At 40.3% G+C, this 144,179-nt stretch overlaps 2 protein-coding genes across 2 annotated transcripts; one reads left to right on the top strand and one right to left on the bottom strand.

Moving 5' to 3' along the window:
• Positions 1-4,398: 4,398 nt before the first annotated feature.
• LOC124775745 (SET domain-containing protein SmydA-8) lies at positions 4,399-56,264 on the top strand (the record flags this gene model as incomplete). The annotated part of the gene is made up of 4 exons (XM_047250575.1): positions 4,399-4,827; positions 20,372-21,209; positions 45,212-45,396; positions 55,856-56,264. Coding segments are annotated over 4 exons (1,578 nt in total), but the record flags the coding sequence as incomplete, so codon positions are not given.
• Positions 56,265-62,226: 5,962 nt separating this feature from the next.
• On the bottom strand, positions 62,227-136,415 carry LOC124775744 (G-protein coupled receptor 54). The gene is made up of 8 exons (XM_047250573.1): positions 136,310-136,415; positions 126,399-126,553; positions 106,489-106,792; positions 105,714-105,892; positions 91,558-91,701; positions 71,048-71,224; positions 62,504-62,648; positions 62,227-62,261 (listed from the first exon to the last, which is right to left on the bottom strand). Exons 1-8 carry the CDS (start codon positions 136,413-136,415, stop codon positions 62,227-62,229), a joined length of 1,245 nt encoding a protein of 414 aa, XP_047106529.1.
• Positions 136,416-144,179: the final 7,764 nt, after the last annotated feature.

Genomic DNA, 144,179 nt, shown 5'->3' with positions numbered 1-144,179 from the left:
ACAGAAATTGTGATTAGTAACACCGACCAAAGATCTTGCACTCAGTCACTTGTAGACGCGTTAATATAACAGGTCCAATTCCATATAACACACACATGACCTTACAATAACAAGTACTCAAAAATAAGAAAATAATACTTAACTCCACTCAGGTGTGAAGGAGCCCTGAGTCGCAGGATTCCAGCCAGCGTGTTATCGCCTCCAGTCCTTACAGGCTGTCGTCAAGGTGCCGTAAAATTTAAGCTTGCAGAGGAGGCCGGGAACTTGTCAACCAGGTTCCACGTCCGTAGGTCTTCTCGCAACCCGCCGTTGCCAATCTTTAAGCCAGCCGGTAAGGCTTGCCCCCGCCCGATATAAACTTTCGCGGTTCCTCGACACCCGCGCCGGACAGCCGGAATCCCCCAAAAACCACGTGCCGTCCAACCAACTGACTCTTCAGGCCCCATCCAAACCAACAACACACACACCTCGACCAAAGATTTTAGTTCGCGACACACGATCGAATCCATACCGGCAACCTAAATAGTTAGTGGCGCCAGTGGAATGCCATGCCACCAAAATTAGAGGCGCCACGGCTCAAATTTTTCTCGAAAAGGACGTCGCCTTCCCTCCAGGAATTCCCATTTGAGTTCCCGAAGCATCTCCGTGACACTTACGTGTTGTTCGAACTTACCGTTAACAAATCAATCAGCGGGCCTCTGGTTTGCTTCGATGTCTTCCTTAATCCGACCTGGTACGGATCGCAAACACTCGAGCAGCACTCAGGAATAGTTAGTATCTTCAGGGATATGACAGAAACGATCATTCGAAGGGGAAAAAGAAGTTAGTAAACATTACCTCTAAAATGCATACTCTCCCATCTTCGTCACTGTCAAACAAATCTGTTCTACTGCAAGCTACTCTGAAGAGCCAAAGAAACAGATACACCTACCTAATATCGTGTAGGACCCCTGCGAGCACTCAGAAGTGCCGCACCACTACGTGTCATGGACTCAACTAATGTCTGAAGTAGTGTTCGAGGGAACTGACGCCATGAATACTGCATATCCAGTCGCATATCCTTTAGGGTATCTCGTATACGTGTATTTTGTTTACTATGCGATAGTGTGTAGTGAGGAACTCCAGTGACAAGGGAGGGCTGCCTACAGCAGTTTGTCAGGATTGTTTATCTGCCCAGACTTGGAGAAGAACAGTTTGCAAATCATAGCTAAAATGTCAGTCAAGTGAAAGCTGACACGAACTTAAGGAAAAATACACTTAAGAGCCAAAGAAACTGGTACACTTGCCTAATATCGTGCAGTACCCCCGCGAGCACGCGGAAGTGCCGCAACATGACGTGGCATGGACTCGAATAACGTCTGAAATAGCACTGGATGGAATTCACACCGTGAATCCTGCAGGGCTGTTCATAAATCCGTAAGAGTACGAGGGGGTAAAGATCTCTTCTGAACAGAACGTTGCAAGGCATCCCAGATATGCTCAATAATGTTCATGTCTGGGGAGATTGGTGGCCAGTGGAGACGTTTAAACATAGAAGAGTGTTCCCGGAGCCACTCTGTAGCAATTCTGAACCTGTGGGGTGCCGCATTGTCTTCCTGGAATTGCCCAAGTCTGTCGGAATGCGCAATGGACGTGAATGAATGCAGCTGATCAGACAGAATGTTAAGGTACGTCTCATCTGTCACAGTCGTTTCTAGACATATCAGAGGTCCCAACTGCACAGGCCCCACATCATTAGATAGCCTCCAACAGCTTGACCGGTCCCCTGCTGACATGCAGGGTCCATGGATTCGTGTGGTTGTCTCCATACCCGTACATGTCCATCCGATCGATACAATTTGAAACGAGTCGTCCTACCAAGCAAGGTGTTTCCAGTCATCAACAGTCCAACGTCGGTGCTGACGGGCCCAGGCGATGCGTAAAGCTTTGTGTCGTGCTGTCATCAAGGGCACACGAGTGGGAGAATTGGAAATTTATGGTAAGAGCTACGGGACCAACCTGCTGAGGTCATCGGTCCCTAGACTTACGCACTATTTAACGTAACTTAAACTAACTTATGCTAAGGACAACACACACATCCATGCCCAAGGAAGGACTCGAACCTCCGACGGAGGGAGCCGCGCGATACGAGTGGGCCTTGAGCTCCAAAAACCCGTATCAATGATGTTTCGTTGAATGTTCACGCGCTGAGACTTGTTCATGGCCCAGCATTGAAATATGCAGCAGTATGCGGAAGGGTTACACTTCTATCACGTTGAACGACTCTCTTCAGTCGTCGTTGGTCCCGTTCTTGCAGGATCTTTTTCCGGCAGCAGCGATGTCAGATATTTGATGTTTTAAGGGATTCCTGAAATTCACGGTACACTCGTGAAATGGCCGTACGGCAAAATTGCCACTTCGTCGCTGCCTCGAAGATGCTGCGCCCCCTGCCGGCCGAAGTGGCCGCGCGGTTCTGGCGCTGCAGTCTGGAACCGCGAGACCGCTCCGGTCGCAGGTTCGAATCCTGCCTCTGGCATGGATGTGTGTGATGTCCTTAGGTTAGTTAGGTTTAACTAGTTCTAAGTTCTAGGGGACTAATGACCTCAGCAGTTGAGTCCCATAGTGCTCAGAGCCATTTGATGCTGCGCCCCATCGCTCTAGCGTCGACTACAACACCACTTTCAAACTCACTTAAATGTTGATAACCTGCCATTGCAGGAGCATTAACCGATCTAACAACTGCGCCAGATACTTTTTGTCTTACATGGGCGTAGCGGACCGCAGCGCCGTATTCTGCTCAAATGGTTCAAATGCCTCTGAACACTATGGGACTTAACAAAATGGTTCAAATGGCTCTGAGCACTATGGGACTCAACTTCTGAGGTCATTAGTCCCCTAGAACTTAGAACTAGTTAAACCGAACTAACCTAAGGACATCACAAACATCCATGCCCGAGGCAGGATTCGAACCTGCAACCGTAGCGGTCGCGCGGTTCGAGAGTGAAACGCCTAGAACCGCTCGGCCACACCGGCCGTCCCGTGTTATGCCTGTTTACATACGTATCTCTGTATTTGAATACGCATACCTACACCAGTTTCTTTAGCGCTTCAGTGTATATCAGAAATATGCCTTCTTAAATACCGGAAAAGTAAGTAGGAAACCTGCTCCTTGACTAACTGAAGAACTAAAACGCTTCATGATTCTAAGAGTTGCTCTATATCGGGCATATAAACAGCGCTGCACGCTTAAAAATCATATTACTTACAAGCAGAAGCGGAAGAGAGTCAGTCAAGCTGTGAGAAATGCAAAACGCATAAATCTGCTGCAAGCTAGTTGCTTTCCATATTTTGAGAGGTGGTAGTACGGACCAAACCAAGCCCGCCCGGTTGGCCGTGCTGTGTAACGGACGGCTTTCCGGGCGGGAAGGAGCGCGTGGTCCCCGTCACGAATCCGCTCGGCGGATTTGTGTCGAGGTCCGGTGAACCGGCCAGTCTGTGGATGGCTTTTAGGCGGTTTTCCATCTGCCTCGGCGAATGCGGGCTGGTTCCCTTTATTCCGCCACAGTTACACTATGTCGGCTATTGCTGCGCAAATAAGTTCTCCACGTACGCGTACACGATCATTACTGTACGACACAAACATAGGGGTTACACTCGTCTGGTGTGAGACGTTCCCTGAGGGATCCACCGGGGGCCGAACAGCACAATAACCCTGGGTTCGGTGTGGGGCGGCGGAGGAGTGAAGTGGACTGCGGTAGTCGTCGTGGGGTTGTGGAACACTGCAGCTGCGGCGGGGACAGAGCCTCTCCGTCGTTTCTAGGTCCGCGGTTTACAATACAATACAATAGAATGGACCAAACCAAAAACAAACTCCAGTAAACATAGGCTCAAAAGCGGATACCTCAAGAGCTTCGCCGCCGTCCGACTCCGCTATCACACTGCCGCTTATTTACCTCAAAACGGCACACCCTCGGCTTGAGGCAAAGATGGCATGCGGCAAAGGTACCGTGACCTATCGAAACGATGCGGCTTAGTTTTAATAGACCTGCGGAGTACTATGAGGTCATAAAGTATGAATAAAAATATGTATGTCGGAGCTACACGAATAATTAAGTCACATTACAGTATCCCTGAATATCGGCCAATCCTCCTGAGACGCACAGTATAACGAAATTACTCAGAACACTCGAGAGGAAACCTCATTTCGGAATTTACACAACAAATGAGTGTTATTACATGCTATTTGCATGCAGCCCCCAACCCCAATCCTCTCCCAGTAACAACTACAAAATTTATCCTTGAAACTAGCTATGTGGGGGTGTTGCAGCGGGACTGACGGCCGTGTGTCGTTTGTGGCTCAGGCCGAGGCCGGGAGCCGGCGCGACGGAGGTGGGGGAGAGCGACGGCGGCGCCGGCGGCGGCGCGCCCGGCGCGTGCGCCGTGTGCGGCGCGCCGGCGTCGCAGTGCTGCTCGGGCTGCCGCGCCGCCTTCTACTGCGGCCGCGACCACCAGCGGCGCCACTGGCGCGCGCACCGGGCGCAGTGCGCGCGCTACCGCGTCGCCGTGGACGCCGTGCTGGGCCGGCACCTGGTGGCGGCGCGAGACCTGCGCGCCGGCGAGCTGGTGCTGCGCGAGCCGCCGCTAGCGCTGGGGCCCAAGATCTCGTCGCACGCCGCCTGCCTGGGCTGCCTGCGCCGGCTGCGCGAGGCGTCGGCGCGCGCCTGCGCCGGCTGCGGCTGGCCCGTCTGCGGCGCCGCCTGCGAGAGGGCGGCCGCGCACCGCGCGGAGTGCGACCTCATGAGGCAGCGCGGCTTCCGCGGCGCGCCGCCCGTGCGCGACGGCCACAAGGTGCGGCCCACTGTTGCTGCGGCACCACCTCTTCCACACGACGCACCTGCACTCACATTAACATACTAGAAGTACCGCACCGTGTTCGCATTTATACAGGGTGGTCCACTGATCGTGACCGGGCCAAATATCTGACGAAATAAGCGTCAAACGAAAAAACTACAAAGAACGAAACTTGTCTAGCTTGAAGGGGGAAACCAGATGGCGCTATGGTTGGCCCTTTAAATGGAGCTGCCATAGGTCAAACGGATATCAACTGAGTTTTTAAAAATACGAAACCCCATTTTATTATATATTCATGTAGTAACTTAAGAAACATTATTATTTTAGTTGGATCACTTTTTTCGCTTTGTGATACATGGCGCTGTAATAGTCACAAACATATGGCTTACAGTTTTAGACGAACAGTTGGTAACAGGTAGGTTTCTTTAAATTAAAATACAGAACATAGGTACGTTTGAACATTTTATTTCGGTTGTTCCAATGTGATACATGTACCTTTGTGAACTTACCATTTCTGAGAAGGCATGCTATTACTGCGTGATTACCTGAAAATACCACATTAATGCAGTAAATGCTCAAAATGAAGTCCGTCAACCTCAATGCCTTTGGCAATACGTGTAACGACATCCCTCTCAAGACCGAGTAGTCCGCCTTACGTAATGTTCGCACATACACTGACCATGCATTGACGCATGTTGTCGGGCGTTGTCGGTGGATCACGATAGCAAATATCATTCAACTTTCCCCACAGAAAGAAATCCGGGGTCGTCAGATACGGTGAAGGTGCCGGCCATGGTACGGTGCTTCGACGACCAATCCACCTGTCATGGAATATGCTATTCAATACCGCTTCAACCACACGCGAGCTATGTGCCGGACATCCATCATGTTGGAAGTACATCGCCATTCTGTCATGCAGTGAAACATCTTGTAGTAACATCGATAGAACATTACGTAGGAAATCAGCATACATTGCAGCATTTAGATTGGCATCAATAAAATGGGGGCCAATTATCCTTCCTCCCATAATGCCGCACCATACATTAACCCAACACGGACGCTGATGTTCCACTTGTCGCAGCCATCGTGGATTTTCCGTTGCCCATTAGTCCATATTATGCCGGTTTACGTTACCGCTGTCGGTGAATGACGCTTCGTCGCTAAATAGAACGCGTGCAAAAAATCTGTCATTGTCCCGTAATTTCTCTTGTGCGCAGTGGCAGAACTGTACACGACGTTCAAAGTCGTCGTCATGCAATTCCTGGTGCATAGAGATATGGTACGGGTACAATCGATGTTGATGTGGCATTCTCAACACCGACTTTTCTGAGATTCCCGATTCTCGCGCAATTTGTCTGTTACTGACATGCGGATTAGCCGCGACAGCAGTTAAAACACTTACTTGGGCATCATCATTTGTTGCAGGTCGTGGTTGAGGCTTCACATGTGGCTGAACACTTCCTGTTTCCTTAAATAACGTAACTATCCGGCGAGCGGTCCGGACACGTGGATGATGTCGTCCAGGATACCGAGTAGCATACATAGCACACGCCCGTAGGGCATTTTGATCACAATAGTCATACATAAACACGATATCGACCTTTTCCGCAACTGGTAAACGGTCCATTTTAACACGGGTATTGTATCACAAAGCAAATACCGTCCGCACTGGTGGAATGTTGCGTGACACCACGTACTTACACGTTTGTGACTATTACAGAGCCATCTATCACAAAGCGAAAAAAGTGGTCCAAGTAAAACATTCATATTTATCTACGTACTACGCGAATATGTAATAAAAAATGGGGGTTCCTATTTAAAAAACGCAGTTGATATCTGTTTGACCTATGGCAGCGCCATCTAGCGGGCCAACCATAGCGTCAGCTGGTTTCCCCCTTCAAGCTAGACAAGTTTCGTTCTTTGTAGTTTTTTCGTTTGACGCTTATTTCGTCAGATATTTCGCCCGGTGACGATCAATCGACCACCCTGTATAAGTTACCGCGTATTCAACCAAACGCCGTCATCCAAATGGAGCGGTATTTCTGCGAGCTGACTTCTTGCCATTAGAATTGTAAAACTAATAATTAAATTTTCTACCTCCCATATTCGGTATTGTCGAGACACATATCCCTTACAAAGTATTGGTACTCTTATCTGTTGAGAACATACAAGGTGTTGAAAAAACTGCGTCGAATATTTTCAGAGGTGGTAGAACCAACCAAAACAAAACAAAAAAGTCTAGTAAACATGGCCTCAAGACTAAAGGAAAATGAAGATATGTTCATAGGATTTGTCGCCCTAGAAAAAGGGTTCGACAATGTAAAACAAAGATTTTCGAAATCTGAGAAGAACAGCGTAAGCGATAAGAAAAGAGGGGTAATATACAATAAGTACAAGAGGAGGAAAGAATAAGTGTGAGCGCCATGAACGAATTGCTCGTTTTAAAAAAAGTGTAAGACGGGGATGTAATCTTTCGCCGCCACTTTTCAATCTGTACGTCGAATAAGCAATGACGAAAATAAAAAAAAGTTAAAAAATGGTTCAGGAGTGGGATTAAAATTCTAGGTGAAAGGATATCATTGTTAGCATTCGCTGATGACACTGCTATCCTCAGTGAAACTGAAGAAGAATTAGAGATCTACTGCATTGAATGAATAGTCTGATGAACACAGAATATGAACCGAGAGTAAATCGAAGAAAGACGAAAGTAATGAGAATTAGCAGAAATGAGAAAGCGAGAAACTTAACATTAGGATTGATGGTCACAATGTAGATGAAGATAAGAAATTCTGCTAGCTAGGCAGCAAAATAACCCATTGTCGACGGAGCAAGGAGGACATCAAAAGCAGACTACCACTGACAAAAAGGGCATTCCTGGCCAGGAGAAGTGTACTAATACCAAACACAGGCTTTAATTTGAGAAAGAAATCTCTGAGAATGTACGTTTGGAGCACAGCACCGTTTGGTATTGAAACATGGGCTGTGGGAAAACTGGAACAGAAGAGAATTGAAGCGTTTGAGCAGTGGTGCCACAGAAGAACGTTGGAAATTAGGTAGATTGGTAAGTTAACAAATGAGAATGCTCTCTGGAGAATCTACGAAGAAAGGAATATACAGAAAACACTTTCAGGAAGGAGGGCTAGGATGGTTGGACACCTATTAAGGCATCACGCAATAACATCTTCCATGGTACAAGAGTGAGCTGCAGAGGGTAAAAACTGTAAAGGAAGACATAGCGTGGAATGCATCCAAAAAATAATTGAGGATGTTGGTTGCAAGAGCTACTCTGTGTGAGGAGTTTGGCACAGGAGGCGAGTTTCTCGCAGGCCGCATGAAACCAGTTAGGAGACTCATGACTCAAAAAGAAAAAAGTTACCTCCTTCAAAGCCATGAGCACTTGCTCATCTCTGTACTGTGTAAGACATCTTTTAATGCAAGCTCTTTGCTTTCCACATTTTGGTAGGAGATAGTATGGATCAAAATGAGAAAAAAAAGGTCCAATAAACATGGGGTCTAAAATGCATACCTTAAGAATTGTGAGCACTTTTTTACCTTCGCTACTGGAAAATACACCTCTTCTATTGAACAAGTGCTCATAGCTCTTAAGGTACGCATTTTAGACCTCATGTTTACTGGACCTTTATTTTCTTGTTTTGGTCCGTAATACCTCCTCCCAGAATACGAAAAGTGAAGATCGTGCAGTAAAAAATATATGTCTCAAAATATGGAAGATAAACAAGTGCTCATATCTCGCAAGGTATACATTTTAGGTCCCATGTTTACTAGACTTCTTTTCTTGTTTTGGTGAGTAGTATCAACAACCTGTACAGGGTGTAAACGGTTGCCGGCCGCGGTGGTCTCGCGGTTCCAGGCGCGCAGTCCGGAACCGCGCGACTGCTACGGTCGCAGGTTCGAATCCTGCCTCGGGCATGGATGTGTGTGATGTCCTTAGGTTAGTTAGGTTTAAGTAGTTCTAAGTTCTAGGCGACTGATGACCATAGTCCCATAGTGCTTAGAGCCATTTGAACCATTTTTTGTAAACGGTCAGTGTAAGTGAGGCCGAGACGAAAAAATTGATGCAGGACTCTTGCGGCCTACCAAGCCGGAAAATCAGATTGTCCTACAAAAGCTGCTTAGGCTAGAGGGCATGCTCGCTGCACGAGAGTTTCAATGTCCTCTCGCTCTCTTACAACACCGTCTTAGTCGCTTAATTTGTTAACTGGGTTAATTTAAATTTTCTTGTAAGGGCAACGAAAGACAAAGAAAACGTTTCGCAAAAACTAATTACGTTTACAGTTTGATCTAAACTGAACCCTTACAAGCACAGCAGTTCGTGGCAAGTTATAAGGGTTTAAAAATTAGTAAAGAGAACGGTTCATCGGCGGTAACAAAGCACCTTAAGAATGAGCATCATTCGTTATCAAGCAGCGCAGACAATTTGAATGTAATGCATCCAGAAGGAAAAGCTTGGCCATTGTCAAATCTAGAGGAAACAGAGACATTTGACGCTTTAATAGATGAATGTACCGACATGTTAAACCCAAGGACACAAGTCTCCAAGGGCAGCATGTTGAATCAAAAGACAGAAGTGTCCAAGGCGCATTTAAAAGCCTACTTCATCGATTTTATCGTGAAAAGCAGACACCAACCTTAATTTTCGTTAAGTTACTGTTCTGTTGATTATTCTCAATGGATGCAAATGTTGCAACATAGGTGCATGATTGTTTCTTGGATTTCTTATGTCTTGACACTGTATCGCAGAAGGATTTTACCGTGACAGCAGCATCGTTGGTGCCTGAGACGTACATAGCAAGATAGGTCTTTGGTAGGTGACGGAAGTGGACTGTAGTTAATAAACTGGGCTTTTTGACAGTTTTTTGCACCATCATGAGATATGCAAGGGAGAGTCTTATCAGCTTCACAATGTGTTTTTGCTGTTTGCTCATTATTTTTGAGCGTCCCTAATGGCCCATTCATTTTAAGAAATGTCATAGGCGTACTACAGGGCTGTTCAGATAGATTTACTTTACATTACATATGTGTAGCAATGCGAAGTAAACTCCTATATGTCCTCGCTTCACAAAGCTTGATTTGATATTGTGTTCAGTTAATCATAGATTTTCGATCATTGATGCATAGTAAAGTCTGTACTATTCGTTACTTGCCACTCTCCTTACTCCTAACGGAACGTCAATACCACTGCAATCATTACAAATAAACAGTTTTTTGCTATGCTAGCAATTTATTCCGTGTTCATGAACGTGTCATTTCAGTGGATTTCTTAACAAAGTCTTCTCTTCTGCGTACTGATGAACCGTTTCCGTGGCTGACCTTAGTGATAAGAGTTCAAGTTGCCGTAGCAAAATTATTCCGAAATGAATCGCCTCATCGCTACGGCACACACGCCACTACAGGCAGACACGGCAATTCCGCCTGAGTGAGGCAGGGCTCTGCAGTGGGAACGTGCGGTGATTTGCCGCACGGCTGAAAAATAGCTAGAGAAGGAATTAAGAGGATTACGAATACTGTCGACCCCGCTCGAGTAGGACGCGAATTGCATGCGGGAAGGTAAATATAGCAAGGAAGGAAATGTATTCGGTACACCATGTCACTAACGAACTACTCTGTTGAAAATAAGAAATTGGAGGAATACATAACACCCAAGTCGGCACGATTGTGCGGGAAGGAAGAATGGTGAGTAACAAAATGTTTCCGTTACGAAATCTACCGACTCGTTCCGAGTCGGGCACGAACTTCGTGCGAGGAACGAAAAGGTGGTCCTGATGACTGTCTTCCGCTGGGCGAGGTCTTATATATATATCCACTCATACAGCTGTCGACCTCGGCGCGGGTGAGGAACAGGATGAATAAGACGGCGTCCAACGGAAGACAGTCATCAAGTTTGGCCTGAAGAAGGCAACAGTTCGCCGAAACATCGTACCACTTGGGCGGCTTCACGTGGCTCAATACCCGACAGTAATTCAAAATCATCATAGATGGGGAAAACCGAATATCGCACACGATCACATTTCCCAGCAGAACCGCACAAAGTGGCTGCACATTACCGGTTTCCTTCAAGTAGAAGATGGTTCTTGGAAGTTGTCTGTGACATGTGAAGATGATCATGATGAAGAGAGCGAGAAGAATCACTGTTGGGATGAGGGTATTCTCTGATGAGATGTCTGCCGAACAAGATGGGGCATTTGTAAGCCACTAGACTCGCTTTTAGGAGGTCAGTGGTTCAAAGGAGGAAGGAATATTCAGATCTAACGTCCTGTTCTTGAGGAGGTAAGTAAAGACGGAGCGGAAGGTCAGACTGGGAAAGAACGCTACGCTCTTTTCGAAGAACCAATCTGGCAATTACACCAAGCAATTCAGGAGAACTACGGAATAGCTAAATCTAAATGGCCACGCGGGTATTTGAACTGCTCCTCTCCTGGATACAGCTCTAGTATCTCACCACTTAGCCACCTCACTTAGAGTGATGTATTTAAACGAAAACACTAACCTGGAACGACCACTTCCAACAGCGTCCGAAACATTGATATTATCAAATAACGTGAGAACGCACTTACTTGGAAAGATTATATGGAAGATGGTGACGGCCTCACAGGACTTCGCTTACACACATCGAACTTTAAGAAATACTCACGCACAACGTGTAGACTTATTTCTGGCCTGGTGTTTCCGTGGGATGGATACTGTTTCCGTGGAAGGTATCAGTGATTAACGATTGCCACAGTTTGGCAGGAAATGAGCTGTGCCTGCTTACCCCAGTGATAATAATACTGGTTGTTAAGGAACAGCCTTTATAAGTGATAAAATGGTAAAACACAACATATTTGTGTGCGTTAAGTACAGTGAGGTGGCAAAAGTCATGGAATCGCGCGGGATAGCCGCGCGGTATGAGGCGCCTTGTCACGGTCCGGGTGGCTCCCCCCGTCGGAGGTTCGAGTCCTCTCTCGAGCATGTGTGTGGGTGTGTGTGTGTGTGTGTGTGTGTGTGTGTGTGTGTGTGTGTGTGTGTGTGTGTGTTGTCCTTAATGTACGTTAGTTTAAGTTAGATTCAGTAGTGCGCAAGCTTAGGGACCGATGACCTGAGCAGTTTGGTCCCATAAGATCTTACCAGAAATTTCATTTCATTTTCAAAAGTCATGGGATACCTCCTGATATCATATCGGATCTTCTTTTGCCCGGCGTAGTGCAGCAGCTCGACGTGGCATGAACTCAAGTAGTTGTTGGAAGTATCCTGCCGAAATATTGAGCCATGTTGTCTCTACAGCGATCTATAATTGCGAAAGTACTATCGGTGCAGGATTTTGTGCAAGAACTGACCTCTCGATTATCTCCCATAAACGTTCGACGGGCGGCCAAATCATTCTCTCGAATTGTCCAGAGTGCTCTTCAAACACATTGCAAACAATTGTGGCCCAGTGACATAGCGCATTGTCATCCACAAAAATTCCACCCTTATTTCAGAACATGAGGACCATGAATGGCTGCAAATTGTCTCCAAGTAACCGAACATAACCGTTTCCAGCCAATGATCGGTTCCTTTGGGTCACAGGACCCAATCTATTTCATGGAAAAACAAACCACACCATCAAGGAGCCACCACCAGAAGCTCACAGTGCCTTGTTGACAACTAGGGCCCATGGATTCGATGAGTTTGCGCCACACTCGAGCCCTACCATCAACTCTTACCAGCTGAAAGCGGAACTGATCTGGACAGGCCACGGTTTTCCAGTCCTCTACTGTTCAACCGATATCGACATGAGCCCAGGAGAGGCGCTGCAGGCAACTTTGTGCTATTAGCAAAGGCACCTGTGTTGATCGTCTGCTGCCAAGCCCATTAACGCCAAATTTCGCCGCACTTTCCTAACGTATACGTTCGTCGTACGTCCCACATTGATTTCTGCGATTGTTTCAGTGTTGCTTGTCGGTTAGCACTGACAACTCTTCGCAAATGGGGCTGATCTCGGTCGTTAAGTGAAGACCGTCGGCGACTGTGTTGTCCGTGGTAAGAGATAATGCCGGAAATTTGGTATTCCCGGCACACTCTCGAAAAAGCGAATGTCGGAATGTTGAATTCCCTAACGGTTTCTGAAATGGCGTGTCCCTTGCGTCTAGATCCAACTACCAGCCCGCCTTCAAAGTCTTAATTCCCGTCGTGCGGCCATAATCTAGTTAGAAACCTTTTCACGTGAATCACCGGAGTACAAATGACAGCTCCGCCAATACACTGCCATTTTATATCCTGTGTACGCGATTCCATCGCCAACCGTATATGCGCATATTGCTATCCCTTGCTTCTCACGTCGGCCCATACAATGTGTTAAAAATGTATACCATATTTTAAGAGTTAGCAGTGTAGACCAGTACTAGACAAAAATGCCCAATGAACATTGACTCTACAATGCGTACCTTCAAAACTGTGAGCACTTCATATCCGCTATTTTTTCCCCTTGCTATTAAGAACCATCTACAGAATGTAGCAAACAATTTGCACATTACTCTGTTATTGTCTATGGCTGCACTATGCAGTAAACATCTGTTAACGTTGTTGCTGTAAATCGTATCCACAATTCTGGGCCGACTGTAGTGACCTAGCGGTTCTAGGCGCTTCAGTGCGGAACCGCGTGACTGCTACGGTCGCAGGTTCGAATCCTGCCTCGGGCATGGATGTGTGTGATGTCCTTAGGTCAGTTAGGTTTAAGTAGTTCTAAGTTCTAGGGGACTGTTGACCTCAGATGTTAAGTCCCATAGCTCTCAGAGCCATTTTTAACCATAATTCTGCTTAACTGCAGCATATACGTTAGTTTGTGTTTTCTCTCTAAGTTTGTGAAGTGCTTTTACATTTTAGTTTTGTCTTTGCATCTACCTGCATAATGAGTGCCTATTATCCCACACGGGGAGTGGCAGACATGTTCTTCTGTTTGGTCTGGCAAATGGAAGAAGCAGGTTACATTAGAAGCTCTGCTGTTTCACAGCAACTGAAAAATGTGATCTTATTTGTTTACTCCATTCCGTGGGTCTTTCGTAACAGCAAAGAGCTTGAAGTAGAAGAGATGTGTTTCCTAGTAGAGAAGATGAAAGAGGACATATAGCTCTTAGGGTAACGATTTTGGAGCCCATGTTTACTGAACATTTTTTGTTGTTTTGGCCTGTACTACCATATCTCAAAATACGGAAAACTTTTTCTTAGCAGCCTGCATGTTACAAGTGATAAAATATAATGAGGTTGGTTGGGTTGTTTGGGGGAGGAGACCAGACAGCGAGGACATCGGTCTCATCGGTTTACGGAAGGACAGGGAAGGAAGTCGGCAGTGCCCTTTTCAAAGAAGCCATCACGACATTTGCCTGGAGCGATTTAGGGAAATCACGGAAAACCTAAATCACGATGGCCGGAAGCGGGATTGAACCATCGTCCTCCAGAACGCAATAAGGAGGTCAGAAGATACATTGAACAAGTACAATGGCTGACATGAGATGATATTCAAATGTGCATTTTTAATATCATACCGAGGAATAATAAATTTTAACCACAGACGAGTGGACAGTTTAAAATATTGCTTCATCATTGTCCAAGAAATTGAAGCTCAGAGGAATTCAGCATGTGAAAAAAAAACACATCGGAAAATTTGAGAAGTTCATGCCTTGCAATTAATTTAAAAACTATAATAACAACAAACTGTCAGAGCTTTGAGAAGGTCATAATAAGACCCTACATATTCTAAAAGTGGATGTATTTACGGTATTATGTATTTATATATGTATCCTCTACATCTCCTCCTAAACCACTGGATCGATTTGAAGCAAACTTGGAAGTATCATTTCCTGACTGTAATTAACCACCATGGGTGTAAGATCCACCTACATCTCAAAGAAATGTGGTTGTGGGTGAAAAAGAAGCATAATTCACGACTCGCCAATAGTCAGACTGTATTCATTCGCATTTGAGAATAGGAGTACTTACTCGTAATAACTTGCAACAAATCTTTAAAAAATAGCAACACGAAGAAAGTTGGTAAACGTGTTTCTACATCTGAAAGATGATTCCTGTTCCAGTTTCACGCCAGTCGCGTAGAGTGGCGCTAGTAGCGACATTACGAGGATGCAAATCAGGTTTGCTTTAACTACACGCTGTAACAGTCTTCATCGTTAGTTACCTTTGAAATCTGACGTGCCGAGTTGATGTTAGTCAGGAATGCCTTTAAGATGACAAAACGCCATTACAGTATATCACTGGGTTTGAATGAGGCCCTCTAATAGGACTGCGAGACGCTAGATGTTCAGTCTGCGATACCGCAGAAAGTCTGTTCATAACTGCTGGTAGCGGTGGTCACAAGAATATAAGTCTCACGAAGACAGGGCTCCGGACGGTAACGTGGGACTACCGAGGCGGAAGAATACAAGTTCAGCGTATGGCTCTGGCACATAGTATTGCATCTGCAGCAGCAATCTTGGCCCCAGTTGGCTCCACGGTGACACAACGAACTGTTACAAATCTGTTGCTTCAAGGACAGTTGCGAGCCAAATGCCCTGTAGCGTGCATTCACATACCCCAAACCACCGCCACTACACATACAATGAAGCTTTCACAACCGAATGTTTCAGATGCTGAGAATTCTTCCGGGTTGTATGGCCGTGGTCCATGGAACTCTTCAATCCCTGACGTTTCGTCCAAGGCTACGTTGGACATCTTCGGAGATGCTCCTGGTTGTGCTGAGTCTTGCCGACTGACGAGTCGGACGTCGAAGAGCGGCCTAAATACCGCAGAAATTGGGCGTGGTCAGGATTTCACGTGATAGCAGAGATAAACCTTATCAAAGATACAATTTTTATAACTATCGATCATAGTACGTCAAGGATAAAAAGTACTCATCGATTCTGTAGCGCCACTGTCCATATACCGCTGAGTTTCATGGCTTCTTCTTTTCTGTTGAAATTATCCTCACGTTTATATATTTCGATGGCTTCTCTATATAGCCGTGGATAATAGTTCGTCATAGTACATAAAACTTCAATTTCCGAAATTTTCACTTCGTGATCACTCGACTCAAGAGCATGTTCCGCCACGGCTGACTTGTCTGTTTTCCCTAGTCAGCAAAGACTTTTACGTTCCTTCAATCGTGTATTCACACTTCTCTTTGTAGTTCTAATGTAGACCTTGCCACACGTACATGGAATCTTATATACGCCACTTCCAGACAGAGAGGCACATTTATCCCTAACGGAACGAAGTGCTTGGCCTATGTTCTTAGTTGGTCTGAAAATCGATAGAAGGTTATGTTTCCTTAGAATCTTGCCGATTTCATCCGTTACCTTTTTTTGTGAAGGGTAGAGAAACGGTGTTCTTCCATCGCTGTGTCCTATCTTTGTTCTTAGGCCTCCTGTTACAACGATAGGACACAGCGATGGAAGAACACGGTTTCTCTACCCTTCACAAAAAAAAGTAACGGATGAAATCGGCAAGATTCTGAGGAAACATAACCTTCTATCGATTTTCAGATCAACTAAGAACATAGGCCAAGCACTTCGTTCCGTTAGGGATAAATGTGCCTCTCTGTCTGGAAGTGGCGTATATAAGATTCCATGTACGTGTGGCAAGATCTACATTAGAACTACAAAGAGAAGTGTGAATACACGATTGAAGGAACGCAAAAGTCTTTGCTGACTAGGGAAAACAGACAAGTCAGCCGTGGCGGAACATGCTCTTGAGTCGAGTGATCACGAAGTGAAATTTTCGGAAACTGAAGTTTTATGTACTATGACGAACTATTATCCACGGCTATATAGAGAAGCCATCGAAATATAGAAACGTGAGTATAATTTCAACAGAAAAGAAGAAGCCATGAAACTCAGCGGTATATGGACAGTGGCGCTACAGAATCGATGAGTACTTTTTATCCTTGACGTACTATGATCGATAGTTATAAAAATTGTATCTTTGACAAGGTTTATCTCTGCTATCACGTGAAATCCTGACCACGCCCAATTTCTGCGGTATTTAGGCCGCTCTTCGACGTCCGACTCGTCAGTCGGCAAGACTCAGCACAACCAGGAGCATCTCCGAAGATGTCCAACGTAGCCTTGGACGAAACGTCAGGGATTGAAGAGTTCCATGGACCACGGCCATACAACCCGGAAGAATTCTCAGCATCTGAAACATTCGGTTGTGAAAGCTTCATTCTATGTGTAGTGGCGGTGGTTTGGGGTATGTGAATGCACGCTACAGGGCATTTGGCTCGCAACTGTCCTTGAAGCAACAGATTTGTAACAGTTCGTTGTGTCACCGTGGAGCCAACTGGGGCCAAGATTGCTGCTGCAGATGCAATACTATGTGCCAGAGCCATACGCTGAACTTGTATTCTTCCGCCTCGGTAGTCCCACGTTACCGTCCGGAGCCCAGTCTTCGTGAGACTTATATTCTTGTGACCACCGCTACCAGCAGTTATGAACAGACTTTCTGCGGTATCGCAGACTGAACATCTAGCGTCTCGCAGTCCCATTAGAGGGCCTCATTCAAACCCAGTGAGATACTGTAATGGCGTTTTGTCATCTTAATGGCATTCCTGACTAACATCAACTCGGCACGTCCGATTTCAAAGGTAACTAACGCTGAAGACCGTTACAGCGTGTAGTTAAAGCAAACCTGATTTGGATCCTCATAATGTCGCTACTAGCGCCACTCTATTCTCAGCAGTCACCACTTGCTACTTCAGCGGTGTCAAACGAGAGCTCATTGGAGGACAGGGTGAAGGTTTGTTGTGTTTTTTGATAAAAGCTGGTTCTGCCTCGGTGGCAGTGATAGCCGTGTTTTGGTCAGAAGGGGGCCAGTTGAGAGCCTGCAACCAAACTGTCTCTGTGCTAATGACACTGGACCTACACCAGGAGTTACGGTCTGACGGCTATCCACCGCACCCTGATTGCAAATTTGTACGTCAGGCTGGTGATTCAACTCGTTGTGCTGCCATTCACGAATAGCATTCCAGGGGGTGTTTTCCAACAGGATAACGCTGGCCCACATACAGCTGTTGTAACCCAACGTGGTCTACAGAGTGTCGACATTTGGCCTTGGCTGCTCGAACAACAGATCTGTCTCCAACCGAGCACGTATGGGACGTCATCGGACGACAACTCCAGCGTCATCCACAAGCAGCATTAACCGCCCCTGTATTGACCGAACAAGTGCAACAGGCACGGAACTCCATCCCGCAAACTGACATCCAGCAACTTACATCACAGTGCATACTTGTTTCTGTGCTTGCATTCAACAATCTGGTGGTTATACCGGTTATTAATGCACCAACATTTCACATTTGCAATTGTTTATCCTATGATCTTGCAATGTTAATCATTTATATATGTTACCTGATAGATGTATTCCCAAAATTTAATTACTCTACTTTAATTTTTTTTTGGCCTTGATATTTTTTTCCGGTCAGCGTAATTTCAAACCGTTACGAGTCTTTTTGTCGCTCATAACCAACAAAATGATATGAATAAAAAGTTTATCGCTTACTTCATTTTCGGTGTTGTTGCAGTAAAACTGCTGCCTCAGACTCGTGTACTAACAACCCTATTCCAAAACATACCGCAGAGATGTGCACGTATAACACTGGATGCACATGCAAAATTGTATCATTGTACAACACATAGTTCAAGAGATATGATGACATAAACGTTGAGCTGCGTGAAAAAGAAGCGTCACGAGAAAAGTCCCTAGAGATGCGATGGAATATGAGTATAAATATGTGTGAAATGCGTTAAATAATTGTGAAATATATATGGTATCTGCGTATACGGTTTCAACCCAGTTTGGTAAGCACACAGCTTTTTATCTGGAAGAAAATACTGTGCAGATAAGAACAAGCAACCTGATTTTTGTGGTGGGGGGTGTAAATGTGGAGAGAGAATTGGGGAGGACAAGACAGAAACGGGGAAGGAGCAGATGGACAGAGAAGGGAGAAAGAGCAAAGGGACTAAGAAAACTGGAATAAAAACATAACCTGTCAACGACGGGTACTCATCTGGTACAATGTAAAATCAAAGTCTGCACTATTAGTATTACTGCAATTGTAAACACAGGGCCAAATGTGATGGGGTGCTGTTTCTTTCAGTCGTTTGCGTGTAGGTTCGGAAAACCAGTGTTGCACTTTTTCTTCATTTTTGCATATGGTGGGTCTTTCCTTTTCTGTCTTGCCTTACTCAACATCCTGTGGCCTGCATGGTTTTTGTAGTGCTTTTTTAATGTTTATATTTTGATTAAATTATTATTCTCTTGTGAAGATTCAGAAATCTGTTGTGAGTTTTGCACCACTTCTTGGCGAGAAGAGCAAAGACTTTTCAAAAAAACTTAAGTACTGTATGTGATAGTTTGTCACTTGAAATCGTTTGCAGAAGGCGTAGCGTTCTCAAGATCAAGAAAAGAGTTCGCATTGCCACTTAATTTATTTGTGTCGTGATTATGTTCGATCACGACCGAGACATAGCAACTACGAACAGAGAAATCTAAGGAACCAGACAGAGCTGGAAATTTTCTTTGCTGTACTACACCACACGTTAAAAGAAATTGGATTTAAATCACAAACAAGGTAAATGGTAATGCGCTTTCTGCCTTAACTACGACGTTTGCCGACGTGCAGTCGGCCCCTGGTAGCTGTATGAAAACTATAAAAACACCGTTATTTCTGTTGCCATTAATAGGAGATGGATAGCGTAGAAATACTTCAAGTAATAAGCAGGCACTACAGCATTTGAGAGCACAATAACCAATTTAATTACCTTAGTTAGTATTGCTAACAGTAGTAATATTTTATAATAACTAATTAGTGATTGCGGACCACGCCACATACGCGTCCGCCGTCTTTAAAAAATATATCAGGACTGTGGTAACAGAAGAGGATTACAATTCTTCAGCTGTCAAAAAAATAAGAAACATAACATATCGCTTTCGATACAATTTATGAACAATTCCTACTCTGCGCCGTGGCGCGTAAGATATTCTTTGAAATATCAGGTGGTCGCTGCTCATCGACGATCTAAGAAATTTTTACACAAATTGTACGGATTTTATGAGCCTTCATGGTTAGATTCTCGAATGTAAGTTCATTTAAGCTATCGAAACAGGTGCTAATATTACATTTTATAAGTGGATTCACAAATTGTGACTGATTTGTTGTTGTCTACCTGGAATGCTGTTAGCCGCTTGTTAGACAGCAAGCCCATCGACATGTGTTACCGCCAGGAAAGTGACTTAAAAGTATCCTTTGCTGTCCTGTGCTAAACACTGTTTGCAATGTCTAAAATACCTTCCCATTTTCGAGACTCTTAGTTTTCATGCTGCCTTATTCTCCGAAAGTCATCAGTGAAATTTGGAAAGTGATACGTGTATAATTAGAAACCCGTCTAATCAAATGGCTTTTTCGGATAGTGGGGGTTGAGTGTGACAGGAAAGGGGGGGGGGGGGTTGTATGGGGAAGGAGGTGTCTGTCATACCCCTTCTTCTACCCGCAGCTAATTTGCCTGTGTGCCCACAGGAATCCGCCTACTGCGCCATCGCGCCACTGCGCTGCCTGCTGCTCAAGGACAGCGACCCCGAGAAGTACAAGACGCTGCTGACGCTGCAGTCGCACCTGGACGAGCGCCGCAACACGACGCTGTACACCATCTTCCGCAACAACGTGGTGGGCTTCGTGCGCGACGCGCTGGGCCTGTCGCAGTTCGACGACGAGGCGGTGCTGCGCGTGGCCGCCATCTTGGACACGAACGCGTTCGACGTGCGGCGCGAGGAGGGCGAGGTGCGCGCGCGCGGCCTGTACGCGGCCGCCTCCATGCTGTCGCACGACTGCCGGCCCAACACCAGGCACGTGTTCGAGGGGCCCGACTTCCGCATCGCCGTGCTGGCCACGGTGCCCATCAAGAAGGGTGAGGTCATCAGCGCCACCTACACGCAGACGCTGTGGGGAACGCTGGCGCGGCGCGCGCACCTGCGCACCTCCAAATGCTTCGACTGCACGTGCGCGCGCTGCGCCGACCCCACCGAGCTGGGCGTCTACGTGGGCGCCATCAGCTGCTCCCGCTGCCGCGCCGCCGACCGTGACTCCACCAACAAGATCGTCTCCACGCAGCCGCTGGACTCGACCGCCGTCTGGAAGTGCGAGAGCTGTGGCCACTCCATACCCGGCCGGCAGATCGCCTGGGGCAACGACGCCATCCGCCAGGAGATCGACGCGCTCGACAAGACGCGGCCGGATCCACTGGAGGACTTCCTCAACAAGTACTCTGGCGCGCTGCATCCCAAGAACGGACACGTGCTCGAGGTCAAGTACGCACTGTCGCAGATGTACGGCAACTCTCCTGGTTATTCTCTAGCCGGTAAGTGCTTGTCTGTTGTGTTGCTGACCAGAAGACACCTGTTGCGATGTGACGCCAATTCTTCTTCTCCTTCTCCTTTTCGAAGATTAGGGACCCACAACTGTTCCATTTTCAGCATAAATATCTCTTCTATGGTCTTCTACGATTTCGTTTCATTCTGGCTTACAGCTGAGTACTTGTTTTGCTACTCTCTCTTCTCGCATGCTGTCGATACAAACTAGCTGTTTACTCTCTTTTTACCATGTATTTATTAATTCGGTCTGTTCGGTACAAATTTTGCAGTCGATTTTAAACTAATTTCTCGATGAGTTAGGGTTCAAATGGCTCTGAGCACTATGGGACTTAACATCTGAGGTCATCAGTCCCCTAGAACTTAGAACTACTTAAACCTAACTAACCTTAGGACGTCACACACATCCATGCCCGAGGCAGGATTCGAACCCGCGACCGTTGCGGTCGCGCGGTTCCAGGCAGTAGCGCCTAGAACCGCTCGGCCACTCCGGCCGGCGATCAGTTAGGGATTTGAAATTTTAAACAGAGCTCAGAACTGGATAATACTGCAATGTCGACTCGTTTTGTTGTCAGTATGTTCAGAAGGGATAGGTGTGGGGTGAAAAAGTTTGGTAACACCTGACATTTTGACAGCCCTGCACGATCAGCATGAATGCAGTTAGTGTCTAAATGCATTTCACTGGTATAAATGTGAAAGGGCGCAGCCAAGCAGAGAGAGATAGAAGGAGAAATGGATAGAGGGAGGTAGAGGATGAGGTGGACTGAGACAGGCAGAGGACGTGATGGACAGATAGAGATGGGAGGGTATGGACAGATAGAGATGGGAGGGTATGGACAGATAGAGATGGGAGGGTATGGACAGAAAGAGAGAGGGAGGAGGAGGAGGAGATGGATAGAGAAAGAAAGGGAGACAGGAGGAGATAGACAGACAGAGAGAGGGAGGAGGTGGAGGAGAAGATGGATAGAGGAAGAGAGGGAGACAGAAGGATATAGACAGAGAGAGAGAGGAGGAGAGGGACAAAGAGAGGGGGAGGAGAAGATGGACAGAGAGAGAGAGAGGCGGGGAGCAGATGGGCAGAAAGAGAGAAGGAAGAACATGAACTGTGAGAGGGGGATGAGGATATATTTGCAGTATACGTGAAGTACATGTGCAAGGGCAAAGCTGCAGGTATAAACGTAGTACTGAAATAAAAATCTCATAAAAAGGGTCACAGTAGCGTCTTTGTCTAGTAATCAAAACGTACTGCAACCCGGGTTCCATCCTCGCCACTTGAATAAGAACCGTCAGCAGTGACAGCCAAAGACTTCCAGCATAAGAAGGCACCCTCATCCTACCAACGGGGGGTATCAAAGAGGGCAGAGGAGCGGACAGAGGTTCAGTGCACTCTCTTGCCTTTGAGGTGGGAAACTGCCCCTAAAAAGGTCGAAGAATCAGCAATCATCAACGGCAAGAGTATGCAGAAGGGAATGGGAACCACTGCATTAGACATGTAATGTGTATACGCAGGACATGTAGCCTGTGATTGAAAAAGTGTCTCGATGATCTTTTCATTGGCCAAAGATTCAGGACTAGTTGCACATTCGGATCTCTGGGAGGAGACTGTCAATAGGAGGGTGTCCATTAGAAAAAAATTGAATAATCAGCGAAAGGATGATGTTCTACGAGTCGAGTTTGAACGTGGTGGGGAAGCTAGAAAATCTGGAAAGGGAAATGCTAACGCTCAATCTGGATACTGTGCGAGTCAGTGAAGCGAAATTGATAGAACATAAGGACTGCTGGTCAGACGAGTACAGGGCAAAATCAACAACAACGGAAAACTGTATTACGGGACTAGGATTCGTTATGAAAAGGAAAGTAGAGCAAAGAATGAGTTACTGTGAACAGTTCAGAGATAGGGTTGTGAAAGGTGGCTACACTGAGCCACAGCGCCAGAGATTGCGCCAAAGAGTTTTATTCAGCCGCCTCCACTGGCAGTGCTTGCTGAGATGTCGTAGTGAAAAGTTCTTGTCGAGAAGTCGTGGTGGAGAGTGCTTGTGGAGATGTGGCGGTAGTCAGTGCTTGTGGAGCAGTAGTAGTGAGTCGGTGTTGAGATGTTGTAGTAGGGAGTGCTTGTTCCATGTTTTATGCAGTTGTTTGATGGGCTAGACAGCAGATGTTGTTCGAATAGAGATATTGTAACGATCAGAGTGCTTTTCGTCAATATATATGAAGGTAAAAAAAATTCCCTTTTAATGCGTTCATTAAATTTTCCCTGATTTTTCAACATGTTTATTTATGTTCTGGTACTCTTCAGTTTCTGCAAATGGTAATGGAGCTGTATCATCCGAATCTCTGTCCCCATTTAAGCTAAGACTTGTCAATTTATCTGAAATCTCCTCAACTCTTTCCGATAAGTCACCTAATTGTTCTTTCTGTTTATTTACGTCTTCTGTAAGAGTCGCGACTCGGGTTTCAGTATTGACGCATTTAGTAGTTAACTGTTCATATTGTTGTGTTAGATTATTTATTCTGTCATTTGGTACGGATTCCTCGATTCTCTCAAATATTTCCTCCTTATCATGTGCACGTTGTAAATTTAACTCTGAAAATTTTTGTATTATCACGCGATCTCTTTCTTCCTGTTCTCTATCCTGTTCCTTTTGTCTAATCTCTACTGCAATTAATCTATTATTGTGAGCATTCAAAATCGGTTGTACTTCTTCTCTGATTTCTTTCTTTAATTCATCTTTCATGTTTTTGAAACATGTCCCTATTCGTGAATCTAACCGTGTTTCCGTTGTTTCCATCTCTGTTTTAATTGTTCCTATTTGTGATCCCACTGTTTTTAATTCAGATCCCAACTGTGATCCCAGTGAGTCTAACCGTGTTTCTATTGTTCCCATATCAGTTTCTAACCGTGTTGCCAAAGTTCCCATCTGTGTTTTTAATTCAGATCTTAACTGTGTTTCCATTGTTCCCCTCTCAGTTTTAATTGTTCCTATATCAGTTTTAATTGTTCCTATTTGTGATCCCAAATTTAATATTGCACTCATTAACTGCTCCATATCTTCTGTCGTTAATCTCGTATTCTGAAAATTTTTTTATTGTGAAAAATTTTGAACTGTTTCCGGACTATTTTCCCTGCTTATTAAATTGTTTTCAACTCCATTATTCATCATACTGTTGTCCTGTGTTGGCGAGTTCGCCATATCAACAATTTCGTCATTTTGACTATCCATCATTTTTGCCTTTTTCATTGATCGCGTAATCATTTACAAAACATACAAAACTCGTCACTGTACGAAAATTACACACAATGACTCTTTATCTCCAACAATACCATTCACACGAAATGTTTCCCTCAAACACGATTAACGAACAATTGGAATAATTGCACTAAATTGTCAAACCCGTAGACAAGACAACAAAAATTTAATTCTGCAAAAAAAATACCATTAGAAGAATGACAATTACCAAATCTACACATGCAATATAGACTACAATTACTAAACTACAAATTACTACAACAATACTACTGTCTACTATTTTTACAATCAGAAGAATTCCAAGGGACGATCCGAAGCAGCGGTCGCCACGTGCATGGGGGCTTAATTATATAAATATGAAATGCAAATACTTTTAATTTTTTGATTTAGTAGCTGTCTGTCCGATTACGAAGTCTCGTAAACGGTTGGCCCTGACTAGTTTTAGTACGCAATCTGACTGCATAGAATAACAACAAAGAATGAAAGAAAATTTCCGTTAATACAATTAATTAATTAAGTCCCCAGCAACTATAAAACGTACGAAACCCAAGCACAAGTGTAACTGTTCTGTGTGTGGAAGTGCGATTCAACGTACACATCTGGCACGGTTCTTCTTCAATAAGACAAGAAATTTTAAATGCCATTTATACTGAAGCAATTAAAAAAAATATAAATACTATAATTGCGTAAGGAAACCAGAATTACACTCTAATACAAGAACACGAGCCAGATGCTTTGTTGACTGAACCTGTAATGACGCATTATTTAAGACATTGAAATAATAAAAAGAAAAGGGAATTTTTTTTACCTTCATATATATTGACGAAAAGCACTCTGATCGTTACAATATCTCCATTCGAACAACATCTGCTGTCTAGCCCATCAAACAACTGCATAAAACATGGAACAAGCACTCCCTACTACAACATCTCAACACCGACTCACTACTACTGCTCCACAAGCACTGACTACCGCCACATCTCGACAAGCACTCTCCACCACGACTTCTCGACAAGAACTTTTCACTACGACATCTCAGCAAGCACTGCCAGTGGAGGCGGCTGAATAAAACTCTTTGGCGCAATCTCTGGCGCTGTGGCTCAGTGTAGCCACCTTTCAGTTGTTCTCTTCAGAAATGACAGCAGACCAACACCGACGACGGTAGTTCAGGTATAAGATACTGACGTCGCAAGGAGAGGATGAAGAGATGGAGAAAGCATGTGAAGACAATGATCGCGTAACTCAGTGTGCAGAGGAAGTTAAAAATCTAATAATCATGGGGGATAGGAATGCTGTTGTAAGGAACGGAATGAGTATATGAGCTTGGTAGAAACGAGAGGAGGGAAAGATTAATTGAATTCCGCAATAAATTCCAGATGGTAATAGAGAAAACTCTGTCCAATGCTCACAAGAGGAGGAGGAGGTATACTTGGAAAGGATATATTGGAATATTCCAGTCAGATTACATCATGGTCAGGCAGATATTGGCATGTAAGGCGTACACGGGAGCAGCCAGAAGACTGATGACAAAAGAATAAATAATTAAAAGCTCAGATAAAATTAATTTTGCTTTCTTATTTATTTTATTTTTGGAAAATAACAATTAAAAAGGCTGGCATATGTTAATAGTAGGTGGGTATAGCTCTATTGTGCTTCAGATTTATTAGGTGAAAAGATATTGAAATAAACCTAAATTTTAACACATGTTTCTCGCATAATCTCCTCCTAATTTCTAAAACTCATTGAAACCTTCACGCACACAAGACCAAGCAACCATAAATAATTATTTAAATAAAAATAAAGTTTAGTATATCACAGTTTTAAATCGAACTGAAAAATATGAAATAGTTTCTACTAACTCAACAGATTCCCATCTGAGTCCAGATAGTCTTGAAAATTTGTGATAGTGAATTCTTAATAGTTATGAAAATACTTGCAAAAGTTAAAATAAAAAACGTAGGGTAAAGGAAATGAATTAGTCATACCTCAGTTAAGTACTGCATGTGCCCCACATATTTCGTTTTTTATCTTACAAGTATTTTCATAGCTATTAAAAATTCACAATCACAAATTTTCAGGACTGCCTGTGTGGTGTAAGGAATCTCTATGGGGCAAGGAGAATTTTTTAATACTTTTACTCAGATTTAAAAACATGGTGTATTAAAAATTAATCTTTACTCGAATAATTATATCTTATTAATTCATTAACTGTATAGGCTCCCAACTCAGTTCTGACGTCTTCTTTCCTTATCACACGCCTCAGACAGCAACCTGCCGTGTATCTCATAAATTTCATTTCAGTTCCCTCCAAATGCGTTTCCTCTAGCTTTCGTAATGTCCAAAAGCTCTCAGCCGTGTATCAAGACAAACGCCCCTAAAAAAATTTCATTTTTTTTATTTCTGCAGTTTGTTGTCTAGGGTACAGTGTATTGTAACACACATCATCCGCTACCTATTTGATTTAATCGGTATGAAATTTTCAAGCTGGTAGCTTAGATCGCGATCTAAGATGAAAGTCGAAACTTACGAAGCATGACCATTGGAACGTAAAAGATATTTTCCTTTTTAAACCACAATCTTAATCTTTCTGTGACAAGTATTAAAATTGTATAGTCTTCGCATATCTGGACTAGGACAGATTGTCCTCAGTCTCTTGTAAAATTATTTGGTTCAAAAACGGCTCTTAGCACTATGGGACTTAACGTCTGAGGTCATCATTCCCCTAGACTTAGAACTACTTAAACCTAACTAACCTAGGGACATCACACACATCCATGCCCGAGGCAGGATTCGAACCTGCGACCGTAGCAGCAGCGCAGTTCTGGACTGAAGCTCCGAGAAACGCTCGGCCACAACGGCCGGCTAAAATAATTTGGTCGTCAGAGAGCATCATAATGTTTATATAGGTCTTCATCTACATACACATTCTGCAAACTACTGTGAGGTGCAGAGCAGAAGGTACTTAGAATTGTACCACATGCTACGGCTCCTTCCCGTTCACATTGCGCGTGGAGCGCGGGAAGAATACTGCTACAGTACTTCTGTGAACGCTGTGGTTTGCCTAGCCTTGTCTTCGTGATCCCTGCGGGAGCGACGCGTAGGGGCTAAGGAATATCTCCAGTTATTCATTTCAAACTAGTTCTTCAAACTTTCTTACCAGCTCGTATACAACGCCTCAAGCTTAACAACGCGTAAGTTAATAAATCATCGACTCATAAGAATAGCAGAGAACACGCACGAAAAATAACTTGGTTTTTATTATTTTTCCCGCGAAAAGTAACAGTTTAAGGAGAAACTAGCTACAGCGACAGACGTAGCTTTGTTTCATCCATATGAAACAATTTTTTAGGCACATCGGATGACTAAATTTCCCTAGCCGTGTATCGTACGACACAAGTGGTGTGGAAGGATAAGCACTCTGTATTGTGCCGGGTGATGTGACGGAAACAGGTGCTGGTGTAAAATCGCTGTCATCCCGTTGTGAATCAGTCAAGTCGTTGCAACTAAACTGACGGCAAGAAAATCGCAACACCAAAGAGTTGAGCGATATAAACGAAAGCTGATAGGTGTATTTCTACATATGAAAGATGGTGTCTATTCAAATTTCGCTCCAGTCGGATAAGAGAGACGCTAGAGATGCAGATTAAGTTTGCTTTAAATACACGCTGTGACTGTCGTGAACGTTAGTTGTCTTTGAGATTGGAGGTGGTGAGTTGATACTAGTCAAGAATGCCTTTCAGGCAATAAAGACGCCTCTACAACACCTCACTGAGATTGAAGTCCGCCCCCACTAGCTGAATGGTCAGCGTGACGGATTGTCAGTCCTCTGGGCCCGAGTTCGATTCCCGGCTGGGTCGGGGAATTTTCTCCGCCCATGGACTGGGTGTTTTGCTGTCCTCATCATCATCCTATCATCCTCATCGACTGCAGGTAGCCGAAGTGGCCTCAAATTGAAAGACCGGCACGCGGTGAACGGTCTGCCAGACGGGGAGCCCTAGCTATACGATAAAATAAAAAATAAAACTGAGTTTGAACGAGGTCGTGTAATAGAGCTTCGAGAAGCCGGATGTTCCTTCTGTGATAATGCAGAAAGACTTAGAAGGAATGTAGTAACCGCGTATGATTACTGGCAGCGGTGATCACGAGAACGAACAGTCACAAGAAGCTCGGGCTGCGGACAGCCACGTGGCACTACTGAGAGGGGCGATCATCGTGTTCGACGTACGGCTCTGGCTCATCGTTACTGCATCTGCAGCAGCATTTGTAGCAGCGGTTTGAGCAGTAGTTGGCACTACAGTGACATAACGAACTGTTAGAAATCGGTTACGTCAAGGACAGCTCCGAGCCAAACGCCCTGTAGCATGCATTCCACTCATCCCAAATCACTACTATTTGCGACATTAGTGGTATCATGCGAGAGCAGGGCAGCGTGGAGGTCTGTTGTGTTATCTGATTAAAGCTCGTTCTCCCTCGGTGCCAGTGATGGCCTTGTGTTGGTTAGAAAAAGGTCAGTTGAGTACCTGCAGCCAACATATGTGCGTGCTAGGCATAATGGACCTTCATCTGGAGCTATGATGTGGGGTGCGCTTTCGTATGACAGCGAGAGAACTTTCATTGTTATCCCGCGCACCCTGACTGTAAATTTGTACCTCAATCTGGCCATTCGACCTATTGTGCTGCCATTCATGAGCAAAATTCCAGGGGATGTTTTCCTACAGGTTAATGCTCGCCCGTATACCGTTGCTGTAAGCCATCATGTTCTACAGGTTGTCGACATTTTGCCTTGGTCTGCTCGATCACAACAACTGTCTCCAATCGAGCACATATGGGACATCACCGGACAACTCCAGCATCATCCACAAACAGCATTAACCGTCCCTGTATTGACCGACCAAGTGCAACAGACATGGAACTCCATCCCATCTGGCACTTGCACAAAAGATGCATGCACGTTTTCATGACTGCATTCAACATTTTGGCGGTTGATGTACCCGCGCGTACATTAACTGTAATCTTGGACTGTTAATCGCTTAAAAAATATTAGACAAATGTATTCTCGAAATTTCATTACTCTACATCAAGTATATTTTGGTGTTACGATACATTTCCATGCGCCCGCCAGTGCGGGCTGGTTCAGCATCGTACCACAGGTCGAATCGTGTGTCGTATCGCACACCATATCGCCTCAGTATGAACCGCGTTTGGCAGGGAGGGAATCAGTTACCAACTGAAAACATTTGTTCTAAGTAATTATTGAGAAATTACTTAACCTTGTATCTACGACAACGTCTGCAATTATACTCCGCAAACCACGTTGAAATGTATGGCTGACGGTACGTTCCGTTGTAGCAGTTATTACGGTTTCTTCCCGTTCCATTCACGTGTAGAGCGCGGGAGGAATGAGTCATCGCCTCAGTGCGTGCAGTAATTATTCTAATCTTATCCTCACGATCCATGTCTGACCGATTGTGTGGCTTGTAGTGTATTCAAATGGTTCAAATGGCTCTGAGCACTATGGGACTTAACATCTGAGGTCATCAGTGGCCTAGAACTTAGAACTACTTAAACCTAACCAACCTAAGGACATCACACACATACATTCCCGAGGCAGGATTCGAAACCTGCGACCGTAGCAGTCGCGCGGTTCCGGACTGAAGCGCCTGGATGTAGTGTATTCCTAGTGCCTTCATTTAAAGCCGTTTCTTGAAACTTTGTTAACAGCCTTTCTCGGGATAGCTTACGTCTGTCTTCAAAAGTCTTCCAGTTCAGTTTCTTCAATATCCCAGTGACACTCTCCCACGGCTTCAACAAACCAATATCCCCTGATAGTCCGATCTGGTATGTGTCCCACGCCGTTTAGCAATGTTCTCGGTTAGGTAGCACGAGTGATTTGAAAGCAGTCTCCTTTGTAGACTAATTGCACCTCCCCTGTATAAACCAAAGTCTACCACCAGCTTTACCCACTACTGAGCCCAAGTGACTATTCCATTTCATATGCCTACAAAGTGTTACACACAGGTATTTTGTATCAGCTGGCCTATTCCAACAGCGACTCATTGATGTTATAAGATACTATATTTTTTTCGTTTCGAGAAGTGCACACTTTTATATTTCTGAACCTTTAAAGGAAGTTGCCAATCTTTGTATCACTTCGAAATCTTATCGAGATCTGACTGAATATTTATGCAGCTTCTTTCAGACAGTACTTCCTTACAGATAACTACATCATCTGCAGAAAGTCTGAGGTTCTATCAATATTCCCTACAACATGAACGGCAAGGGTCCCAACAGACCTCCCTGGAGCATACCCGAAGTTACTTCTACATCTGGCGATAAGTCTCCATCAAAGAAAACATGCTGCGTCGTACCTCCAAAAAGTCCTCAGTCTAGCCACAAATTTCACTTCTACCACACATTAGAGTACTCTGGCTATTAGCGTAGATGTGGCGCTGAGTCAAATGCTTATCGAAGATCAAGAAATACTGCAGCTACCCGCCTGATTTGATCCAAAGCTTTCAGTACGTCATCTGGGAAAAGTGCGAGTTGGATTTCACATGATCGACGTTTTTTAAATCCATGCTGGTTGTCATGTCGGAGGTTACTCTGTTCGAGATACCTAATTATGTTTGTTCTCAGAATACGTGCCAAGATTCTACAACAAATAGATGTCAAGGATACTAGGCGGCAGTTTTGTGGTTCACTTCTATTACCCTTTTTTGTAAACAGGTGTGACCTGTAGTTTTCGCCAAGAACTGTACACGAGTTTGGTTCGAGGGATCTACGACAGATTATAGTCATAAGAGTAGCTAACTCAGCCGCAAATCCTGTATAGAATCTAGCAGGGATTCCATTGGGCTCTGCAGCTTCGTTCATTTTAACGATTTCAGCTGTTTCTCAATACCACTGACACTAACAATTACATCAGACACCTTTTCAGTGTTACGAGGACTAAATTGAGGCAATTTTCCTGGGTTTTCCTTTGTACAGAAACATTTGAAAACGGAGTTAAACAGTTCAGCTATTGCTTTGCTTTGATACCCTCAGTTTCAGTTCCCGTCTCATGCGCTAGAGACTGGACACTAACTTTGGTGTCACTAACTGCCTTTACATACGACCAGAATTTGTTTGGGTTCTGTCAAAGATCGTTTTACAATATTCTGCTACGGTAGTCACTGACGGCATCACACATTGCTCTCTTGACACCCAAACGCTTTCCATTCAGCATCTCTTTATCTATAGCCCTACGCTTTGTTTTACACCTATTATGCAGTATTATCTAAATTTAGAAGTTTCTTTACAGTGACTATGTACTATGCAGATTCTCTCTCATCATGGGCTGTTCTACTGGGTACATATCTATCCAGTGACTGATCAACTATTCTTTTAAGCTTGAGCCATAGTTTCTCTACATGCTGTTTCCCTGTGCTGAAAGTTTCAAGTTCCTCATTGGGATATGACATTACTGACTTTTAATCTAGTTTACTGAACTTTCTGCTTGTTTTAGTGTCCTTCGTACTTTGTTAATCATTGTTGCCACAACCGCGACATGGTCACTAATAGCAGTTTAGATGTGGACATCCTCAGAGAGGTCAGATCTGTTTGTTGCCGTTAGATCCAATATATTCCCATCATGAGCGGTGTTCCTAACTACCAGCTCTAGGTAGTTTTCAGAGAAGGCATTTAGTAATGTTTCACAGGGTGTCTTATCAGGCCCACAACTAACAAAACAGTAATTTTCCCGATTAATTGTTGAATGATTAAAGTCTCTACCAGTTATTACAGTATAACTGAGGAGCTTCCGCACATGTGAACTGAAGTTTTCCCTAAAATTTTCTGTAACTTCAGGAGATGAAAGAAGGACCCAATTATTATTTTATGCCATCCCCTGACACTGAGTCTTGTCCGAAAAATCTCACACGCAGCTTCAATTTCTATCTCAGTAGATCTGAGTTTCTTATCTATTGCGACAAATACACCACCTTAATATCCCATTTGCCTATCCTTTCCATATACGCTTAAATGTTCCCCAAAACTTTCACTGCTATCAACTTAAGGTTTCAGCCAGCTGTTTATATTTATGGATTGTTGTTATACCATCACAACATTTTAATAAGATGTACAGGTTTTCTCTTATGATGTACTGATACAGACACTGATGAGCGACGACATTATGACCATCTGCTTAACAGCGTATTGGTCCATCTTTGCAACGCAGTACAACAGCGACTCTGCGTGGCATTAGACGTCAACAGACATTCCCATAAACTACTGGGCATTGGTCTGTAGGCAAGTATCTGACACACAATAGCGTTCTTGATGTGTTCCATCAGGTTCAGGTCAGGCGAATTTGGTAACCAAGACATCAATGTGATTTCGCTATCATGCTCCTCAAACCATCTTGAAACATGGACAATTATCCTGCCAGAAGATGCCATTGACGCTGGGGAAGACATCAAGCATGAACGGATGCAGATAGTCCGCCGTAATGTTATAATGTTCAAAAAAATGGTTCAAATACCTCTGAGCACTATGGAACTTAACATCTTAGGTCATCAGTCCCCTAGAACTTAGAACTACTAAAAAACCTAACTAACCTAAGGACAAACACACACACACATGCCCGAGGGAGGACTCGAACCTCCGCCGGGACCAGTCGAACAGTCCATGACTGCAGCGCCTTAGACCTCTCGGCTAATCAGAACAATACATATAATGCAGCTGTAATACTGATTAACTCCCATGAACATAAGTTGTTGCAGTAAGTTGCTAGTTGCTTTTATCAATAAAAATTAAATATTTATTTCTGACCTTAACTACCATTTTCCAAAATACTTTGCTGAGAATCCTTAGAAAATTTTTGCAGGAAAAGTTTGCAAGGTCTTTTACATTTCTATGAAACCTCCATATTTTCTTTCTGCACAAGCAGTTTGATGTTGGTTGGAAACAAATCTTAATGTGGTACATTCTTCATTACAAATTCACAAGTTATCAGTTACGGGAGTTTGTCCAGTGGAAATTCAGCTCTTTTCCTTCACTCCCAAGCAATACTGCTGTCACTGTTCCGCGGGATGGATGTCCACAGTAAATCTGTCTTCAGCCTTTCGTTTGGCTTAAATATCAAAGTACTCTACTAAGTATTGTCATATTAGATTCGAATTAATTTACGAGATGCCACAATAAGATGAAATTTACTCAGAAGTTCCATTTTTAATTTTTTATCTCAGCATTAGCCAATTTATACAACGAGTATTTTACTACATCTATTGAATAATACTTATCAGTACAGTAAAAACATGCAAGTTGGCTACCAAAGATTTAAAATCAACAAACATTTAATGAATTACAAGTGCCAAGTGTTGGAAATACCTACACAGGATGCTGCAAAACTCCTATTATAGATTTCTAGGGGTCGTAGAAAGGCAGTGGCAGCTGTTGTGTAAGAGCGCAAGTGTACGTGAACACCCCAACTTTTGACACCTTGAGGATTTGTTGGTTATTTTTCTTTGGATGCTATTAAACGTAATATAGATGCGGTAACAACGTGACGTAGATTCGGTAATCTGAAATACATAGCACTAAATTCAAGTTCAAGTGGCTCTGAGCACTATGGGACTTAAGATCTGAGATCATCAGTCCCCTAGAACTTAGAACTACTAAAACCTAACGAACCTAAGGACATCACACACATCCATGCCAGAGGCAGGATTCGAACCTGCGACCGTAGCGGTCGCGAGGTTCCAGACTGAAGCGCCTAGAACCGCTTGGCCACAACGGCCGGTACACACCACTAAACCGATCGCGCTATGCTACGTTGGTATTCCTCTAGATTCTGTGAAACTTGGCATCAGGGTCCCGAGTACACCTTCAGTTGTGCACGTTTTAAGGAGCTTTTGCACGTGCACAACCGGCATGACGTAGTTGCCTTATGGGCCAAATACATACAGATTCGATGAACAACGTGCACGAATCACACCATGAATAGCTAGCCCTCACCACTCAACTACAAGTGTAAGGCACACTGAAGCAGACTTTTATTCTCGTTTACTTAGCATAAATCCCTCTACGTCATGGGTTCCCAAACTTTTGCTTGTCGCGCTACTCTACCGCTAAAAATGGAGACACTGCACTTCAACCCACCTTCATAGTAATAATGCAGTGTTAACTACAGCAAGCACCTGAAAATGCGACCTATTATCTCATTGTGTTTGGGGGGAGGGGGGGGGGGTTGAAAAGGGAAATTAGTAAAGACTTATTGTGGAGAGGGAGGTTATGAAAGGAGAAATACGTATGTATTAATTTCTCTCTCGTCACTACGGTGTTACTACTACAGTGTAAATACTGCACGGATTCGTGAAGTCGTTATTGGAGCCCCAATTTCGATGCACTGTCATACACTGAAGAGCCAAAGAAACTGGTACACATGCCTAATATCGTGTAAGGGCCCCCGCGAGCACGCAGAAGCCCCGCAACACGACGTGGCGTGGACTCGGCTAATTTCTGAAGTATTGCTGGAGGGAATTGACACAATGAATCCTGCAGGGCTGTCCATAAATTCGTAACAGTACGGAGAGGTGACCCCTTCTGAACAACGCGTTCCAGATATGCTCAACAATGTTCATGTCTGGGGAGTTTGGTGACCAGTGGAAGTGTTTAAACCCACAAGAGAGTTTCTGGAGCCACTCTGTAACCATTCTGGAAGTGTGGGGTGTCGCATTATCCTGCTGGAATTGCCCAAGTCCGTCAGAATGCACAATTGACATGAGTGGATGAAGGTGAACAGACAGGCTGCTTACGTACGTGTCACCTGTCAGAGTCGTATCTAGACTTATCAGGCGTCCCTTGTCACTCCAACTGCACACGTCTTACACCATTACCGAGCCTCCACCACCTTGAACAGTCCCCTGCTAACATGCAGGGTCCTTAGTTTCATGAGGTTGTCTCCATACCCGTACACGTCCATCCGCTGATACAATTTGAAACGAAACTCGTCCGACCAGGCAACGTGTTTCCAATCATCAACAGTCCAATGTCGGTGATGAAGGGCCCAGGCGAGGCGTAAAGCTTTGTGTCGTGCAATCACCATAGGTACACGAGTGGGTCTTCGGCTCCGAAATCCCATATAGATTATGTTTCGTTGAATGATTCGCTGGCTGACATTTGTTGATGACCCAGCATTTGCAGCAATTTGCGAAGCGGTTGCACTTCTGTCGCGTTGAACGAGACACTTCAGTTGTTGTTGGTCCCGTTCTTGCAGGATCTTTTTCTGGCCGCAGCGATATCGCAGATTTGATGTTTTACCGTATTCCTGATATTCACGGTACACGCGTGATATGGTGGTACGGAAAAATCCCCACTTCATCGCTACCTCGGAGATGCTGTGTCCCATTGCTCGTGCACCGACTATAAGGCAGCGTTCAAACTCACTTCAACCTTGATAACCTGTCATTGTAGCAGCAATAACCGATCTAACAACTGCGCCAGACACTTGTTGTCTTATATAGGCGTTGCCGACCGCAGTGCCGCATTCTTCCTGTTTACATATCTCTGGATACGCTTGCCTATACCAGTTTCTTTGGAGCTTCAATGTATCTTAAACAGGAGTGCATTCATGAACTGCCACAAGATCAAAACTGCACGATGAGGCAACAAAATGGTTCAAATGGCTCTGAGCACTATGGGACTGAACTTCTGAGATCATCAGTCCTCTAGAACTTAGAACTACTTAAACCTAACTAACGCCGGCCGGAGTGGCCGAGCGGTGCTAGGCGCTACAGCCTGGAAATCACGGAAAACCTAAATCACGGTGGCCGGACGCGGGATTGAACCGTCGTCCTCCCGAATGCGAGTCCAGTGTACTAACCACTGCGTCACCTCGCTCGGTCGGTACGTTTTTGATTGTTGATTTATCTTGAGAGGGGGTGTACGGTGTTTAGTGTTGTTTAGATTGTTTGTGTTTCTTGTAGTGGTCTGTTGTGTGTGCGTGCATGAGTGTTTGTGGTTAATCTGTTATTCTTTCGTCAAGGTGAGTTGGTGTTGTTGTGTTTGCAATTAGGGGTTGCAGGATTGGGATGAGGTCAGGGAATGTTTTGGCTGTGTTTTGGGCTACTGTGCGTGAGGGTCGAATGTATTTATACTTAGGTTTCCTGTTTTCTCCTCCAATTCCTCCATGTCCGGCCTGGTGTGGAGTATGTCACCCAAAGTTTGGCCACTCTGGTTTGTAGTGGTTCTATGCCTGAGACTGTGTATACGTCATTGCTGGAGGTTGTGGGGGTTAGCTTGGTGATGCTGCGTATTAGTCTTCTTTCTGTTTTGTATAGTTTTCCGCTACGTGGGCCTGTATTCCTCCGAGTGGGACGACTGCATATTCCAGTATTGGTCTTATGAACGTTTTATACTCATGTAGGACTGTTTCATAGCTGCGGCCGTGGAAGCGTCCTTGCACCTGTCTTATTAAGTTTTGTCGTAGTCGTGTGTTGTTTAGAAGGTGATTCAGGTATGTTTTCCAGTTCAGGTGTCGGTATAGATATACTGCAAGGTATCTGGCTGAGTTATTTAGTGAGAGTGGCGTGTTCCATAGTGTTAGTCGGATGTCGTTGTCGTCTTGTTGTCATCTTGTTTCGTTTTATTGTCAGATGTCTGTGTTTGAAAAGAACTGTTTGTGTTTTGTTGGGGTTAGGGCGAATTCTCCATTTGGTCATCCATTGCTCTAGTCGTGTGAGGTAGTCGTACGTCTTCCGTTGGACAGTGTTTGTTTTCAGTTTTGTGCACCAGTATGCTGTATCGACTGCATACAGACCTACGCTTTCGGTTAGTGTCCTAACAGTGGGGATGTCGACGGTATATGATGTGTAGAGTAAGGCCGATAGTATTCGTCCTTGGCGTACCCCTGCTTGTGGGGTGAAAGCTTCAGATTTTTCTTTTCCTACATGTATGATGCAGGTTCTGTCAGTTAGGTAAGCTTTTATTATTCTTCCTGGCAGATTAAAACGGTGTGCCCGACCGAGACTCGAACTCGGGACCTTTGCCTTTCGCGGGCAAGTGCTCCGGCAAAGGTCCCGAGTTCGAGTCTCGGTGCGGCACACAGTTTTAATCTGCCAGGAAGTTCCATATCAGCGCACACTCCTCTGCAGAGTGGAAATCTCATTCTGGAAACTTCTCCAGGCTGTGGTTAAGCCATGTCTCCGCAATATCCTTTCTTTCAGGAGTGCTAGTTCTGCAAGGTTCGCAAGAGAGCTTCTGTAAAGTTTGGAAGGTAGGAGACGAGGTACTGGCAGAAGTAAAGCTGTGAGTACCAGGCGTGAGTCGTGCTTCGGTAGCTCAGATGGTAGAGCACTTGCCCGCGAAAGGCAAAGGTCCCGAGTTCGAGTCTCGGTCGGGCACACAGCTTTAATCTGCCAGGGAGTTTCATATCAGCGCACACTCCGCTGCAGAGTGTAAGTCTCATTCTCGAAACATCCCCCAGGCTGTGGCTAAGCCATGTCTCCGCAATATCATTTCTTTCAGGAGTGCTAGTTCTGCAAGGTTCGCAGGAGAGCTTCTGTAAAGTTTGGAAGGTAGGAGACGAGGTACTGGCAGAAGTAAAGCTGTGAGTACCGGACGTGAGTCGTGCTTCGGTAACTCAGATGGTAGAGCACTTGCCCGCGAAAGGCAAAGGTCCCCAGTTCGAGTCTCGGTCGGGCACACAGTTTTAATCTGCCAGGAAGTTTAACGAAGATGTTTCTAAGACTCGTCACATCCTTAGCAAGTCGATCGACTGTATCGGTTCTGCGTGAAGTTTGAACTTGCACTAAGAAGACATGACGAAACGGATACTTCAGAGAATCCTTGCATTTTGCGGGGTTTGGTCAACCTGAAGGCAGAACTGAATCCCACATTGAAGGAACATATTGAAGAAAAACAGTTATTGCGTATTGTTGGGGCTTTCCAAAACAAATCAGGAAGAGCCGCTGGACTGTATTTATGCTGTTTGCCGTGAGGTGATTTGTAAAGAAATATCGTAAATGGATTAAGTCGCAATTGAAGTTGATGAAACGACAGATTGTGCAACCTTGTCTCAGCTCGTATTTATTGTTCAATATGAATGTAAAAGGGAATTATATAAATGGTTCATAAATGTGACACCAAAGTTCATACAGATGCGGGAATAAGTAGTGAAGTGTTCAACGAACTTAAAAGATTAAAGGTAGCCGACTCTCCAGAAAAAGTAATAGCTCAGCGGTATGATGGAGCTTCAGTTGTGAGTGGCGGGCACAATGGGGTGCAGGCTGGAGTAAAAGCAATGCTGACACAAGATGGAAGTTTAAAACGCGATGTGTAAACACCGTATTTAATTACAAGAAAGAAACAGCTGAGTGTCTTGGGATCAATGAGGACGATGACAGCAACTACTACTCGACAACCAGGAAAGCAGCTGGACTTTGGAAACTTCTCAACAAGAACCAAGAGTTTCTCTTTTTGCTTGAGTTTTTCAGGAAGATCCTGCCTCACTGCGACATTTTGTTTAATCAGCTGCAACATAGAGATATTTCTGATTTCAAGTCACCGAAACAACTGACGAGAAATTCTCTTGATCTTGATCATCATTGGGGTAAATGCAAAAGAAGATATCGCCAGCCCAAAACGTTTCCGCTCTGTAGACTCACACAGAACTGTTGCAAAGGAAGATTAAGGCTAATATTGACGAGCGCATTTAACAATCACTGGTCAGCAGCTATGTTACTCCAGCACAGTTTGTTTCCAAAACAAGCTGTTATTCCCTGACAAAGAATTTCAGGCAACAGTTACATTATTTGGCCTGAACGAAAATGAACTGGGACAGGAATTGACAGTCATATACAGTATAAGTGATTTCCAAACCGCAAACGCAGCTTTAACACTTCTGAACTGTATCTGCGGGAATAATTTAGAAGCTGTTTTACCGAAATCATTGAAAGTATTACGAATTACTTGTACAGTACCAATGACAACAGCGGAAAGCGAGAGATGTTTTCTCCACACTGAAAAGAATCAGACTTTCACAAGAAATACAATGAAAGAAGAGAGACTGAGTGCGTTGGCTACTTGCTCTATAGAAAAAACACTTTTGGGTTTCCATAATTTCAATGAACTTGGAATTGACCATTTTACTCAAGAGAAGGAAAGCGGAATTGACTTCGTCTACAAAAACTATTAATTTAGGTAAAAACGTCGTTGTAATGTTATTCCATAAATTACTGTCTTGCCTGCAGAAAATACTTAAAACTATATATTTGTGAGTAAATTTTTATATTTTAGTTTCAGAGTAAAAAGTTTTGTTGGATGAAGCTTTAAATCACGTCACTTGCTAATACACTAAATGCTAAATATTCCCCGTTCAAGAAACGTTTTGAAGAGAGAAAATGTAGCATGCGATTGTTTGGTCAGACGTTGCGCCCCATTAATCTGAAGCCAACCGGCCGCCACCGCTTCTTAATAAAAACCACTGCTTCTTAATAAATAACACATTGCGGCTGGTCAACACCATTGTCTTGTACAGCAACAAAACGGTATTTAATGTAAGCATCACTGTATTTGCACTTCTTCGACAAACGCATGACGAAATAAAGAAACAAATAACATTACATGTCTACAGTTCACTTTCACATCAGAAGCACACACGACTAAACTACTTGCTTGATCAATACTGACTGAACAACTCGAGAAATCCTATACAGAAGACAGTTGGCACAAAGTGTTAGGAATCGAGCTGATGTTCAACGATCGGCCAAGTTTTCGCACTTCAGCTGAACTCGTTCGCTACGTACTCCACCGATCGGATTGGCTGATGTCAGTTACTGCGTTTACTACCGGGCCGGTGATCGAAGACGAAAATGAATCTCGGAATACATAGCAAATACTGGCTACCCAGTAGACATTTGGTCGTAACTACTAACACATTTGTCTTGATTAAATAGCTACTTGTTTAATTGAATAGCTACTTTTTTAATAACATAGTGCGTTGGCACCGCTCGCTCGGGCCGCGCCCCCTGTAATACCTCCCCACACCTACCTTGTAGGGGTGGGGGGCGGGCGCCCCCCTCCTTCGACCTCCCAACCCAGTTTGAAAACCAATGCGTTAGACGGTAGCACATTCCTCACTGTGTAATAAAATTAGATCAGATATCAGTATTTGTCATAGTTATACCACAAACATGGGCTACTTTGTGACGGATTGTTTACTGAAAAGGTATAGTGCATTAAATGACTAAATGTAAGTTATCGGTAGTTTGATAGATTTAACCTTCCTCTTTTAGAATGAGAAAGGAATTTTGTTGTGTAACTGTTCCTTGCCAATTGAGCCCCACCTGATTTTGTCCCAATTTTATCCCATCGGTTGGGGTTATATTGGGACTAGTCATTTTTCAGGCTGCAGTCAATACATAAAAATAACTATCCTAATGTCAGATTGCCTACTCTTTATTTTGACCAGTATTGGCTCCACTACAATGACATAAAAGTAATTAGGAACACAGAAATTTTAAAAAATATATATAATAGATTTAACTCATTAACACGTTTAAGAAACTGTGAACAGATACAAAATCACGAAAAAAAAATTGCAAACTAAAAACAGACATCTGATAAAATTCAGTCCATTTCATACAGTCCTTACTCCTTTACATAAAAAATACCCCGACGACCAACTTGCTCCGGCGGGCTGATCATTCGGATAACGTCCTCCGCAGCATATTGCAGAGCATCTTCCTTGGGCTTTTCCACATTTTCCCATGGCGGACACCATATAACCCATCATTGTTCCTTTTGTAACTCGTCCTGGATACAGTCTTCTTCTGTATGTAGCAATTATATACATCCCCTCACACACATCTCTGTTTGGTTCCCGTGGGGCATAACGAAGCAGATTGGTGCAGACTCTTCAGTGTCTTCGGATCCATCTTCCTCATCCAGAACATCCTACACAGTCATCTAATTCTGTATAGGGTACAGAAGACGAGCTCTCATCAGTGTCACTGTCTGTATCCTCTTCGTTTATTATTGTCTTTGTCAGTTGAGGAGCACTCTGTGCAGTTTTAGTTTTTACTCATGAAGTGGTTGGGTCGTTCATCCTGGCAGCAAGAACATCTTCTGCAGAAATGCTCTTTGCTGCAGGAAATTTACCCTTCTATGCCTCACCATTTGACGCTTCTGAGTTGCTTCGGATCCATCTTCCTCATCCAGAACATCCTACACAGTCATCTAATTCTGTATAGGGTACAGAAGACGAGCTCTCATCAGTGTCACTGTCTGTATCCTCTTCGTTTATTATTGTCTTTGTCAGTTGAGGAGCACTCTGTGCAGTTTTAGTTTTTACTCATGAAGTGGTTGGGTCGTTCATCCTGGCAGCAAGAACATCTTCTGCAGAAATGCTCTTTGCTGCAGGAAATTTACCCTTCTATGCCTCACCATTTGACGCTTCTGAGTTGCTTCATTTCTCTTCTGCACAAGGTGATCCATAAAGGTGTCACTGATGACTGAAGTTAGTTTTGTTTCCCGGACCATTGTGAATGATGGAAGCCTTTACAGCACTATTTGGGGATTCAAGCGGTAGATGCCAGCTTTCTGGAAGCCTGCTTTCAAGTTATCCCCTCTTGAGGTCACGCATTTCCACAGCTTGTTAAGCAAGGTGGGGAATTGGTTCTTGGGGACAGAGCTGCACCTGCTGCCCACTTCCATCCCAAGGATCTTCCGCCACTTTGCTTTCGAAGGTCGAAAGCACGCAACATCAAGTGGTTGCAGAAGATGGGTTGCATTCAGTGGCAATGCAACGAATTTTATGTTGTCGGTACTCTTTACACAGCTGTAGCTCAGGCCGTCGTCTATAATAAGCTTAACATCATCTTGTCATTTCAAAATAGGTGGGAGTAACTGAGTAAACCAATCCTCAAAGCACTCACTGTCAAAACACCCACTCTTGGATCTGTTATACATAGCCCTGGTGGCCCATTTTCCGTCCATGTATCCCACAATTTTTTGGTCTTGTAATTTATGTAAAGAGGGAAAGTGTTCTCACTACATTACCACATACCATTAAGGAGGTACACGCTTTTGATGAGTTCCATTTTTTTTTCTGGGTACTTTGTTCCCCTTTTAGTAATTATTTTTGAACACCCTAGATCACCAACGAAATTAGTTTCATCACAGTTACACTTATTCCCAGTGGGAAACACTTTCCATCTCTTTCTCCAAATTGTCAAAGAATGAATTCACAATTTCTTCGTCGTTTGCTGCTCTTGCATCCGAAATGTTTTTTGCAGCCCTGTGCGTCAAAATAGCTTTGTGCCTTTGCATAAATTGCCTTGCCCAGTCTATTCCAGGAAAGTTGTTTTTAAACCTGGCTTCTTTCCTGCCGCATCTGTTAAGGTAAGCCTTTACCGTAACGGAGGTCGAAAGTCCACATGGGGAATCCAAAACTTGATAAAGCTATCGGATGGGAAACAAACTGCTCCTCTTCTGACTTTGTAAATACACAATGCCTGCCAACTGTTCCCCAGTTCCTTTATTTTTTTAGTAGAAGTGTTTTCTTTGGAATGCCGTACTTTTGAGACGCCTTCCGGTACATCAGGATTTTCGCTTTAATTGCATTAAACAACCTCCTGGAGACTTCCTCGGTATAATTTCTGTATACCCTTGACCCAAGGGCCCGTTTATATATCTGAACCATACTTTGATGACTCCTAAAACAAAAGAGATAATCAAAATCAGTTAAAACGTATCTGTGGGCTAACTTTGGGACAGTTCCAAAGTTGCCCCATGAAAATCTCATTAGTGACAAAAGCAGCCAAACTAGATACTAATTATAGAATTTTTTATTCTATATTCACAGAAATTGTAGCTAAAGCATGTACGATTTGTTATATTTACCTGTCTATCGTGGTCCAACTGTCGTTCCAATTGCGTATGTGAAAGTTTGCGGCGAACTTGCAAGAAGTCAAAAATGACACGAAGCAAGGTTGTATATGGAAATTTTTGGAGACAGCCAGTAGATGACAGCAATGAACAAAGACTGCAGAGGCCTCAGAAGCAACAATGTATCTCACAAGTTGCAGCAGCAGGAAATTTAAAACAAAATTGTCACTGTCCTAATTTTACCTCACCAGTCCCAAAGTAGACCTAGTTTACGGTACTGATAGAAAAACTGTTTTGCTGGGCTCTAGATATTGCATTAAATTTTGGATTTTATCATACAGTAATCCATTTGAGGTGCAATGAACTATAAAGCACGTCATCGTCGATTGTGAGGCTGTAGCCATTACTCATGCTTCTGACGTCTGTTGATCTTATGGTGGGTCAGGATAACCTGTATGTAGATAAACATTCACGAAAAGAAGTCTTACTGAGTTCTTTGATATCCAGTTAAATATGAGATCTAAGACGCTCTGCTTTTGGTCCATATGGTTCTCAGCTGCTCATTTGTGTTCTAGTCAAGTGGCCGTGTAGGTAGACAGTACTACTTGAATGTAATAATTTCCACAAACGGCAGTTTGTGTTTGGAGTTGGTTGTTTACTTTGCTGGAATTGGCTTACGTGTGTGGTGTCAACATGAACTCTGTTTTAAATGCTAATGGAAAAGAAAATTACCAGGAAACATTAGCCGCAAAGGAACTAGGGCCACCCAGACCAGATCTGTTGACTAAGAAAATGACAAAATCAAATAAGCATAACTACAAGCGAGCATTTAACAATGTAATGTATAACAAGATTAAGTTGTTGTGTGGGTCTAACATAGGAATGTGTAATTTTTAGCACAGAAATTAATTTGTTAACTAATACATGTGTTGCGGATCTTGTACATTTGTGTGTAAAAATGAAAAAAGCACAAAACCTCCCACTAACACAAAAATGTGAAACAGAGAGTAGCAAAAGCTTTATCTTATTTTGTTCTTACCTCAAACTGTACTTAATTATAAAATTCCACAAAAACAATTCTTTCACTACTACTACTACTACTACTACTACTACTATTACTAATATTATTATTATTGGCAGTGGCTGTAGGTGTATTAATATGTTGATAAGCATAACTGTTATACAGCAGACACTATTAATTTTGTGCTTTCTTATTTATCTGAATCTAAAAATTTGTGAACACACAGTATGTATAGTCACAAGCCACCACTGTAGAGAGGTTTTAGTAGATAAAGTTTTGAAGGCCTGAAATGTATGGAAAATAAGTTCTGAAATTGAATCACTTTCATATCTCCTACTTTGCAGTATGTGCACAGAGGAGACAATCAGCTCTGACCTGCGTGCTCTGCGTAAGTTGGTCCATGTGGTGACCAAGCTATCTGTTGAAAAATGTGTATCTGTGATGCATGCTTTCACACACACAGTTCACAAACCCCAATGTGCAAACACTATCCTCAGTGCAAACAAGGAGCTCCACAGTCAATTCCCCTAGATGCGAGTGTAACAGGTTGTTGTAGTTAAATGAAAATGGGATGTGAAAGACTGAGGCAATCAGGAAACAGTCTTGATACACGTGTTTTGTAGCCTTGCCATTATGCATCCTGTTGTGAAATAGGAGATATGAAAGTGATCTGATCTTCGAGTGTATTTTATACCCAAATGACACATTTCTGGAGTTGGGTTCTCTATCAAAACTTTATTCCTGGTAGCCTGTAACAGCAGTTGTGAAACATCCTGTATAAAAAGTCAGCTGGTTTGTCATGAGCTTCTGAACAATGTATATATTGCTTTTATAATATAGATGTTTCTGCAATTTTCAGATGTAACAGATGAACAAGTGAACAGAAAAGTGGAATTATGCAATGAATTGCTGGAAGTTGCTGATGTTCTGGAACCAGGGATGTCACGCTTGAGGGGTATACTGCTGTATGAGCTACAAGCTGCCATGGTGGTTCAAGCTAAGAGAGACTTCAATGCTGACAAAATCACAAAGTCTGCAGCTCAGGTACATACAGCACATACAATATGTTTACCACTAATTTATCATAAGTTGTTTTTGGAGTCTCATTTAACCCTAAATAGTCCCTTGTAGAACAGGACCTATTGTTTTGCTTGACACCCCAGAACTGATGCCTAAAATTTGAAATTATATCTGTCTTCATGTGTTTATATTTCAAAGAAACATCATCATTTGGTATTCCAACTTTAATATTGTATTGTCATGGTATAGCTTTATTTAAACAATAGCAGTGCTCAGGAATGAGTACGGTGTGGAGCTACTTACACAAACCATGCTTGGACAGGGATATTGTGACTATGAGAAGCACTCTTAGATAAATAACAAAGAGAAACTGGCTGTGAAGACTGGTGTGAAACAATCACTAGCATAATGCACAAGTTCAAATGAATTAACCAATAAGCCAAGATCTGAGATGTAGCAGACATTATACAAATAGACAAGCAAATAAGGCAAATTGTTGATGCCCTAACAGGTGATTATTAAAAAGTAGCTCGTGGTCTTGCGGTAGCGTTCTCGCTTCTGGCGCACGGTGTCCCGGGGACACTCCTCTTTATCCTGTGGATGGCTGTGACTGTGGGAGCGATGTATTCTGTGGTGCTGGAATGCACTGTCTGGTGAAGCACTACCCCAGGATGAAGCATGATTGTTGAAAATGTAAATTGTGACAGCAGCATCCAACTTCTGCCATCACATGTTATCTTTGTCGTATGTGGCACTGCCACAATTTCTTTTAAGGATCTAAAAAAGTGTACAGTTACTTTGCAATATTCCAGTTTTCCCCATGGAGTCTTCTTCACATTTTAATACCCCTGCAGTCTGTTTAGTTACATGTCATGGACTGTAAGATCTAGGAGTTGTTTTTCTTTTTTAAGTTTTTGTTTTTTAAGTAGAAACATTGTTACACTTACTTGATGAGTTTCCACATTATCTATGTGCAGGTCCATAGCCACTGTAAATTTCTTGAAGGTAATAATTTTTCTGTGTAGGTGGTGGTGCAGGAGGGAGCAGTACATGATAGCAACCACAACGAGAGTTACACACAACAATAATAACTACAGACAGAAATACCCCACATGTAAAGTCCATATGTAAAATGGAAAACACGCAACCCTAGTGTTGATTTTACCACTGTGCCAGTATACATAACACATTAACATATATTAGTGTAACTGTCAAAGTGAAAAAATGCCATATGACTGCCTCTGACCCTGTCTGAAGTAAATGCAAGTTTCTCCCAATCAAGCAGAGTTGCTTTATGAAGCAGAACTTTACCATAACAATCTCTAAATCCACTTATTGTTTTCATCATTTTCTCCATTATCTGCGGAAATTAGTACACCCCTCCTCCTCTTCCCCCCCCCCCCCCCCTCAAGAAACACACACAAACACTCACACACACACACACACACACACACACACACACACACACACACACACACACACACACACACACACACAAAAAAAACTGAAACAATGCAATATTGAAAATAATACAGTACTGACTATAATGCTTTGAATAGGCTTTAAAGCAGGGATAACAATGAAACAACTGTTTCCCCAATTGTATAAAGGAAAGAGGGGTACAGGAACTTCTCGGACACCATATACAATTACTCAGACCACACATAGCATAGTCTCAGTCTCATTGCATCAGGCAAGAGCATTTATTCAGTCCCAGAAATTACCAATGCTTTCTTTAGGGCAATATGTTTGAATACACTTGGAATTAATACTGAAAAAGAAATTGTTTTCAGCTTAGAAGCAGCACATGTATCAAAGGGCACTCATACAGTATAATCCATACAGACAAAGGGAGTCTTACAAAATCTGAAACTTAAAAGAAAAATGAAATATCAGTAGTTAAATTATCCTTATGATACACATGTACATATCAGAAACTAAATCATTAAAACTGACTTGCAGGTACCATAAATAGAGATCAATCAATACATTCTGGATGAGACTCCGTGTGTCTAATTCCTAGGCACACACATAGACAATGATTTGATGTGGCACCAGCACCTGAATAAGTTAGCCAATAAGCTCAGTTGTGGCTACTTTGTTCTTATAAGGGAAACTCCCTATCTCACCCCTCTCAGATTTAGCGGTAAAATGATCCAGTGCATTATCCTTCAAAAACTGATCACAGATCATGCATGAAAACAGGAAGAAAGTGTACTGAACCCTGCAAAAAGAACCAAAATCGAAACAGTGAACAGTTCAAGTTCACAATGTGCAACATTCATCGAGTTTAAATTGCAATGGCATCGTGGTTATGTGATCATGATGTTGTATAATACGCCAATTGCCAAGACTACAGGAGGAGAAAAAATACATCAATGACCAAACTGAAAGTTCATAATTTTGTGAGATGGAGTGTGGAAGATAATTTTATGATGGGGAGGGGGGGGGGGGAGAAAGGGGGCACGAGGGATATTTGAACACAGATCTCCTGCTGTGTAGTCCATCACCATGATCACACAACCACAACACCATGATTCTTGCAACTCGCACGATGTTGCACATCTTGAGCTTTGACAGTTTACTGTCTCTCCTCTTCTTTTTCTTCTTCTTCTTCTTCTTTTTCATGGTTCAGTAGACCCTCTTCCTGTTTTCTTGCTTGATCTGTGTTCAGTTTTTGGTGGGCTATCCACTGGGCCATTTTACCACTAAATCTGGGGAGGGGGTGGGGGGAGGGGGGGAGTGATGGGGAGTTTCCTTTGTTAGAAATGTGTCTCACTATGTTCACCTGCTGATGGGATGATTTGCATAATCTTCTGGGACAATGCATTTAAGATCAATTAGGCATTTACCATATAGAAGTGTGTGCCAAGAATATTCTGTAAAGCAAATAACCAAACATCTTGCAAAAGTCTCTTCAGAGAGTTAAGAGTTCTTGCACATGTCTTTCAACAAACGTTCTCCCTGATGGTAATTCTGGTTAATAACAGGAGTTAATTTAAGGGGAGTTGGAACACCCTATCCCAACAATGTTAAATTTAGTGACTTGGCTTCCCTATATTTCAGGAACCACTGTAGCCATTGACATGAAACTTTTACAGGACATTAAACTTTATGTTCTGGGTCTACTGAACTACAATCATTACGCTTCAGCCACTCCTTTTGGAAATACAATTTTTTGATTACATGGTTGAAATGTTGTGTACTTTTTTGTATATTATCCTAAATAATTTCAATTATACATAACATTATGATCTTTTTTAAGTTCCGTAGACTCAGGATATGTATGTTATTACTACCTGAAAATTTGAATATTCTACTCGAAGTGGTTTCTGAGATTTAGGGGAAAAATGCAACAGAAAATGTAAATTTTCAGGAATGGCTTCTAAAGTTTCAAAACACTGTAACTCATTAACATATGCTTAATTTTTTATTTTTAGTCACTCAGAAACACCCTGCACCATACTGTATATCATTATCTTGATCTTTTTCCAAGTTTTTTCTTCTTTTCTTGTTTCTGGGCTCCTTAGTGGCCAACTGTGCTGCATAATCTGCTTTATCAATGCAAATCTTGTCCATCTGTTGAAGTTCTCTAATGCAGTTTCTCCAGGATTAATTCCCATATGCTGTAGCACTTTCCCCCTACCAGTGTTTCCATCACTAAAAGCAATAACAGCATCACTGACCCCTCACTTTAGTGTCTTCATTCCAACAAAAACATTTTTTGGTAAGTGAGTCCATATAAGATTATTGAACGACTCATTGGGATTTTGAGTTTGACCATGCAGACACTTCTTCAGTAATTCAGGATTTGCCAGGTCTCTGTAAATAGGTTTTATGATATTCATGACTGCTGCTGGGATGGAATGTTTATGGCTTCCTGTTTGAGTGCTGGGTATTGCAGTAATTGCACCATTAATTGGTATACCGGTTTTTCATCATTTGACAGTCTGTGGAAGAAGGTAGCCCATACTGCCTGCTTCATTTTCAATAAATTCCCAGTATTATTTCTAATGGCCATCCCATAACACTGCTGTAGTTCGTCTATCATTTTGTCTGTCAGCCTGCCTCTTATGATTTTACCATCAGAAAGTTTCTTGTCTCTCAAACTTTATTTCAACTTGTTCAACCTGGTGACCATCCTCTTCTGGACATGACCTTTATAACACAACAATCCACAGCCTTCTATATAAAAAAAAATTACCAATTTTATTAGATCTTGAAGTAATGCACGTAAAAACTTTAACATTTTCAACTGGTGTAGATTATATTTTAAAAAATAAAATAAAATACTTCCTATATGAGTTTATAAGTAATATATATGTCATTTCATTCAGAAAATTGCAAATTTTATAACAAAATAAAAATCTGAAAATGTGAAAAAAAATTCCGTTCTAACTCCCCTTAGATGAACTATGTATTTCACACCCACAATACTAGAGTTAAAAATAATTTCTAAGCATCCCAATCTAGAGTTTGGAATGTGAGTTTTATGTTCTGGTGCAAAAGTTAATAGGAAGTTGCTGATAGAGATCGGGCAAGAGACTGAAAAATCTCCAAAAATTCAATAACAAAGTAGAAGAATACTTTATTAGCCACTCATTTTACTATTTATCAGAACATTGGGATTCAGGCCTGTAAATTCTGATGAGCTGTAATGGTTGCATTAAACAGATCTTGACCTTGCCAGTATGTAGACAGCGAATAATATTCTGTTGTAAGTAACATAAATTGCTTATTTTAAATATCACCTAAAACAGCATCTGAGTAGTTTAAGAGCCAGAGCAGTGGCATTTTTCAAAGTAAAGGCATTTCTATTTCTCATAATAATTAGTGTGAGTAAATTATCCCTAGTCATAATTTGTGGTTAGTATACTTTACAGAAGGAGCCTGAACACTCTGCATAACTTGACTTATTTCACATGATTTACAGAGCATAATCTGTGAATGATTAAATGGCTGAATGAATGCACAGGGACATCTATACAGATGCAAGCTAATATTGTATTATTGCAAAATTAGTACAGGTAATGAAGGACACCTTTGTACACAAAAAAGTAATGCAAAACATTAGTGCCCGTGTTATTAAGAAGTACAAAGCAATGTTCCTTTGGACAAGTATGCACGTTCAAAGACCCTGCAGTGACTATAGCCATCAATAGACACAATATACAGCTGTAAGTTGGAACGAGGGCAGTGAAACTTTGTGTCAGACCAGGACTCAAACCCAGATTGCCTGCTTTACAAGAGCGGTCACCTTAACTGCTTTACATACATACATACATACATACATACATACATACATACTTGGCCATCCAAGCATGAATCCTGCCCAGACCAGATATGTTGCCATTGACATGTCATGACCTGCATTTGTATGTTATGTATATTCCTGTCCGGGAAGGCTGTATTTGTTGACAGTTAGGGGCCTGGAATTGGTGAATAAATATGAAACAGCAGTGCCTTGTTATGAAGAAGTACAAAGAAATGATCTTTTGTACATACGTGCATGTCCAAAGGAACATTGCTTCATTCCTCATTGTATGAATGCAAGTTGTGACACATGGATGATGACATATGGAGGTTTTGGTCTGGCTGGAATTTGTTCTTGAATGGCCGAAGCAGTTAAGGTAACTGCTCATCTGAAGTGGGAAATCGAGGTTCGAGTTCCAGTCTGGCACAAAGCTTCATTGTCATCATTCCAATATACAGAAAAAGGTGGTTCATATTCACCACTACGAATAGATTTTCTGTACAAAAAACAAAGTCAGAGGCCCTAGTGCTTAGTAAGAGATGTACAACAAAATTGAATCCACAAACAAGTTGAAAGTACTGACACTGTTGCAAATACCCTTAATTTCAAGCTGTTGGAGACTGTATTAATAAAATTATTTCTCCCTCTCTGGAGGAATATTTGAAACACTGTACTATGACATGGACAACCAATGTTCAGTATCCTTAACTATTAGTGACTTTTCTTTGTGAGTAAAATGTAACAGAATTCACTCAGACTTAATATGGTAATTGAGGGAATATGAGGTCAAGGTATAAAGCTCTCAATCTGGCACAGCAAGTACATTTGACAGCAATGAAATTTTGGTTTGGTCTGTTGGTACATATTAAGTCACATATCAGCTTCATCTGCAGAATGGCCTTGTTTGAATTAAGTAAGCTTACTCTGAGAGATGAAATCTTCTCAGGTTATCTGCAGTTGTGACATCATCTTATTGCATTTTCACAACATTTCAACAAATTTCCCTTGTTACCTTCAGGCAAAGTGTTGGGCTCATGTCTAGTTTGTTCCTTTATGGCTGCTGAACTGCAAGGTCATTGGCCAAGGGTCCAAAGGGAGAGTCAGTCGTGTGCCTCTAGAGGAGATGTTGTGGCCAGTGGTGGGGAGGCCATCTGGCAAGGTGGAGAGGGTTAAGACCATAGGTGTCTGTAAGGGGGACAAGAGGGACCACATACCTCCTCCTGGAATCTGGCTATAGATTTTATATTCATTACTGAATTCTCTTATATTTCTAGCAATCAATGTCTGCAACCCCACTAAACTGCAGATTTAGAATTGACCATTGTCACTCCGTTTATGCAAAATGATCTTCCTCATTCAGGCCTCACTGAGCTGCAGGAAGGAACCTCTGTCTCTCTCTCTCTCTCTCTCTCTCTCTCTCTCTCTCTCTCTCTCTCCATGGCACAAGGATTCCATCACAAATTCCCAACACATAAATGTAGCAGCAGTATACATTCCAGTGATCTTTCCTAAATTCCCAAAGGACACTCCCTCACCTTTATGCACAACAGTACTTTACCATTGATCTGTGGAAAAAGAAACCTATGATGCATTGTTGATTTGCATTCAGTTTTACACAGCAGCTATTGTAGTATACTCAAAAGAACACAGCCATGTTATATTGTAGGTGTTTACATTTGTACTTATTCTCGAGGGAAAAAATACCATTCTCTGCACAAAAGTAGAGGGAAAAAGGTATGAAATTTCAAAGTTAAGAAAATGCATTTTTCAGAATATGGACCTTTTCAAAGTCTGTGTGAATGCCTTGCCACATGCAGTCACAGAACTATGAACTCTCCCATTCCAATTGGTATGCTGCACAATATTGTGAGAAACTGATATGACAAGGATTACCTTTGTGCAGTGTTAGGTGGCTAAAAGTTGATAGCACTTACAAATTGGAGGACAGTTTTGGAATGTTTCTCATATTCATCTGGTGGTATACTGACCCTGGGCTACACTTTACCTGAGCAACCCAAAATCAACATAGCTCTTGAAACCCCTTTTTTATACAGCTTCAATATTGGAAAAGGACTGATTGCTACTCACCATATAGCAAAGATGCAGAGTCACAGACAGGCACAACAAAAAGACTACTAAACATGGAAGCTTTTGGCCACAAGGCATTCTTCTCAAACAGATGCCAAGGCCAGCCAGTCTGAAGTGCTTGAGATGTGATAATATGAAAGGTTGCTGCAAAATAGGTGAATTAACAAGGTAAGAAATGAGGTTATTTTCTTCAGAATTGGTGAGGATAGCTACATGTAGAAGATACTGACAAGAAAGAACAGGATGATGAAACATGTTTGAAAAAAAAAAATGCTTCAAATGGCTCTGAGCACTATGGGACTTAACTTCTGAGGCCATCAGTCCTAACATGTTTGACATAGAGGGCAAAATCTGTAAGGGACGAGTAGAGATTGGAACACATCCAGCAAATAATGAGGAATTTTGGTGGATGTGCTACTCTGAGATGAAAAATTTGACACAGAAGAGGAAGTCATGGCTGGTTACATCAAACCAGTCATAAGACTGATGTCCCAAATCAAAAATCAGTTTTAGTTGTATAATGATGTACACAATGACTATATGCTATCTGATCAACAGTGGACATTCTATGGGATGTGTCCACCCTTTGCCTTTAATAGAGGAAGAGCAGCCCATTCTTCCTCAAGGGCTGCAACAAGAGAAGCTAAGCCCATGCCTCCATAGCCACTTCCTCTACAAATTATCTGATTATCTATGAGGATTGTTCAGCAAGTAAAGCAAAACATATTTTTCTTTTTTCAGAAAGCAGGCTGGTTTTATTCAGGATTCCAGTACACCATATTATTCCCCACTCTTTTGACCACAAAACCATATTTTTCAATATAATCTCCATTCAATGTGACAGGCTTATGCCACATTACATGGAGAGCCTGTATGCCCACATGGTACCACTCTACTGGTCGACATCAGAGCCAATGTCTTGCGGCATCAGTAACCTCCCTGTCATCCAAATACTGCCTCATGTGGAGCACATCCTTTATTGTGCCAAACAGATGCAAGTTGGAAGTTGGAAGGTGCAAGATCTGGGCTGTGGGCAGATGAGGAAGAACAGTTCAATGAAGTTTTGTGAGCTGCTCTTCAGTGCACAGACTTGTGTGAGGCCTTGCTTTGTCACAGAGAAGAAGAAGTTAATTAGAATTTTTGTGGTGATGAACATGCTGGAGCCATTTCTTCAATTTCCTAAGGATAGCACAATACACTTCAGAGTCCCAGAAGACAGTCACCATGACTTTACCAACTGAGGGTGCAGCTTTGAACTTTTTCTTTGGAGGAGAGGTGTTGTGACACTACTCCATGAATTACCATTTTATTTTTGGTTCAAATTGATGAACCCATGTTTCAGTGACCTGTGATGATGCTTAACAAAAAATTGTCACAATCAGACTTTTAACGCACAAGCAACTCTGCACAAATGGCACCACATTGCTCTTTATGATCTTCCGTTAGGTGGGGAGGAACCTAATAGGCCCACACCTTTGAGCACCCCAACTTGTGGATGAGGCTGTCGGCACTACCAACAGGGACATCCAATTGAGCAGCAAGGTGTTTGATTTTGATTCTATTGATCACCTCAAATGAGAGTATCTGCATGTTCCAACACTGCATGAGTCACAGCTGTTTGCAGCCGTCCACACATGAGAAATCAGACAGGATTGCATGATCTTGTTGTGATGATGATGGGTGCCTCACCCAATGACTCACTGTGTTTTCCTTCACTGCCAGATCTGCACAAACATTCTGCAAGTGCCTATGAATATCTATGATGGTCTGGTTTTCCAGTTCAGTGACAGCACTCTGCTTTGATCGCACCTCTGTTGCTGTTTTTCATTAAAGATTTTAGGCTTTTAATAGGAGATTATCAGCAGTGATAGGTTTACCTTTTCCAAGTAGCAGCATTCCTTTTAAGTTTGCAAGTTTAAATTTAGTTTGAGTAAGCACATATAGTTTGTAGTAGTTTAATGATGGTTTGCCATTACTATAGTTCTTAACAGCTGTTTCACTTTGATGATGTATATGTTGTCTCATTCCACATCTTTAAAAGTTCATCATCATGATAGTCTCTATGGAACATGATGAATAAGAGAATACAGAGATTAGATGAATGATCAAAGGTTATTCTGTGATACTGTTGATATTAATGGCAATAATGTATCAGTATATGAGAATAAGAAAACTTTTGTAGAAGCTGAGCAAGACAAGGTCCTATACAGAATATCCCATCAACATGTAGTGATATCAACCTCTGTGTGAGACTTGAGTGTCTCTGGATGGTGCAGTGTGGGTGATGTTTGGACAGAGTGAGAGGAAATACAGTTCATTCTATACTAGTATTCATTGGAGACGTATGTAAAGTTGTTCTTGAGAATAAAGTGTACATTATGCTACACCTGTTGTGTATGACTGGAAATAGTTCCTACTGTACTGTGGCCGACTCTTCCTACATTGGTGACTCTATGTCTATTGTGAAATGCACAATAAATTTGCTACTCCATATTACTCCACTCCATTTTATTACATTGCAACAATGTGGCCATTACACCATCTGTCAGCCATCATACTGCATCTGGATTACAGTACCAACAGGACTGCAGTGTAGGGTAGTGGTGCCCCAAGGCAGCAGTAGGAAATTAGCAGGCTGCTTAACTTGTGGAGGTGATGCCTGAAATGCTCCTCTAGATGCTGGAGTGCAAGGGATTCTGCACCTGCTGCCTACTAGCCTACCCACAGTGTTCCTCCTTGTCAACCCCTCATGGTCCCCAGACCTGCCTAGTTGATCTCTTCCCCTTGCTACAGCCCCTAGACTCCCTTTCAACATCCCACTAAATACAGAGTCAAAATAAGCCCAGCAACACTGTTGTTAGCATTTCCACAAAAATCCTCAGCCCCTCAGAAGTTTTGTTTGTCCCTCCTGACTCAATATTGATCCTCCTCTGAATTAACTTTGACACATTCCTGTAATTTATGCTGCTTTATGTTTTGTCTTGACTTGCTGAAAAGGTATGTTTGACATGGTGCCAATCTGACAATGTTCCATTAATGACTGTATGAAAATTAATTCCAGTTTAATGTTTTGCATATGTGTTTACTTTTCATTTGTAGTTTGGTAACACTGTAACCTGACTTCTGTTTTATTGCTCTTAGGAAATCATGGGAGAAGCAATGACTCTGTTGCAAGATGCAACAAAAATTCTCCAGTCAGAGCCTGACATGACAAAATTACTTGAAGAAAAATTGGAAGCCCTCGCTACAGAGTTAAATGATGACTGAAATCCAATTTTATTTATTTAATAACTTAGAAACTAGGATAGGCAATAATATTTATGCAATAAAATGTTCTGTCTGTGATGATAGTTTCATGAAGTGTTGCTTTATTTGTATATCTTTTTATATACAATATATCAAAAAGAATAATGTAGTATGGATGGAACCTACTATATACAATATCTTATAAGTTAAGTATACTTTCAAATCTACAATCAATTTTGAAGCATTAATTGAAAAGTACAAAGAAAATTTATTGTATGATTTAATAAAAATGTTGTTATGAATATGTGAGTGTATGCTTTCCCGGCGTATACAGCTGGCGAAGAGTTCTTGGGCTTCCAGCCGGGTGGCGGTGTCTTCAAACAGTGACGTTTCGACGAGTGACATACTCATCATCTTCTGGCCAGAAGATGATGAGTATGTCACTCGTCGAAACGTCGCTGTTTGAAGACACCGCCACCCGGCTGGAAGCCCGAGAACTCTTCGCCAGTTGTTATGAATACATTCCTTTACCTGTCATGTTTTCATATTTACAAAACTATTTTTACAAGCCATTCAAGTAAACAGTACATCTGTTACAATAGCCTCAGTGTGTTTAATAGTTTTAGGATGTAACACTTTGTAACATCAAGAAAACAAAAAATCTAGAATGGAAAATCCAGGATGGAATGTAACAATATTATGAAATGAAAAGTTGCCACTCACCATATAGCAGACATGCTGAGTCACAGATAGGCACAACAAAAAGACTGTTGCAAAAAAAGCTTTCAGCCAGTAAGCCCTTCATCAAAAAGATACACACACACACACACACACACACACACACACACACACACACACACACGCAAGACGGTGGGCTGGGGGGAGGGGGGGCGGCAGGTTAGTGGAAAAGGGGAGAAGTAAAAAGACAGGGTGCAATGGTGGAATGAGGGCTGTTTAGTGTTGGAATGTGGACAGGAAAGGGGTTGGATGAGTGAGGACAACGACTTCTGAAGGTTGAGGCCAGGAGGCTTGTGGGAACGTAGGATATATCACAGGGAAATTTCCCACCTGCCCAGTTCAGAATAGCTGGTGTTGGTGAGAAGTATCCATATGGCACAGGCTGCGTAGCAGCCATTGAAATGAAGGATGTCATGTAGGGCAGCGTGCTCAGCAACCGGGTGGTCCACCAGTCATGTGATCTAAAAGCTAGGTTGCAACCACTGTGATATGTTCTATGTGGGCATGACAACCAACAAGCGGTCTGTCTGCACGAATAGCCACTGACAAACTGTGGCTGAGAAACAAGTGGATCTCCTGGTTCCTTTTTATAGTATTAAAACAAAAAATCTAGTTTTCTTAATAGTGAGAAGCTTCACTGATACATTATAGCATACTTCCAAAACCAGTTGTCTTAAAAATCAACTTTCAGATATCCACAGAAGCAAACTGTACTATCACTTTACTATAAACAAAAAATTTCTAGAATATCTGGTGTTCATGAAGTCATTCTTTTTAATCAAATCAGTCAACTGTGAGGATTAACTAGGTTAAAATCAAACTGTAGTATCATGCCTCATAGTACGAACACAATTACATGTAACACAGGTAAGATTATAATGCAACAGGAATGTGATATATTAATAATAACATATCATCTAAAAATTTATCTCATGCTTTTATAGAATGGGGCAAAGTATTGGAAGCAATAGAAAATGAAAATATGGTATTATGTGAGAGCAGACTGCTTTACCAAGAATGGGAGAGTGAACCCTTAATACATTTTAGTGATGCTTGTGGGGTCTAATTAGGATACATTCCAGTGTCCAGTCCTAACGTCAAGATCTTGCAAACATTAGCACTACCTTCGTAAATTGCTTTCTGTGGCATAATGGTCAATATGTTTTGACCCTGCTCCCTGCAGGGTTTTCATGTCTTGATGGTAATGGTTTTTCTCTATAATATTGACAGATTTCAAATTAAAGTAACTTGACCTTGTAAGGTAATTTTTGCTCAAGTTCTTGTTGTTGTTGTTGTTGTTGTTGTTTTTGTATTCAGTCTGATGATGCTTTGATGCAGTTCTCCATGCTGGTCTACCCTGTGTAAGCTTCTCCATCTCTCCATAGCTACTGCAACCTACATACATTTGGCCCTGCTTACTGAATTCTGGCCATTTTCTCCCTCTAGAATGCTTAACCCCACCACCAACACACACACACACACACACACACACACACACACACACACACACACACACACACACACACACACACACACACACAAAAAATTCTTCCATTCACAAACTGATGATTCGTTTGTTACAGTATGTGTCTCGCTAACCAACCCCATTCTTTAAGTGGAATAATGCCATAAATTTCTTTCTCCTCAGTGAGATTCAGTACCTCCTCATTAGTTATTCAGTCTACCTATCTAATTTTCAACATTGTTACAGCACATCCCAAAAGCTTCTATTTTCTTCTTGCCTGAAATACTTATTATTCATGTTTTGACTTCCATATATCACTACACTCCAGACAAATACCTACAGAGAAGACTGCCTAACACTTTAATTTATACATTTTAACACAAAAGAGCAATACACCATGAAGAAGATATGCAAACTGGCCACAAATTGATATTTGTACTAGTATTGAAGGAAATTGCAAAACTGTAAATTTTGGCAGCGATGGATGAATGCAAGATGGTGCAGCACATTCTCACCATGCATCTGCCAAGGATAGTAAACAGGAAAATGTCAATACTGGGCCATAAAGTCTTTACAAATTTCATTCCTTGTATTCAGTCAGACAGTAACTATGCCTCACAGACAGGTGTCTGAACAATATACACAAGTGTCAGTTTTTAAGAGAGGATGTGTGGTTGGGCTCAAAGAAGGCAGTTGGAGTAGTTGGTAAATTGCTCATCATTTGAATGAGAATGATGTCCACACAATGATGTTGACAGGAATGGGTGAACACAGTGTCAAGAAGGAAGCGGTCGACCTAGAGAGATGACAGAACATGAGGACCAAACAGTCATCAAATAGACAATCAAAGCCCCAGATTCACCATTATCAGCTATCCAACATGCAACTGTGGCTTCAGTCATCATAAAGATCATTAATAAGGTGCTCACAGAAAGGGGGATGAGCTCACAGTGCATGTCATGCTGACTACCATTGAGCTCTGTACACCAACAAGCCCATTTCCAATGGTGTCAGGCACATTTGGTCTGGAATCTCTTATACTGGAGTAGAATTATCTCCACTGATGCATCACACTTCAAACTGAGCCCCTGTGACCAGAGAAGATGTGTCTGGAGACACTCTGGACAGTGGTGGGATACCAACCTAACTGTCACCTGCCCTATGGCCTGACAGCCACGAGTGATGTTCTGAGGTGCCATTTCATTTCATAGCAGAACTTCTTTTGTTGTCATCCACAGCACCCTTACAGTTCAGCAGTGCATAGACGATATTCTACACCCTGTTGTGTTACCCTTCCTGGTAAATCAACTTGGGCTTACATTTTAGCAAGATAATCCCCATCCATACATAGTGAGCATTTCTACTACTTGCCTTCATGCTTGTCAAACCCTAGCCTGGCCAGCAAGATCTCCAGATCTCTCACCATTTGAGAATGTTTGTAGCACTATGGACAGGGCCCTCCAACCAGTTTGGGATTTTGACAATCTAACGTACCAATTGAAAATAATTTGGCATGCTATCTCTCAGGAGGACATTAAAAAAACTGAAAAACGGCTTGCACTTGGGCCAAGGGTAGACCATCATGTCACTGAGTTGACTTGCTCAATTTTTGAATCTCTATCTTTTGAACAAATCATCCAATTTTCTTGAAATTGTAATCATTTGTTTGTCTGTACATGATCAGTGCATCAACCAGTTTCTGCCCCATTTGGATAATTCCTTCATGGTGCACTTTTATACTTCACTTTGGCCATGGTCAGTAGTTTGCTGCCCAAATAGGAAAACTCTTCTACTTCTTTTAGTGTCTCATTTCTTAATCTAATTCCCTCAGCATCAAATGATTTAATTCAGCTACATTTCATTACTGTAGTTTCACTTCTATTGATGTTTATGTTAGAACAACTTTTTATTACACTATCCATTCTACTTAGCTGCTCATCCAAGTCCTTTGCTGTCTCTGATAGAATTAATTTGTTGTTAGCACACATCAAAGTTTTAACTTTTTTCTCTCTGGACATTAATTCCCTTTTCAAATTTCTCCTTGGTTTCCTTTATAGCTTGCTCAGTACTCAGTTTAAATAAAATGGAAGATAGGCTACAACCGTGTCTTACACTTTTCTCAGCCACTGCTTCCATCTCATGTCCTGCAAATACTGTAACTGCAGCCTGGTTTCTATATAAGTTGTAAATAACCATTTTCTCCCTCTATTTATCCTATGTGCATTATGCATTCATCACCTTTAAAATTTCAAAGAATGTATTCCTGCCAATGTTGTCAAAGAGTTTTCTCAATCTACAAATGCTAGAAAAGTAGATTTGCCTTTCTTCAATCCACCTTCTAAGACAACATGCAGGGTCAATATTGTTTCACACGGTCCTACATTTCTCCAGAACACTAACTGATTTTCACTGATTTTGTCTTCTACCAGTTTTTCATTCTTTTATAAATAATTCATGTCAGTATCTTGTAACCATAAATTATTGAACGGATGATTCATTAGCTCCATCTTCCCTTTCTATAACATCATCTTCAATTTCATTTCCCTTGTACAGCCAAGATATATGCTCCTCTCATCTTTCAGATATTCAAACAGCTGCTTTTTTTTTCTTTTCTTTGAAATCCTCTTTAATTTTTCTGCAGGTGGCATCTATCTATCCCAAGGTCATACATGCTTTTATGGCCTTTCTTTTCTCCTCTAGCCATTTGTGCTTTGTCATTTTACACTTCCTGTCACTCTCAGTTTTTAGATGTCTGTATTGTATTTTGCCTATTTCATTTTCTGAAATTTTATATTTTCTACTTTTGTCAACTACACTCAATATCTCATGTGGTAACCAATGATTTCTACTTGCCTTTTCTTTTTGCTTATCTGATGCTCTGCTGCCACTACTATTTCATCTCTCAAAACTATCCACTTGTCTTCTTTCTATACTTTTCCCCAATTTCAGGCAACTGTTGCCTAATACTCCTTCTGAAACTGTTGACAATCTGTGCTTCTTTCACCGTATCTAGGCCGCAGCTCCTTCATTCTAACAACTTCTACAGTTTCAAACTGCATTTTATAACCAATAAAACGTCAGAATCTATATCTGCCTCCGGAAATGATTTGCAGTTTAAAAACTATTTTTGAAATTCATGGATAATTGGTTAAAAATGTATTCCAAATGTTGTAGAGACAAATGCAAATTACTTTCTGCATTAATAAAATGAAACAAAATTGAAAGTGTTCAAAACTGATTCCTGTTGCAATAATTTATTTCACTTTTAAAGACTGAAATGTTTCAATTATTTATTTTATAGCAAATAACCTTACATCTTTATTAAGAATTGTTTAGTTTGTGTGTTGTCACTATATGTAACAGCATTGGACAACAAACACATGGCATTACATTAAAACAGTATCCTTTTACACTTGACAAATAATTGATCTGTAAATAAATTCCAGCATTTAAAAAAAAAGATTGTTTTGTGTCATCGATAAGAGAATTTATCAATTTAGATTCTGAACATGTAGTGTAAGTGGGTGTCACAGAAGTTCTACTTTATAGTTCCACATCAGTTACTCAAAACAGTAATTTCATGATAGGATTAAATATCAAATGTATGTATCTGAACTCCATTTTCTGTGTTAAATCTCCAAATAACATTCATAATGATTATTACACTGAGGTGTCATATGGAAGAGCAATTGTATTGACAGCTTTTATCATTTTTCTTTCATTACACATAAGACAAATGAATCTCTTCCAGAGCAACCTGGTTGTTACTGACAATGATACATAACTTTTTTTAATATTTTATATGTACGATAGGACAGATTGCTACTTAAAAACAGAGGAGATACTGTGCAGCTGATAGTAGTGAAGAAAAGAACATTCAGCTTTTGGATCTCTCTCTCTCTCTCTCTCTCTCTCTCTCTCTGTGTGTGTGTGTGTGTGTGTGTGTGTGTGTGTGTGTGTGTGTGTGTGTGGGTTTGAAATTAAAGCAATTTCCTGTCCTTATGTCTGTCTGCACCTCAGCATCTCCTCTATAGCAATATAGCAATTAGCTCTTTTATACACATTATCTTATATTCTGGATTTTCCATAATTGCTTATCTGAAAAAAAAATAGAAACAGTTGATCATAGTGATTGAGGGATGGACTAAGTCACATATATAACTGTGTAGTGAGTGTACTTAAGTGTAAACGTTTTGGTTCAACAAACCATTGCCGCTGTTCATATTCTTCTTTCTTGCTTTTCTTCTTCTTTGTTTTGTGCTTAGTTTCTTTGGGAGCTGGAGTTGGGGAGTGCCGTTGTTTTTCCTCCCGTAAAGGAGACATTAAGATATTACTGTTACCAAAAACCCATCTGGACACCGGTAACGTGCGGAATGCCCGGCGGAAGCTTTCATTTGTGAATCCGTATATCAGTGGATTGATAGCAGCATTGACATACAGAAAATATTTTGCTGCAAACCAGAACTCGTGAAAACTCTCTGTCACCTGTAAGAACCAGTGATGCACAAACATTTAAAACAAATCTCAAAATATTTTTTTTTTCAAGCACACCAGGTCAAGTATGTTATTCATATTAAGCATATATAAAAACTATAAATTGCAAAATAATAGCTGAGCATTCCACTGAGAAACAAATGAATACTGTAATAGAAGTAATATCTCTGTTCCCCTATAACAAAATTAAAGGCAATGTACAATACAAAAACAGAAAATGAAACAACAACAACAACAGAGATCTGTTGTGAACTGTCATACACTGATGATACAAATATTGTTGTATAGGGATTACCATAAAAGCAGAAGATACAGCAATGATTTTAATTGATTAGTTAATACTTTCATGCTTTGTTGATAAAATTTCATTTCTGTGCAATCTAGGCTTTGAATTATAAGTCCATTTCCAGTGCACAACTGATACCAAAGACAGCACCCAAGCAAAGAGTAACATGTGTAAACTCCTCTTATGAACTTAAGCTATAAAAGTTATATCTGATGCTTATTTTAATTGAACTGCTTGTTAACAAACTCCTCAAAAATTGAAAATGCAGGTTTTGTCTGTTCTGGTTTTTTGAGAGATGGATGCATTCTTCAATAATAAAATGGGGCATCACATTGTCTTGCCACTTGTAGAGAGCAGATTTAAGTCTGCAATTGTTTCTAATGGGGAACAACTCCAATAGGTGTCACACTTTAGAAAATGATGTGTTGCAGACCTGGAATCATGCTGCAATAATTGGTGATTTTTGTTGTAAACTTTTATTAAATATTCCACAGACAATATTAAGACAAGCAGCTCAAAGTTGAAAAATTTCAAACAATGATGAAAAAACAGTAAAATGATCATTTTATAGTATGCCACGTGTTTTTAATTTTGAGATATACAACATGAAAAAATGAAGGTATGTTTTGTTGTTATTGCAAGGGCCAAGACAAGAAAGATGCTAATGGAGTGTGCTCTTTGCTATACCATTACACTGAGGATGCATATGGATGTCGCAACCGCACTCGTACAACTTTAAGAATGCTACTGTTCTGTCTGTGGTCATGGTCTAGGGGTACCATCTTTAACTAGTAATCAAAATGCCCTGGGTCAAGGGTCCAAACCCTGCCACTGCTTAAATTTTGAATAAAATATCATCAGTAATGGCAGTTGAAGACTTGCAGCATAAGAAGTCACCCTTGCTCTGCCAGAAGCCTTGTCAAAGCGTCCAGAGTAGTGGTCAGAGGTTCACTGTCTTGCCATTGGAGTGGGAAATGCCACTAACAGGTGGAAGAATCAGCAATTATCAAGGACATGAGAATACAGAAAGCAATGGAAACAACTGCATTAAAGAAATATAATGGGTATCCACTGGACATGTGTCTTGTAATTTAAAAATTATCATGATGATCCCTCCATTGGTGAAAGATTCCAGATTAGTCCCCCATTTGGATCTTCAGGAAGAGACTGCAAAAGAGGGAGCAGACAATGAGAAAATGATGGAATAACCAACAACAGGATAATAATCTACAAGATGGAGCTTGGAATGTCAGAAGTTTGAACATAGTAGGAAAGTTAGAAAATCTGAAGGGGAAATGCAAAGGCTCAGTCTAGATGTAGTGTAGGTCAGTGAAGTGAAATGAAAAGAAGATAAGTCTTTCTTGTCAGATGAATATAGAGTAATATCAACAGCAGCACAAAATGGTATAATTTGATTAGGATTCATTATGAATACGAAAGTAGGGCAGGGAATGAGCTACTGTGAACAGTTCAGTGATAGGGTTGTTGTCATCACATTTGACAACAAACCAATGCCAACAACAATAGTTCACGTGTACATGCCAATATTGGAAGCAGAAGATGAAGAGATAGCAAAAGTATGAGGATACTGAATGAGTAATTCAGTATGTAAAAGGAGATGAAAATCTAACACCCACAAGGGATTGGAATGCCATTGTATGGGAAGGAATAGAAAAAAAGGTTACAGGAGAATGTGGGCTTGGCAGTAGGAATGAGAGTGAAGGAAGACTAACTGAGTTCTGCAATAAATTTCAGATGGCAGTAATGAATATTCTGTTCAATAATCAAAGGAAAAGGAGGTATACTTGGAAAAGACCTGGAGACACAGGAAGTTCCAGCTGGATTACATCATGATCAAACAGAAAATCTGAAATCAGATACTAGATTCTAAGGCATAGCCAGGAGCATGTATAGACTCTGATCACAATTTAGTAATTATGCAGAGTAGACATAAGTTTAAGAGAATCATCCAGAAGAATCAGTGGGGAATGCACTGAGATACTGAAGTACTTGGGAATGACAAGATACATTTGAACTTCAGTAAGGATGTGGATACTACGGTAAGGAACACCAGAGAATGTCGTTCAGTTGTAGAGGGGTGTACATCTCTAAAAAGGGCAATCACATATGCTGAATGGTCAAACAAAGATACAAGGAAGGTAACTGTGAAGAAACCTTGACTAACAGAAAAATACTTCATTTGGTTGACACATGAAGGAAGTATAAAATTGTTCAGGGAAAGAGAATGATAAAGCAATACAAAGAATTAAATAAACGGAAGTGCAGGGATTTAAGGTGATATGGCTGGAGTAAAGATATGAAGAAATCAAAAAATAAATGACTGTATGGAGGACTGACTCGGCATATAGAAAAATCTACACACTCCTCAATGAAATTAGAAGCAATTGTGGTAAAATTAAGAGCACAATGGGAATTCCACTGTTAAACATGAAGGAGATAACAAAATAGTAGAATGAGTACACTGAATGCCTCTGTGAGGAGGAGGAATTGTCTGACAACACGAAAGAAGATCACTGATGTTAATATGGAAGACATAAAGGATTGAGTACTAGAGTCTGAATTTAAAAGGGTTCTGGAAGACTTGAGATCAAGTAAGGCAGACGTAGTAGACAATATTCCATCAGAATTTGTAAAATCATTGGGGAAACTGGCAACCAAACGTCTATTCAGTCTTGTGTGTAGAATGTATGAGATTGGCGACATATTATCAGACTTTGGAAAAATATCATCCACACAATTCTGAAGAGATCAAAGACAGATAAGTTGAGAACTATCACACAATCAGCTTAACAGTTCAAGCATCAAAGCTACTGACAAGAAAAATAGAAAAGAAAACTGAGAGTCTGTTAGATGATCAGTTATGGGTTAGCAGAGGTAAAGGCACCAGATCAGCTGTTCTGACATTACACTTGATAATGACAGCAAGACTCAAGAAAAATCAATATGTGTTCATTGGATATCCAGAGCTAGCAGAAGCACTCATCTGTATAAAATGCCATAAGATGTTGAAACTGTGAGAAAAATGGGAGTATGATATAGGGAGAGATGTGTAATATACAATACGTAATGAACAAAGAGAGAACAATAAGATTGGAAGACCAAGAATGAAGTGCTCAAATTGCAGTCTTTTTCCCTTACTGTTCAAGCTGTACATTGAAGAAGCAATGACAGAAAGAAAAGAAAGGTCCAAGAATGAGATTAAAACTCCTGGTGACAGGATATGACTGACAACTTTTGCCAATGGCATTGCTATCCTCAGTGACTATGAAGAAAAGTTACAGGATATGTTGGATGGAAATAAGTCTAATGAGGACAGAATATAGATTCAGAATAAAGTGGAAAAAGACAAAAGTAATGAGAAGCAGCATAAATGAGAATAACAAGAACCTTAACATCAAAATTGGTGGTCACAAAGTCGACTAAGTTAAGGAATTCTGCTGCCTTGTAAGCAAAACAAAGCAAGTGAACATAAAAAGCAGACTAGCACACCAAGTACGGCATTCCTGGCCAAGAAAAGTTTTATCAAACATAGGCCTTAATTTGAGAAAGAAATTTCTGAAAATGTGAATCATGTGCAGCATTGTATGGCAGTGAATCACAGATAGTGGTAAAACAGGAACAGAGGAGAACAGAATCAGTGGAGAAAGGAACATTTGGAAAACATAGATAAGAAGAAGGCACAGGCTGATATGACACATGTTATGATATCAGGGAATAATCTCCATGGCAGTAGAGGAAGCTGTGTAGGGTAAAAGGTGTGGAAGAACACAAAGATTGTAATACATCTAGTATGCATGCATCTCCAAAGGAACATTGCATCATATTTCTGAACAACACAGACACTGCAATATCATATTTATCCATCAACACCAGGCAAGCAACTTTCAATTAAAATGTCTCCCCTGTATGAGAATATACATAATGGATGCACAAGTGCAGGTTGTAGACACACATAGTTGATGAGATATGAAAGTTTGAGTCTGGCTGTGATGCATGCTCAGATAGCCTAATGATGAGGAAGCCACTACCAATAAGTGGGAAATCTAGGTTTGAGTCCCAGTATGCCACAAATTGTCACTGTCATTAATCTGTTACATAGCTGATTGTTCTCCATATTTGCAAATGCAAATACATTTCATGTAACAAATAATTTAGGTTGTATGGCGCAAGTGCTACTTTGAGTTGAGGTCAGCTTGGGATAAGAATTCATCCGGTCATGTCAAACTATTCAGAAGACTGATGACTCAAAAAAAAAGCATACAGCAGCATATTTTACAAAATCTACAACCATTTCCCCATTAATGTGGACTCTTATCTGACTGTAGCTTAGATGTTACAAAAGTGGGCAATATGGGTGAAAGGCAAAGGTCCTAATTTTAAGTCTCAGTCCAGTACACAGTTTTAACAAGTTAGGAAGTTTCATATCAGTGCAGACTCTGCTGCAGAGTGAAAAATATGTTCTGGAAACATCCTTCAGGCTATAGCTAAGCCACATCTCCACAATATCCTTTCTTCCAGGAGGGCTAGTCTTACAACTTTCACAGGAGAACTTCTGTGAAATTTCGAAGGTAGGAGATCAGGTACTGGTGGAAGTAAACCTGTGAGGATGGTTCATGAGTCATGCTTGGCTTGCTCATTTATATAACACCTGCACATGAAAGGCCATGGTCCCACCAGCTTCAAGTCTTGGTTTGGCGCACAGTTTTAATCTGCTGGGAAGTTTCAGAAAATGAACTTTTTTACATAATAGAAAAAAAATTGTCATTAAATTATTAGTAAACAAGACTGTGAAATGTTTTTCTTCCTCCTGAATAATTTGTCATTCATGAGTTGACACCCTTTAGAAATAAGCAATTCAGTTACAAAGCAGTTACATCTGTATTGTACACTCCAGAACATTCATTATGATAAAATTTATGTGTTACATATTTAAAATAGTCAACAAAAAAACATTTTATATTATAAGGCTTGGCTCTAACATATTAAGGGTAATTTGAGTAGCATCCGCTACACCAGTTTTTAATACCCAAACACCTCTTTCAGGCAACTACAGTTGCAATACTTCAGCAGAACAGTGCCTGGTTACATAAGGTGTTGAACGTGCAAGTCATCTCTGAAGAACAGTTGGTACCTCCTGGTCTGTAAATTTACCTCACATATCACCTATAAGAAACGTCTGGGAAATAGTTAATCAAAATCCTCCAGTAATCACTGATGACACTTTTCGGACTTGCATGTAAACCATAGGATAGATGATTATTCAGTAACATTCTGAGCTGACTTTGACACCGAACCACAATATTTAGAGGCACTGATTGCAACATAAGGCAGTTTCTACTACATTCAGCCCTAAAAATGAGACACCATGTATGGTTGTATATTAATAATTATTTCAATGATATGAATATAATAGAGGGAAACATTCCATATGGGAAAAATATATCTAAAAACAAAGATGATGTAACTTACCAAACGAAAGCTTTGGTACGTCGATAGAGACACTAACAAACAGAAACACACACACAAAATTCAAGCTTTCGCAACCCATGGTTGTTTCATCAGGAAAGAGGGAAGGAGAGGGAAAGACGAAAGGATGTGGGTTTTAAGGGAGAGGGTAAGGAGTCATTCCACACCCGGGAGCGGAAAGACTTACCTTAGGGGGAAAAAGGGACAGGTATACACTCGCACACACACACACATATCCATCTGCACATATACAGACACAAGCAGACATATGTAAAGGATGTGCGGATGGATATGTGTGTGTGTGTGTGTGTGAGTGTATACCTGTCCCTTTCTCACCCTAAGGTAAGTCTTTCCGCTCCCAGGATTGGAATGACTCCTTACCCTCACCCTTAAAATCCACATCCTTTCGTCTTTCCCTCTCCTTCCCTCTTTCCTGATGAAGCAACCGTGGGTTGCGAAAGCTTGAATTTTGTGTGTGTGTTTGTGTTTCTTAGTGTCTCTATCAATATACCAATGCTTTCGTTTGGTAACTTACATCATCTTTGTTTTTAGATGTATTAATAATTATTTCTTTATATTCCTGTACCTAATCTGTGGTGCAAAATTAATTTCATTCATAGATATCCTCCTTGGTGTTGGATTTTTCACAGATATTAGTATATACAGAGGTATGTAACACAATTTAAAAAAGTTCAGTTAAAAGAGGGCCAATTGCTTGAAATCAGCAAATATTATTTAATGGATGTAAATAACAAATAAATATGACAATATCTGAGAACAGAAGATATGGTACATAAGAAGAATAAGGTACAATGATTATACAATTATCGATCACATTCAACAAACTTAGATGGAATACCCATGTGTACATAATAGTAACAGAAGCAATCTCCAGATGGTGACCACCATCAAAATCCACAAAAGGCATGGTTCACTTACAAAAGAAATTACTTATGTAAGTCCACTCAAGATATTCTCAAATACTTTCAATGTTCTGGGATCATTACCAAGGATAATTAGCCTCAAAGAACTTTGTGGTTTCTTAAAAGTTTTATTAAGCAGGAGAGCATCATAGAGCTGCTTGATAAACTACTGGAATACAGAGCAAGGAAGCAACAGTAGAATCGGTTGGATCTATGTCTTCATGGAGAAGCTGAACAATATATTTTACCCCATACACCCACAAATGAAAGTGTACACACAATCTTCTTTTCTACTGCAGTTTGGAACAGGGGGTGGGAAAATGTTTAGTATTGGGCATCATGTACCTTCCCCGTTTTGCCTGTGTGTGATGAAGTGCATGACTGGAAACCGAAAAGGTCACAGTATTCAATCCCAGCCCATACCTCAAAATAGTTCAGTCTCCCTTTAATATAGCCTTCACCTCTCAGTGATGTGAAGATTCACCAGGAGTGACAATCAATTTGAATTCCACAATTAAACCGATGATTCCCTTAACCCAGTAGTATTACTGGGGTAGGTTAGGGACACACAAATCACCAAAGTGGCATCCAACTGAAAGACTTGCACCAGGCTACTGAACAACATGGAATTATTATTATTATTAATCATTATTATCATTATTATTATGTTACCTTCCACCATATTTCTGCTGACAGTTTGTGAAATATAAATGTTAACAGTAAAGGCACATATTGCTTTTAACACTACCTGTAATTTATCTGCAGTTAGATTGGAATTTTTAATTACTGCTTCTTTCTTACTACTCCTACAAACTGATATTATCCTTCATTCCTTCTTCATATTATTCTTACATATACTCAAAAGCTGGAATATGTACACAAATGCTGCAGCTTTTCATTAACAGTGGGTTTAATCAAAAATGATAATTTGTGTTTTACTACCATTTACTGCATATATTCTTGTTTATGGCAATGCATCATCACAGATAATCACTCTTTAGTATAGTATTTATTATAGAGCCTCACATGCACATTAATACATATTATGTACATGTGAGACTCTATGAATGTAGATGTAGATATAGATGCAGATGTAGATGAATACTATGTACTATATTCTGACTACTTACTATTGCTCCATGCCACTATGGCAAATACAACCAAGTGCTACTTAATTTCCATGTTAGAAGCACAACTTCATTTTGTAGCTGTCTCACTCAAACCATGTTGATCTTTGACGCATTTCACACATTGAACATTACTCTTCAAGTTGAGATGCATAAAATGGTAACAGCACTAAATTTAAGTAAAGCTGCCATCAACCCAAAGATTGGTTTGATGAGCACAGCACTTTACTAGGCATGGTCCTATTAGAGGTGGTACACCTTGTCTGCCTCCAACTGGTTATAGGAGGACCTACAGTTTAATATGGATTCTGAGCCATTGGGTAAATCAGTATTTTTCATGTTAACATTGCTACAGATGAAAGAAGTGATAAGTGACAGATTAAAACACAGGACTGAGCAGGGATTAAACCCGAGACCTATGATGCCATAGTCTAACATTCATTAATTGTTTCTAAAAGTTCCCACTAATCATATAATAATGAAAGCAGTACTTTATTCCTAAAAATCTGGAAGCTTGGTACTACTTCTACTAAAAAATTAGAAAAAACCATTCAAATTCATACTTACTTGATTCATTTGACTTAGTGCTTGCCAGACATATCTTTCAAATATAAGAGCAGTGTAAGGACCTCTGCATATCACAAAGACTACTAAAATAATGAACATAGTTCGAGCTACTTTTGTTTTGTAGCTGACAAATACTTTTTGATGTGTTCTCTGCAGTTTTTTCTCATAGTAATCAAGCTGTAAAAGAGAACAAATGTTAACTATTCCATTCAAAAACTTTACAATGCAAATAATTTGTTTGTTCATACAGTACATCAAAACTGATCATGCTTAACAAACGTAGTAGAGTGAGGAAGAACTGGTATAAGATTCCGCTGTTCTCCCTGGGTAGCTTTTCAACATTTTTCTGAGAGCAGTTTCACAGAAATCTCACTTGATTCTGCCACCACTCCTCCCAACACTATTCATCATATGGCTTTTTGATCCTTAAAAAAAATTACTTAGAATGTGTAGTATAACATATATAAAACAAAACCTTACAGACAAACATCTGGGGTATTTATATAATCTGTCAACTATGGAGTTGCCAGCAGGAAGTCTTCCTGCCTACTGTCACATAATCCTGTGGTACATTCTTTTCTGCTGTGCCTGGTGGGCTACGGATATTCACAATCACAAGTGGGAATTGATGCTTACTCCATTTTTGGGAGAAAAAAGGAAAAAAAGAAAAATGAAAAAAAGAAAAAAGGCACAGCTGCCATGTTTGGTTCTAGTTTTGTTTATGACTATGGTTTGCAAGACAAGTCAAATGCTAGCAATTTTTGGGTGACATATGGTGTATTATTATTTTGTTGTCCGGTCCATTCTTGAGTCCATGCATTTGTAAGATTGAACACATCTTCTACAATGACCTCTGATATTTTGGTTGGTAGTTACATACAGCACAGTCAGTTAGTGTTTGCGTCACCAATATCTTCATGGACTGGTAGATTTATATTATCAACGAGCTTTTTACACTCATTGTGGGAACATCTGTATGTCATAGTTGAGATGGGTGCAATGTGGCTTAGTACGGGTAGCTACTGTATAAGAGTTGATTCGATAACACCAGCAATCATTCTCTGGATGTTATTTAGCTGGACGTCAAGACAAGACCTACAGCAGAAGAGTGCAGGGTGGGTGCTAATACTCCCCAGGTTCTATAACATAGTTTTAGATGAAGTTGTTTCTTGTTTTCAACTATTTAGCTGTTTTTGTTACATGCTCTGTAAAAGATACAGTCATATCAATGGTTACACTGAGGTATTTTGGTGTTTTATTGTTAGTAAGTGTAATGTTTCTGAACTATATATTGATGTTTCTTCAATGAGTCCATTATTTAGGTGGAAGCAGGAAACCTCCAATTGGGTGCCATTTGACTGGTTTACATTAGCAAAAATACTTTCCCACTATGTCTACATCCACTATAGGGATTTCTTCTGATGATTCTATTGAGCTACACCTTGTTGCAAGTACTCACTCATCAGTATAAGCAAACTTCTTTGATTTTGTTTTTGGCATCTGTGCAGTATACAGACTGAAGAGTAGTGGGCCAAGGAATGATTCCTGCAGTAGACTATTCTGTAATTTTCTTGGGGAAATGAAGTTGGGTCACATGCTATTTGGAACAGTCAGTCAATTCGTGTATGTTGATTAGCTGAGCTGTTGGTTTGCAGGGAATTATGTGAAGAAGCTCGTGTATCGCATCTTCTCTCCACACTATATCATAAACCTCAGGGAGGTCAATGAACAGAACTGCAGTTTTAAGTTTTCTTTGAAATATTGCTTCAGTGTAGGTAGTAACTGACATAACTTGATGTGTGCAGCACTGCTCTGGCCAGAAGCCTGTTTTTTCAACTGAGATTACATCTATATCTACATCTACATACATCCTATCTATCCAATTAAATAATTTATGATATGAATATAATAGAGGGAAACATTCCACGAGGGGAAATATATCTAAAAACAAAGATTTTGAGACTTACCAAACAAAAGCGCTAGCAGGTCGATAGACACACAAACAAACACAAACATACACACAAAATTCAAGCTTTTGCAACAAACAGTTGCTTCATCAGGAAAGAGGGAAGGAGAGGGAAAGACGAAAGGATGTGGGTTTTAAGGGAGAGGGTAAGGAGTCATTCCAATCCCGGGAGTGGAAAGACTTACCTCAGGGGGAAAAAAGGACAGGTATACACTCGCACACACACACATATCCATCCGCACATACACAGACACAAGCAGACATTTGTAAAGGCAAAGAGTTTGGGCAGAGATGTCAGTTGAGGCGGAAGTAAAGAGGCAAAGATATTGTTGAAAGACAGGTGAGGTATGAGTGGTGGCAACTTGAAATTAGCAGAGGTTGAGGCCTGGTGGATAACGAGAAGAGAGGATATACTGAAGGGCAAGTTCCCATCTCCGGAGTTCTGACAGGTTGGTGTTAGTGGGAAGTATCCAGATAACCCGGACGGTGTAACACTGTGGCAAGATGTGCTGGCCGTGCACCAAGGCATGTTTAGCCACAGGGTGATCCTCATTACCAACAAACACTGTCTGCCTGTGTCCATTCATGCAAATGGACAGTTTGTTGCTGGTCATTCCCACATAGAAAGCTTCACAGTGTAGGCAGGTCAGTTGGTAAATCACGTGGGTGCTTTCACATGTGGCTCTGCCTTTGATCGTGTACACCTTCCGGCTTACAGGACTGGAGTAGGTGGTGGTGGGAGGGTGCATGGGACAGGTTTTACACCGGGGGTGGTTGCAAGGGTAGGAGCCAGAGGGTAGGGAAGGTGGTTTGGGCATTTCATAGGGATGAACTAAGAGGTTACGAAGGTTAGGTGGATGGCAGAAAGACACTCTTGATCGAGTGGGGAGGATTTCATGAAGGATGGATCTCATTTCAGGGCAGGATTTGAGGAAGTCATATCCCTGCTGGAGAGCCACATTCAGAGTCTGATCCAGTCCCGGAAAGTATCCTGTCACAATTGGGGCACTTTTGGGGTTCTTCTGTGGGAGGTTCTGGGTTTGAAGGGATGAGGAAGTGGCTCTAGTTATTTGCTTCTGTACCAGGTCGGGAGGGTAGTTGCGGGATGCGAAAGCTGTTTTCAGGTTGTTGGTGTAATGGTTCAGGGATTCCAGACTGGAGCAGATTCATTTGCCACGAAGACCTAGGCTGTAGGGAAGGGACTGTTTGATGTGGAATGTGTGACAGCTGTCATAATGGAGGTACTGTTGCTTGTTGGTAGGTTTGATGTGGATTTGATGTGGACGGACGTGTGAAGCTGGCCATTGGACAGATGGAGGTCAACGTCAAGGAAAGTGGCATGGGATTTAGAGTAGGACCAGGTGAATCTGATGGAACCAAAGCAGTTGAGGTTGGAGTGGAAATTTTGGAGTTCTTCTTCACTGTGAGTCCAGATCATGAAGATGTCATCAATAAATCTGTACCAAACTTTGGGTTTGCAGGCCTGGGTAACCAAGAAGGCTTCCTCTAAGTGACCCATGAATAGGTTGGCGTACGAGGGGGCCATCCTGGTACCCATGGCTGTTCCCTTTAATTGTTGGTATGTCTGGCCTTCAAAAGTGAAGAAGTGGTGGGTCAGGATGAAGCTGGCTAAGGTAATGAGGAAAGAGGTTTTAGGTAGGGTGGCAGGTGATCGGCGTGAAAGGAAGTGCTCCATCACAGCGAGACCCTGGACATGCGGAATATTTGTGTATAAGGAAGTGGCATCAATGGTTACAAGGATGGTTTCCGGGGGTAACAGACTGGGTAAAGATTCCAGGCATTTGAGAAAGTGGTTGATGTCCTTGATGAAGGATGGGAGACTGCATGTAATGGGTTGAAGGTGTTGATCTACGTAGGCAGAGATACGTTCTGTGGGGGCTTGGTAACCAGCTACAATGGGGCGGCTGGGATGATTGGGTTTGTGAATTTTAGGAAGAAGGTAGAAGGTAGGGGTGCGGGGTGTTGGTGGGGTCAGGAGGTTGATGGAGTCAGGTGAAAGGTTTCGTAGGGGGCCTATGGTTCTGAGGATTCCTTGAAGCTCCGCCTGGACATCAGGAATGGGATTACCTTGGCAAACTTTGTATGTGGTGTTGTCTGAAAGCTGACGCAGACCCTCAGCCACATACTCCCGACGATCAAGTACCACTGTCGTGGAACCCTTGTCCGCCGGAAGAATGACGATGGAACGCTCAGTCTTCAGATCACAGATAACTTGGGCTTCAGCAGTGGTGATGTTGGGAGTAGGATTAAGGTTTTTTATGAAGGATTGAGAGGCAAGGATGGAAGTCAGAAATTCCTGGAAGGTTTCGAGGGGGTGATTTTGAGGAAGAGGAGGTGGGTCCCGCTGTGATGGAGGACGGAACTGTTACAGGCAGGGTTCAATTTGGATAGTGTCTTGGGGAGTTGGATCATTAGGAGTAGGATTAGGATCATTTTTCTTCGTGGCAAAGTGATATTTCCAGCAGAGAGTACGAGTGTAGGACAGTAAATATTTGACAAGGGCTGTTTGGTTGAATCTGGGAGTGGGGCTGAAGGTGAGGCCTTTGGATAGGACTGAGGTTTCGGATTGGGAGAGAGGTTTGGAGGAAAGGTTAACTACTGAATTAGGGTGTTGTGGTTCCAGATTGTGTTGATTGGAATTTTGAGGTTTTGGAGGGAGTGGAGCTGGAAGTGGGACGTTGACCTCCATCTGTCCAATGGCCAGCTTCACACGTCCGTCCACATCAAACCTACCAACAAGCAACAGTACCTCCATTATGACACCTGCCACACATTCCACATCAAACAGTCCCTTCCCTACAGCCTAGGTCTTCATGGCAAATGAATCTGCTCCACTCCGGAATCCCTGAACCATTACACCAACAACCTGAAAATAGCTTTCGCATCCCGCAACTACCCTCCAGACCTGGTACAGAAGCAAATAACCAGAGCCACTTCCTCATCCCTTCAAACCCAGAACCTCCCACAGAAGAACCCCAAAAGTGCCCCAATTGTGACAGGATACTTTCCGGGACTGAATCAGACTCTGAATGTGGCTCTCCAGCAGGGATACGACTTCCTCAAATCCTGCCCTGAAATGAGATCCATCCTTCATGACATCCTCCCCACTCGACCAAGAGTGTCTTTCTGCCATCCAACTAACCTTCATAACCTCTTAGTTCATCCCTATGAAATCCCCAAACCACCTTCCCTACCCTCTGGCTCCTACCCTTGCATCCGCCCCCGGTGTAAAACCTGTCCCATGCACCCTCCCACCACCACCTACTCCAGTCCTGTAACCCGGAAGGTGTACACGATCAAAGGCAGAGCCACACGTGAAAGCACCCACGTGATTTACCAACTGACCTGCCTACACTGTGAAGCTTTCTATGTGGGAATGACCAGCAACAAACTGTCCATTTGCATGAATGGACACAGGCAGACAGTGTTTGTTGGTAATGAGGATCACCCTGTGGCTAAACATGCCTTGGTGCACGGCCAGCACATCTTGCCACAGTGTTACACCGTCCGGGTTATCTGGATACTTCCCACTAACACCAACCTGTCAGAACTCCGGAGATGGGAACTTGCCCTTCAGTATATCCTCTCTTCTCGTTATCCACCAGGCCTCAACCTCTGCTAATTTCAAGTTGCCACCACTCATACCTCACCTGTCTTTCAACAACATCTTTGCCTCTTTACTTCCGCCTCAACTGACATCTCTGCCCAAACTCTTTGCCTTTACAAATGTCTGCTTGTGACTGTGTGTGTGCGGATGGATCTGTGTGTGTGTGTGCGAGTGTATACCTGTCCTTTTTTCCCCCTGAGGTAAGTCTTTCCACTCCCAGGATTGGAATGACTCCTTACCCTCTCCCTTAAAACCCACATCCTTTCGTCTTTCCCTCTCCTTCCCACTTTCCTGATGAAGCAACTGTTTGTTGCGAAAGCTTGTATTTTGTGTGTATGTTTGTGTTTGTTTGTGTGTCTATCGACCTGCCAGCGCTTTTGTTTGGTAAGTCTCAAAATCTTTGTTTTTAGATATACAATTAAAGAATTTTACATGCATACTCTGTAAGCCACAACACAAGTAATTGTTTCTTCTCTTGCTCCACTTGCAAACAAAGTGAAGGAAAAATGACTATCTATATGCCTCCATTTGAGCCCTAATTTCTCATATATTATGTTCATGGTCCTTATGTAAAATGTATATTGGTCGGAGTAGAATTGTTCAGCAGTCAGCTTCAAAAGTTGGTTCTCCAAATTTTCTCAATAGTGGTCCTCATAAAGAACATCTCCTTCTCTTCAGGGAATACCATTTGAGTTCCCAAAGCATTTCCATAATATCTGCATGTTGTTTGAATCTGTCAGTGACAAATCTAGCAGCCCACTTCTGAATTGCTTTACATCTTCTTTTAATCTAACCTGGTATGGATTCCAAACACTCAAGTAATAATCAAAAGTAGGTTGCACCAGTGTCCTATATGTGGTCTGCTTTACAGATTAACCACACTTTCCAAAAATTTTCCCAATAAATCAAAGTCAACCATTTGCCTTCCCTACCTTAATCCTCACATGATCATTCCATTTTGTACTGCTTTGCAGCATCATACTCAGATATTTAAATGATTTGCCTGTGTCAAGCAGGCTGCATTCAAACACTAAGGGTTTGTTTTTCCCACTCATCTACATTAACTTACATTCTTCTATATTTATAGCTAGCTGTCATTCATCACACCAACTAGAATTTTTGTCTAAATCACCTTGTAGCCTCCTGCAGTGGCTCAACGTTGACACCTTCCTGTACATCACAACATCATTAGCAAAAAAACTGCAGATTGCTGCCCACCAGGCATGCCAGATCATTTATGTGTATAGAAAATAACAGCAGTCATGTCAGGCTTCTCAGGGGAACTCCAGATGATACCCAAGCCTCTGATGTAGACACATTATCGAGGGCAACAACGGGTTCTATTACTTAAGAAGCATCTGAGCCACTCTATATCTGGGCACCTATCCCGTATACTCATACCTTCATTAACAGTTTGCAGTAAGGCATTGCGTCAAATGCTATTCAGAAATCTAGAAATTTGGACTCTGCCTATTGCCCTTTGTCCATAGTTTACAATGTATTATCTGAGAAAGGAGCAGAGTTTTGCAAGACTGATGCTTTCTAAAACAGTGCTGATTTATGGATATAAGCTTCTGAGTCTCTACAAAATTTATTATATATGAACTCAAAATATATTCAAGAATTCTGAAGCAAACTGATGTTAAGGATATAGGTCTGTAACTCTGTGGGTCTGCTCTTTTAACCTTTTTATATACTGGAATCGCCTGTGCTTTTATCCAGTCACTTAGACTCTTTGCTGAGTGAGAGAGTCATGATAAATGCAAACTAAGTAAGAGGCCAATGCCATTGAGTACTCCGCGTAAAAGCAAATTGAGATTCTATCCTTACCTGATGACTTATTTGTCTTCAACTCTTTCAGCTGTTCCTCTACACCAGGGATGCTTATTACTATGTCATCCATAAGGGAGTCTGCATGACTGTCAAATGACAGTATGTTTATATGATTCTCCCACATAAATTATTTCTTAAACACAACATTTAACTCTCTTACTTTCATTTCACTGTCTTCAACCACCACTCCAGATGGGGCATCAGTGTATGGATGGAAGCCTTAAACCTGCTTAGTGCTTTTACATAAGACCAGAATTTTCTTTGGTTCTTGGCCAGATCTTTTGCTAAGGTATGATGGTGGCAATTTTTGTAAGCTTTGTGCATAGATATTTTCACAGATACACAAATCTCTAGTAACCTCTGCCTGTCATCATTTGTGCATTCTCTTTTGAGGCAAGAGTGTGACAGCCTTTGCTTCCACAGCATATTCTGAAATTTGTTGTTAAACTGTGGTGGTTCTTTCTGCTTTTAAGCCACTTACTAACTATACACTTGTTCGGAGCATGATTTACAATCTGTTTAAACTTCACCCATAACCTCAGTGCCCATCTTACTGGAACTAATCCTATTATTGATATGTTGCCCTAGTAGCTTTAGGTCACAGATAGCAGGGCTATTAGTTTATGAGGGGGGGGGGGGGGGGGGGGTTGCTCAGATTTAGCATAGCAGTTACCTCTGAATGTTTAAATTCTTGTGGTATATTGTCATTTTGCATAATGTCCATGGAGAAATGAGACATCCATACTTTTGTGTATTTGCCACACTTTATTATGAACGCACGATGGATATCATCAAAACCTGCAGCTCTTACTGGCTTGACATGTTTAAGCATTGTTGAAACTTCTATGCATGTGAGGGAAAGAATTTTTTCAGTTTCAGTGGCTTTCGCTTTTACAGTTCTGACAAGTCAAGCTACCCAAGGCACACAATTTGATTTTGATTGGCTTTGAATATGTTGTAGAGTAGACCAAAATAAAACACACACATTTTTTTTATATGTGCCCATACGGCCATTAAGGATGTGATGCGACCCCTTGCTAAAAACTGAGTTTAATATTTCTGAATGAATATCATTAAATGGAAACAGATACAAAAAAAGCTTCAAATAAAAGTTCTGTGGTTTTTAATGTACTTTATAATGGTGCACCCAAATTTGTCAAAAGCCATTATTTTTGCAATCCCTTGCCCTCCCCCCTACACTATTTTGTTTTTCATTTCAACATTTGAGTAGTAGCAAAATGTAAAGCATTGTTAATACTAAAGGATGCAGTGGCATTCCAAAGATGCATTTGTCAAAAATAGGCTAAAATATCTCTATATTGGTGTGCACACACGTGATAAGTCTTCCCTTCAATTCCACATGCCATGTTGGGTTGTTTAATAGGTCATTCCCAGATGAATAAGTGTATGTTATACATATACTGTTCTATATATTTTACAAAATATAAAATATGTTGTTTTATATTTCTTTTTACATTTGGTGTACTCCTTTTTCCAAGTTGTAACCCTTTCAGATTTAACTTAGGTTCATTTGAAATTGTTTGTGCATTATTGATGTAATATTATTGTAAAACTGTACAGTAACGAGGAAAACGAGGAAATGCAGAATTGTCTGACTAAAAAAAAAAAAAAAATGCTGAATGCTCTTTGATTTTACGCACTAAGCACTCAGACAAATGTGATTTCATGACAAGAGTGGGATGGCAGAGATGATTTCCATCTCTTTCTCTTGGCCAATCAATCTTACACAGGTGCATGGGCAGTGGAATAACAAACAAGTGGTGTGAGGGAAGCTCTGCAGGCTGGGATGCTTAGTTCTCATTACTCATTGTACTGCCGGTGTGACAAGTGTTGGACATACAGTCTATTCACACACACACACAATTATGTATTGTAATGTAATAAAATAAAAATTTTTATTTGTTTTGTGACTATTAGTATAATGTAATAAAATAAAATATGAGCCATGACTTATACAAAAAAGAAACACACATTAATGCAATGGCTCAGCATAAAAGAGAAGTAACTAATGTAGGAATATTATTAACAGTGTAATATGTTGTTTAATTTAGCCCGACTTGTATAAGCACTCAGTAACTAGCTCAGTTCTCAGGGTAGTTACATAATCATCGATAATTAATTGTCCTTTTCTTATTTCCCAACACTACGGATGTGCCTATTGCACCAGAGAACATTTGCCAAGTCTGTTCAATGAACACTACTGTAATATGTAACTTATCGTGGTTTCATCTCGATTCCCCAATATAAGATAACAAGAGTAGCATCTACAAATGAAATCCTATAATGGAACTGGAATCCTGTGACCAGACCTTTTCTGCCTGGGATGTTATCTCATTATATAAAGAAAATCTGTAAATAAAATTGTTAAATTATTAGTAGCTGCATCTGGTCTCATGGGATCTGAAGTAAAGTTAATTGTCCTAACCAACGGCACGTCTGTAGTTGAGCTAAAAGAAAAATGTTAAAGATTTTTCTAAGATGGCGCCTAACAATGAAAATTCTTTGTTAAGGACCATATCTACTTAAGACAATAAAGGTATCAGACTATCAATTGATTGACAACCGACACAAATTCTTTTGACAAAATAACCATTATATTTTTCGGGTTTTAAGTACAACTTACATTATAACCTGGTACAGCAAGATGAGCTTTACACAAGAACGTCCTCTTAGGTCCAAATCCAAGCAGATAAGATAAGTGACAGACAAAGGAAAGATAGTTCATGCATAGAAGCACAAGAGTCCATGGAATAACATGTCCATTGTAGTTCTATCTCTTCTTCTTTGGCATGCTTGTCGATTATTTATAAAATTTATCATAATATTTAGTTACAATTTTTTTTTAAACCCAAGTCCATACAGGAGAAACAGTACAGTATATAGGGAAAATGTCTGTGAACCCAAAAAATATTTTGCATTTGTTATGTACAAAGGTTGATCAGCCACAATATAATGTGGAAACTATTATCGCTAAAGGAGAAATTACTTTTCCATCACAGAAAATTTGATTGAAGCTGCTATTGACACATATATTTATGGGAAGTCATACTAGTTTATGTTTTGAAGCTGAAAGTGTAATTTCAGATCCTAACCTAATTGAAGAACATTATGAAGAAACAGTAAAAGATGATAAAAAAGCAAAACATGACATTGATCTTGATTATAAACAAAAAGCCATTACATTTTGGCACTCTGGTAAAAACAAATATGAAACTATAAAACATAGATACATAAAAGTCAAAAAGAGAAAAGATCTTTGCAAATGGCAAGCACAAATTGCTGCAGGTGGGATGACAAATGAAAAGTTATTACATATTTCCAGGTATTTGTTAGATAAATTTCAAATTGCCATGCATAAATCAGTACCAACACATGATGTGGAGCTTATCAAGTTGTGGAGACTGTGAAATGGAAAACTATTGATTGGAGAGGTCAATATGTATAATTCTGACCAGTAAGGTTTCAATTTGGAAATGCATGTAGTGTGAACATTATCCTATAGGGGAGCATCCAAAGTTGAAATTCTTGCAAAATCCCTGAATCCTTAACACAAAGGAATACAATACAGGTGCAAGCAGAAATTTGATGTCCCCTTTGCTCTTGGTTCTGAAAGAAAAATATGGCAAGTTCAGACCAAAAGTTGAAAAAGATATATACAACACAGATAATATCCTTGTGTTGACTTCTATGTATGGTAAATGGAGAATGGAGCTTCTAAGGAAATGGTTTGAAGAGATTTATATACCTACTACAAATGAAAAATCTCTAGTATTTAGATTCATGGACCAGGCAAAACAAAATAAATATTTTTAGCACAATTGATAAACATGGCAAAGAGGTTAATATTTAAAAAATTCCTCTCAGAATAACTGGTATACTCACTCTATATCCACACAAGATGTCACAGCACCAAATAAAAATAAATAAATAAATAAGATTCAGCCACTGGACATAAATAAATTTTGCCCGTGGGAAATTTTCTTGAAAATATTTTCAGATGAAATTATATAATTACAATGTTAACTTGCAATTAAGAAACAATATTCTAAAAATTCAAACTTTCATTCACAATCAGTTTTCTTCTTCCAGGTTTGCCAACCTTTTTAAATATAAACAGTACATGAATAGTTACGTAGAACAGACACCACCTAAATGTGAGTCACCTGTTCACTATTGCTGTAAAAACTGTGATCCTATTTGTAACTCCTGTCACGAAATTGCAATTCTCCAATGTGCTTGGTGTGCAAAATCAAAGTGCATCCAGCACTGGTTTGACCCATACAATTCTGCACTTCCTCATTACTGTACAGATTTACAATAATGATACAAGAACCATGTACAATCAACTTCAAACTAAACATAAGTAAATCTGAAAATGTTATAACTGGGAAAAAATAAAATAAAAGATACACCACATTTAAAAAGAATGCCATTGAAGCGGATGCATATCAGGTGCATGTACAGCAATATAGCGATATTTTAGCTTATTTCTGACAAATGTGCCTTTGAAATACCACTTCATCATATGAGGCTGAATTTGGTATTAATGATGCTACACTTTTTGGTATTACCCAAATGTTGAAATGAAAGTAGTGGGGAGCGGAGAGGATCTTTTTTTAAAGAATACTTTTTTAACAGATCTGGGTGCACCATTGTAACATACCTTAAAAACCATAGGATGCTTATTCAAAGTTTTTTTAAAAAATATCTGTTACCATTTCAACAGTATTAATTCAGAACAATACTAAACTCAACTTTTTTAACTTTTTTGAGGATGTGTTTCACTTTCAAAGATGATCTAAATCAAAGTGTATCACTTGGGTAGGTTTACTTGTGAGTTCTCGTTTCACATTAATTGTACACACTTTGTCTTTTGGTTCTCTTGATGTCGCTACTAGATGTGAAGTAACAGCATTTAAATTAAATGTTGTCTTATTCCTTTATGTGTGGGAGCCCTGCTTCCAAGTTTCTTTACTGTTAATGCTTACCAACTTTATGTCTGAAAATCAGGCTTTCTACTGTACCGTTGGAAATGGTGATGCTTCCAATTTTATGGCAACACTATGGATTTCGATCTTGTGCAATGTATGTTGCTACACCATATGATCAATGATACATAGCACCTAGCAATTCATAGCCAAAGACGATGTAACTTACCAAACGAAAGCGTTGGTATGTTGATAGACACACTAATAAACACAAACACACACACACAAAATTCAAGCTTTCGCAACCCACGGTTGCTTCATCAGGAAAGAGGGAAGGAGAGGGAAAGACGAAAGGATGTGGGTTTTAAGGGAGAGGGTAAGGAGTCATTCCAATCCCGGGAGTGGGAAGACTTACCTTAGGGGGAAAAAAGGACAGGTATACACTCGCGCACACACACACACACACACACACACACACACACACACACACACACACACACACACATATCCATCCGCACATGTACAGACACAAGCAGACATATGTCTGCTCTTTCTAGCAGACAAGTGGCTGTTGGCATCTCACTCAGATGATGAATTAACATCACTTAGTTCTAGTAAGATGGATACAGAGGAATTATGGAAAAGATTAAAAAGACTGTAAATTGTTGTCTGAAAACTAAGTGCATAGTAAGTAGATTAAGGACAGAAAAGAGCCACTGTGATTTAACAGTGAAATTCAGAAAATGATGAGAAAGCATCATAAATTTCCTAGACACCAAAAAGCTTATGTCCACAAATCAGCAAGGTTTTAAATGGCTTTGGTTGGGCAAAACTCGTCTTGCCCTTTTCTCACATGATACAGTGTACAGTATGGATGTAGGGAAACAGGCAGGTTCCATATTTATAGATTTCTGAAAAGCATTTGATGTGGTGTCCCATTGCAGACTGTTAACAAAGCTATGAGCATATGGAATTGGCTTCAAGATATGTTAGTGGCTCAAAGACTTCTATAGTAATACAACCCAGCTTGTTGTCCTCAATGATGAGCGTTCATCACAGACGAGGGTATCATCCAGAGTGCCACAGAAAAGTGTGATAGGACTGCTGTTATCTTCTATACACATAAATGATCTGGCTGACAGGGTGGGCAGCAATCTTCGATTGATTACTGTGGTGTCTGGGAAGGTGCTGAAGTTGAGTGATTGTACGAGGACACATGATGACTTCTAGTTGGTGTCAGGAATGGCAACTAACTCTAAATGTAAGTTAAGACAAATAAACTCATAATGTTCGAATACAGCATTAGTAGTGACCTGCTTGACACAGTTGTGGTATTTAAACATCTGGGCATGATGTTGCAAAGCGATATGAAATGGAACAAGCATGTGAGGACTGTGGTAAGGAAGGTGAATGGTTGACTTCGGTTTATTAGGAGAATTTTGGGAAGCTGTGATTCATCTGTAATGGAGACCACATATATGGCACTAATGTGACCTGTTCTTGAGTACTGCTTAAGTATTTGGGCTCCACAATACGTCTGACTGAAGGAAGACATTGACACAATTCAGAGGCGGGCTGCTAGATGTGTTACCGGTGGGTTCAAACAACATGCAGATATTATTGAGATTCTTTTGGAACTCAAATGGGGATCCCTACAGGAAAGGCAACATTCTTTTTCAGGAAAACTATTGAGAAAATTTAGAGAACTGGCATTTGAAGCTGACAGCAGAGCGATTCTACTCTTACCAACATACATTTTTCGTAAAGGCCATGAAGATAAGATATGATAAATTAGGGTGCATATGGAGGCATGGAGATGGTCATTTTCTTTCCCTTGTTCTGTTTGTGTGTGGAACAAGAAAGTAAATGACTAGTAGTGGTAGTGGTACCCTCCACCTTGCAGAGTATGTAGATGTAGAAGTATTTTCATGAACAATTAGTGATTAATAATGAACCATGTAAAATTGAAACATTGGAATCCCAAAAGAATAATCAGTTTTCAGGAGTTATGGCACAAAAGAGTGTGAAATAGCCAAAACTGAAACTTTTTAACCAGAAGAGAAGAAAATAACTTTTGGAATTCATGGTAGAATTCAGAGAATTAAAGAATTAGTGTTGAAAGCAGTTTAAAAAATTTTGATATTTGGGTGGATGAAGTATAAAACAGAATCAGTGTTTTCAAGAAAGAATTTACAAAAGAGTCTAATAAAAACAAATTTTGGAGGTGTGCAGAAGCTATTTGGAAGTGAGGATTATAGTTTAAGCATGGGATTAAATGAAGTAAAAGATAGTTTGCAATATCAATTAGATTTTTCTCAGCTGTAACGATAAATAAAATACATCTCAAATAGATGTAAAGTTAAATGGCAGAAAAGGTAGTGAAAACAGATGTAGATGTTCATAAAAATAATCTTTAGGTGTTCTGTTTATATCGTTCAAATGGTTCACAGCAACACTACGAGTGGTCACCACCACAAAGGTACATAACTTCACATCATGCCAAGCTCCTTCTCATTTCAGAGCAGCTGCCTCCAGATGACTCTCATTCATCAGGAATATTTGCTTGTTTCACACCACATCACTGACACATCATATCCGTCAGCTGATACTGTTGCCGGCTGCAACAGGTAGCACTGTTAACCTTGGACTACTTTGCTTCCACAACTAATGAGCGTAGATGGAGAGCATTCTGCCAAAAGGTACAAAAGATGACACCCTGCTGATACTCCCTCAGTCCCAACATAGCTCTGCCACAGTTCCTGCAATTACACAACAGAGCACAATTCCAAGAGGTCCATTCAGAAGCAATTACAGTTCCACCTCTTCTACAAACAGTTACGAAGTTCTGCAGCGACTACAGTTCTGAAACAGCAATTGCTATTTATGGAGCAACACTACAGCTAAACACAAGAGTCTAAAAAGGATTTTCAGTCATAGTGACTAAATCATAGAATGCCAAGAGACAGCAAAGTTATTTACACTCAAATGCATCAGAAATAACACCCCAGTGCAATGCATCACTTAGAAAGTTAAGTACATTTATTGTAAATAGTCAATGCTAATAAATTATGTATGCTTTTACCTTATGTTGCCATATTTCTATTCTTGTGCTGTCTTGCCACAGCAGTGTATGTTTAGATATTGATAGCATGCACGTAGTGCTGCCTTGAAGTGAACTATACTAGGAAGTATGTTTTCTGATATCGTGGATGTTTGAGCTGAATAGATAGTAACATTCAGTTACAACATCCCAACAGCATGCTAGAAGGAAACTTTGCTGATGTGCCAAAGAAATTGGTAGAATTACAGTAAGGGGTGGTACTAAAAAATTTCTTTAGTAATAGTGGTGGCATGTGGGCAGATTAACCAGTGTAAAGTTTTTCAGTGTCTAGTAATTTACATCCAATATATTTTATTCAGCATCGTAGAGACAGTTTTGTACCAGATGATTGAGGTAGTCTGAAAACTGTTTGTTAAAAAGTTTTTGGAAGAAGGAGCACTATCCTGAGAAAATGAAAATTCTAGTCAAAAACTGTCTCATGTAGAATTTGAAATGTGCTTTTGGATAAATTTTGGTCAGAATCTGAATAGGTAATGATTAAAAGTGAATTTTTGACTGAGCCAAAATACAGAGAAAGCTTTGAGAGCATGAGAGATTATTGTAAGAATTAACTACTAACATTAGTGCACTTGGAAGAGGCATGTGATGAATTAACACAAATCATTGCATTGAAGAGAGAGTACTAGGAAGATTGCAATGGGGATTAGTTTATGGCCCACATGATTCTATTGAACAGTGTCTTAAATATGTGGATAAAATGAATATGGTGTAACTCTTCAAGCTTTCTCGGTGGATGTGTTGTAAATAGTCTTCACGGGTTTGCCACCGGATCACGTTGTCGGACAGTTGTTCCCTGGAAATATTGTGGAATTTGCACAATGTGATCTAGCGGCAAACCTGTGAAGGTTATTTACAAAATGAATAGAGCTTTGGAAAGAAACGGCAGACAATATTGTAGAGCACTAAATTATCAACATGAAGATAAAATTAGAACTGGAGTAGAATGAATCTGGGAAGAAGAGTTTTTGGTAATTATAGAAATTATTTTCAAGAGGAGGGAGGGTTAGGGGTGGAGTGAGAAGGTATTTTAGTAGCAGTGGGAGAGATAGGAATGAAAATATTGATAGGAAATTTGTTTACAAAAACAGACACTAGGAGGTATCAATGCAAAATCAAGGGAGAATAGAAACCAAGAAGAATCATTTGGGAAACTAATGTTCACCCTGTTACCAGTTCTCAATTTTGGGGTGAGGAATGTGAAAAGAAAATGAGCCAAGAAAGATGATGAATGTTTCAGTAATGGGGGTTACAGTTACAAACCAGGTAAGAGTCAAGGGAGATGAAAGGGAAATGGTGGTCAAGAGGGAAGTGAGCCTATTCAGTCTTTACATTCAGTAAGCACTAAAGGAAAATTTGGAGAGGGAATTAAAGTGTAGGATATAAGATGACCACCAACAAAAACAAATAAAGGGTAATGGGATGTAGCCAAATTAAATCAGGTGAAGCTCAGGTAATTAGATTAGGAAATCAGGCCCTACAATAGTAAATGATTTTTGCTATTTGGGCAGTAAAATAACTAATGATGGATAAAGCGGGGCGGATATAAAACATAGACTGGCAATGGGAAGAAAAGCATTTCTGAAGGAGAGAAATTTGTTGTTAACATCAAATAGAGATTTAAGTGTTAGGAAATCTTCCCTGAATGCATTTTTCTGGTCTGTGGCATTAGAGAATAGAGGCTTTTGAAGTGTGATGCTGCAGAAGAATGCCAAAGAATAGATGTGTAGATCATGTAACTAATGAGAAGGAACTGGACAGAATTGTGGAGAAAAGAAATTTGTGGTATAACATGACTAAAAGAAGGGATTGGCTGATAGGACACATTATGAGACATCAAGGGATCACTAATTTAGTACTGGGGGGAAGTGTGTGTGTGTGGGACGGGGGGAGGGGGGGGGGGGGGGTAAAATTGCAGAGGGATACCAAGACATGACTGCAGTATGCAGATTCAAAAGGATGTATTAGGTTGATGCATAAGTTCATATAATTTTTGTTTTGTATGTTGGTATTCCAGTTGCTAGCGGTTTCTTTATTGGTTACCATTTTTTATTTGTAGTTCACTGTTTCTATTTGAATTTACATATTGTCATTTTGTCAGTTGGAGATACTGTAGAGTGCCAAGTGGAGAAAATGGATTATTTCTGACATATTCTTCTGTTGGAGTTCAATAGAGGGGTGACAGCAGTGGAGGCAGCCACATACCCATACAAGCCATTACACTGGTGTGGATCATTGTGATTAATGTGTTTAAATGCTCTTCATCAAACCTCAAACATTTTGCTGAACGTGGAGAGTCACTATGAATGTGTAGAGTCACTAATGTAAAAATGATCCTTCTTAATATAAGAAAACCATTTTCTTGCCAGGCTCTGTCCAATGGCACTATCCCCATACAAGGCACACTTCAGAAAAACTAGTATTGGTAGGAAGGATCCAGATGGCACAGGCTGTGAAACAGTTATTGAGAGAAGAATGTTGTGTTGGGCAGCATGCTCAACAACTGAGTGATCCAGCTGTTTCTTGGTCTCTGTTATTGGCGATTCATGTGAACAGACAGCTTGTTGGTTGTCATGCCCATGTAGAAATCAGCACTGTGGTTGCGGCTTAGCTTGTAATTCACATAACTGCTTTCACAGGTAGTCCAGTTTGGTCACAAGGATCATCTATCCCATCAAAGAAGCAGGCTTGTGGTCTACAAGCTAAACTGCAACCTCTGTACTGCATTCTATATGGGCAGGAAAACCAACAAGTTGTCTGTCCATATGAATGGCCAAACTGTGGCCAAGAAACGGCTAAACCACCCAGCTGATGAGTGCGCTGCCTGACACAGTGTTCCTCACTTCAATTACCTAGTCATTTTTTATCCACATATTTTAACATAACAGATTTCATATCTTCCAATCTGACAATGTCAAATAACAACATAGAAATTTTTTTCTCGATACACATTCTATGTGCTCATCTTTCACTTTTAGAGAGTTACTGTTGGGTTTTCTGCTGATGTGGAAAGTAGGTAATAGTGTTACCTTCTTTTTTTTTAAGTGTTAATTTGTTCTTTTATAACCATATCCATACATGCATGAGTGTTTGTTTAGTTATTTTTTTTAGTAAACTTGGTAACTCATCACTGATTAGAATGTTACTTTCATCAGCAAAAAATATTATTTCACTGTGTTTCACACTCTGGGGAATACTTTTAAGGAGAATATTGGCCCAGTACACATCCTTGGAGGACTGGGTTAGAAAGATGTTTTATAGTTTGACTGGAGTTTGTATAAGAGTTCTCCACCCATTGCACTCTGTTTTTTTCTGTATTGCTGAGACTACTTATTTGTTACGCCCCTTATTCCCCACACAACCAGTATATCTAGAATTGTCTGGCCTGTTGTATCAAAGGCTTTGGTAAAGTTTAAGAAGATGCCAGTTACTTGACGTTCTTTGTCTAGTGCTTCCTTAACAAATTGTAGTTGTAGCTGACCTTGTGGTTTTACCACACCTGAAACTAAACTGTTCTTTGCTCAGAAGATTGTACTTCGTGAAGTACCTCATCAGTCTATTTTTCATGGTGGTTTCTATTACTTTTGAAAACAATGACAGTAATGAAATGGTCCCATGTCTTGCTATATTTTCTGGATTGCCTTTCTTGTAGAAAGGCATGACTGCTGCATGCTTTGATGTCCCTAGAAAGCTACTGGTGGTATGTATTTATTTATGCCTGTGCACAATAATTGTTAGCACTTCTGCAGTGAGGGTCACAGCATCATTGTGTTTGGAACATAGGTCAGTGTTTGTACAGATTTCATTTTGTCAAAATTCTGTTGTCTCTTGGTAAATATGTTGCTGAAGTACTGATCCGCAAAGCTTGCTAGTTTTTTTGGGATCACATATTGTGGTAACATTGCACTGAAATTATATGTTAACTTTTACATAATATTCCAGGCCACTTTTATGTTGTATTCTCCTTTTTCTGTAATTTTATCATTTTGGGACGTTTTCAGTGCTAATAATACTTTTCTATATATCTTTCTGTATGAGTAGTATTTGTTTTGAAATGCAGGATCATTTTGGTTATTTTTAGACGGCTGAGTAGCCTGAAGGTTGCACAGGATTTTCTTATCTCATTGGTCATACAGTTATTTTTGTTTTCTGCTTTAACAATTCTTAGTACTTTTGCAAACATTTCTGCAAATTTGAATTTAAATATTGATAGAAACTCTCAAAGCTTACCATTGGTGCTAGTCTCCTTGTGCATGTCTTCCCATGTTTCATAGTTCAAACTCTTTTTAGCTTAGAGAAAACCCTTCTGTATTTGAGTATTTTAGTTTTGTGTTTTACAGCTATGGAATGCTCGGAAAGACCATGGTTATCTATAGGAGCATTATCACTTTTTTTCTCTATGCCACTTAGTATATGATCAATAATTGATACTGAATGCTTAGTTACCTTTGTGGCAGTGCTAACAGTGATATTCTGTAGCTGTATCTAATTTTCAAGAATGTGTTGCAGAAGCCATCTTGGTTCATTTCATTGATGTTTAATCATCACAAACTATCATTTTGCCCTTAGGAATGGAAACCATGTACAATACTTAGATTGGTTTTTTCAACGAATATGTCGAGCTCACCACTGGGAGAACAGCAAATGCATAGCATAATTATCCTTTAGAACATGTCTGGATTTCTTATCTTTACAGCTAGCATTTTTACAAATTTTCCTTCACTTAATGTAATAATATCATTTCCAGCTTTATACAGAATCCCTTCCTTTACATACAAGCAAGATCCACCAACTCTCATGGTGGCTCTGCTGTAATGGTATAATTGCATGTTAGGTTATATAAGTTTAGAGCTACATTTCTTATATCAGATCTCTTACATCAATGTTCTGTTATGCAAACAAATGAGCTATCAATAGTCTGCAGTTCCACTTCTGGCCATTCACTTTATTTCTTATGGACTGTAAACTCCTGTTTTATTTAAATACACTTAAGGATAAGCAAGAAAAGGAACATACCTTCAAAAATATAGTTGTGTATGACATTGTAGTTACACTCAGTGGAAACCATACCAGTAATATTAGTATGATATACCAATATACAGGAAGCACTGTAGTGTCTTCAGTGCAGTACTGCTCACGGAAGTTCTTCCATTGGCGTTCCTGAAAAACAACAAGTCTCACAGGAAAGAAGGTTAACATTCATACATATTTTTGGGAGAAAATACATTTCTCCTTCAACAGGAGTAACAATGAAGGGACATCTTACTAAAAGAGTTATACAAGAATCAATAGGTGAATTTACTGAGAAAAATATGTAAATGGTCACTTATTTCTATGCTGCTTACACTGGCCTTACAGAGCTGTGTGCATCAAATTGTTACTTGTAAATCAGTTTTGAGTGATGCAGCATGACTTGGCACAAAAGATGCCAACGACTTATCAATGAAGCCAAAATTTCTTCATTAGCTGTAATCGAATGAAAGGACTTCTTATTGAATTTGCAGCATTTCATAAGTTACAGATGGCCCTTAAGTAATGCAAAAACAGTGGAGGTAGTTGACTTAGCAGTTGTTGAATTAGTCACCACAAGTACAACATTGCTATAATCAGCTCTGTGCACATTTCAACAACAACCATTAGGCACAATAATGGAAAACTGCATAAATGGTGTTCTTAGCTCAGCCAAACAGATCACAAGAATGATAGTAAACATTGTTTCAGAATAGTAGCTGGTACAGAATTCAGGTAGTTACAGTAGCTTCTTTAATGTAAGTAAAACTCATTATGAAAAGAAATTAAATATTTACTGTAATGGTAAGTATGTTCCATGACATATTATTGTGAAATTACAACAATAAAAAAGTTCAAAATAAAGCCAAATTCATATGAGTTGCACCTACATCGCTGTCCAATCAGCAATGTGATGTACAATGTCTGACATATAGCAATACCTGATACTCTAATAAGGGAGCAGGAAATGATATTAAATGTATGGAACACAAGACTGTTAAGCATTACAGATGTGCACATGGCAGTCTGAGATAAATGTACATTTTTGTCTCAATTGGTGATTCAGTACAGCCACTGGATGCACAGGTGGAAGATATTGATGTACTGATGTGCATAACATCACCCATGTCTTGTGAGGGCACTTCTCAGTTTTCCCTTCAGTTGCTTTGATGATACAATTCTTCCTCTTTGATGTGAATCATGACTTCTGCTGTTTACTTTGAATGTATTGTCTTGTATTGGGATAGTGACTGCTGTGCTTTCCCATTTACTTTTTGATTAGAGTAAGGGGCCTGTTATCTGCACTGCATGAAATTGTATAACATTTCTATATAGTGCTTCTATTTGATGACCATGTGGTTTCCACCATTATAAGACTTATTTGGAACTGTGCTTAATATTATAATCATAGTTTGCAACCTCAATGAAGTACACTGGTGTCCAGAATTAAAACAACGAACCGCTATTTTCCATCTTGTGTCTAAGTCACAATATAATCATACCAACTCTCAACAGATGTCTGTAAGACCACGTTCTGCATGGAAGATGGCATTCTGGCCAGCAGATGACCAATACAGTGATGACATCAGGGCACCCATCAAATGGTGTAGTATTTGTCAGGTAGTCCCACATCCACATTTGATGTGTACACAGCCACAGACAGTGCAGTATGGCACAGAGAAGATGCCTACCAGACTCTTTGCATAGGAAGAACGGAAGCAGGATAGTCGCAAACTGATATGGCTTAATGTGAATCACTTTGTTGTTTCTCAGATGTGGTGACAGTTTTTAGAGACCAAAAATGTATCCCAAAGACTGGGGCAGGGTCAACCATGTGTGACTTCAGAAATAGAGGGCCATTATTTGGCTGTAAGGGCATGATGGTGCCACCTTAGTACTGTAAGAACTGCACTGCAACTGGCATCTGATCTCACAGCGTCCACTGGACATCATGTATCAAGGCAAACAGCATAGAGAATGTTTCAGCAGAGTGGTCTGTATTTTGGAGACTTGCTGCAAGTGTACCTCTGACGCGTCTTCTCACAAGGGAACGTTTAGAGTGGAGTCGCCAATATGCCACCTGGACAGGCAGACAGTGGGCCAATGTTCTTTTCACAGATGAGTGCCAATTTGGTCTGGAGAGTGTTTCTCAATAGATTCATATCTGGAGGGAATGTGGAACATGGTTTCAGGACCCAGACATTGTGGAAAGATACCAAATTGAGGAGGATCCCTAATGGTATGGGCAGGGATTATGTTGATCACTCAAACAGCTCTTCATGAAATTGCAAATTTTAACTGCTGTGCAGTTGTTGTGAGATGCTGTGGACCCAGACTTTGTACTGATGGACAATAATTGCCGGCCGCAGTGGCTAAGCGGTTCTAGGCACTGCAGTCTGGAACCGCGCTGCTGCTACGGTTGCAGGTTCGAATCCTGCCTCGGGCATGGATGTGTCTGATGTCCTTAGGTTTAAGTAGTTCTAAGTCTAGGGGACTGATGACCTAAGATGTTGAGTCCCATAGTGCTCAGAGCCATTTGAACCATTTGACAATAGTCCTTGACGTCATAGATCACAGGTGATCGATGTTTTCTTAGAAATTGAAGATATTGTATGCATGGCTTGGCCTGCTCACTCTTCTGATTTGAATCCCACAGAGCATGTCTGTGATGCACTATGGATATGGGTTACATCACGCCAGCATCCACCAACCAATCCCCAAGAATTGTGAACAGCTCTGCAGGAAAAATGGGTGTTATTTATGGGTATTATTGATGACATCATTCACTGAATGTCCCACCATTGTCAGGCCTGTGTTACTGCCAGAGGTGATCACACCCCATACTGAGCTAATTAAGCAGTTGTTGGAATGTGTGTGTAAATCCATCAAGTTGGAAAAAATGAAGAACATTTTTGTCTACCATTATGCATGTTGCAGTTGTTTACGTTCTGTATTCTTTACTTTATTTATACTTTACTATCACCTGTTTGTACTTATCTGTGGCAAAATAATGCAGCCTTACAAAAATTCCATTTGTTGCTTTAATTTTGGATACTAATGTAGTTGCGCTTGGACTTAAAAAATTTCAATTAGAAACTATTATTGATTGGTTTTTGTGGACTAATGCTAATTTTGTGTTCACTGAATGTTTGTTGGCCTTAAAGTGAGGTTTCCAAGATGTGTGATGATGAATTAGTAAAAAACTGAATGTCACATAATGTGAAATTGAAGTAATAACCAAGTTTTGGAAAAGAGGCTACAACACCGCATGCATGGAAATAGAAGACATGTGGTCAGGAAATATTCTTTGGATGGATGAGGCACATTTTACTTTATAGGGTGCCATGAATGTTCAGAACTATCACATATGGGGTTCTACTCTGCCACATGTCGTGCAGGAACACCCACTGCACTCAGCTTATTTGACTGTGCCATGTGGATTCACGAATTCCTTCATTCTCAGTCCATTTTTCTTTAAGGAGATGAGACCTCACGGGACTCTTAGGTCTGTAGTGACATCTGCACATTATAAGGATCTCCTTGTGCAACACTTGATTCTAGATTTGCAAAAATGCAACTGTGTCCACACCACTATTTTCATGGAGGGTAGAGTGACACTACATGTTGCTTTCCAGGTGAAAGATTTGCTCTGAGAAACCTTTGGTGATGACTGCTTCATTTCTAATCAATTTTGAGATCCAGATCCCCCAACCTAAAACCATGTGATTTCTGGTTGCACAGATTTCTGAAAGACTGTGTGCACTATGGATGTATCTGGACTCTTCCTGATACGAAGGCTAGCATATGATGACATATCACTCTAGTTGCACTGGATATGCTGTGAGCAACTGTTGACCATGATATGTTATGGATGCAGCATGTGGCGCTGAATTAGGAGACCATACTGAACACGTGTTGCAACTTGTGACACAACCTAATAAATGTGCCCAGGACCATTCTTAAAATGTGTTTCATCATTCCTCCTCTTTTTCTGGATCCAAACCACATTCTGGCTGCTTACAGCGCCATATTTTCATCTGATGACATTAAATGGAGCTATTTCTTTTTTAACATACTCCACAAAAGCACCAGTTAATGAACATACCTATGCAGCACTCAAGAACACTTTCAGTTTAATTATAACTACGTGGTATAATGGAAGCAACCATTAAAATTACAAGCAAGTCTTCATCTATGAAAGACATTTAGTATAAAAATTCAATAGACAGAGAGCAAAGCTGTAAGAACTGCTCTGAAGAAAGGAAAAAAGTACTAATTTTTTTCCTTCAAGGGGGACCACAGTCATGTAGAATTTTTTGAAAGAAGTTTCTGCCATTTGAGTGTAAATTATTCTTCATTCATTTCACAAAATCATGATTTTGGCTCTATAGCCATACTCAAGTGCATGTTGAAATATATCTGACCTGTTTACGTTACATGTCATCATCATTTCTGATCTTATAGACCAGTTGTCATACTACAGAATATGAGTATATATTGAAGATACATAATATGGCTGACATTGTACACAATGAGTAACCATTAACTCACTGTATGTTGTATTTAACTGCTAATGTATTGCTGTGACACGCATTCATCACCTGCAATTTGATGTACAGATATGATGAATCCAGGTCACAGCATTGTGTTGATTGTTAAATATAAGCAGTTACAAATATTTCAGCTAAAAAATGTCTGATAATTCTGCTTCATAATTTTAAATGACCAAATGGAATGACTATGAACAGGCAACAAGTTACTGCAGAACAAATATAAAACATATTGGTGTAGTTATTTTTGTTAACATACAGAGGATATTAAATATAACCAACAAAGAGAGATTGTGCATATTGTCTTGCTACAAACATAATAAGTAATAAACTGGTCTGTTTATTCTTCAGAAATAATGTATATTAAACAATTAAAGATTACTTAGAGGACTCAGAGTAGTGAATAGTAGTGAAAGGGATAAATACAGCATCTTGTATTTCAGTACATAATTACAGCTTATTGTTTTCAAAAGCAAATCATGTGTCAAGGTGAAAAATGTAAAATGTGTGCTAGTAATGTCTGTTGTTTTAGTTTTCCAGGTGTACAGTGGCACATAGTTGAATATGGAGTCTCGAGATGGTGCAGTGGGCACAGCAGCATCTTCACAGTCCAGGTGTAATCAGTGGGAGTCCTTAGTGTGTGCAGCAGTGGAGATTGGAACTGTTTTAGATTGCAAGTAACTGGAAACAGTCCATGAGCCATCAGTGGGTGTCTTCAGTGAATGTGGCAATGAAGAATGAAACTATGTTTTATTTGCAAGTTGCATGAGTTAAATCTGAATGCCTATTTTGATGTGTTTAAGAATTTACTAATCTGAATGGCACCACACACTGCAGCAACTTGGTGTGTGACCAAGTACACTGGCCAGTGGTGGCATTACAGTCACCACCACAGGAAAACAAAACATTTCACAGAGGTCACAAGCTGGCACCAGTGGATTGCCTTCTGATGTGCTATAGACCATTGGGAATTTTAGTTAAGTAAGTACTCTTTAACTATCCTTCACATAATGTTGTGTTTTATTTACTTTTTGTTATAAAAGGTTTTCTTTTAATAGATTCTATAACATTTTTTATACATTTAATTCTGACTTTAAGCGAAATTTTTATTTCTAATGGGAATTTTATTTTTTGTTTTATAGTTAGACTCACATTTTGCCAAATGGTATGATTTTAGTTCATGACTATGCTTGTTCTGTTTTAAGCTATTGAATTTATGACACTGATCACTCATGTACCTCAGCACTAGCACCTCTACTGGCAAGACTTGTGTTCGTACAAGAATAGGATGCCCTCAGACCATCACTAGCACTTGTTATGTACCTGTATGCACAGATTCTTTGCCTTGGTACTGACCTCCATCTCAAGAATGGCTGCATCAGCACTTCCACCACATCAAACCTACTGATCATCAACAATACCTCCTCTTCGACAGCTGCCACCCATTCCACACCCTGACGTCACTTCCAAGCACCTAGGCACCCATGGTCATCACATCTGTAGTGATGAGCAGTCCCTCACAAAATATGCCAAAGGTCTCACTGAGGCCTTCACAAACCAAAATTACCCTCTCAACCATTTTTAGAAACAGATCTTGCATGCCTTGTCTCATTATTAACCTACCAACCTTCACATACTCTCTTTTTGGCCATAAAGAATCACTCCTGCTGTGACGTACTATGACCCAGAACTGATGCAAATGAATCACACTCTCTGCCAGGGTTTTGACTACCTCTCATTGTGCCTCAGAATGAGAAATATTCTCCCCAATCCTCCACACCCATCCCACTGTGGTATTCCACAGTCCAACCAATCTTGAAATGTCCTTGGCCATCCCTACTCCAACCCTGTTCCCAACTGCTTGCCTCATGGCTTACATTCCTGCAACAGATCTAGATGCAAGACCTGTTACATACATGCCTTCCACTACCTCTTACTCCAATCCTGTCACAGGCATCTCCAATCCCATCAAAAGAAGAGCACCCATTAAAGTAGCCATACGACATGAACCATCTCAGCTGCAACCACCGTGCACATTCTGTGTTGGCATGAGAATTAACAAACTGCCTGTCCACATGAATGGCCTATGCCAAACTGCGGCCAAAACACAGCTGGACTACCTAGTTGTTGAACATGCCACCCAACATGATGTGCTTCAATTTAATGACTGCTTCATAGCCTGTGCCATCCGGATTTTTCCCACCAGTGCCAGGTTTTCAGAACTGTGCAGGTGGGAATTCTCCATACAAAATATCCTTCGTTCCTGTAACTCCTCTGGTCTCAACCTTCACTATTCCCTGTCCCCCATCTGCCTATTCCCTTCTCTGCTCCCACTCCAGCACTACACATGTCTTCTGTCCCACCAGCACACCTAGATAGTCCTTTCCTCATCTCTTCTTCTCTCCTATTGCTTTCTCCCTCCAATTTCTGCCCCCCCCCCCCCTCTCCCACCCAACATTTTCCTGATGCTGCACCTGACAGCCCTATCCTGTCCCCCACCATGACACGGCACACACCCCACACTTCTCCCACCCTTAGCCGGATACCCCCCCCCCCCCACCTCTTTGCCCCTCACTCCTTCCTTACTCCATTATCCATCCTAGTTAGATTACTGCTCATGTCAGATACTGTCACAGTTAGGCCTTAGTGCCTGGAGACAGTGACCATGTACGTATGATTTGTGTTTGTATGAATATGTGTGAGTTTTCTACTTCTAAAGAAGACTTGGTTGGGAAACTGAAATACTTCTAGCATTCTTTTTTGTTGTGACTGTCTGCAACTTTGTATATGGAGAGTAGCAATATATCCTTCCATATTATTATAACTTTATTAGTATATGTGTAAAAGTATTGCTTACTTTTCTTGTATTTTATATAGTTATTAAATAAATATTTATCTGTATTTTAACATTTTATAAAAACTGACCCATTTAAATCTTTAAATAGGCATCTAGGACAATGCTGTGGTTAGTCAACAGTAGATACAGTTGAGCAGTCAACATGAGTGTCTGTGAAACCATCATCAAAAACAATATTGCTTCCGTCTTAGTAACAATTACTCACAGTCAGTGATGTACTGCTTTTTTTCATAATATAAGAGTAAACCATAGTGGAATGAGTGAAAATCTTACAAAAATGAAAAAGCTAGTTAACAGTCAAATAGAAAGTGAGAGGGAAACCAAAAACCTTTAATGATAAGATGTTTTTCCCCATGACAAAAATCAATTAATGATACTATGATTTGATGTGGACTTTTAAAACTCTCCCAGCATATAGATAGTTTCATTAAATTGTGGCTGAACTGCTGGTGTCTGTAACTTGCTGCGATGATATTTTGGCACAGCCTTCTGGACCACTTCAGGTTAATACTAATGAAATACATTGAGCTTCCTTATTGAAGACCCCCTCCCCCCCCCCCCCCCCCCAGGCATATGTGTGATGTATCCAGCAGTCACTGCACATGTGCTGCTCGAGTGGATGCAGTTCTCCTGCAAGTCACTACACTATGCCACACTCCCTCTGTGGTAAAATAACACCATATATCATATCAACCATCTTCACAGTCAAATTGCAGTGTAGAGCAGACAGATTTTTGTGACAGGATTCTGTCCAGAATCTAACTGGATGTCACAATCCCAAATGATAAGGGAGTTGTATTGGGGTGGTGGTGTGTATATGGTTCTCAACAGCAGGTCATCAGCACCTGTATTCAACTAACGGAACACAAGTGTAGTTCTGAGTTGTTACAAGCATGCAACAACAGATAGTTTATTTCCACTTATTCATCAACAACAGAACTTCAAAAGATTGATTCATGGGCTACAGTTTTTGTTTCAGTGTATTTCATTCAATAACCAGTAGAAATACAATGGTCGGTCATAGCGGGCTTCCTGGGATGCAGGTGGAAAGTAGACCACTGTTGTTCCCCAGTGCAATCTTGAACAGTTCACATTTTTTGCCCAGGATGGTCAGAAACAACATGAAAAGCTTGAAACAGTGTTGCTGGGTAGGTTGCGCTGGAAAATAATATCCAAGAAAGAAAACTGATGTGTTCTGTTGTTCCTAAGTTAATAATCATTGAAGTTCGCCAGTCAGGGCATTGTGCATACAAATTCAAGCAGCCTACCAGAAATGATGTTGCCAAACTTCATTTGGTTTCTTAAAACAAGAGAACAATACAAAAATTGGAGATGGCACTATAGTAATGATCAAACATGAACCAAAGGCTGAACACTCTTTTGCACTATCATCTACACTATGAGAACAACTGACACTTATTGCATCTAGCGGGCACTTGAATTTGCATTTGCAGTGACCTGATTCACTAACTTCAATGGTAATTAACTCAGAAATGGTACAACATACTGAATTTTTTCTTAACAATTGCTTCTCAGCATAACCTTTCCTGCAAGCTTTTGAGACTGTTTCTGACCATCCCGTATAATATGTGTTATTCTTGCACAGAATCTTATAAATATTTGCCTTATGGAACTTGATATCTTTGATAGATCCCAAATGCTCTGAGGTTTTTGATGGAGAATGGAAACTCACTTTAATCTCATGTCTTCTTAATATTCTGCCTATTTTTGTGAAACATTTTGAGTATGAGGTAGATAAGCTGTCATTTGGAGATCTCATCGTCTTTGTTGTTTAGTTCTGTTTTATGCTTGTAGGACACTTTGCACTTGCTGAGACAAATATCTGTGGTTCGGGAACATGGTTTTTAGGTGCTCCAGATCCGTTTGCAGATTATTGTCATCTGAGATGGTATGGCCTCTGTGGACCAAGATCTACAGAAAGCCTGTTTTTTGTGCTGAATGGTGACAACTAGCAGCCTGTCAATACAGGTCTGTATAAGTGTGCTCTGAAATGTCCAAGTCTATCATCACTCTTACCAAGCCATCAAAAATGGCAAACAACCTTTCTTCTCCATCTCTGCAGTATATTTTATATTTTTGTGTGTGAAGTTCAGATGTTGAAGTAACTTTAAGAGACTGTCAAAACATTGAGGCCAAACTATAAAAATATCATCAACATATCACTAAAATACTGTTTTAAAACAGCTGAGTTGAGTGCTGGCCCCTCAGAATCTTCCATAAAAAGATTGGCAACCAGAGGAGACAAAATACTACCCACAGCAACACCATCAAATTGTTCAAAAAACTCATTTTTAAATAAAAAGTATGTCAAGGAGAGAGTGTGCCTGAACAGAGCTGTAAAATCAGCCTCAAACCTTTTGCCAATGGGAAGTGGGTCCACTAGAGGCACATTTGTAAAAAGTGAAACAACATTAAAACTTATCAATAAGTTATTGCTTTCCGGCTTGAGTGAGCTGAGTCTGTCGATAAAATTAGTTGATTTTGTTGTATGATGTGGACGCTTGCCTACAATGGGTCTAAGTAAAGATACCAAGTACTTGGAAAAATCATTTTCAAATGCACCTCTAGTGGACTTGCTACATCTCACTGGCAAAAGGTATGAGGTTGATATTACAGTATTGTTCAAGCACACTCTCTTCTAAACATACTTGTTATTTAACAGTGGACTTTTTTAACAGCTTGATAGAGTTGCGCTGGGGCATCTTTTGTCTCCCCTGTTTGTCAACCTTTTTATGGAAGATTTTGAGGAGTGAGCAATCAACTCAACTGTTTTAAAACTGTATTTGGGAGATATGTTTATGATACTCATGGTTTAGACAGTCTCTGAGAATTACTTCAACATCTGAACCCCATACATTTTTGGATGGCTTGGTGCAACATAAGAGTAATGACAGAACTGACATTCAGTATTTCAAAAGTACACTCATAAAGATCACAGGCAACTAGTTGCCACCATCTGGCACAAACAATGGGCTTTCTGAAAACCTTGATCCACCAAGGCCATACCGTGTCAGATCATGATAACTTGCAAGCAGAATTGAAACACCCACAAATTATGTTCCTGAACAGTGAACACTCATCTCAACAAGTACAGAGAGCACCAAAGGTCAACAAACGGAAGAACAGGGAAGAGTTTGTTGTTTTCATGAAAACATGCAGAATATTAAGAAGAAATAAGATTAAAGTGATCTTTCATCCTCCACAGAAAATCTCAGTGCTTTTGGGATCCATCAAAGAAGACTTAAGAGTTGCACAAGAAAGGTGTTTATAGGATTCCATGTGAGTGTAGCAAATATTATACAGGACAAATGACATGCATTGCTCACAATAACGATGTGGAACACCAGTGGCATACTTGCTTCCTTCAAAATTAGCAAGCCTGCTTTCCCTGAGCGCTGCATTTCTGCTGGTCACTTGATGAAATACAATGAAATAAAAATTGTAGTTCATAAGTAAAACTTTTCAAGCTCCACCATCAATTAATCAGTGGAAATACGGCTGTCTGACTCCCCTGTCAATTGGGACAGTGGTTTCCAGTTAGATTCTCTATGGAATTCTGTCATAGAAAAATTTTGTGCTCTAAATCAGTTTGCAGTTTTACTATGTGAAGATGGTTGGTCTGATACCAGTGGGACAATCTTTTACCACAGAGGGAGCATGGTATAGTGCATTGATTTGCAGGAGTATTGCACTCACTCAAGCAGTACATGCGCAGTGACTATTGGGTGCATCTCGTTGGTGGTGTTTTGAATAGGGGAGCTCGGTGTACATCATCAGTATTCACATGAAAATGACCTGAAGACTCTGTGCTGAAATATTGTGGCAGTAAATTACAGGTATCCAGGAGTTCATATGAAATTTCGTAGAAGATACTAATGTTTGTTTCCTCTTGTGTTATAAAGAAACCACACGGTGGCCTGCTCATAACTACTGATGCCACTTCCCTTTTACTAACATTCCTAATACCCATGGCCTTATCACTATTGAACTCTACCTTTCCCAACGCCCATCTGATTTCAGACCAACAATCTCCTTCCTAGTCATCATGGAAAAATTTATCCTCCCCCACAATTATTTCTCCTTTGAAGGCATTACCTACAAACAAATCCAAGGTACGGCTATGGGCACCTGCATGGCACCGTCCGATGCCAACCTATTCATGGGCCATCTGGAGGAATCCTTCCAAAAACCCAGAATCCTAAACCCCTCACCTGGTTCAGATTTGTTGATGAGGGCAAGAACACCCTATCCACATTCCTCCAGAACCTCAACAACTTCTCCCCCATTTGCTTCACCTGGTCCTACTCAACCCAACAAGCCACCTTCCTAGACGTTGACCTCCACCTCAAAGATGGCTACATCAGTACCTTCATCCATATCAAACCTACAAACAACCAGCAATACCTGCACTTCGACAGCTGCCACCCGTTCCATACTAGGAAGTCCTTTCCATACAGCCTAGCCACTCACAGTCGTCACATCTGCAGTGATGAGCTGTCCCTCTCAAAATATACCAATGTTCTCATTGAAGCCTTCACAGACTGTAATTATCCTCCCAACCATGTACAAAAACAAAACTCCCATGCCTTCTGTTGTGTTGGCAGAAGAGCCAACACCATGTTACGAGAGGAGACAGAAATGCACGCGTTTTAGCTCACGCAGGCTGGCGTGAGGAGGGAAGGACTATACTGACATGAGGTCTGGAACTTGACAAGGAATTAGAATTCAGAAAGCGGATATAATTAGTTTGATACTTAACTTTAATCTATTAATGATGAACGTCACTCTTGACAGTACATGATTCACAATATTATCTGTCCAGGATACATAGTAACTGAATATGGCGCCTTGCTAGGTCGTAGCAAATGATGTAGCTGAAGGCTATGCTAAACGGCCGTCTCTGCAAATGAGAGAGTATGTAGACAGTGAACCATAGCTAGCAAAGTCAGCTGTACAACTGGGGGGAGTGCTAGGGAGTCTCTCTAGACCTGCCATGTGGCGGCACTCGGTCTGCAACCACTGATAGTGGCGACACGCAGGTCCGACGTATACTAACAGACCACGGCCGATTTAAAGGCTACCACCTAGCAAGTGTGGTGTCTGGCAGTGACACCACACCTTCTCTTCCTAGTCTCCCACTACCTCCCAAAGTCCCACCATCCAGCCACAGAGGAGCATTCTCCTCGTAACTCAGTACCACCCAGAACTGGAGCAACTGAATTACTTTCTCTGCCAAGGTTTTGACTACCTCTCATTGTGCCCTGAAATGAGAAATGTCCTGCCCACTACCCTTTCCACCCTCCCCCCACAGTGGTATTCCACCACCCACTGAACCTACACAATATACTCATCCATCCTTACACAACCCCTGCTCCCAACTCCTTACCTCATGGCCCATACCCCTGTAATAGACCTAGATACAATACCTGTCCCATACGTCCTCCCACCACCACCTACTACAGTCCAGTCACTAACATCACCTATCCCATCAAAGGCAGCTCTACCTGTGAAACCAGTCATGTGATCTACAAGCTAAGCTGCAACCACTGTATTGCATTCTATATGGGCATGACAACCAACAAGCTGTCTGTCCGCATCAATGGCCTCCAAAAAACTGTGGCCAAGAAACAAATGGATCACCCTGTTGCTGAACTCGCTGCCAAACATGAAATCCTTCTTTTCAATGACTGCTTCACAGCCTGTGCCATATGGATCCTTCCCACCAACACCAGCATTTCTGGATTGTACAGGTGGGAACTTCCCCTGCAATACATCCTATGCTCCTGTAGCCCTCCTGGCATCAACCTTCACTAGTTACTGTCCTCACCAATTCAGCCCTTCCTTGTTCTCATTCCAGCATTACACAGCCATCATTCCACTGTCACACCCAGTCTTTTCACTTCTCTGCCCCCCCCCCTCCCCACTTCCCCCCTGCCCACCATCTAACAGCACTTCACTGTCCACCACCCCCATCATACTATCCCTCCCCCTCAATGCCCCAGCCTCCTCGTTACCCCCACCCAATCGCCACTCCCATCATGCCTTGGTGTTGTTGCTTGCAATGTGGTTTTAATTGCCTGAGACTGCAGTCGTGTGTGTGAGTTGCATTTGTGTGTGTGTGTGTGTCTATTGTTGACAAAGGCCTTAATGGCTGAAAGCTTGTGACAGTCTTTTTGTTGTGCCTATCTGCAACTCAGCATCTCCACTATATGGTGAGTAGCAACTTTTCATAATATTGTTACATTCCATCCTGGATTTTCCATTGTTTGATTATAAAGAAAGATGATAACAGAGGACCTGCTAAGATAGCAAATAGGAAATCAGACTAGATAAAACCCTCCCAAGCAAAGAAGATGCTCTGGTAATTGAGTAACCAAGACTAGCAAAGGTGATTATTTGCTAACAGTGTAACTGAAGGCCTAGGTCTTATTCATAATATGATAGCTAAGAAAAAATCAGCTCTCATACAAATAAAAAATGACAGATAAACTAAAAAGAAAGGACACAATGGCCCCACTGTTTGGTCCCCTCCCTCAAATCATTCAACCAACCAGCTGTTAATTTCATATCATTTCATATTTATGAGTACTGACATTAAACAAAGATGTAAGTTAAGGACTTTCAGAGTTACTATGTTCCTTAAACGCATCACACATTAATATGAAAATACTACAAAAGCAAGATCTCCTTATTGTTGCAGAACTTGCATTATTATTTTGAAAAGCGTCTCTTACCTTATAGTTTCTGAAAATTATGAGAGGTAGTGCTATCAAGAATCCAGATGCCCAGGTGACTGCCATGATAACTTTTGTTGCATTGTGAGTTAATTTTGCTTCTGGTGGCAATGTAATTGCTGTGAGGCGGTCATAACTCACAATACAAAGATTCAAAACAGCTGTTAGTAGAAATGCACCTGTATTTGCATATAAATTGCTCATAAATCAAGTGTTTACAAGTCAAACTGTTATAATAAGTGTCATAATTATTTCTTAAACTGCATAATAGTGTGATATTACTAAAAATTATTAATGTGGCTTATATAATCTCAAGCAGTATAAGGATTTTTTGCCACAGTGAAATACCAAACCCATTATTAATTGCCATTGTCAAGTATTAGAGTTACTTGGAACCTGACAAAAATATCTTCAGAGGCCATAGAATGAACTAAGAAGTTCTGAGAGGTATCTGAGGAGTTTCAAAACAAATGATTGGTTTATATGAAGAGATACTATACTCCATTGCTCCAGAAGAGCTCAGGTATGGACAGTAAGAATTTATAATTTCATTTCAAATGGAATTAAAATGCCCAATTTGAGTCCTCAGAACCGATCCACATTCTACAGTTGTGTTGCTAACATTCAGATTACAATTTTAGTGATGTTTCTTATCAGAAAATGGGTTCAAATTTTAAAAAAATGACAATTAAGTCTGAGAAGCCAAAGAATAAAAGTAATGAAAATATATTTCACTAAAATGTATATTTTAAGAAAATGTTACAGAGATACTCACATGAAAAGAAGCCTTCAGTTTTACAGCCACCTTTACCAAGAACATAGTTTTGGAATAAATCTGACACAAGGAACATAGGTGGGCAAATAAGAAGTGTAAGAGCATCTGCAGCAGCCATGTTTGCCAATAACATGTTAGTTGGTGAGCGCAGAAATGTATTTCTCATAACAATGTTAATGATTGCTACATTCCCTATAATGCCAAAAATCACTATTGGGATGACAAAAAGAATCTTCACTGCAATTTCCCAGTTCTCCCGTACTATCCAAATTTCATTTGGAAAGTTATGTGCGCTGTAATTAAACTGAAAAGAGGACATATAGTTAATTTCTTGTTATACATTTGTTGCCTGTATTTTATATGTAGTCTGAGTCAAAATTATTCAATATGAAAGTCACGTGACAGAACTACCATTGTCATATCATGATTTAATAAAGACAAGCTTAAATCAAATAAACTCAGAGAAGAAAAAAAGTTGTGAAACGCATACTTTAAATAAACAGCTTCTGACACTCTTAGAATTAAACTTAGAAATGAAATATGGAAAAAAATGGGGAAAAATTTTGTGGTGCATTAAGTAATATTTTTGTAAATGTCTTTTATTGCAGTCTTCATATGATATGCCCAATAGCTAACACAAAGTGTGAAAGAAAACGTAATACAAGGCTGGGATAGCAAACGGCATTTTAGTCCCTAGAAACAAGATTAGAAACTTGCATAGTTTATCTGAAACTAGGAATGTCAAGGATGGAATAACAATAATAGGTATAGGTGTGTGTGTGTGTGTGTGTGTGTGTGTGTGTGTGTGTGTGTGTGTGTGTGTGTGTGTGTGTGTGTGTGTGTGTGTGCATGTGAATCATGCTTTTGTGACTCTCTCTCTCTCTCTCTCTCTCTCTCTCTCTCTCTCTCTCTCTCTGTGTGTGTGTGTGTGTGTGTGTGTGTGTGTGTGTGTGTGTGTGTGTATTATTCTAGCTCAAAAAAGGGTGTGCGTACTGATGACTCAGCACTTCTGATTTTCAGTGAGTGGTCTCCTCTAATTGAAAAATAGTCAATCAGGTCTTGATAAGGTTTCAAAATGGTGTAAAGAGTGGCAGCTGTCTGTAAATATTCAGAAATGTAAAACTGTGCACTTCACAAAACAAAAACATGTAGTATACTATTATTATAATATCAGTGAGTCACAGTTGGAATCAGTCCACTCATACAAATAATTCGGTGTAAAACTTTGTAGAGATGTAAATGGAATGATCACATAGGCTCAGTCATAGGTGTAAGGTGGGTGTCAGACTTCAATTTATTTTTTAATTACTGAGGAAGTGCTTTGTCTACAAAGGAGACTGCTTAAACATCACTCATGCAACCCATCCTAGAATATTGTTCAAATTTGTAGGACCCATAGCAAATAGGACTAACAAGGGACATTAAATGTATACCGAGAAGAACAGCACAAACAGTCACAGGTTTGTGCAACCCCTGGGAAAGTGTTAATAGATGCTGCAGAAATGAAATTGGCAGATGCATGAAGATAGCCATAGACTACCCAAAGAAATATTCATAGAGACTGAAGTAACAAATGAAAATTCACACTGAGTATGGGACTGAAACCCGGACCTCCTGCTCAGTAGGCTGATGTTCTAACCATTATGCCACCTCGGCACAGTGGCTTTGTGCAACTGCACAGCCTACCCCAGTATGCCTCTTATCCAGATTCCACCTAAACTCAAACAGTACTGCAGAGATTCTTCAATTATACTGGAATAGTACCTCAGCATCAAATGAAACCCAGGCATAAGTGCTTTAATAAAATGGATTTATATGGTTCCACAGACCTTTACAACTCTCAAACATCTATGATGTATACATGCAGACTGAAGTGATGAATCAAAATTCATGCCAAGGCTGAGACTCAAATATAGATCTCCTGCTCACCAGGTGAATGAGCTAACCACTCTGCCACCCTGGCACAGTCACTTTGCACTACTGCATGGACTACCCTAGCATATCTCCCTCCTCAATCCAAAATCCCATTCATGTCTCATTTGGATTAAGGGTGCAGGAATGCTAGGGTAGTCTGTGTAGTTGTTTGAAGCTCCTGTACCAGGGTGGCAGATGGTTAGCTCATTCGCCTGATGAACAGGAGATCCAGATTTGAATCCCAGCCTTGGCGCAAATTTCCATTCATCACTTCAGTCTGCATAACTACATCATAGATGTTTGAGATCTGGAAACTTCTCTAGTTTGATACTCCAAGAAAGCCTACTTACAAAGTTTCAAGAAGCAATTTTAAGTGGCGACTGTAGGAATATATTACAACCTAGGTATGGACCCAGTAGGGATCTTGAGGACAAGACTGTATTGATTACAGCTTACATGGAGGCTTTCAAACAATCATTTCTCCCATGTTCCATAAGTGAATGGAACATGAAAAGCACTAATAATGGTACAGTAGGATGTACCCTCTGCCATGTGCGCCACAGTGATTTGCAGAGTACAGACATAGATGTAGATGTGGATTATCAGATTCTACTGTCAAAGCCTGTAAAGTATCATATTTGATGTCTAGTTGAATCTGTTCGTGCTTGAGTAACAGTAATCATGCTGTGAGCATCGAGCACACTAATGTTGCCATCAAAATGAATGTTTAGCAGAGTACAAGCAAATTAAATACTGTGTACCTCAAGGATCAGTAATGAAATCACTTCTGTTCCTTTTGTGTATCAATGATCTAAGCTTAAATATGGGTGCCAATAAAGTACTATTTCTGCAGATAACACCACAATTTTACTATAAGGGGAAAGGAAGAAAGAATTAGATAAATCAATAAACACTGCCACATAACAACTTACCAACTGGACAAAATAATTAGCACATACTAAACAGTAAAAAAACTTTCTCACTAAAATTTCATTATGATCTAAATAAGAATATGGTAATGTAGCAGACTAGAGCAATATTTAAAGAAAAGTATGACTCCAAACATATCAGAGAATGAGATACTATCACGCGATGTTTATGCTAAGTTACTCATATGCAAAAGCTTGAATTGTAACATTGTTGGATTACTAAATTGATAAGAACAAGTTGACTTAAGGTAAATTTTGAGCATTTAAGATGAATTGTAACTAATTTATAAAGATGTTGCTCTACAAAATAAAAATAAAAATATATAAACAAAAGCCCAGTTTATCAGTTGCAGGATTTATACTTAGAAAAGTGATATTAATTACAATACAGACACCTGTAAAGACACAGAATTTATTTTAGGAACAAAAGTCACAATGTATTTGTAAAGTAATTAACAAAAGTAATTAAGACATTGTTATAAATATACATTCCATGTTACTTTGGTGTTTTGTGAAAGCAAATTTTAAATTCAGTTAACTTAAGTTTAAACAACATATAATGTAACTTTTTATTGTTAGAATCTATATGAGAACCCACATCAGTCTTATGATGCAATGAACATAGTTAAGAAGTATTGAGAATTTCAGGCACATTATTTTTTGATTAACTTGACATAAATTGCTTAACATACACGAAACTATGCCCAGATATTATTTGAGGTGGAGGCATTGCAAGAAACCTAAATTACAAACCTCAGTCAAATCTTCAGTTATCAGCAAAACAGTAATGGAAATGTAGTCACAAATGCTGGTTACATTTTGATATTGTATTTGGAGCTAGGATATGTTGAAAACAGTCTTCAAAATTGAGTTAACCTATTTTTAAGGTTCAGGCACCTACTCATCATAAAATCAAAATTTCAAACAAAATTCAAAATTATGCATGTGGATGGTGCCAACATCATTGTGGCTCAAAAATAAAACATGTAGATGGCCAAGAAGTGTGACAAATGGAAAGAATGGAAATAATTATTTGAAACACTGACATTGCGGACATCAGGAAAAGATAAGTACTGTAATTCTCAAATTTTTTCTCTTTGTATGATAGCAGAGGTAAGATCGTGCAAATTGACAATCAATTTTTTTGGTCTGTTATGCAAGATTCAAATATGAAAGGCAAAATGAGGAAATTACTCCATTTTTACACCAGCTTTACAATGGCTTTTTTGAATAAGTTACAAAGTTTTTAGTGAAAAAATTGGCAAACTAAGTAACAATTTGAGTAATCAGATGAAAGAGCTGGGGTGGAATTGAGATATGGTAAAACTGAGGCATCAAAAACTGATTTAAGTAGCAGTTGAGGGTTAAACTCAATATTATGACCAATGAAATACAGAATGTGAGAAATGAGATAGCAAACCTTAGGGATCAGGTCAAAGAACTAAAAAAGGAACTTTCAGTAGAACCAGAGCACAAACAATCAGATTCGCAGTTTGGCTTTGTTGAAAATAATATTGTAAATGTAGAATTAGATCAGAAAAATGAAACTGAGAGCATCTGTGCAGTAGAAAATCTAATTTTGGCAGAAAAACTAAAAATCTTATTTTCAGTGTTGTTGTCCGCCTCCATTAGCTGAGTGGTCAGCGTAGTGGAATGCCATGCCAAGCGGTCCGAGTTTGATCCCTGACTGGGGCAGGAGATTTTCTCCGCTCATGGACTGGGTGTTGTGTTGTCCTCATCATCATTTCATCCCCATCTCCGACGCACAAGTTGTCCTATGTGGCATCGAATGCAATAAGTACTTGCCCTCGGCAGTTGAACTTCCCGAATGGGGGACTCCCAGCCCACAATGCTATACGCTCATTTCCATTCAATACTGTCAGGTTGGCAGTAGTGGATGTTGTTTGTCAACAAACTGTTACACATGTCAGAAATGAAATTATTTGTACCAATGTTTCACCCAAAGTTTATGCAAACATTAACAAAAGGAAAAGGAAAAGCACTGAAAATAATTTAAAATGTCAGAAAATTAAAATAAAAGAAAATACTTAAGTCAATGAGAGGTAATAGCAAACATGTATATAACAATCATGAAAATTATTGTTATATACATGGCCACTCATTGTCGTAGACACGGGAATGTAAGTTTTGGTGTCTTTGTGGTTGTGTGTGTGAATGTGTGTACCATTGCTAGAAAAAGATCTAATGCTCGAAAGCTTGTGTGATTATTGTTTTCCATTATGTGTTTCTGTGGCCCATGTGTTGATTCACTGTAGGGGAATGGTTGCCTTTCCTTAATTTTATGTGAAAATTTATATAAATACTGCTACTACATTATGAAGTGTTACGTAAAATGTAAGTTGCAATGAAAATGATTATCTGTTTAAAAGAGTGGTAAAACAAAGGATATTACAGTGGTGATCTAAAAGCGTTACAGGTTTGCGAAACTGAGTAGTAGATGCAGGGTATGTAGTGTACAGCTATACTAAGAAATAATTAAAGTTAAAAGCATATTGCAACTTTTCCATTTTCCATTGTGTATGCATAATGTCAAGTGAAAACAAGTGCATTCAAACAAATTTATAATTGGGGAGGGGGGGAGGGGGGGGGGGGACCCCGCCTAAAATAAAAAAATAAAATAATAATAATAATAGGAAATTCATTGTAACATCTTTATTTCTTAATATTTTTACACAAAATTTTGATCACCTTCAAAGTATTTTCCATTGACCACAATGATCCTTCCATTATTGGTCCTCATAAATGAAGGCATTGATTTTGTCGACGTTTTCATCACTTCTTAACATTGAGTGGCATCCTGAACGGGGTTAGTCTTCAATTGGAATTTCTCCATTTTTTAAAACATGAAAACCACTCATAGACTCTGGTTTTACTTAGGCAGCATACCCATAAGCAGTCTTAAGCATTACAGTAGTTTCCGCAACAGGAAACAAAATTTCACAGCCACATGTTGCTCTCAACTATCTGCCATATGCTAATGCATTAATGTGGAATCGATTTACACTGGAAAAAAATTAGTTCCAGTTGTGGGGCCCAGGTGCAAATCTGAGGTGGGGGGGATATGTAGTGTTTTGAGAATTTCTGTGTAAATTCTAGAACCACTCAGCCTTCTACCATCTCAAACATACGATATTTTAGATGTGAGTGTGGGATGATAGAATCTTATCTACTGCACATCACATGTTTGGGTGTGCAGGTTTGAAATTCAGTCGTGAGAAGAATGTAGACACGGCAGTTGAACAGCAATGACAAGTACTTGTCGGGCGATCCATGTATGTTTTAGTGAAAGTTTACGGAAGAACCATGGAGCTTCTATGTTATGACCATTGTTATAATAACGAGAACAAATGAGAAGGTACTCTTGAGAAAAACTTTTGTCTTATCCTTGTTGAAGGGAAGATGTGTATTACGGCTCGTGTTGAGACTGGACATGGTGTTTAACCCAACTTTCTCTTATATGTAAATTAGTTTGTTTCTAACATTTGGAGACACAAGAGGCTTATGAAGCAGTATACATTTATATGAAGAGTGAGATTTGTAATATGTCTGAAGTTCAAATATAGGTTGTTAGCTGAAGCAAATGAAACTTTGTATGTCTACTTATTTTTATAAGTAGAAAGAGTCTTAAGAGATTCCTGTACCTAGCAACATACTTCAGAGAAGAAGACAGAGAAAGAGAGTTTGCAGCAGCAGGCTAACCAGCAAGGAAAGTTGCTCAACCATGTCAAGTAAGTCATCTCGTAAAAGAAGTGGAAGTTAGTTTATTTACTTCACAGTTAAATTGTCATCCACAGCTGTTAGAACTTTTGACAATAAGCATCGATGTGTGCTGAGTCAAATGCTTTTCAGAAATCAAGAAATACAGCAGCTGCCTGATTGCCTAGATCCAAAGCTTTCAGTATGTCATGTGAGGAAAGTACACGTTGGGTTTAACATGATCAACATTTTTGAAATCCATGCTGTTGGCGCTGAGGAGGTCATTACATGCAAGATACCTCATTCATTTGAGCTCAGAATATGTTCTAAAATTATACAACAAATCAATGTCACGGATACTGGACTGTAGTTTTGTGGATCACTTCTACTACCCTTCTCATAGCTAGTAGTGACCTGTGCCTTCTTCCAAGAACTGTGCACAGTTTTTTGTTTGAGGGATCTACAGCAGATTATAGTTAGAAGAGGGGCTAACTCAGCCATAAATTCAGTATAGAATCTTTTGAGAATAATCATAGGTGTTTACAATTGGCATTTTCAACATCTATGGTCAGCATTTGAATACAACTGTTTGAAAGCTTTGGGAAAGGATGTTGCTATAAGAAGATAATACTAAGCTGAAAATTTGAGGCTTTAATAACTCTTGTCTATTAGCTTAAGTACATTTCACTGTAAAAGTTGCTTAAAGTGAGGAGATTATTTTTCAGACCACATATGTAATCTTTGAAAGCTATAACAGATGAGAATTATGTTTTACGTGAGTAACTTTATATGTGAAATGGAATAGTGTTTGAAATATTTCGGAGAAGAGGTTTTCTCATTTCTCAATACATTATTTTCTCAATGATGGATTGTGCATAGAGGGTGTTACCAAGGCATTTACGTGCACAAAATGTCTTACACAAAATACCATTACATTTTTATGTGATTTACTTAGATGATTGATTTTTGGATAATTACATTATAATATGGAAAAACTATTTATACTATTTTCCATTTATTGTTATACAAGATGAACAGTAATCCGAATGCTACCATGATAAAAAGAACTTCGTCATTTCCTATGCAAACAGCAAACATTCATGTACAGTAGATCTGCTGAAGGATAGAAATGAAATTGTGCTATAAAGGAGTATACTTATAATTACAGAAACAAAACAAATTTATATTGCATTTGACTTATATGCCATTAGAATGTGAATGTTACTTGATGAATTAACAAAACAATTGAATCAGTTACAATCAGTAATGCACTTAATCTTTCCTTCTCATCCTGTCTGATAATTATCCACTTACCCTGGTTTCTGGGTGACTTTTTCAAACTCTACCCCTTTTTCTAAACCTTGCTAGTCCTTTTTCTTCACACCTCTTCCTTCCGCTTCAACCCTCCTGCCAGAAGAAGGAGCCACTGTCTCCAAAAGCTTGCATACCTAATACCATTTATATGTGTGTTCTTCTGCCACTCTTGGTGAGTAGATTTTTTATCTGTCCAATTACCTTGTGTTTTCAAAAATTGATTATTTTTATTAATACATTTAATTCCCATTTTATCTTGTAAATTTTGGCTCTACATACACTACATGCATCCCCAAAGTTAGAACAAGATGCTCTAGTTACTAAGAATCTGCATACGTGATTGAGTTTTGCTATCTGAAACATGAATGATTAAGCTATGAACTTCTACTGTTTAATAGTATAATTACCTGAGACATTTATCTTTTAACTGAGTAATTTTATATACTGAAAGGTTTAACTGTGATTTGATTGTGGGACTGTGCATATGTTCTGTAATTGTGCTCTGACTGAATTGTTAGTGATTGAATCTAAGTTATTTCAGAGAAAGACAAGATAAACAGCTGATATTATAGATTTATCCATTCTGAAACAATGCTGTGATTGGACTGGTTTAGATTTTTATTGGTCATCTAGTCTACAAAAGCTGTTGTGCATAAGATATTAGATGAGTATGTATATCAGTCCCCAGTCTTGCAGAATGTATTACACAGACTGTAGACAAAAAAGAGTTGTATTTTTAATGTTTCTAGAGCTTTCCAAGTCACTCAGCACTGTGCTATAAAATACACTGCTTGGCAAAAAGAGTAAAACACACAGAAGGGGAGAAAGCAACAAAAGGAAACTTCATGGATTGAGAAGATATGTCTTGTTGTTTCAGTTATTACAATATAGCGTCAAATTTGGCAGTATGAGCCCAGTAATCAATATACCTCCCTCTGTCCTGGATGCACTCACTGATTCACGCCTGTGTATCCTTTCTTAAGGCAAACTGGCTCCTGACTCTATGATGCCTGGAATAACACCAATGTGCCTCTCCAAAACATTGGAAGAATGGGACTTCTACCCAACTCACTATCATGTATGCTGAGGATGGTTATCTGCAGCACTGCAAAACAGTAATTCATCAATGACACTATGCGATGCCACTCATCACCAGTCCATGCTACCTGATCATGGCAACACTCCAAACACAGTTTTTGTGTTATGGCATCAATGGCAGCCTATGCATGGGGCAGTAATTCCCTTGTCTGGCTGAGCTGGTCTCTGACCAATGATGCAGGATGACACAGAATGTTACAGGGAGACCATGTTCTCAGGTGACAAGGCACAGATGTGAAGTGGTTGCAATGCACTTGGTGCACAATATGACAATCATCCCTTGTGGTGGTCAGACATGGTCAACTAGAATGTTGCCGATAAATGTCCTTGCCCTCATCTACCCACACAGTCCAACTTCAGGCCACTGTCCAAATGCCCCACAAATCTGGATATTCATGTTATGAGCAGCCAGCCAAATGGATACTCATAATGAGACTCCTTTCAAACTTTGTCAGGTTCTGATAACACTGTCTAACATGAGTACGCTGCATCCCCGTGTCCTTCACAATGATCACTCAACGTCTACTTCTATTCATGTCCTTCACACACCCTACCAGGGCTAGTAACAACACTAAACACAAACAACACTACATCTACATCTACATCTACATCCATACTCCGCAAGCCACCTGACGGTGAGTGGCGGAGGGTACCTTGAGTACCTCTATCGGTTCTCCCTTCTATTCCAGTCGCGTATTGTTTGTGGAAAGAAGGATTGTCAGTATGCCTCTGTGTGGGCTCTAATCTCTCTGATTTTATCCTCATGGTCTCTTCGCGAGATATACGTAGGAGGGAGCAATATGCTGCTTGACTCTTCGGTGAAGGTATGTTCTCGAAACTTTGACAAAAGCCCGTACCGAGCTACTGAGCATCTCTCCTGCAGAGTCTTCCACTGGAGTTTATCTATCATCTCCGTAACGCTTTTGCGATTACTAAATGATCCTGTAACGAAGTGTGCTGCTCTCCGTTGGATCTTCTCTATATCTTCTATCAACCCTATCTGGTACGGATCCCACACTGCTGAGCAGTATTCAAGCAGTGGGCGAACAAGCGTACTGTAACCTACTTCCTTTGTTTTCGGATTGCATTTCCTTAGGATTCTTCCAATGAATCTCAGTCTGGCATCTGCTTTACCGACAATCAACATTATATGATCATTCCATTTTAAACCACTCCTAATGCGTACTCCCAGATAATTTATGGTATTAACTGCTTCCAGTTGCTGACCTGCTATTTTGTAGTTAAATGATAAAGGATCTATCTTTCTGTGTATTTGCAGCACATTACACTTGTCTACATTGAGATTCAATTGCCATTCCCTGCACCATGCGTCAATTCGCTGCAGATCCTCCTGCATTTCAGTACAATTTTCCATTGTTACAACCTCTCGATACACCACAGCATCATCTGCAAAATGCCTCAGTGAACTTTCGATGTCATCCACAAGGTCATTTATGTATATTGTGAATAGCAACGGTCCTATGACACTCCCCTGTGGCACACCTGAAATCACTCTTACTTCGGAAGACTTCTCTCCATTGAGAATGACATTCTGCGTCCTGTTATCTAGGAACTCCTCAATCCAATCACAATCATCCCTTGTGGTGGTCAGACATGGTCAACTAGAATGTTGCCGATAAATGTCCTTGCCCTCATCTACCCACACAGTCCAACTTCAGGCCACTGTCCAAATGCCCCACACATCTGGATATTCATGTTATGAGCAGCCAGCCAAATGGAGACTCATAATGAGACTCCTTTCAAACTTTGTCAGGTTCTGATAACACTGTCTAACATGAGTACGCTGCATCCCCGTGTCCTTCACAATGATCACTCAACGTCTACTTCTATTCATGTCCTTCACACACCCTACCAGGGCTAGTAACAACACTAAACACAAACAACACTACATCTACATCTACATCTACATCTACATCCATACTCCGCAAGCCACCTGACGGTGAGTGGCGGAGGGTACCTTGAGTACCTCTATCGGTTCTCCCTTCTATTCCAGTCGCGTATTGTTTGTGGAAAGAAGGATTGTCGGTATGCCTCTGTGTGGGCTCTAATCTCTCTGATTTTATCCTCATGGTCTCTTCGCGAGATATACGTAGGAGGGAGCAATATGCTGCTTGACTCTTCGGTGAAGGTATGTTCTCGAAACTTTGACAAAAGCCCGTACCGAGCTACTGAGCATCTCTCCTGCAGAGTCTTCCACTGGAGTTTATCTATCATCTCCGTAACGCTTTTGCGATTACTAAATGATCCTGTAACGAAGTGTGCTGCTCTCCGTTGGATCTTCTCTATATCTTCTATCAACCCTATCTGGTACGGATCCCACACTGCTGAGCAGTATTCAAGCAGTGGGCGAACAAGCGTACTGTAACCTACTTCCTTTGTTTTCGGATTGCATTTCCTTAGGATTCTTCCAATGAATCTCAGTCTGGCATCTGCTTTACCGACAATCAACATTATATGATCATTCCATTTTAAACCACTCCTAATGCGTACTCCCAGATAATTTATGGTATTAACTGCTTCCAGTTGCTGACCTGCTATTTTGTAGTTAAATGATAAAGGATCTATCTTTCTGTGTATTTGCAGCACATTACACTTGTCTACATTGAGATTCAATTGCCATTCCCTGCACCATGCGTCAATTCGCTGCAGATCCTCCTGCATTTCAGTACAATTTTCCATTGTTACAACCTCTCGATACACCACAGCATCATCTGCAAAATGCCTCAGTGAACTTTCGATGTCATCCACAAGGTCATTTATGTATATTGTGAATAGCAACGGTCCTATGACACTCCCCTGTGGCACACCTGAAATCACTCTTACTTCGGAAGACTTCTCTCCATTGAGAATGACATTCTGCGTCCTGTTATCTAGGAACTCCTCAATCCAATCACAATCATCCCTTGTGGTGGTCAGACATGGTCAACTAGAATGTTGCCGATAAATGTCCTTGCCCTCATCTACCCACACAGTCCAACTTCAGGCCACTGTCCAAATGCCCCACACATCTGGATATTCATGTTATGAGCAGCCAGCCAAATGGAGACTCATAATGAGACTCCTTTCAAACTTTGTCAGGTTCTGATAACACTGTCTAACATGAGTACGCTGCATCCCCGTGTCCTTCACAATGATCACTCAACGTCTACTTCTATTCATGTCCTTCACACACCCTACCAGGGCTAGTAACAACACTAAACACAAACAACACTACATCTACATCTACATCTACATCTACATCCATACTCCGCAAGCCACCTGACGGTGAGTGGCGGAGGGTACCTTGAGTACCTCTATCGGTTCTCCCTTCTATTCCAGTCGCGTATTGTTTGTGGAAAGAAGGATTGTCGGTATGCCTCTGTGTGGGCTCTAATCTCTCTGATTTTATCCTCATGGTCTCTTCGCGAGATATACGTAGGAGGGAGCAATATGCTGCTTGACTCTTCGGTGAAGGTATGTTCTCGAAACTTTGACAAAAGCCCGTACCGAGCTACTGAGCATCTCTCCTGCAGAGTCTTCCACTGGAGTTTATCTATCATCTCCGTAACGCTTTTGCGATTACTAAATGATCCTGTAACGAAGTGTGCTGCTCTCCGTTGGATCTTCTCTATATCTTCTATCAACCCTATCAGGTACAGATCCCACACTGCTGAGCAGTATTCAAGCAGTGGGCGAACAAGCGTACAGTAACCTACTTCCTTTGTTTTCAGATTGCATTTCCTTAGGATTCTTCCAATGAATCTCAGTCTGGCATCTGCTTTACCGACAATCAACATTATATGATCATTCCATTTTAAACCACTCCTAATGCGTACTCCCAGATAATTTATGGTATTAACTGCTTCCAGTTGCTGACCTGCTATTTTGTAGTTAAATGATAAAGGATCTATCTTTCTGTGTATTTGCAGCACATTACACTTGTCTACATTGAGATTCAATTGCCATTCCCTGCACCATGCGTCAATTCGCTGCAGATCCTCCTGCATTTCAGTACAATTTTCCATTGTTACAACCTCTCGATACACCACAGCATCATCTGCAAAACGCCTCAGTGAACTTTCGATGTCATCCACAAGGTCATTTATGTATATTGTGAATAGCAACGGTCCTATGACACTCCCCTGCGGCACACCTGAAATCACTCTTACTTCGGAAGACTTCTCTCCATTGAGAATGACATTCTGCGTCCTGTTATCTAGGAACTCCTCAATCCAATCACAATCATCCCTTGTGGTGGTCAGACATGGTCAACTAGAATGTTGCCGATAAATGTCCTTGCCCTCATCTACCCACACAGTCCAACTTCAGGCCACTGTCCAATCACTAATGCATAGTAGTAATGCATAGTAGTGGCCATTCTAGCTGTCACAGAGAAATGCAGGTCTAATTGTTTACTTACCTGCTGATGTTGTGCACATGTATGAAGTTACATTGACAATTGACCATGTCTTTTGGATTCTTTACATTTTTTGTCAGGCAGCGCATGTATTAAAAAACCTGGAAAACTGCCCTACTCATCAGCAGCATGCATTAGTCAGAAATAAAACAGATACAGAATGTCACAGCATCAGTAATGAGACTATCGCTGGTTGATCCTTTTGTAAACAATATGGGCACAGAAGAGAAAGAGAATAAAATGTTGTATGCCATGTCATGCCAGTACCGAATGAAGACAAAAATGGTTTGCAGGAGAAACACATATTTCTGCAAACATCACAGCACAATGACTCATGGAAAATGAACTGGTTATAAAACTGAAATAGACCATATATGCAGTGTTAAAAGACAAAGAAAAGTCAAGCATGTGGATACAAAGGTGTTTGGAACAAAGCTGGAGGAAGTAGAATCCATTAAATTCTTAGGTATTACTATGGACAGTAAACTGAAATGGAAACAGTATGTTAACCTTGTTTGTCTAAAAATCTCAGCTCTGTCATTATGAAGCAGCTGTCACAATATGTGAACAAATACCTTCCATGCAAAGTTTGCCACGGACTCTTCAAACTGTACCTGCAGTCTGGAGTAACTGTGTGGGGAAACTCAAATAATCATTATGCAAAAAGAAACAGGGAGGCCAAAAGAGGTCATTTGTAGAAACTACTTCAAAAACCTAGATGGTCAGAGTGGGTAATAAATGCAAATGTACAAACATATGACACAACGAAAATCCACAGATCATGGTCTCTAGTGTTTGCATCAATGCCTCTGGATCCTGGGGTCCCAGGTTGAGTTCCTGTTTGGGTCAGAGTGTTTCTTCTCTCAGTGACTGGGTGTTTGTGCTATGATAATCATTTCACCTCATCTTCATCACAAAGATGGACACATCACTGAAGTAGCATCAAATAGAAAGATTTCCATCAGGTGCCAAACAACTGCACTTGGTTTCTCCCAGCCACTAATGTCATATGATCATTTCCATTACACAGAAGAAGGACCACAAATTGGTAATCCTTGAAAAAGAACCTTGGTACTCAGGTATCAAGTTACTAGCAAACCTGGCTAAAACTGGCAGGATGATGTACACAATGGTGCCTTTCTACAGTAGCTTGCAGACTCTCTAGTGGAAAATAAATATTAAAGGGTTAAAGATCACCAAATAAATTAATTCTGAAAATTTGTTCCATGTAATCATTAGTGTTTAAGAGCAAAGACTAATTAAAATGGTAACTGTTTAAGAAATATGTAATATCAAAGTTTTTATGTTTTTAAAATTCCTATTTCAGAAGTATACTTGTTATACATCATGCAATCATATGAGTCAAAGAAGAATCAAATTAACTCTTGAGTGGGCATTATGATTTTTGTAACACGAGCTGGTGCACAGCATCCTTTGTACATATGTAAGGAGTAGGTAATTTTATGTTACCAAGGTACACACCATCTACATCTACATCCATACTCCGCAAGCCACCTGACAGTGCATAGCGGAGGGTACCTCGAGTACCTCTATTGGTTCTCCCTTCTATTCCAGTCTCATATTGTTCATGGAAAGAAGGATTGTCAGTATGCTTCTGTGTGGGCTCTAATCTCTCTGATTTTATCCTCATGGTCTCTTCGCGAGATATACGTAGGAGGGAGCAATATACTGCTTGACTCTTCGGTGAAGGTATGTTCTCAAAACTTTAACAAAAGCCCATACCGAGCTACTGAGCTTCTCTCCTGCAGAGTCTTCCACTGGAGTTTATCTATCGTCTCTGTAACACTTTCGCGATTACTAAATCATCCTGTAATGAAGAGCACTGCTCTCCTTGGATGTTCTCTATCTCTTCTATCAACCCTATCTGGTATGGATCCCACACTGCTGAGCAGTATTCAAGCAGTGGGCGAACAAGTGTACTGTAACCTACTTCCTTTGTTTTCGGATTGCATTTCCTTAGGATTCTTCCAATGAATCTCAGTCTGGCATCTGCTTTACCGACGTTCAACTTTATATGATCATTCCACTTTAAATCACTCTTAATGCGTACTCCCAGATAATTTATGGAATTAACTGCTTCCAGTTACTGACCTGCTATTTTGTAGGTAAATGATAAGGGATCTATCTTTCTATGTATTCGCAGCACATTACACTTGTCTACATGAGATTCAATTGCCATTCCCTGCACCATGCGTCAATTCGCTGCAGATCCTCCTGCATTTCAGTACAATTTTCCATTGTTACAACCTCTCGATACACCACAGCATCATCTGCAAAAAGCCTCAGTGAACTTCCAATGTCATCCACAAGGTCATTTATGTATATTGTGAATAGCAACAGTCCTATGACACTCCCCTGCGGCACACCTGAAATCACTCTTACTTCGGAAGACTTCTCTCCGTTGAGAAAGACATGCTGCATTCTGTTATCTAGGAACTCTTCAATCCAATCACACAATTTGTCTGATAGTCCATATGCTCTTACTTTATTCATTAAATGACTGTGGGGAACTGTATTGAAAGCCTTGCGAAAGTCAAGAAACACAGCATCTACCTGTGAACCCGTGTCTATGGCCCTCTGAGTCTCAAGGATGAATAGCACGAGCTGGGTTTCACATGATCATCTTTTTCGGAACCCATGCTAACATTATACTCGAACATAATACATGTTACAAAATTCTACAACTGATCGACGTTAGACATATAGGTCTATAGTTCTGCACATGTGTTCGACGTCCCTTCTTGAAAACAGGGATGACCTGTGCCCTTTTCCAATCCTTTGGAATGCTACGCTCTTCTAGAGACCTACGGTACACCGCTGCAAGAAGGGGGGCAAGTTCCTTCTCATACTCTGTGTAAAATCGAACTGGTATCCCATCAGGTTCAGCGGCCTTTCCTCTTTTGAGCGATTTTAATTGTTTCTCTATCCCTCTGTCATCTATTTTGATATCTACCATTTTGTCATCTGTGTGACAATCTAGAGAAGGAACTACAGTGCAGTCTTCCTCTGTGAAACAGTTTTGGAAAAAGACATTTAGTATTTCGGCCTTTAGTCTGTCATCCTCTGTTTCAGTACCATTTTGGTCACAGAGTGTCTGGACATTTTGTTTTGATCCACCTACCACTTTGACATAAGACCAAAATTTCTTAGGATTTTCTGCCAAGTCAATACATAGAACTTTACTTTCGAATTCATTGAATGCCTCTCGCATAGCCCTCCTCACACTACATTTCGCTTCGCATAATTTTTGTTTGTCTGCAAGGCTTTGGCTATGTTTATTTTTGCTGTGAAGTTCCCTTTGCTTCTGCAGCAGTTTTCTAACTCAGTTGTTCTACCACAGTGCCTCTTTTCCATCTCTTATGATCTTGCTTGGCACATACTCATCTAACGCATATTGTACGATGGTTTTGAACTTTGTCCACTGATCCTCAACACTATCTGTACTTGAGACAAAACTTTTGTGTTGAGCCGTCAGGTACTCTGTAATCTGCTTTTTGTCACTTTTGCTAAACAGAAAAATCTTCATGCCTTTTTTAATATTTCTATTTACGGCTGAAATCATCGATGCAGTAACCGCTTTATGATCGCTGTTTCCCTGTTCTGCGTTAACTGTTTCAAATAGTTTGGGTCTGTTTGTCACCAGAAGGTCTAATATGTTATTGCCATGAGTCGGTTCTCTGTTTAACTGCTCAAGGTAGTTTTCAGATAAAGCACTTAAAAAACTTTCACTGGATTCTTTGTCCCTGCCACCTGTTATGAACGTTTGAGTTTCCCAGTCTATATCCAGCAAATTAAAATCTCCACCCAGAACTATAACATGGTGGGGAAATGCCACCATATGAGCAGAATCACAGTTTAATCTTAGTTTAATTAAACAATGATAAAGTAAACTTATATTACATGAGCTAAATTACTGTGCAATTAAACAATAATGAAATAAACATTCATTATGTCACTCTGTTGCCATGTACAAGCATTACACTACAGTAATGACTCCCTCAAAGCAGTAGATGGCATAGTTGCATCACAGCCCTGAAAAAATGTTTATTCAATTACTAATTATCTCATAGACAACTGCCTCATTGTGGGGTTGTGCTGCTATCTTAGAATCTGGGTCATTTTCTTGCACGGATTGCAATTTTATATTACTGCTGCTCACTTGGACATATGATAACACAACTGATCACTGTGTTAGCTGAAACATTGGTGGAGGAACAGGTATGGGCTTGCAGTTGGGAAACAATAATGGAACCCTACAAGACAATGTTATTTGTGGTTGAAACACTTTATACATAGGCACACCCACTTAAGGGTCAATACTGCGTCCATTATATTGGAACACCATAAAAGTTCAGCTGCCCCAGTAGAATGATATTATGTACACAACCAAAGGCCTTAGCAACAGTACAGCATTACCAGCAGGATAGTTTTTCTTGCATGGCTCTGCTAGGGCTTCGTTTACAAGATTACATGTGATCTTACCACTAAAAAAGCCTTTACATAAGGGAAAATGAGATCAACTCAAAGGGGACAATACCCACAACCAAGTCAGCACAAGATTACAACAGAATTAGTAAGATATAGACTGTGAGTTTCTATAGGATATCTATTTCCATTTTAATAAAAAGCAGTCCAGATTGCAATATTTTTTTTTTTTTTATTTTTTTTTATTTTTAATTCTGGTTACCAAATGTGGTTTACGGGACCATTCTCAGGCTAAGGCTCTAAGATACATAATATTTATAATAGGTCATGTATAGCATACACTAAGCCACTTTAGAAACCTAACATAAAAACAACATCAGTTATGATATAAAATGATATGCTACCCAGATGATGTGAGCAGTTAGTGCATGAGGCCATTGTATAGTACTGACTGGTATCTGTCACAAACTCCTGACTAGCTTTTTATTTAAATATCAAGTATGAATGCTGCGTCTAATAATGAGGTCAAAAATTATTTTCTTTTTGCATGCCAATGTCATTCAATCATGCATACAGCCTTCCTACTGTACAATTCTCCATGTTTAGATTAGATCAATTGATGCGCAGTGAAGAGATACTCAAGGATTTATAACATGTCATAAATTTGATGGTGATACAACAAATGCCAGTAGACAGAGGACAAGTACTGCTTGTAGAAGCAATACAACATTGAGTATGAGGTAGCAGAAATAATAAATCTGCTCTTCCTCCTTCTGAGACTGTATTACATCACAAGTAATCTAGAACCATCTCTCCAATGATCTCATGAACAAAGACAGTCATTTTTGGATCTTTAAGGTGTGGGACACTAAGCTTGGGCCATTGAAGTATCGTATGGAGCAGAATTTAAGTACAATGACACAGGCCTACAATTGAATATGGATGGTGCATGTTACATGAGAGCACGACTGTATCAGCACATAACCACAATGTGGTGAGAGGCTAGATAAAATTACATTAAAAAGCCCATCTGGAGCTGTTCAACACTCACATGGAGATAGAAATGATGCTCATCCAGGAAATATCACAGGTAACAAATGATATTACCTAACTGCAAACAAAGTATTATATAAAAATTGGTGTCTTTTCCTTCAAAGATGAATTATAATGAACAGTTCAAGGTTCGCAAAGGAAGCTGAGAAGAAGGATAAAGTTTATTACTTCATTAATTATCTACATAATAATTTAAAATTGGCACAGTTTGTTTATTTATGTATTGGCTTGTACAATATCATTATGAAGCAGTGATGAGATGATAAATATATAATGCAATACGTAAAAAATATTATAATAATAAATTTTCTTTCACTGGACAAATGGAGTTTAATGGGTGTATGTATAGTGGCATTTCCTTTATATCTATGGCACCAAAGATTTTTAAACACCAGAGTTAGATATAGTGCTTTACAACATTACAATTTTTTAAATTAATTAACTGACTACAAATTCCCTGACATTAGCTATGTTAGGTATAGCTTTACTACACAATAGCAGCATATGAAAACAAGGATTTCCCACTTGTTGTGAGTGACTTCCTTAACCACTTTGGCTATTCATGCATGCACCCTGGACCCATCCAAACTTCTGTATGTCACATTGTCTACATCCTTATATTGTAGTACACTAAATTCGCCAGTCCAGCACACTTGTTACTTTAGTTTTCAGTGACTCATAAAAATGTTCAGTTTTACCACCTTTATTAAATATAAGCTATTTTAGTATTTTGGTGTTTTGGTGACCTGCAATACACACACACACACACACACACACACAGAGAGATATATATATATATATATATATATATATATATATATATATATATATATATATATATATATATATATATATATATATATGCAGCCTATAAATTGACCCATTCCATTCTGATTGAAATCATGCAAATTATCTGTAAAAAAAAAAAAATAAAACATAACCACCCAAATAACAGTATTGCATGATTGAGAAATTTTTGAATCAATCTGAAAAATCTGAATATGTAACTAATGAAAACTTACTTCTCCTTTATCCACACCCATCTGTCCATTCTCCCAATGTTCCCATGATATATTTGTAGTACATTCTGAGATATTTTTAATCCCTTTGTGAGTACTGCTGTAGTTATCACATTGATCAGAAGGTCGATGATCAATAACAGGTAGACACATTTCTTCTGGAAAATAAGAAGTTGTAAAATATACAAAACAATATACAATACACTACACCACACACTTGCATAAGAGTTACACAATATGTTTAGAAATCAACATCAACTTCAAAATCAGAGCCACTGACAAATCACAAAGTATCAATGGCAATTGTTTCTCTCTCCTGCATTGTTATTGAATAAGTCACAATTCATATAAACGTTTGTCATCTGCTGGTAAGCAAGTATAAGAACTGTAAGATTTTTTTAATCAATGTCAGAAAAATATTTTATTGCTTGCTTTTACTGAAGAAAATAATGTATCAACTTTTGATTGTTGTATGCCAGAAAATATTTCAGTGGGATGGCAAGGGGCAAAATATCGCAAAAAAATACCAATTTTCCTGTCTTCAGTTCATAAATGTGCTGACCATGTCTCAGTTTGTTCATCCAGTTGGGAACTACAAAACAAGAAATCCATTGTTTTATCAAGTATCTGACCAGCAATGTCAATCTCTGGTCAATACAAATCATTTTTATTTACCTATAACTGTATAATAAGAGTTTTCATAAAATTAAGACTTAAACTATATGCTTTCCAGCATATGTACATCTCTTCATCTGTTGCCTAGGTTGTATCTGGCTTAGTTCACTTTTGACCCTTCTTCAGTATGTTCAAGTAATCAACAAACATTATTACTTTTGAGCTGATCTTTAAAGCCTTTGGAAAGTAACGTGTAGTAGGTTAACAGATGTGGAATTAGCTCTTTATGTTGCAGGAGTCAATATACTTTCTTGCCAATAATGGGTTTAGTTTTACTCCTGTAGGGTAGTTTGTCAATAAGAATATGTTTTCTCCTGGTCGTTGTCAGGTTTCTTGATATTGCAACAGCTAGTAATCAGTCAAGCAGCTCCTCATTTGACCTCACAGGTGTTAGTGCACCTCCTATAGTCCTCACACCAAGGAAAAACTCCTGGCAGTATGGGGAATTGAACCCTGCTCCTCTGCATGACAGTCAGCCTAGCTGGCCACACAGCTGCAGAGGTGAAATCTGTAAAGCATACTAGCCAATGATTATGATTATTACTAATCTATTACCACATATAACTATGGAAATTATTTCTAGGATTGTTTACGTGTGTACATATATGTTAGGACAATAGCAGATATGAAAAGCAAGCCAGTGCTCATTGTCAGCTCTAGTTATTATCTTACTACTTTAGACAAAGAATTTATGCAACTTCATACAGCATTTCTGTACCTTTGTACAGAGCACATTCAGTGGTTCATATACTGGCAAAGTCACGGGTCTATGTGCAAATAGCCGGTAGAGTGCAGGTTTACCCCCACCCCCCACCCCCCACCCATTGCGCCACCAGTGCCACCAGAAAAAGTTACAATCTTTTAATTTTTGCAAATTGAACTTGCATCCTGCCCTGCCCCACTACAGCACACAGACAAATGTATTGATTCAATATAAATTTGGAGTAGAGTCATAGTATGTAATGGATATTGATTAGTAGCAAATGTACCCTGAGCCATTTGTCATCAAATCTCAAACCTGCTTTGCCATTTGCCACTATTCTCCATACAACTTAAAATACAAGATGTCTCTAGATTTTAAAAGCTGTCAGCAGTATTCTACCTTTGCTCCACAATGCTGTTCCTCATGTTAACAGCCAGCATAGAAAACTGCTAAAAATATGAGTGTACAAACTATTGTCGCATGTCTGCATTTTACCTGCCTGACACCAAAATAATATGTGCAAATCTTATATGAACCATACTCTATCAGTTAAGGACATTATAGATAGCCAATACATTTCATTAAACTGTAACATTAGTATATTTTATTACTGATAAACATAGTGTTTCAAAAATTTTGAGTTTTAATTTGCAAGAACTTGTGTCTCATTTTCATTATCCCTTCACATTCCCACTGTTCATCCAGTAAATTCTCTCTGTATTGCATGAGTGAATCAGCAGTTATCATTGTGTGAAACTGTATCTTTCCCTTCTTAGCCTAACAAGAAAAACAGTGCTGTTTCATTGCTGCCATTTAATAAACATTGTCAAATGAACCAATTATCATGGCTCTCACACACATTTCATGAAGACAGTTGGATTCAGCAATAAATTATCAACCTCTATTGTGCTATGTCCTTCCATTCTTGTTGGTAATGTTACTGTGGGAAACAAACTGAAGCTAAACATCAGTTACATACAATGCCATCAATCACTTTTGTTTGACTCAAAATCAGTATTGAAATCTTGACTTTCTATAGCCTCCCAGTTATTTCAGATAACTCTCATACAAATCCTTGTTATGTGCTAAACAATGTTTAAAATTTTCCTGTTGAATCCAGTACACAAACAAAATCAGTATCTTGTAAATTTCTAAGTCTATTACCAAACTCAGAGAGCTGTTCAAAGCATTACTCATTTACTTTACAACCTCACAGCTTATTCCAGTTTTAGTGTATATACGCATGCCCCTTCTTCTTATATTAAACCTATAGTAAGATCCATGTTGATAAATGTGCTGAATTTCTGTGACTTCCTGATGACATTCTGAGATGCTTAACACATTTGTAGAGAAACATTTAGATCTTAAAATTTCCTGTGGTGAGATGAGAACTTCACCTCTCTTATTTAACAAGCATCATATGTTTGAATGGAAAAGTTTACACTATGTTCTGTCCAAACAACATTCCTTGTTTTGCAGTTAATTGCTGCTAATGTCTCTACATTTATTTATTTCATGTTCGATCATTTTGCACACTATTGATGTTAATAGTTTGTACAAACTGAATAACACATAATGGTACATATAATAATAAATAAAATAATGAAATCATATAAATTTGCACACATACAATGAGTATAAGTTAAAATTTTGCATCCTCTTTCGCACTATCAGAAAACTCCTCTGTATCATAGAAAGCTTTCTTCTTAAGCGAGTTTTGTAGAACATTTCTAAATGTTTGCCATGAGATAGTGTGGCAGTGCATTGAACAGTTTTACTCCAAGGTATGTATAGCTATTTTGAGTCTTGCTTAGCCTCATAAAGGGTTGGTCAGTCTTTTCTTTGTGATGTGTATTATGACAATGAAATAATTACCTTAACGTGTAGCTCTCTTGATTTTCTAAGCAATTGAGTAATAAATAATAATGGGACTGTTATGACACCCAGTTTCTTGAAAATCAGCCTACAAGATATATTGTTTTTGAAAGTACCTCCTACACATCTGACAACCTTTTTCTGCCAGATTAAAAACTCTTTTTACCCCAGTGGAGCTGCCCGAAAGCAGTATGCAGCGTGTTATGCGGCTACGAAAAATGCATTATAGGAGCTGAGGATCATGTTTTCACTCACTAATGCTCTAAGTTTATGTTAAAGGTGTATGACTCTTGATAATTTAGTGCACACAGAATCTGTGTGGAAATTTCAAGTTAATTTGGAATCCGAGTGCACACCAAGAAGTTTAACCGACATAAAGTCATTTGTAGTATTGCATAAACAAAATATTATATTTTATGTTTTATTTTGGTTTACAGTTCAGTGAATTAAATGCCTTTAAACTAGTTACTAGAAATTCTTAGGTTGGCTTTGCTTTGTTCCTTTAGATCTTAGATCTTCTATGTCATTTCCAGTTTCAATGAAAATGGTGTCATCAGCATACAGAACAGATTTACATGGCATAATACTGGGTAGGTCATTAATATGGATTATAAACAATAAGAGTCACAGTACAAAACCTTGAGAAATGCCTCTTGAAACATCTAGGATTCCAGAGCTCATACCATTTAATTGTATGTTTTGCTTCCTGTTGTCAAGATACAATTCTATAAGGGTTAGTTCTGAATCTCAAATGAGACAGCACCTCAGTCCATCTGTTAGAATCTGATGACTCATAGATTCAAATGTCTTGCTGAGGTCAATCAGTAGGGCACAAAAAGAATATTTTGCTTCAGAGGCATTGAATACTGTCGAAACAACAAATTCAACAGTTTTCAGTGTAGCTGAATTTTTCCTGGTGTCATACTGATAGTTTGTCAGCGTTACATTGCAGGTGAAATGTTTGTAAATTTGCTCAAAAATGTTGGTATAAGAGAAACAGAACAGTAGTTATCAACACATGACTTGTCTCCTTTTTTGTAGAGGGATAACTACTGTTATCTTCAAGCAGGCTGGAAAAGAACAAACTCATAAAAATTCAGCTTGTTAGTAAACAGGGTGTTTGTAGTATAATGTCTGCTATCTTTTTAACAAAATCTGACAAACCATACAAGTATTCTGATTTTGAGCTGCTGAGTTTTGCTATTGCTACTTCAACATCAAAGACAGCAGTTTGTCTGCACTTGAATAAGGATGTTGCAGGTTTGTTGTGCAATATGAATAACTTTGTTTTTTTCTAAATATTTATCAGTGCCTGATTATAGTAGGCATTTTGTTGATTTGGGTGTCCTTCATTACTAGGATTAATAAAGAAATTATTCACTTCATTGAGTCTGATACTGGTAGTATCACAAGTAGTTCTGTTAGTAGTACCTAGTTCTGCTTTTATAATTCTCCAAGCAGCCTCGTGTTTGTTTTGTGATTACTGAATATATTTATCATTTACCATTCATTTCTGTTTTATAATTTCTGATCTGGGCAAAATCCATTAAGGTAAGTGACTTTGACAAAGGGTATATTATTATTATGCAGAGCCTGTGAATGAGTATCTCAAAAGTGGCAAAGGTGGTTGAATGTTCATTTGCTACTGTTGAGCATCTACAGAAAGAGGTAGAAGGACAGTGAAACCACCACTAGGTGCTAAGTGGTTGGACGTCCATGACTCTCCACAAAATGTTGTGTTCAGAGGCTTGTCTGCTTTGTAAAGTAGGATAGACAGTGATCTGTGGCATCTCTGCCAAAAGAGCACAATGTTGGTAAAAGCCCAAGTGTTTTCAAAGTACATCATTCATTATATGTTGGTGAACATGGAGCTCCACAGCAGACTACCCCAATGTGTTCACATGTTGATCCAACGACGTCATCAATTAAAACTGCAGTGGGCATGGGACCATTGGGATTTAACTGTCAATCAATGTAATTGTGTTAGCTCTTCAGGTGAGTCACATTTTTTCTACACTACATCGCTGGTCATCTCCATTAACACTGTCATTGAGGTGAACGGTGGCTCGATACGTGCAGCGCCCCATGGATGCAGGCTTGTGGGAACATTATTATGCAATGGGAGACATTCTCCTGTGCTCGCATGGGACCTGTGGTAGTAATCAAAGAAATGCTGACAGCTGCAAATCACTTCCATCCTTTCATGTTGATGTCTTCCCTGATGGTGATGTCCTCTTTCAGCAGTGTAACTGTCTATGTAGCCAGAACTGTACTACAGTGAATCAACTTGGACTTCACAAAGCTGCAAAGCAAGATAACTGGAAACTGTGAGGGCTACTGCAAGCTTCCTAGAAAGCTTGCACTAGATCTGTTGCAGTTGATAATATTAGGAGATTTTAATAGAAAGGGGAAAGAGAGGTTAGCAAACCTTTTCAGCTAAGAGAATAAGGATGGTGGTGGTGGGACAGTGGGGAGGGGTGACCATACACCAGAGGTGGAGGGAGGGCGAGGGGGGGGGGGGTTGCATGATCTTGCATAATAAAATTCCTTTGACTACTTGGTCTAAAGGGTTCCTTTATTTTTCTTAACATATTTGTCTGGACAGGCAGCACAGAAAGAGACTAAAATTTCAAAAATAAATAAATTGGAGAGTAAATCTAATATCATGCACCAAAATATTAAAGGCTTGAAAAATGCCATTAATAACCTTATGATAATAACAATCTCCTACATACTGTAAGGATTAGAATCATGGTCCAATAGAAAAAAAACCTGCCTTGGTTTCTTAAAAAAATTAAAGGGAAGCACCATGCCACATTCATAGCAGAAGGACAAACAAGAATATAAGAAAAGTGAATTTTTATTTTGTTTTAGATTATAATATGGTAATGAATAAGTATAACTTACCAACCCTTCCTTTATATTAATGTTTTAGTATACCTGGTGTGGGTTGCGCAGTGGAATAGTGTGGAAATCTGCCATGGAGGGCATATGCTACATGTAAGTCAGACAGACCAACTTACAGACGTATTTACCTGTGGGTGGCAGTAAACCAATGAGGCAGGTGCTCATGCTGAGTTCAAACTCTGCAGACCTCACCTTCTACTTCATGCCAAGTGTTGTTGCTGAGTGCTCATCATTAGCCACCCCAATCATGGCATGCTGATTATTCATGTGCATGTCTCTACAAGGTTTTGGACTCTGCTTCCCATAGATTGACTCCAATGGCTAGGTTTAATTCCTCTCATGAGGTTCTGTTCCCAAGTTATTTTTGAATCATCATTGGCACATGAAGTGCCCATGCTGATGATGTAGTGCAACAACATTGCTTTTGTTTCCCTTACCTAGTGTTAATTTTGGGCCACCACAAACCAGGCATTTCTGCAGTGCTGGCAGGAATGGTTGCACCTACAGAAGGAACACCAGCAGCAGCAGAATACAGATCTGCTTCATGCCCTTGCCCTGCTGGCAATGGTCTATGTACCTTTTTTTGCAGTTTTCTTCTCCACCACCATTAGCTGGTTTCATTGAGTCTGTGAAAACATGGGAGAATTACCTGCACTGCTTCTTGGTGCCCAGCCAGGTAAGGTGTATTGTCGATCCTGTTGGTTAGGACAGCTTGCTGTTGTTCAGCAGCGTGGGTTTGTGCAAAGTTGTCCAAAATTTGAATACCTTCTTTGAGCCCAAGAAACACCCCTTTGATGAGCTTTGTCAGTTGTTGACACAGTATTTCAGACACTAAACTCATGTAGTAGTGGCACAGTTGGTGTTTAGCCAACACCACAAGTGCCTTGGGCAGTTGTATGTTACCTGGATTTGCAGGGCCTCTCATACAAGTGTTATTTTGTGTGCCCCACATGTGCTACCTATTATGAAGACTCGCTGACTGGACACAGTTAGTGCCTGATCCTGAGGTTCATAGTCAGGCATTGACATCATCCGACCCTTCCTTAGCAGAAATTGCCTAAACTGCAGAATCACATAGCTGACAGTGGCTGCAAGTAACATCCTCTATGGTAATTGGCAAGTGGCTCAATTAGGTATGCATGGTAACAGTCCTCTATGCTCTGCAGGGTACCCCAGGCAGCCTCGCCTCCCACTGAGTTGCTGTGTGTTGACGCTGTTGATAATTATGGTGCAGTGGTGTTGCAGTGCTTCCTCATTTTCCCAGAAGGGTCATGCCAGTCATAAGGTCGTAATGGATTGTAACTCCCACCTGCAGTGGTTTTTGAATCCTTGGAGTCATCATCCTTCCACTCATCAGGTGAGCCCCAGTGGCCCTTCCCCAATAGTCATTTGTTGCATTTTTAACTAGATTGTCTGCTCGTGGATGCCATGTGTGAGGTATGTCATCAGTTAGACCACTTGGCAACTGTCTGTGACAGTTGTTGGGCTATGAGTCAGTTGTTGGATGCCCCTGTGTATTGTCTGGAGTCTACGGCTGCCTCCGACAACCTGCACATATTGCCTCGGGCTATTTCATTGCATGATTGATTGATTACAAAGGCAGTTCAAGCAACATCATATAATTTAATGATTCTATATTTACTTGTTTATTTTTAAGTCATTTGTTGCTATAGAGTGTAATTCTTGCACCACTTCAAAGATGAATGCAACATATTATGTCAGTTGCAGGGGCATATAATTGAAATTGCTGAAGCTTAACAAGGTTCTAAGAACTGCTAGATTTCCTCTCACATTCTATACAGAATTTCTGGCTGAGTTATTCCCTCTTTTAACTATAATATAATACACATTCCAAAAACAAAAGACTTTACCTAATGGTTGGAAGAAAGCAAAAGTCATAACCATCTCCAACAATGGTAGCATAAGTGATCAACAAAACTACCATCCTGTATCACTGACAGCTATTTGTTGCCAAATATCACAAAACTACCATCCTGTATCACTGACATCCATTTGTAGCCGAATCTCACAATACACTGCTAGCTCAACCATAATGAGGTATCTCAAACAGACTTAGCTCATCCACAATAACCAGCATGGATTCTGAAAACAAAAATCATGAGAAATCTAATTCACACTTTTCTCACATGATATTTTGAAAGCCATGGATCAAGGTAATGACGTACCACACCAACACTTATTAACAAAAGAAACTGGAAGCCATGGGTGAGAGCTCAGTATTGTGCTTTTGTTGTGGCACCTTGCAGCTGGCATTCAGCAGCCTTCGTCGTTGAAGAACTGTAGTAAATATAAAAGTTGTCTACCTATAGTGATGATGAGATCATAGCTCCACAGCCTCTGCAGTTCCATGAATCACTATCAGAAAAAAAAGTCACACCTAGCACACACCCCTCTGGGACAGCATTCGTCTGTATATGGAGCATACTACGGGATGTCCAAACTTGGACACAAAACAACAGGAGGGACAAAAAATTCCAGATAAAAACTGGGAGGGGGCCTCTATGGGTGTTATAATGGAGTGAGGTATCATAAGCCTTCCTCAAGTCAAAGAAGACATCATTGAGGTACTGGCAGTGGGCATAAGCTGTCCTTGTAATAGACTCCAGCCAAATAAAGTGGTCAGCTGTGTATCGGCCCTCCAAAAATCTATACTGGCTGTTGGACAAAACGCCCTTTATCTCAAGGATCCAACATGGCCACCAATTCACCATTCATATATGTAACATACACACACTGTTTGAGAGACTGATAGGTCTATGGCAGTCTATTTTATGTGGATTTTACCTGGTTTCAGAATAGGAGCAATTATGCTTTTCTTCACCCTACACCAGATATAATTGAAGATTGCTAGTATGTGTCTTGGTAACCCATGATTGGATGATGTAGCTATGGTAACCAATGTGTTAACACTTGTCTTATACTGGCACCAGTGCTGTGGCTACTACAACATTTTGCCAGCTGCAGTCATAATCCATCGTGATTCAGTTTGCCTGCCTGCACCAGCAGCAGGTGGCACAGGGCCAGCCATCAGGTAGCAGCCCAATCACACATCAGAAGACTGCATTGTCCCATGGCCTTTAGGTGCCACTGATGGCTTGCAACAGACTAACATCATATATTCCCAGAGCAGAGCAGACTCTCTTCATTTGCTACTGTATTTGCTGGTAGTAACTGGACTCCCCTCTCAGGATAAAATGTGGTTTGTATCATAAACTTGGCCTGACTTCTACTCTGTACTTGTGTTCACATTAAAAAATTTAGAACTTTGTGCATGTTCTTATTTGTGAGTGGAATTACAATGTGAATGGTGATGAGTGTGAATGGACTTTTCAAGTGTATTTCTTGGCAGTTTGATAATGATGATCAGCATGTCTTTGGAGACGGTTCTTCAAAGTTTGCTGCAGCAGCAAAGCCAGTGTCATTTGGAATTAAACAGCAGGAATACAGTGTCATGTTGCACAGGGTGTTGACCAGACTACTGGCACAGCCCCAACATTTGCCAGCCCATCAACCTCCCTTCCACACCTATGATGAGTGTGCAGAGCACTGGGAGGCATACGAGGTGTGTTTACAGCACCACTTAAATGTCTTCAAGGTAACAGATGCTTAGAACATTAAGGTTCTTTTTCTCTCATGGATTTCACTCCCCCCCTTCCCGTTCTTGTATCAGTTGTTAAGAAAGTGGACCTCACTTCAGGAACCCTTTTTCCTCTCATTTGACAAAATGTGTCACCTGTTTCATCATTCAAAGTTTCTTGTATGGCAAGCCACCAGTTGGATTCCTGAGCAGACGTGGCCACTGTCAACTTGGCCAATGGCAGGAACTTGGGTTCAGGCATATCCTTGGAGGCAGAAATTGCAGTGGTACAGCTTGTGTGTAAACCACCTACCACATGAACACATCTATGGTGGGCTGTTGCCCACAAATCACTTCAATCATTCCCCATTTGTTTTGTTGAACATGAGAAGCCCAACTGTCCCAAGCATTGGTCCTCCTACCACCACCATTGGAAGAAAGCATACATTGTGGCCGCATGTCAAGCATGTCCACTTGCGTCCCATACTTGGCCCTTCAACTGATGGACATTAATATCTTCAACTCTACATGTGACAACCCTGTGACAGCTTATAACAAATTGATCATCAATGTATGTCTCACTGGGAAGCCACTTCAGTTGCAAGTACATACAGATGCCACAATGTCTCTAATTACTTATCATGTATATCTTCTCTGTAGTGCACCGTCATTGTCTCCAGCTTCACATCAAGCTGTAAATTACAACAAACAACAAATCACTAATCTCAGACAATTTACATACAAGGTGATAGTCCACCTGTTAACTTTTCTTGTGATGGATACTGCTTTCATGGAGAACTTGTTTGGCTTGGATGCTTTCACAGCATTTAGAGTCACAGTTGCCGAATCGCTTAACCAGTTCTGACCAAGTACCTTGCAAGGAACTTGGTGAACTTTGCAAGAATTTTTTGGACATCTTTTCACCTGAGATTGGCTGGGCTAAGCATTTTGCTGCCCTTATTACCATTAAACCAAAGGCGCAGCCTTGTTTTGTTCGGGATAGGCTAGTGCCAATGTCACTTCGTTATCAAGTTAAGAAGGAACTCAACTGGTTTATGGCTTTGGCTGTGATTGGCTGTATTTCATCCAGCAAATGAACTACACCACATGTAATCATCAAGAAACTATCTGGACAGCTCCAGTTTTTTGATAATTTTAAGTTGACGATTAGTGCACAGGCTGTGAACAGCATGTACCCCATCCATCATCTGGATGAATTGATGACAAAACTGGCAGAAGAACAGTACTTTTCCAGGTTGGATTTATCAGAGAAATATAAGCAGCTCCCACTTAATGATGAATATCAGCAGCTGCTTACCGTGAAAGCCCCTTACCGTCTCTACAAGTATAAACATTTGGTTTTTGAGATGGCAGGTGCTTCAGCTCTTTATCAGTGTTTCTTGGAGCAACTCACATAACATGTCCCCTGCTGTATGAACTATTTGGACAAAATTATGGCCACAGAGCATCTGCGGCACCCTTTGGCTTCTGTTCCAAACTCCGCAGGACATAGGTCTCAAGTCTAATCTGGATAAATCTCACTTCTTTCAAACTTCTGTTGAATACCTCAGGCACATATTTACCAATAGTGATACAGATGTCACTGCCACTGATACTCTTCCTCAATTTACTAAATTGAAGGAGGTTCAGGCTTTCCTGGGCAAAGATGATGAGAGTTTTTTTTCAGAAGCTGATAAATGCAAAAGAGGAAATTTCTGAGGAAATACATATTTGAAATATTATACCAAAATATTAATTACAAAAGGGAATAATTTAAAATTTACATTGATTTTGTAGGCATAATTCTGATTATGTGTTAGAGTTTTCTAAAATTTTCATTTTTTATATCAGAGGAGAGGGACAAAGTTTCCAAGTTTTTCAAAGATCAATAAATGCAAAGATGGAAGTTAAAACTTTCCTTTATATACACTTTAAAAGTGTTTCTTCTGTTTCTTTTTTATCCTTAATATTAATTACAAAGAAAGCTACTTTTTTGTTCATTTTTCATAGAAATACACCAATCTACTATAATATAACACTATAGTATCATACTCTTCCATAAGTATTTGATAAGAAAAAGTGCAAAATAGCAACAAATGTTATTGAAATATAATACAAAATACTGGCTACAACAATACTAAACTGGAAATCTATTGATCACTATCAACAATATCTTTCGAAAACTCTTCTGCTCTTTCTGGTATGTTAAAATGCCTCATAAGTTATGACATATCATCAGTTCTGGCTTTCTGCACCTCTACCTCTACAGAACTTCCATTGTAAGTGTCCAATACTGACAACAGTGCCTTCTTTTTAGACTTTTCATAAGCCATATCTCACTGAGCAGTGAAGGAATCTTAGATCATTGGGCTTTTAGAGTAGTGGATTTGAGATCCTTTACTACTCAGTCTTTATTATCTTGATGATGTGATTTTGTTCCAGCATATCATAGTATTCAGTTGGTGAAAGAATATGTTTCATTTTTCAGTAGTCTTTTTCCATTTTGATTGTCTTCAGCTCAGATGGAAAATATCCTCTTTTGGACTTTTTCCTCGCAGTGGCTCTCTCTACACTTATAACTTTTGATATGTTTCCACAGCTTGTGTAACTTCCTTATCTTTAGTAAAGCTGCAGTCTCCCCCTGTTGTTTTCAGCTGATAACTTCTCTATTACATGATATTTAATGGCCAAATTTCACAGTCTGTCTTTGGACACCCCAGATGTTGGTTGAAATGTTGTGCACATGTTGTACTTTACTGTAAAAGTATTATTCCTTTTTCCTTCTTTCTTGATGTTATTGCATTTTGATGATGTGATTACCATGTATTTTGGTAATAATTTACCCTGGTCAATTTTGTTCAAACTATTTACATGATGATGAAAAGTAGGTATCATCACATCTGTGATCAGCTGCTTTGCATTATTTTCTTCGTAAGGCTTTTGAGTTCACTGGTATGTCTGGTAGTCCATGTGAACAGGTAATACCTTGCATTTTCTCAGTCTTCTTGGATTTCTTGGTTGCTTCACTTCTGACCTGGACTTCCTACCATTTGAAGACTCAGTTATATGCATACCATTTTCTGAATCACTTGTATTAAGCTCCATTTTATACTCTAACAACCTACTCTTTTATTGCAAACTTCTCCCTCACAAAGCAGGCTTATAATGAGTGACAATCAGTAATTAATGTTATTGTATAAATCACCAATTTCTATTTTGGTTCTGGCAGCAATTGGTTGCCTATAGTAATTGTTTTTATTTCCTTTTTTCTTTGATTCCAGAAAACACTCTCATATTATCATTGACTGCCTACCACACAGGGGGCCCGGGTTCGATTCCCAGCTGGGAACTGGATGTTGTGTGTCCTTCATTATCATTTTCATCATCATTGACTTGCAAGTCGCCGATGTGGCATCACCTAAAAAGGACTTGGAATACAGCGGCCGAACTTCCCCAGATGAGGCCTTCTGGCCAACAATGCCATACAATCATTTCATTTCATTGACAGCGACATCCTACAGTGCTATTTGCCCTTCAAGTCTCTCAGAAGAAAACTACAGTTTGCATTTATTGACTTGTGGATTAACTGCCTGAGAGCAAATATCAAATTTTTCAGAAACTTTTAGTTTTCAGCCACATATAACAGAAAATATCAAATTTTTACCAAACTCTTTCAGTAGACCATGCATTGCAACTTGATATGTAACCACAAAAATTTGAGTTCCAGAAAAATGAAAATTTATTCACTTTTGAAAAAAAATGCTCTTCAGTTGCTTATTACCATAAATTCAACTCACAAGTGGCTACTATACATATTTTTCACCAGCTCCTGCAAAAAGGTGTGCTGATCAATTGGATGACAGCACATGACAAAGCATTCATGACTTTGAAGGACAGTCCCGTTCAGCCCCTTGCCTCGCTACATTCAGCCACATAATCAACTTGTGTTGGCTATTGATACATCCTACTTTGGGCTGGGGGCAGCGCTGGCTCATTGCAATTCTGGTGGTTCAGAGTAGTTGATAGTGTCCACCTCAAAGGCATTCGACACAGCACACAAAAATTTCTCCCAAGTTAAGATGGAGGCAGTGGACAGCTTTGCTATTACAAGTTCTTGTGTCACTCAGACTGTCAGCACAGATCCTATTCTCTACCCAGGTGTGGCAGAATATCCAGAGGGAAAGGCATGAATAATCTCTGGCCCAAGCATCAGACTCTGTCCATAATTATTCTGTGCTGGGACACAGACTGACTCATGTCAATGGTGTGATCTTGTTGATGAAGCAACATGTTGTGCCACAGGTGGTCATTCCACCTTCTCTCCAACAGAACATCTTATGGTCTTACATCATGGCCACCGGAGAGTGTCATAGACAAAGATGCTGTTTCACTGCTACGTCTACTGCCCATATGTCAGCCAGAAGATTGAACACTTGATTGCTGTGTGTCCCAAGTGTGTAGCTCACCAGGCCAGCTTGCAGTGATGTTACTCACTGTGGCTGGCACCCACACAGCCAAGGGAATACATCCACATGGATTTCGAAGCCCCCTTCCTCGACACCTTTTGGCTGCTTGTCATTGATGCATACTCTCATTTTCTATACATTGTCATTTGCTACTCTACAATGGCACAGTCTGCTGTGGATGCCCTCAACTGGATATTCACCACATCAAAGTTCTCACAGTTCCAGTCCTATTGGTAAGAAAAGCATGGCAGAGTTACGTTATGGCCGCCAATCATGTACAGTGTTGCACCTCCTGCTGCCAACGCCTCTCACGGCTCTTGCACCTACATTGCCATGCTATGTACCAGGGTCCCCATCTGAGTTTGTGCTTTTGGCCACTGTGATTGTTGTATTCTGGTTATCATCCACAGTTAGCGCAGTGCAGTGTTCAACTAACTTACAGGTTATTCCCTGAAACTGGCAAGGTGTGATCCTGATGAAATATTCGTGGTTGTTCATGATGTCATCTGGCTGCGTTCCCATTACCTATTTGAAGAATACTTACCAGATTATATACCAAATTTGTGATTGAGTTAAACTCTCTTTTAACCATAACACACTGCAGATCTCTTGAACAAAAAACTGTACCCAATAGGTGGAAGAAAGCGTAGGTCACACTTCTCTATATGAAGGGCAGCAGAACTGATCAACAAAACTTGTGTTGTTGTTGTTGTTGTTGTTGGGGTATACAGGCACTCAATGGAAAGGTTATCAGTGGCCAAAACTTGTATTAAAATGTTGGGCTCAAACATAATGAGGTATCTCAAACAGCAAGATCTCACCCATGACAGCCAGCACTAATTCCTAAAAGACTGGTACTTTACTTGCATAATGTTCTGAAAGCTATGGATCAAGGTAATCAGGTAGATTCAGCATTCCTTGACTTCCATAAAGCATTTCACTCTGTAGCCTCTGCCACAAATTTCACAGATGTTTGTAGTGTAGGGATATAGACATAGAAGTTGATAATTTGGGAGTATATGTGACAGCTCACTAAGTAATAGAAGCACATACTTGTTGACTGGCACACAAAGAAGGCTGAAAACTTCACTAGCTTTCAGATCAATCCTTTATGGAGCTATCGTACACATACATAAGCATGCCCACACACTTGTGCAGCTACATCGTGCCAGCTGGATACAAATCCCAGGACTGCATATTGGCAGGTAAACTGGGGTGAGGAGTTGTGTAATGTGTAATGGATGAGGGGAAGAAGGAGATGGGGTAACTGATGGTTTGGAGAGAGACTGTCAGTGTACGAGATAGGAATGAGACAGGAGGAGATGGCAGGTACATGGGATAGGAAAGCGACACACAGTCACTGAAACCAGTGAGTTTGTGTAATGCACGATAATGACTGGGGGGAATGAATTGTAAGGGAGTGACAGAACAGTGGAAGAGAAGAGGAGACTATGGGGAAGAGTGTGTGGGTGCCAGAGGTTAACAGAGACTAGGGCCAGGAGAATTATAGGAATGAAGGATGTGATGCAGGATAACTACCAGCTACATGGAGGATAGGGGTGGTGGGGGAGCTGGAGGATTCTGATGGCACAGGTTATCAAGTGGCCACTGAAATCAAGTATGCTATGCTCAGCATTATTTTCTACCCCTGTTGGTCAACACTCTATTAGGCCACAGTTTGAATGTGGCCATTCATTTGAGCACATAGCTACACCCACATGTAATGACATACATACAGAAATTGCAACAAAGCCAGTACATGACATGGCTGCTTTCATAGGTGGCCCTGCCTTTGATGAGACAGGATAAGCCTATGACAAACTGGAGTAGGCTGTGCTGGCTGGGTGGATGAGGAAGGTCTTGCACCTGGATCTTGCACAGGGATATGATCAATGAGGCAAGGGGTTGGGAGTGGGTAGAGCATAGGGATGGACCAGGATTGCAGGGGAGGGGGAGGGGGCAGAACATCACTTTTGTTATGGTAGAAAAGAGTGTTGGAGGGATGTTCCTCATTTCCGGGCACCATAATACAAGGGGGGTTTGGAAAGTTCTCGGAATGGTGTAGAAAAAAGAACTTACATCACAAAAAACTTTTTTTTATTTTTCAATGTAATCTCTTTGTAGATTAATGCACTTGGTTCAACGATGTTCCAGTGTCTTGACTCGATCTTGAAAATGAGTTTCCTCCAGGCCTGCAAAACTGTTGTTAACTTTGGCTATCAATACTTCGTTTGAAGTGAATCTTTAACCACCAAGAAAAATTTTCAGTTCTGGGAAGAGATGGGAGTCTGGCAGAGTCATATCAGGTGAATAAGGTGGGTGTGGTAACAATTCATACATTAGTTTGTTTAATTTCATCATGGCAACGGCACGTGTGTGCAGGCGCATTGTCTTGATGGAAGATGACTTCCTTCCTTGCAAAACCTGGACTTTTTTCACGTATCTTTTGTTGTAATTTGTCCTGGAGGTTAGTACAGTATTCTCCAGTAATTGTTTGCCCAGTGGGGAGATAATCTGAAAACAGAATCCCCTTCGCATCCCAGAACACTGATGCCATGACCTTTCCCACCAAAGGAATTGTCTTTGCTTTCTTTGGTGGCGGAGAATCAGCATGTTTCCACTGTTTTGATTGTTGTTTTGTCTCTGCGGTCTAGTAGTGTACCCAAGTTTCATCTGTGGTGTTCATTTCTCTTAAAATGGGCCAAACATTGTTCCGGTATGTCCATTCTCATGCGCTTTTGATCCAGCGTCAAGAGTCAGGGCACCCTTCTTTCAGATAATTTTTTCATTTCTAATTCTTCAGTTATCATGTGATATACCCTTTCAGACGACATCTGGCAAGTGTGAGCAATTCATGTACTTTCAGTCAGTGATCATCCTTAACATTTTATGCACTTTTGCAATTACTTCTGAAGTAGTGACACATCTTGGCTGACCGCTGTGCAGATCATCATCTAACCTCTCCTGACCAGATTTAAATTCATTTGTCCACTTGGCAACTGTTGAATATGAAAGAGCAGAGTCCTCCAGTGTATTCTGGACATCAGCATGAATGCCCTTTGCTTTCATACCTTTCTTTATGAAGTACTTACTCACTGCTCAAATCTCGATTTTTTCCATCTTCACAAATCACTGCGTGGGAACAACAACAGAGCCATGTCACCACCACAGCTCTCTTCCAAGAGCGCTGATGTGGCATATGTTTACAGGCAACAGTCCAATGAATATCACATGAACAACTCATTGTGCTAGTGGTGACCTCTAGTGGTGATTCTGAGAACTTTTCAAACCACCCTCGTAGACAGCTGAAGCCCTTGTGAAGAATATGGCTAAGTTGTTCTAGTCTGGGATAATAAAGGATGATAAGGAGTTTTCTCCTTTGCTGGTGGTTCTTGTGGGTGATGTGAGGATTAGGAGTGTGTGTGGATATGGCATGGGAAATCTGTTTGTGGAGTAGATTTAGATGAGAGTTCCTGTCTGTAAAAGTTTTAGTGAGACCTTGAGCATACTGGTTAAGGAACTTCTCAGCACTGCAAACATGCTGTCCACAGGTGACCAGA

This window comes from Schistocerca piceifrons, chromosome 2 (assembly GCF_021461385.2).
Source record: "Schistocerca piceifrons isolate TAMUIC-IGC-003096 chromosome 2, iqSchPice1.1, whole genome shotgun sequence".
NCBI lineage: Eukaryota > Metazoa > Arthropoda > Insecta > Orthoptera > Acrididae > Schistocerca > Schistocerca piceifrons.
This window is presented reverse-complemented; position numbering and strand designations above follow the sequence as displayed.

Coding starts and splice junctions, on each gene's coding strand:
- LOC124775744 (XM_047250573.1), bottom strand. CDS start 136,415: ATGCCTGAACCCAAGTTCCTGCCATTGGCCAAGTTGACAGTGGCCACG. Junction 126,554..136,309: donor AACTTTGAATGATGAAACAG/GTGACACATTTT, acceptor CTTATTTTCCAG/AAGAAATGTGTCTACCTGTT. Junction 91,702..105,713: donor TAATTTTCAGAAACTATAAG/GTAAGAGACGCT, acceptor GTTGTTTTTCAG/GAACGCCAATGGAAGAACTT.